The 121,896-nt window shown below is 42.4% G+C and overlaps 1 protein-coding gene and 1 long non-coding RNA gene across 8 annotated transcripts; one reads left to right on the top strand and one right to left on the bottom strand.

Annotated features, from left to right (window-relative positions):
* Window positions 1-3,164: 3,164 nt before the first annotated feature.
* Window positions 3,165-110,089, bottom strand: HMGA2 (high mobility group AT-hook 2). Of its 7 annotated transcripts, none has more exons than XM_085220672.1 (5): window positions 107,618-108,955; window positions 106,743-106,829; window positions 99,589-99,639; window positions 25,545-25,577; window positions 3,165-6,337 (listed from the first exon to the last, which is right to left on the bottom strand). In XM_085220672.1, the coding sequence occupies exons 1-5, from the start codon at window positions 107,842-107,844 to the stop codon at window positions 6,160-6,162; spliced, it is 576 nt and encodes a 191-aa protein (XP_085076798.1). In that variant the 5' UTR covers window positions 107,845-108,955; the 3' UTR covers window positions 3,165-6,159. The 7 variants fall into 7 exon arrangements, with proteins under 7 accessions (XP_085076798.1, XP_085076820.1, XP_085076824.1 ...); XM_085220694.1 differs by lacking the exon at window positions 107,618-108,955 and adding an exon at window positions 108,978-109,815 and having other exon boundaries at window positions 6,148-6,337; XM_085220698.1 differs by lacking the exons at window positions 3,165-6,337; window positions 107,618-108,955 and adding exons at window positions 8,713-24,398; window positions 108,978-110,067.
* LOC109366182 (uncharacterized) lies at window positions 37,327-39,326 on the top strand. Its single transcript, XR_014882418.1, has 3 exons — window positions 37,327-37,694; window positions 37,926-38,067; window positions 38,513-39,326. It is a non-coding gene; the product is annotated as an uncharacterized LOC109366182 (long non-coding RNA).
* Window positions 110,090-121,896: the final 11,807 nt, after the last annotated feature.

The following is a 121,896-nucleotide window of genomic DNA, read 5'->3' as shown; positions in this document are numbered from 1 at the left end:
TTCCCAAGCCAAACCATTAGCCACAATTTGGAGTTCTGGATGTAGTTTCACTTGGGAAGACAAATTGAGTCAAGCGTTGAACGGCCTAAGGCTGCCTCTTTGTGAGTAATGTGCTGGATCTGGGCTCCAGAGGAGAGCAAGAGTGGACCAAGGACCTGCACACAGCATTTTGCTGGCAGATTTCTAGCCTGCTCTTGAGCCAAAGTGCTCTTGCTAAACAGTGCTATTTGTGTCATTCTGCTGCTCCTTCTTCTGTTCCTGCTTTTTTTCTTACTTTTTTTTTCACATAGAAATTACAACAACAATAAAAAGCGTTCCACTAATTTCTGTGCTCTGTGAGGAGGCTGCAACTTTAGTCAATCTTTACTTCCATGAAAGAGATTAAGGATTACCATCACTCACAGCCATAACAACTTCAGTAAGAGTTAACCCAGCTCTTTAGCACTGTTTTCGTTACTGCTTCTGTCATTTGTGTGTACCCCCATCTGTGCCTACTTTGCTTCATAATCTTATGGCTTTTGATGTGACCAGGAAAGCCTTTATACAGTCATGGGTAAATCCACACGTCCAAGGAGAGCATTTAAGACTTTCAGGTTCCCCGTAACGTAGGGCTCAGGAAAGTACAAAGGTAAATTCTGTGCACTACGAGCTGATATTAGGTCAAGAGACTTTCATGAGGGAAAAAAAAAAAGTGGTAGAAGAGGTCATCTTTTCCAGGTCAAGGCTAATTACCAAAGAGAATGGAAACAGCCTTGAAGTTGTTAGGGGACAGGGGATAGACAGAAGATCATGAATGCCTCCTGTGTTTTATAGGAAATGAAAACTTCCTGTTTCCCAATTTTTCCTTTCTTGAACCTATTTCCTATTGAAATCAGGAGTTATCTCATTTAATTCTGCATATTAACTAGGGAAGATGAGGATATTTTTTAATGTAACACATAAATATAATTAAACTGAGGTATTCTGTGTCAGATTCTGACAGAAGACTGGCAGCTTCTATTTCCAGCACAGATAATTAAGTGCTGAAGAAGCAATTGAATTCTAAAGATTTTAATAATAAACTGTCACTCTTACCCTCATAAGACTGTGAATAAAGACATTTTAAGGTAAATTTCAGTGCAAAAATGTCCTTTGAACTCATTGGTCTGGATAATGCAGGGCTTCTGACATTTATTCTGATCTCCTACCCTGTGCTGCGGCACAGCTGTGTTGTTGTTGTTTGTAGTACAGCACTTTGCTGAATGCAAATGAAACCAGAGGCAAATGTGATAGAAACCTTTGAAAAACATAAAATATATCCAGGTGAAATCTGAGGTGTGACAAATCTGACTCCTGTCTTGTGATCAGAAGAACACGTTGTTGCCATTGTGTTGGGTTCTGTCTCTAATGACAAGAAGAGCAGATGTTTCAGTTTAAAACAAAGCTACAGACAATCAAATTGCTGTGCAAGGCACTGGCAGCACCGGCTGCCAGTAATTCCCTGTCTCTGTATGACTGTAACGTGATGGGAGTGAAAAGCTAAAGTAGAAACTCGACGTGACCCTTTGCCACAGGCATTTTGGATAGAGCAGACTTGGATGCTAGATGAACACAGGCCTTGTTCCTGCAGAAACCAATTGGTTTTGTACGTACAAATAGTTCCACTGTGGTACAAAGCATGCAGAAGTTTATTGGAAGATGCCCCCGGAAGGGAAGTGGGTGTGAAGTGAGCTGGAGGAATGACTAATGAGAAGTAGATGGGAGTTCGGCACAGGGCAGTAACAGTTCAGCCACTTGGCTGGTCCACCAGTTGGGTGGGTTACAGCTGGAGCATCACATCAGATACAATAACAGGAAGAGCTAAGTGATGGAAAGCACAGGAAGACCACCAGGAAGACTGAGATGTGGAATGATCCTTTACTACCACTGAGCTGGGTGAGAAAGGAGAGGAGGACACGTAATGCAAGGAATGCAATTACTCACATCTCTGACTCAGGACTGATGAGTATGTGTTACTACTCAACACACATTTTGTGACTTTATTTTGGTTATTTTACGAGTAATCAAGTTCAATGGGAACATGCCATAAAGCCCTTGGGAAAGCAGAGGTTATTAGGCCAAAACAGATTAGGTGGATATTTTACAAACGACTGAATACAAGGAATGTGTAAAACCAAATATTGGAGAAATTACTATCTGAACAACCAACCTTGGTGAGAAGGACATGGTTGCAGATATGAATGAGTGGACACACAATCACAATCTTAAAATCTCCCTGTAAAAGGCCACAGGACCACGTAAGACCAAATGTAGTGTGAAAGCCAGAAGAGACCCGCATAACCTGACTGTGACAGCTTTGGGGTCGAAGTTTCAAGGCAGTTTCCTGAGCCCTCAAGCTGTGTCCTAGCAATACCCAGCCATGTTCCTCTCTCAGCCAATCCGAGTACCCAAATACCTCCTTCCTACTTCAACTATCAAGGATACTGAAAACAGGCATTTAGATTCACAGAAGGCCTGCTGCTCTGATACTGTCCCAGCTTAGATGATAAAGTATACCTCCCTCCAGCACCCACTGAAGAGGGCTAGGGACTTAGGCTCATCTTTACATCTGCAGCTCTCAGCCTAGGCAAAGTGCCAAAAGGATGAGGTGACAGGAATCCAAGCCACCTCCTTACAATGGCCCTACGGCAGCTCGAGTAGCCAGGAGGCTGCACAGTGCAGACCCCAGCCTTGCACCCCAAGGAAGAAGGGTGGGTTTGTGCCCACACACCACCTTCAAAAGGAGGGACTTTACCTCAGCTCGCATTCCTCCATTTCTAGTTTATCCTAATGGCTGAATAATAAGCCATAAAACCTTCTGGATGCAAAATGTGATCTGGCCTAAACAGAGGAGAAGGCTCTGACATTTGACTGACTTCCCACAGGTAGATCCAAAGATGGTCAACAAAACACCGCTTCAGTCTCACCAGTGTTACGGTGCTTCTGTCTGGGTGGTAGCAAATCTGCTCCCCTGGCACTTGGAGCTGCACGGTCAGAGTGCCATGCTGGGAACATGTTCTACTCCCTGAGGGGACACTCACAACATGTCCCTCTGCTGAGGGCACACACTGCTGCCCCTCACAGCAAATGCTCTTCTTCTGAGCACCTATGATCTTGAGACAAAAAAGACTACTTGTATACAAAGCTTTTACAGATTTGGTCACTGTGACCAAACTTTATTACCCATTTTATGGAACTGTGACAAAAGTCTAGGAATCAAACAACATGGGGATCACAGAGGCTATGATGTTTATTGTGCTGAACAGACTGTGATAATCCATTAAAGGAACATTTTCAACAAGCAAGCGATTCGAAGTACAATCGTAGACAGCAGCTCTACATGAAGAACAAAGCAAAAAGTTAGAAGACACTCAAAAGATAAAGTAAACTGTAGTTAGACATCTTGAAGCGTTTTTTTTTTTTTCCTGCAAACACACCTCTCTTGCAGAAATGGTAGAAGAGTTAAATGTCCAGTCTTAGTTAGCAGTGACCAATGACAGCAAAGAACAGTCGTATAAAATTTATCTCCCACAAAAATAAACTATATATATAAAAAATTTTATGATGTTCTCACTGGCTCACTGGCCACATGCAATTTTTCAGTCTGAAAAAATGAGGTATAGTAGGCCCTAAGAGGTAGTAATGTGTTTTGATTGTACTACAATATACAGAAAATACAAGATTCCGTTCATCAGAGTGGTCAGTCTCTCGGAGGTTGAAGTGTGACACACACACCCAGTGATTATTTTGGTGTCATCTGCTGAATACTGTGGTTTCAAAAAATGTAAACAAAACCAACCAAAAGGGATTTGCTAAGGCTCAACTCGAGGCCCTCTGAAGTCAACAGAATTCCTTCTACCGACTTCAAGTGACGCTGGATTTGGCCTGCTAGAGCTACTGCATAGCTCGGGTTATTTTTTGTTCACTTCCTATTAACATGTCTAGTTGTAACACTCCGAGGAGCTCTTTCTCAGCAATCTCCGACAATGGACCCTCTGCAGTCTTTTGAGGAGGTCCGCAGTTCTTGACTCTGCCTCTTGGAAGAAGCCAGTAAGTAGTTATCTTTAACTGCACTTGGCTTGCTACGAAAGCCGTGCCAACAGACGCCTTCCTGAGAAACTACCCCTGGCCCAGTTATTAATAAAATGTTACAAAGTACTGACTAAGAAAGAGAGGAAGAAAGGAAATTAAACAGAGAGAAAATGAAATGAAAGAGAGAAGAGGGAAATACAGAGTGAGAGGGAGGAGAAGAATAAAAATACTCTACAGAAGAAGCATTTAAAATAAATCTGGCTGAAACATATTACAAAATCACATTTGTGTAAAATACATGAAAATACTTGTCAAGTACTTTCTTACAATCTACTAATTATTTTTTTAAACACATATTTGTGATTGCATTATGCAAAAGCTGAGCTTGTTGCTTCCCACCTACAAAGCTTCAAGTTTCTTTGAAGGTTTTTTTTTGTTCATTTTTTTTTTTTAAATACGAAAGTAATTTAAAATGTGTTCATTTTCCACAAGTTATTTTACAAAAATAGTTTTGAATTAGGGATTAGTTGCAGTCCTAACTGTTTCAAACGTCTCAAAACTAATGCTGAAAGTAAGAAGTTCATTCCATTTAAACTCTGGAGGTAGGTCTTTGTCAATCAATTAGTCCATTTCTTTAAACAATTCATTTGAGGTACAAACTTGGACAGTAATATTTAAACATTACAGCTAAATTTTTTTTCTATGTCATGTAGTGTCACTGAAGAAAATTCTCCTTACAAACCTATCAGCAATTCAGTACAAAAATATATTCAAGTTAACAGTACATTACACAGAAGTTTAGCAGAGAACAGGGTAAGTACATTTAAAAAAAAAAAGAGAGAAAAATACATAGTCATGCTGAAACACAATAAAGATATTGCTTCCTTAACTGTAATTAAGTGTTGAAGTAGAAATAAGGGGAAAATGCAGATACTCATGATTATCTATCCAGTAAAAATTTCCTGCATTGAATGTGTATAGCAGCATGTATTTATCAGTCTGTTGAGTTAATTGTAAAAATCAGAGGTAGCTTTGAGTAGTGGGGTAATATTGCATCTGTTGCTAAAAGTGCTGCTTTGAATGAAAAGATGGAGAAACGCAACTGGCACAAAGGTGCTCAGTGAACCATCCTATGTCAAAATACATTGCTTAAAGTAATACACAAGCTTAACTGAGGTACATGGTGTTGGTTCTTACATCATGACTGATGAGTAATGAGGAGAGATCCATCCTGTTTGAAATCTGGTGCGGGGTGAGTGGAATTAGTTGAAAATAACCAAAACATCTGGATTATTTTGTTCAGATAAACTCACGATTAATTTTGAGGTACCTTTCTACATGATTTAAAACACTTTTCTTGATAAGGACTTAGTCATTAATGGCATTAGTGTTTGGTGTCAATCATTTCTGTTTCCACAGAAAACACCTGGCTCTACGGAAAGCCGACTCCTTCAGGCTTTCTACTGTCCAGAAGGTGAAGGCTGCTCATTTTGTTTACTACTATTTCTGCTGATATGTTTGTATGTAAAACTATACAACGTATCTTTGTCTTTCTTCCCTTTTGCAAAATGGAAGTACCTTTTTCATGTTGCTCTTTCTTCTGATTACCAGCTGAATGAAGTGAGAGTTCAGCTTTTATTTTTTTTTTCCTGAAATATCAGTAAGACTAAAAAAAAAAAAAAATAAATCAAGTACAAATCTACAAGAAGGTTACAAAAAAAAAAAAAAAAAAAGTAGTATCTATCCCTTATCTTTGGTGTTCTAAAACAGAGAGTTCACTAAGTAGGGAGTGGGTTGCTGGAAGTGTTGCAAGGCTAGGTGTTACACACGCAGCCTTTCCTATTTCAATGCCCATTATAATTAATATGTTACAAGTTTCTTGTTTATATGCAGTGCAGTGAATGACTTAAACCTGATTTGGAGTTCTTCTTGACCCAGTCACCCTTACTTAGCAGCTCAAACAAACTATTAGTAGGTTAAGAAAATTGAAAACAGTAATTTGAAGTTGCATCGTTAATCTGTGCCCCCATTGTGTTACAGCAGTTTTTCACTAAACCTGGGACTGTGAAGGGATTATAAAGAAGTTGATTAGTCAAATCCTTTTTAAGGTTATGCAATTTTTTTCCCCCCAGGCAAAAGTGGAAAGACCATGGCAATAGAAAATAAGTGGTCAAGGCAGTGTCTTCTCCCTTCAAAAGACCCAACTGCTGATGAGGTAGAAATTGCATGGTGCGGTCTCCTAGTCTTCCTCTGCAGATTCTTGTGAGGATGTTTCTTCAGTCTCTTCCTAGAATACAAAAAGAAAAAAAAATAAATATGTGGTGACCGTGCGTCTGAGGCTGCTTCCTCCTCTCACACAACTGACAACTGCATCCCAAGCTAACCAAATGTGCTGTATAGCTGCTGTGATGCCTCAAGAAGCTGCTATGGAGAGCAGGGGAAGGTCTCCACTCTCAGACCACATCACTTTAGTTTAGTGTTCTTCCCTCCTACCCCATGGGGCACCAAAAAGAGAAATCCCTGCCGTGCTCTGTCATGAGAAGCATTTTGAGCAGATATCCAATGTGAAGGGGGTGCTGTGGGAAGCCTTCGCCTTCTTGTGGGCCATCTTCCTCCGCCCCAAAGCCAACTTTGTCATTCTTTTCAGCACACCTGGCTGAACGCAACACTCTTATGCTGCTTATTTAACCAATGCGCTGGGCTTTTCAGGACACAGACAGTAAACTGGGAGCAACAAACATTTATGATAAAAGGGGCCGAGAGTGAAGGGTTATTTTTTCTGAAATGCTGCACATCATTGCCTAAGCCAGCACGTGAAAAAGATCTATGAAAAATAGGAATTTATCCCCTCAGCCAACGGAGACCTTTTAAGAATGACCAGCTTAAAACAGCTTATAGCAGTCTTCATACTTTAATAGATTTGATTTTCCACATGGCTTCATTTTGTCTCGGTGGCTAACTGACACAATTTATAACTCTCTTCCTTTCCCAGGCCACTACAGTACACCATTCAGCAAAGCATGCCTTCAAGCTTGTCTGCATTATATGGCCAAACTTCCATTCATTAGTGTTTGAAACACCTCAGCTGTGAAGGGCTCCTAAATGCTACCATGTGTGGCACTGCTGCAGAAGAGCGGCATCAAGGAAAAACACACAGATTTAATCATAGGCCACCACTCTCTGCAATCCTCTTTCAAAAGGTTTCAGCCCCTTGCACCCCCCATCAAGAAAAGACTGAAGAAAAAAAAGAAAAAGCTGTAAATCCAGGGAATAAACGTAAGTATAAATGAATGGATGACAGCTTAAAAAATATAACCATAGCAGCATCAAGCCATGAGATTTCACACTGGTTTTGTTTAGTCTGCTTTGGGTTATGTGGGAAATGTGAAAAGCATGAAGCAAACGCTTCCCCCTCCGCCGCCAGACCCCTGCCCCCCGCTAAAGCTCGGGCCTCAGCCATTTAAGCCAGCAGGTTTATACTCTTGACTAGGAAACAGGCCATGACCCTGGGGTACTCTCTGGAGCACCGGGCACAAAGAAAGATGTAGCGTGATCAAAGCTGTGGACGGAGGAAAGAGAGCAAAGTCAAGTGTCAGCCGCCCTCCGACCTTGACTTTTCAATTAGTATTTAAATTCCGGATGACATCGATCTATCACGCAGATAAACAATTTCTTCCTCACAACAACTGATTCCCGCTTGCAGCACGGTTATATTTAGAGCGCTGTGTGAAAACGATCCCTGACTCACCATGTGATTAAGCGACTTTCACTCCATCCCCCGCAGCGTTTGGAGATGGGTGCTCGCGCTCCATCTAATCCTGTTATCATGTAATGCATTTTCCCTGCTTATCTTCCACACAGAATGGGATTGTGACTGCTACAACATCTCAGGCAAGAAGAAAAGTGGTATCTGCAGACACCTACTGAAAAGCTAACTTGGGCTGCGTGTTGAGAGACAGCACCAAGTACGTTGGCTTGAATCTTGGTAATTCAGAAATTGTGATGACCTGAAAACAATGGCTTTGCCTGCAAGCCAATTATTTCAGTTAAAAATGATGACTGTGGGTTCCATGCTCGGAACGTAACACAGGTAGACATGTTTTGGTTAATGGCATTTGATGACAATCACATGCTTAACGCCTTAAATCACTGTGGGCGGTCTGAACCTCTGGCCACTGAGTCCCAGAAGCCCGCAGTACATACATGGGCACTCACTTTGTTTTAGCCCTGCCTTGTCACACAACTGACCCGTTTTCCATGATGGTGGACTTATGATCACAGCACAACATCGACGGGACATAGGGAAAATACATGGCAGGATGTACTTCTATTTCCGAGTCCAGCCAGGGGAGCCATAAAGAGCTATTCTTAGCTGAAGACCTGCCCAATCTCCTGATTTATACTGTGAATTTCACAATATTTTTTTCCTTATGGTCTCTGCTGCTGTGACTAGGAAAACAAATGAGAAGTTCATCTTTCATCTATCTATCCATATATGTATCAATATTAATTTAATGACAGATATGTATATGCAAACGTGCACCTGTAGTGCTACAAAAAATGAGAAACCAAAAATCAAGCTAAAACCAACAATATTTAAATAATAAACTGATTATTAAAAATACTTGAGACTCGCAGCTCTACTTTTCAAATCCGCATTTCAGGCAAGGAGATCAGATTGTCACGCAGCAGAAAGAAAACTTTTCTTCATTAGGTTCATGCTTTGCAAAAGCCTAAGATAGCTCAGTTACAGATGGGTGGTTTTAAGCCAACCTATCATGTAAGTTTGTCAAGGCACAGATGGAGATGTGATTGCCACTCTGAAGTGCTTACAATTCAAAGGGATAATACAAATCAGACAGAGATGCACAGAGGGACCCAAAGGAAGAAGTGAACAGAGGTTCTGAAAGAGAAAATGCAGATGTGTCACAGCAACAGAGAAAAATTTTTTGCATTTGTCCCCTCCATGTATCATACACATTCGTTAAAAAAAAAAAAAAGGTTACAAATATTAGAAGATTGTGCAGCTGTGATCCTCAACCCAGCCTTTGCTGTGTGCCCCACGTACATGCACACTCAGCAGCTGACTGACAAAGTGCACTGCAGAGGCAGTTTTACTTGGCATGTCCCGTCTCTGGTTGTCCTGTGCTGTATGGGACAACATATTATTTACTCTGAGTTGCTGTAGGTCACAGTGTGATACTGTAAAGACAGACTGCAAACAGCATCCTGAGCTATTTCAATCCTTAACTGCTGTAACTGATCTAACAACCAGGATGTGATGTGGAGCTGCTGTCTCTTCCGGAAAAGAGCACTGAGAAATCTTTCTCCACGTGCTCAAATGTTTAATGGTCTCTTCCGGAGGGGCATCATCAGCAAGAGGCTGGCAAATGCGCCCTGAGGACTGAGACCCACCAGCACGGCCCTCTCGCGTTCCCCAGTGTTGATCTGTTGAGTAAGGACAGATGGTTCCCAAAGGTCCACAGCAGAGATCTGCCCTCAGAAGGGTTACTCTGCAGGGGGTTGGCACTGCTGTTGTTAGCCTGAATTTAACAGTGATGGCAACAAAAAGAACCAGGATGCAGAAATGCTCTCTGCAGTTAGCATGCTTAGTGGGCTTTCACCCTCCACAGTTTCAAACGATGGTACCTTTGGTGGGATCCTTATGTCTGTAGATAGGAGAATGGGCCTGCTTTAGATGCCCTGGGTATTTAGTTTGGCATTCAGCAGCAGACCAAAAGGCCGCTGGTCTCCCATGTCACGCTATGGATGTTTGTGATCCACCAGAGCATCTGAAAGGACTCAGGACAGCACTGAGACAACTGTTCCTGTTTGACAGGAGCGTCCCCCCACATACAGAAGGACAACTGTTGCTCAGTTTTGTAAAGAAATTTATTACGTTTTAATTCCCTGAGCAAAGCTCCTTTACAGTTACTTCAAGGTTAACTGCCTCAATAAGCTGGCAATTCAGTCGGCAACTCATTTTTTTTCAACTTTTGCTCATGAAACTGAACTTCAGATTAAAAAAAAATAGAACCAGTTCTGCAAGATGAACTACAGGATCACGGCAATGGCACATGCAGAGCCTCCGAATTTGTCAGAGCTTTTATTTTATAACAAAGTATTTGCTATTGGCACAGATCTTGCTGGCTGCTTTCAAAGTCCGAAAGGGTATGCTTGAATAGATACGTCAAAAAGAACTGCTGACAAGAGCAACTTGCAGACTGTGGACCATTGTCTGCTAACTTGTCTGAAATCCCCTGATGTGCAAACTAATATTTTCAGGAGTCCCTGAAGCCAGTGGCTCCTACTGCAGTTGCAGATACCCAGGCTATGTCCAGACAGTGCCATCCTGACTGCTCCATGGCCAGCACACTAAACTGCTTTAGAAATTCTTACAGCACTAACACACACTCATCATAGATTTCTTTTGCATGAAGCTTTTGGTGGGAACTTTTGCTTCAAGCTGCTCTGCCCTCTGCAAATCATGCTGGCAAGAGCTCAAACTCCTGTTCCAAGGGGCTGTCAGTCAGCATGCAGCCCTGCTGAGTTTGTGACAGCAGTCACTCAGCAGTAAGGCAAAGTTAAATTTGAGATTTTGGATTCAGAACTCGTATTATTACAGGTATTTCATGCACACATCACAATAAAAGGATTCATTAAGGCAGAAGAAACCAGCATGGCCGCATTCAGAAAGCCACACAACTCTAAATGCTGGATTAAAGTATATTTTGATATACGCATCTAAAGAAATTATTTCAGTACTGAAAATCTGTATCTGAATACAGATGAGTCAACCAGCCTGCAGCCGGCAATTTCCATGTACTGTCACTATTAGCATGCAAGAAGTGCAAATTCTCCAGCCTGGTGGTTAAAAATACAGTTGAAAACTCTACCAATAGAGCAGTTCAGCAAACCACTGCCCTCTCCCTGCACTAGTCCTGTATTTGACACCCTACAATCATGGACTAAGCTATGGGACAGCCCTGATGATAGCAAACAGACAGCTCCCTCCAAGGAAACAAAACTCTTGGTACTATAATGACATTAGAGATAAAGAAAGAGACAAATGGAGAGGTGGTAACTGATGGGACAGTTTGGGGTTGACATTTAAGGGCTGAAAAACATTCTTGCTTTAAATGTCTATTGTCCTATGAACTTTGCCTATAAGGTCCTCCTTGCTACCTAAGGACCTTGGTCTTAAGAAGGCTGCAGACTTAACTATAAGACAAATCCAATGCTGAAACACCAATGAGTAGTCTTACTGAGCTGCTGCTTAACCTCCCCAGTGCCTATGAGTCAGCTGGTGAGCATGTGCAGAGCTGCCTAATGCTCTTGGGAGCAAGCAGTTTATGCATCTTAAAATTCATTTCGACTTGGAGATGTTCTCAAAGCTTCCACAGTGAGGAAAGCAACGCACAACAGACAGTGAGAATAACACTCCTCTGTGAATGTGCATGTATGCAAAGCACTGATTTGGAAACTTACATGCAATCTTGTTCTTGTTCTTGTTCCCCATGTTCTCTGATTTGAAGCAGATACTTCAAGCTGTGTTTTCTACCGCCTATGAACATGCCAACCAACTCAGAATCTGTATACAGAGGATGCATTTTTTGTTTCCACTTTTATATAAATGGTCAAATATTCTCTGAGATACAAAGTGACCAGAAATAACAAAGCAAAATACTGATACTGTTCTGCAGGTGATCAGCCTGTAGCCTTTCAAATGCATAAACTTACTAAGCAAATGAAGGGTGTCCTCTCCCACTGCTGCTGGAACAATTCTTCTTGACTAGCAACAAGGCTGCTCATGAGGATTATTGGATAATCCACATCTCCAGCTGCTGGAGGAAGTGTACTAGCTGGGACAGCTGGAGTGAAGTTTCTGGGGCTGCCCTGGGACTCAGATGCTAGAAAGCTGAGAACCAGTGCCAACAACGTGGCTGAGAACAATAACAGCAGTATAGGTCAGAGGCAGTTACCATCCTTGCACACCCATGAACCACTCCTACAGATTGCCTTCCTATAATGGCTGAAGTGTTTTGCAAAGTTGGGGTAAACTTTGGGTCTTCAGTTACAGGTTCCGGCAAATGAAGGGGATCAGGACATTGCTCAGGAGCATCCCTTCCGGACAGGATAGGACATTCCTCTCTAAATTTGAACAGTTTTCTTGTTAGATTAAGCGAATACAAAAACATTTTTCTATCTTTTACCTCATCTGCCACTAGGAGAATTGTTGGATATAATGGAGTGATAACGACTCTGGTTACTTTGAGATAAAAGGTTTATCTGACACAGGATTTTTAAATCCAGGAGGACTCAATGAGAACTTCCAGAAAAAGAAATCAGGGTGACCTATGTACAGATATTCTGAAAAGTACCTATCCTAGAATCTGCTTCTCAATGTCTCCTACAAATGGGCTTGAATAAACCTGTTTCAAATGCCTAACTTTGCCATGGATTTTAGAGCAGCCCTGACATAACTCAGCAGTGAGGTTTCTGACAAGCATGTTGCTCAATGCTGAAGCCAGCTCTGGTGAAGCCTTTTGAAATTGAGACTTGTCTGTCTAAATTACATCAGGCCAGATTTCTTAAACACAGTTTGGCATATAAGTAGAGCAAGTGCCTTTTTGACCTAAGCAGGTCAAAACACTTTGAAAAAATCTGTTCCCCATGTGATTAAAAGGAGAGTGAAAATCTCCAGCAAAATCTCAGTATTAGTTAGAACAATTTCACAAGGAAGCACCATTTAGAGTCTACAATGAAAGAACTAAAGTGAAAAATGGTTCTTGAAACAGTCATGGGTGCTGTAAGAACACCGACAGAGACATACTTTATCTTAGAGAGCTTCAATCCCACAAGTTGTAAACAGTTTTGGTGGAATGGAAACAAAATGTCACAGAAAATAAGGCAGCAGTGCCATTAGAAACATACACAGCTGAGCTGGAGCAACCTCAGCTCTGATGAGCTGCTCTTACAAACTTATTGTGGAGGCTTTAAACTAGAGCAGAAGAAAACTGCTCTGTGTGCACACCCAGAGCCAAAATCCAAACTGGAGCAAAAGCAAAAGAGGCTGTAATAATGGTCTCTAATTACTAATGCATGCATGGATGCCAATCTTTAAAATCCCTAAGCTTGTAGAATCCACTGAAATGTTATGGGCCACTGCGTAAGCTCTTATTTCGCTGGCAGTGGAGACCACAAAGCCCAGAAGGATGATGGAGTCCATGAAGGTAAACCTGAACAGGCCTGCCTTCCTCCCGAGCCCTGCAGTGCTGGAAGGAACATTGATGCCTGTGCATATTTTGTGTTCAGTAGCAGAGGAAGAACCATGGTGAAGCTCTGGCTCCTGGCAAGGAGGAGACCCGGGGAAAGGGACACCAGGAGTGGTTTTGAAATAATGGTCAGATCTGTATTGTTTACCCTTTGCTCCCTACTCTTATTTTAGAACACGAAAAAGGGAATAAAGTAAGATCTGTTAGATTTCTATTCTATTTCTTTTTCCTCCAAAACAACTGCTTTTTACAGACAGGAAGCAACTGTCAGAAGTTATTCACCTCCAATCCTTTATCACTTAAAAAAGCAATACGGCTCCATTTATGGAGCCACTGGCAACTGTGGTTTGGGACCAGCTATCTATCCATAATGATAAACAATAAAATAAAACATCTTCCTTTTGAGGCCCAGCTGAGAGATTTTGCCAAGCGATCAAACTTGTCTGAGCCTTGAAGCAGCAGCTTTGAAGTAATAAGAAAGAGATTGAAAACCTGCAGCCAAGAGCCGCACACACCTCATTAGGGCCCAGCTATGCGGGAAAGCCAGGCGGCAGCTTCCCGGTCAAGCCTGCCTGCCCACCAGAGAGGGGCTGCGGGAGAGGAAGATGAAAGGGCCTTTCAAAGGGGAAGTGCTCCACTGACATTTTTACGAGGACTGGTCTCCTGAACGAGCAGCTCATGGCTGGGTATGTAACCCACTCTGTGAGGCAGTGCTGGGGCTATGGGGAGCTGGGCCTGCAGGGAGCGCGGCTGTGGGAAGTGGGGCTGTGGCCACCGCTCTTTCTGAAGCTCCCCTGGTTTTCCCTTCGCTTCTTTTCCACTTGTGAAAGAAAGAGTTCAACACAGACAGTTCAACCTTCCCCGATCTGTGCTCTGAAAAGTCCTCACAAATGAGAAACATATTTCAGAAAGATAGCGAGTTGGGCCTGCTTATTTGGTACTGCAGAGATCATGTGAGACTCTGCGGTACAGTTCAGCTAAATTATTTTTTTCTTAAAAACAAAACAAAACAAAACGAAACAAATAAACAAAAAACACTAAAGCTTAACAGACTTGTAAAATGCTTTTAAAAATGTCTGAAGAGTTTAATCATAGATCTTACCACACAGACACTGGTGAGGCTTTGTGCTGGCAGCAATGCAGAGTATTTAACTTTGAGAGCTGCAGTTCTGGGTTTGATTTTTGGTTTCAGACTAAACAGCAGGTCTGCAGTGAAAGGCAGGGCAATGACTCTTGAGCAAAATGGGGTAATGGGAATGCTTTCCTTGAAACCTTACTGATTGTGTAACTGTGGAGCACCTTTCTGTGCAGGCAAAGAGTGCAAAATCAGGGAACTTTGTGTTGGTTTGAATAAGAACCCCTCCCGCAATGCCACCTTTTTTTACAGCAAAAAATTCTGTTGCTATTTTATTATGTAATGCTGCAGGCTAAAAATATATCCCTAATTTAAGCCATCTTGCCAATAAATCTACAAATGCCAGGTAATCCAAAAAGAGTAGTTATGGTCTAATGACATACACTTCTTGTCATCTTAACATGTTCAACTCCTAAAGGATTTAGAGCAATGCATTTGAAGATTTTCCAACTTCTTGAATATCTCCACATCATCTGGTGGGAAGGGTAATAAAATAAGGTCCTCTTCAGCATGGAGCAGGAACCCAACTTTTCAAATTCCATCTTCACTGCGATCATAGGGAGAAGCTTTTTCTTTTTCTAAACAAGATAGTTTGATTTAAACAGTGTGGGCCTGTCCAACTGAATAGATACTGAAAATTTCCTTTTGATTGTAGAGCCTTTTATGGGAGTTTCTTTTCCAGTTGAGCACATCTATATTCTTTAATCAAATCAGAAAAGGTTTCTGGTAGAAATATGTGTTCAAAACACATTTTATTTTAGGAGCAAGACAGATTACTGCAATTTATATCTCAATGTTAATCTATTCTGCTATTCATAAATTTAAAGAAATACTAATATAAATTACAGTAAATGCCCCACCATATAAAGCAGTTCTCAGGAGACTGTAAAAGTGATGGGCAAGCCACCTAACATATTGTAACTGCCTCCTCTCTGCTTTTCTGATTTCAGTTTCCAGATTTTGAGTCAAAACAAGCATGATTATCGGGGAAAGGGTGGGAGGAAGCCATTTGCTGCCCTGAATCTGATATCTCCTGGGTCCTAGAGCTCACATGTCCCATCTTTCCAGACTCAAGTCTGGTTTCAATGGAGCTCTCATTTTTCTTCCCACTAATCCTGCCATGAGATCAATCATTGGTAACTCTGTGAGAAATTAAATACCAGGATGTGGGAAATCTGAGATCTGAATTTGGGTAGAATGTGGGTGATTCTTTTTTTTTTTTTCTTTTCCCCCTCCTTCTCTTTTCCCATGGTTGTTTTGAGGCAAATAGCCCTCCAAACCTGAGATCAGAGATTGGCCCTTAACAATGTGACTGCATCAACAGATCAGAAGCAACATAAAAAAGTACACTGGCAGTATCGTATCCCTTTTTAATATAAGAAACAGTCATTCCTAAAGGGAGATTTTGGCCAACATTTTTTTGAAAGCATTCTGGCATTTCCAGAAATGCCTTCCAATGGGATCAGCAGCAGATCACGGTGATGTTCACCATCTGGAGGAGCGGACTTCATCAAGAATTTAACATTTGTGGCATTGGGATCCCAATGAAACAGAATCCATGAGATAGTTTGCTATGGTGATGTGAGTGCTAAAATACCCAAGAGATAGGCAGCCATTTTGAATGGCTTTTTTCCAGTCTCTGTGAGAAAAGCGTGTTTATTTACTCAGGTCCTATGTGCGGGAAACAGATCCTTACAGACACTGGACGCCCAAAGACATATGGTGGGTCCTTCGTGTACTGCTTTGCAATGTGTCAATGCCTACACACTCCTGTAGCCTTCACCATGAAGTACTTAGGAGTATGTGTCACTGCATAGCCTAAGAAGCTTCCTGACTTTTTATTCTGTCTGTAAGTACAGCAGCACCATGCTAACAAAATCAGATGTGCAGTCAACAACAGTGAGCTCACAGCTCGTCTCCAGACAGCAGCCTCCCTGTTGCAACCAGCGCTCACTGGCTGCCTTGCTTCACACTGTCACAGAACAAAGGGGTAGCACAAAAAGAGCACAAGATGGAAGTTCCACTGGCAAAAGTGGTTTTAGAATGTCCTTCTTTATTTCATTTTGCACTGACTTTAATGAATCCTTTGCCTGAGTTCTTCTCTGTGAGCCTCATGGGAGGAGGCACGCTTGTAAGTCCCACTGCTCCATGCCAGCCCTAACATTTGGCACAGGTGTCATGTGCTGACAGGCTGCCCAGGGAGGCTGCATCTCTCTCCAGAATAGCATGGCAGCACTGATTTCATGGAACTAAATTCACTGAATTCCACAGATACCCCACAGTGACTGACAGAGTGACTGTGAAATGCTTCTTACTCTTCCATTCTAAGACTGTTGTTTTAGGCAATAAGGAGACCTTATAAAATTCCCCAATGCCATGGAAACTCTAGAATAAAATAAAATACTGGCTTCTTAATGTTTCCTTCCAGAACGTGTTTAAAGATGTATATCAGTTAATAAGGACTGAGTATACTGCTCTTTTCCCTAGCCAAATCTTTTTTAATACTGCTGGTATGCACATACTGTAAATGACTATTCTAGCAAATTATTTAACAGACGACAAATGTGTTTTCCTTGGTCTTAACTTCAAACCTCATTGTGTTAGTCTAATTTTGCCTCCATTACAGCATACTTCACTCATAACATGCAATTTGAAACAAAACTGATATGATCCTGAACAGGCAAGGCAAAGATGCATCAGTTCCTGAAAGTGGATTGTGTGTGTTGTTTAAGATTGTCTCATACAACCCTGAAGCCAATCTTAGTTACATAAGGCCCATGTCCCATGTTTTTCAATGGAGCGAAAGGGCTGGATTACAGCCCTGGGACACTTAATATTTATGCCAAGAAATAGGGCATCTTTCAGTGACTTCAGCTGGGTGTGGAAGAATAATGATGCTGATTGTGAAAGACATAGAGCCTTTACGAGAGCCTCAGTAACGAAGCCCTCAGTGAAAATAGTGCTTTTGTCTGCACAGCCTTCTGACACACCTCATCTTTGCTAATTAGCATTTTGATTATTTTTGTTGAAGTCCAACAGCTGATCGTTCTGGTAATTTCAACATTCTGGAAACATCCTAAAATAATCCAAATTTTCAGGGGGTGGCCCATACTTCCTAGAATCCTGTACGCTCATGAAGCTGGATACCCAAATATTAGCTGTATGACTCTTGTTACTCTTGGAAACCTTGGCCAAAATGCACAGTATATGTATGTAAAAGTAGCACTGTTTAATTTGCTCTTGACTGGCATTTTTTAAACAGTGCTCCCAGTCCAGCCATCCTTCTCGGAGGTGTTTCCCAGGCACACATCACAGCCGTGTCTCTTCTGGCTATTAGTGAGATTTTTGCTTGTGTCAAGTCAGAGCCAGGTTTTGAACTCAATGTGGTGCCTCCCTTTTCATCTGTGGTCACAACCACGAGGTCAAACACGAGGCCTCCCTGCTCACAGCCATCCCTTACCCATGGTGGACTTCTTCCCCAGACAGGAAGGGGCGAGAAGTAGGAGATGGAGAAGTCACAAGGATGTCATACTGCTCGCTTATGGGAAAGTTGTAACTTACCCTCTGGCCCCCAAATACTCAACTGCAACACCTGCTCTGAGTGCCATGTGTGGAGCTGCCCAACAGTTGGAGTTTCTGGGTGTTTCTGTGTGCTCAGCATGGAGAATTTTAGGAGCAGGCCTTGCCTTGTATCTTGGGATAGAGCAGCAACCTGATAGCATGTCTGTATCGAATTGGCTAATGTGTGACCAGCTCTGCATTTAGATGGCTGCTTCCTGTGCTAGCGCTTGTGTCAAGGAAATTGTGTGTTCCATGTTTAAACAGGTAACATAATCTTTTCATGACTGCTCAGAATAGAAGACCCCTCCCAGGCTGGGCAATGCTGTGACACTCCTGCTCTTCAAATGACTCAGAAATGACTGACAAAGTCAGGGCATCTCCAAGCTGCACATTACAGCATGCCTGACTCTGAATCGCACAGCTCATTCCTAACAAGCTAGGAAGCAAAAATATCTTTTGAGATCTGATTCCTTTTTAGTTACATCAAAACATGACTGTCTGCATGCTCACAAGTCCCTTATGAGACGGAAGCATCAACATCTAGTTTCAGCAGATGATGTTCAAGTCACAGTGAGACTTCCCTAAAAACGGACTTGCACGCTGCAAGTGTTCAGCACTGATAAATTCAAAGGACATAGGAGGCTCTTCCAACACAGGTGACAGGGACACCTCTGTTCCTTAGTCAGTATAAGGGAACAAGCACTTCAGCTTGCTTTTTTTAGATCATGGGCACGCCAAGCAAGGTGATGCAGAACTCAGCACTGAGGTAGGTGCTGTATGAAACTGGGACATAACCAAACTGTTTTCCTCCTGCTTGTTTGTTCAGAGGCTCTTTGACCTCTGGATCACTGACTGCACCACAGCCCAAAGCTGAGTGAGAGGCATGGATAATGCTTCTCTCTTGGCAACATGTGCAGCCTGAAAGCCCCCTCGAGTGAGATGCACTGGGCTGCTCTCCAGGGGACCTACTTCCAGAGTGATTTCTGCAGCCACCGTAGTGCTGCAAGAAGCAGACTACCTCACCTCCCCTGCAAAATCTGCAGCAGTGCAGCTGCTGAGTGGGCACTGCTGCTGGATGCAAGGAAGCTGTCTAATGATCCCAAGAGAGAGATTGGGCAAGTAATGGTCTGGGGATTTGCTACTTTTCTCAGCCAGCCTCCCAAATTCTGCCTGTGGGGCTGCCTGTGTATCTCTTGGTACATTTGGACCAAAAAGATTAAGGGCTGGATTACAAAGGTTATTTGAGTATCTAAAGATGTGCTGTTAAGTGAAGCAGCAGTTTATGGAGCACACTTAAACGTTTAACTACCTTTGTAAAACATCTGTCTGCTCCTTTTGGAAATGCCAAGTGAGCTCATTTTACGTTTTTGTTACTGATAGAAAGAAGCTCAATTGACAAAAATATTTGAACGAGCTGTGAGCAAAATCAATTTCTATAAAAGTGCTTTTCATAAAACTGATGTGCAATGGTTGACCCTGTGGCTACACTATTTAGCGTGTGGAATTGTTAACTGCTGGCAGTGCTTGCCAGCTTGGAACTGAGAGGCCGCCATCAATAAAAGAAACTATAAAAATGTAAAAACGATCATCTTATCGAGCAGCAACATGCACCTTATGAACACTGTATTTTTGATTCTTGATTTGTTGAAAGTAACCGAATACCTGAATATACTACTTGTGTACTGAAGATCATTTTTTCTTTCTTTGATTTCTTCTGGTTACATAATTTTTCAGCTTCTTTAATTTATGTGAAATCAAATTTCTGGAAGCAGCAGTCTCAGAAATGTTATTCAGTCATGGTTATGTAATAAATGAAAATCACAAACAGTTAAGCTTTGGAAATCTGAATTATACAGTGATTTGGGTATTAAGGTGAAATCTCATTGCATCATACTATTCAGGTTCTATTCACAAGTTATGTCATATAAAAACAATCTTTTTGCTATCAGAAATATCCAACTTCCTCTTCTAACCCTCATTCTTTAATGCTTCATCTGTTCACCAAACTGGATATTGAACTTCTTTATTTTTCCCCACATATTTTTGTGTTTGTTTCAGAAACTTGTGCTCTTTTTAAATCTTTTTTAATTATTTCATTTGAGACAAATCCTTCAGAGTCCCCATCACCATAAACCAACAGTTTCTATCTTTCTCTGGAAACTACACCATGCAGTTGCCACCTTTCTATCCTGAAAGGAGGAAGAAAATAAGACTTAAGGCCTGGCACTCCCCATGAGACTCCATCTACTGCAACCATGTGGAAAGTAAGAGACTCTCCTGATCCCCTTAAAATCAAATTCAAACAACTCCAAGGGTAATTGCAAGCTCTTTCTTTCGGTAAGGTAACAAAATTTATTGGATTCTAGCTCTAGTCCACAAATTTGGTATCATTTTTAATTGTTACTTTATTTTGCATTTTTCTTTTGCCAGCAATCATAAAGGGTTGCTAGAAAAGGCAGAATTGGTAACAACTTTTCAAACTAGAGCCATTCTTCATGAGGTATTTTTATCCATTTCTTAAAACAATCTCTTCAAATGAGAAAAAAGTTTCGAGAACACTCAGAAGCCATATATGGAAGGTTTTTCCAAAGCAAAAACTTAAAAAAATGAAAATTAAACCATACATTGATTTAAAAAGTGATGATAATAATGTGAAGCTTTGGAAAAACGAACCTTCCAGGGACACCTATGGGAAAAGGGTCAATACAAATAGATTATCTCATCGTGAAGTTATTTATGCAAAAATCCAAAAGGCATTGTGCCCTGTCAGGTGTGGGAGGAGAGCACTGATCTGGGGGTTCCATTGTGGGCCCGGGGCTTGGTCCTGATGGGAGTGCATGAGGAGGTGCAGCGAGTCCAGCCTCACTGAGTTGTAATACCCACATGTTGGTATGTATACAAATGGTGCCAAGGGCTTTCAGAACATGTAAGATGGTTCCTACAGCCATCTTTGGGAAAGCATTCAATGTTTGCTTTAAAAATGACAGTGATAAAAGAAAGGCAGCTCAATCGTTCAGAGGATGTTCGGGAGTAGTGTGAAAAACACACACACTCTATGTTGGAAGTGTAAAATTCCACATACGTACAGAAAATAAAGTTTTTTCCCTCTGGAAACTGACAACTTCCCAATTCTCTGTATCAGTAAATACAGAAAAAGTATAGAACACACAACACAACTTGCTGGGTGAAGTGGGAAGAGTAATGAAAACCCAGGGTACCAGGTCATCCCCTAGGGCAAAGGTGTTTCTAGAGCCACAGCTACAATGAGAAAAGCTGCACTGCTCCCCAGTGGGCAGGACATAGGTTGGACTCAAGCAGTGCCGTGTGTTCCCTCAGAGATCTGAGTATGCCTGTGTGGCAGTGAGTGATTTGCCAGCCTTTTTGTGACACCAGCAGTTTCTTTTTAACCCTGAGTCCTTGCTAGAGTGAACCTTTCGAGTTCTTCTATCACACTTCTCTCTGAGTTTTCCCAAAAGGGGAAAAAAAATCCCGTGTGACATGTAGCAGGTACAGAGAGTCCTGTGGAAGTGCAGATACACTGCAGGGCACAGAGAGGTGACGCAGCACGTGGGCACAGCAGGCACCAGCCAGGGCATCCCAGCATGTCAGAGCTGCTCCACAAGCATCATGTCTCCTGTTCTCAGCTGCACTCCCGAGGTCTGATGCTGCTGAGCTGCACATGAATATGTGAATCATCAGTGCAGCTCCTGGACTGCAGAGCTTGTCTGACGCTTGTAGGATTTACTGTTTGTCTTACACTGAGTGCATATGTGATGGGTGTAGCTGTGGAACACAAATAACTTGAAGTTGTGAGGAGCATATATATTATGACTAATTAACATGCATAAATTAATTGCTATCAAGGCTAAGAACTGAGTAAGATGAATAAACACAATGAATGTGCATTTGCTTTCCAATACAAAGCAATATTTTTTGGTCTTATTCTCGTTAGGATTTAATTTTTTGTTTGTTTTGTTTAAAGAGCAACTAATGCACTTAGCGTAAGATAGAAAATTACACTTGGGCTTGGAGCAATATGCTGCCTGTCAGACTCTGACACAACCTCAAGAAACTGCATAGATTTCAAATTTAAACAGACCTCCTGAAGAGATTATAAAAAGATTTTCAAAGGGTTGTTCCACACTCAATGGATTTCTCCTCTCCAGAACGATAAAAATAAAACATGTCCTGTTTTCAGTAAACTTTGATAGCTTTCATGATGTTTTCCTAAAAATACCTATTTCCTTTGTATTACTTAAGAGTGTAACTCTCCCATATGGCAGAGGCTGCTACAAATAGCTTAAAAACAAGGAAAGGGAGAAATTGGTGTTTGGGCTGTTTCTTTGCACAGCTCGGTAATATTACTTGTTTGGCTGCCCATTCTTCAGAAACGGTGGATTTAAAGAGAGTTTCTTGTTTTTGAGGTTTAGGCACATATTTATGTGAAGGTGCTAAACTTCCTGATGGCATGCAGTCAGGCTCACTATCTTTTCTTCATTTCCCCACGGAAGTGTGAGCGTATGCGTCAGCGAACATCACAGAGGTGTGTACAGACTACATTATTTAAAGCTTTCCAGCTGAATTTACAGCTGCATTTGCTGTCTGCATGACTGTCACTCTTCATAGCTCAGGGGATGTTTGAAAATATTGCAGAAGTTTATAAAGGTATCTGTATGGCCCAAAGCTAGCAGCAGATATTGATAAAGAAATTTAGAGCATGAGAGAGTTCTGTGCAATGCTTAAAACCTGGGAAAAGGTGATGGGAAGGAAACTCTCATCAATGGAAGGAGAATGTGATCCGGTTTTGCAGCTTCTATATTTTAAAAATAACACAAAACCAAGAGGCATATGCAGTAGGAGCAGGAATGACAGCAACAGTGATATAAGCTAGCATTCACAGAAATCGTTTAGAAAAGGCCAAAAATTTGAAGTGCTGCACTCAGGGATAAAGCTTCTGCTGCTTCTACCGTGGCAGACTGGGGTACACGCTCACCGCCACACAGCAGTTCCTGACCGCAGCCACTTCAGTCCCCACTGATGAAGAAAGGATACATTTCTAACTTAATCCAGACTGCCACATGGTAAAGCCATCTGGGAGGATATTTTGAAGGAAACAGATGGAAAAGGAAGAGATTCCTCTGTATGTAGAGTAAGATTTACATTATCCTCCATGAACTTCCATGTAGTCCCCATGTTTATATAATTTATCATTATTTCCTTAGACAGCTCAGATTAGGAAGCCTGCATGAGCTCATGTTCGTGTTGTTAATTCTGAGACTGAACCTCCCTCCTTTAAAGGGAAAATCAGTAGTGTAAAAGAGAATGGAGAAAAGCTACAGGACTGCAGTGCAGCCCAGCGTCATGAAGCTCCTGGCTGTCCCAGGGATTACACTGCTTTACCTCCTTCTTCTCCCAGCCTCAGCAAGATGCTGCCAGGAGTGCTTGCTCTCAGCCATCAGTTTATTCCCCATCATGCACCCACAGCCAGCAAAACCGCAGTGTTGTGTAAACAGGAGTGTGGGATCAGGGCCTAGCTAGACCAGGAAGGGTTAAAGACGAGTCAGTGATTTCACTGAAAATCCCTCAGGCCAAGGATTAAAGAAAAGAAATGTTCTCTGAGTGAAGACATGGCACACAAATAATTTAAAGACTAATTCCACTAGTCCTGTTGTGATGACTGCGGATTGCTAAAAAGCCTTCTCACTCCTTTTATGCATTTTTTCATGCCTTCTAGTTTTCTATGCAAACGTTTCCATTACTAATGGGGATGTCAAAGGGCTCCGCCTCTTGCTCTCTCTGACCAGGGAGATGCAGCGGCGGCTGCACCCGGCTGGCTGAAACACCCATGGCATGACCACCAAAGCCACTGCTTTGGCAAAGGAAGGATGGGAAGATCCATCCTGGCAATCTCAGTGCTTCAGTTCAAACTCCTAGATCATTAAAGCTGCCATTACTTTGTTATTCTATCAGAATATGGGAGTCCAGTGCTCCGTTTCATCCTCCAGCACCCCAGCTCAGCCTTGGTTCCAGGCACTCTTTCCCTTCCTGTGCCAGGGCTCACACTCCATTACCACTCAGACAGCCTCCATCTCTGCCTCCCGGATTTGGCCTCCCTTGCACAGCACGGTCTGAGCCTCCTGCATCCCCAGTGCCATGGAGGAGAGGGCTGGCTCTGTGCCTGCCAGCAGATTTACTACCAGGCTATCCGAAGAACAGCATGACTGCGGCCCTCGCAGTTGAAGGATGTAAGTGAGACCAGGGAGAGGAAATATCTTTTATTAGAACAACTCAGTGTGTTTTGAATTGCGTGTTGTAGTCAGAAGGCTGTAGATGGTGGGTCCTCAGGGACTGGTGCTGCATTTCTTCTGTGAGCTGGCCTAATAAAAGACATTACCTCTCCTTGCAAAACTTACCTCACTTGAAGACACTACAACACTCATCTTGAATGTTATCTCTGCTATTAGGAGGCATTAGCATTGTTGCCAGTGCCACTGATTCACCACTGCTGTGAGCGTATTGATTTCTTCTGTAGAAACTTGATTCCTACACATACTTTAGAGAGTTACATCATTTCACCCTTTCAACTCACAGCTAGGATGTTTTCTGTTTCTTATGTAACAGCTCTTAATTCAGATTGCAGTAGACATTACTATAATGCACACTGTACAATAATGTATTAAAACCATAAGGTGGAAAAATGAAAGTATTATTCCCTTCTGAAAGCAGACTTCTCTTCAGAAAAGCAATAGCCCATTCTGCTCCTGACTCAGCAATCATCCATATTCACCAAGGAACGGTAGTGCTGCCCTATGGAGCCTGCCAAGTAGGGATGGACAGACTTGCTCCCATGCCCACACCTCTTCCCTGCCAGAGCACATGTAACAAAGTTACATAAGAGTTAGTGGGGTTTTGTTTCATTGTGTTTTTTGTTTGCTTGTTTTTTGTTTTTTGAATGAGTGCCCTGGCAAAATAAAATGGAAGAGGCCATGAAAGCAGTGTGGTTGACTGGTTTCATTATACCTTAGCTTGCACTTTGTATTAAAGAACAATACCATTCAACAGAAGATCTTCAAATATCTTTAAGATGAGTTCAGTTTAATTATCAAGTTCAGCCTATTTTACTCAGGATTTAGAGACTCATTCAGACCAGTGGGGAGAATGATTTCATACCTGTGTCCCTCCTTCCTTTAAGCAGACGTCAGCTACTCAGGTTCAGGGCACACACAGATACGAGCCAGATTTGCACTAGATGCATGTGGCTGTGTTGCCATCAGCACTTGGCAACTGCAGGAGGACATGTCCTAGCAAGCACTCTGCCTGTAGCTCTATTGCTGCTTCCTCTCCTTCCCGAGGGCTACTGCATGAATTGCCCGAGTGGTTCTGCCCAAGAAGCCAGCAGCTATCCTCTGCTTCATATTATTGATGCATTTCCCTTCACTCTTTACAGTAAATGAGACCAGACTAAATACTGAGGGAGTATTCAATTTAAGATAGTCCAAGGATTTTAAATCAGCTTTTCTTACCTGAGCAGGCTTCTTTTGAACCACTTGTTGAGGCTGAAAAGTCAAAAAAAGAAAGCATGATGAGAAGTAAATTCACTGAAGTTTCCATTCAGCATAGGAAATAAAACACAGGCAAAATCCACATTCAGAACTGGAGTGATGAATGTACCCAGCTCTTAGAGTCCTACACTTATCAAGATCTTGCTCTGATTACTCTGGCTGTGGAACATGTTAAATTTGTATAAGTAAACTCAAGGTGAGGTCTGATTTAGCATGTTATGACTACCAGCTCTTCTATGGCATGGCTGGATTTACTTTGCTGCTTTACTTCATACAGCCTAGTTCTATAGCCAGATTTTGCTATCTCCATGAATGCTATGCTATGCACCCTCTTCCACACTCTTTCAGTGATGAGTCATGTGTAAGCCCTCCTTCCTGACCTGCTTGTACAGAGGTGAGGGACCTGTTCCAAGGCAGGGCTCCCCACCAGACCAAAGCCAGCCTTGTTGCAGCCAGCAGCGAGGTTGAACGTGCCTCTGGCCCCAGGAGGCTCTGGTTTGGGAGCTCCAAATGAAAGAGGTGATGAGCCTCACAAGCTTCTTGGGGAAGTTTTGGGATGCCTATCACTGGATTGGCTGGACACACGAGCAGGAGACATGGGGGCTTTGTCCACCGGCTCACGCAGGAGCTGGTGGCACAGCCAGGGGCTGAGGGGCTGGCTGCTCCCACCTGGGAATGGGAAACAAGGTCCCAGACAAGCTGGGAATACCACTCAGGGCCCTTCATCCCACCTCATCGCCTGGAGCCGCAGGGAGCCGCAGGGAAGAGGAGTATCAGCTAGGGAACTGACATCCACATACTTAAAATACACCACGGCTCTGGTGGTGTGACCCCTGTGGGTGCAAGGAGCTGTACGGAACAATACGATCACAGATAAGGGAAGAAATCCTGACACCGTGAGCACAAAAGGGCTTTTCTTATTTCAGTGGGGCAAAGCAGCCTTCCCCCACTCTACCCCCCAGGATCTTCTGTTTTCAAAGCATATGAATGGTACCCAATGATTTTCTTCCTGCCCTTCCTTCCTGCCTGTTCCTAATCCCAGTCGTGATTTTAGTGCCTCGCTTGGGCAGAAGCCAACACCCTGTCCCTCCAGATAGCCAAAAACCTAATTTTCATGACAGTGTAGTAGGAAATAACTGGAATATTTCTGAATAAACAGTTTAGTGTAACTGGCCTTTCAGAGCAGTATTTCAGTGGGAAGGATCAATGAAAATGTAAATTAAATGTAACTGATTCAATTCAGACTGCCCACCACCAGCATCCCACTTTAACAAGAGATGCTTTGTTTATTTGCAGTCATTTTTGTAATTCAGTGGAATCTTATTGCTGTTTTATTTTTGTACCTCTGCCTCAGGCGCTAAGTTCTGCTTTCACATAAATAATTGACCAAAAAAAAAAAAAAAAAAAGAAAAGAAAAGAAGAAAGCAATGATTGGGTCTGTCTTTAAATTTTGAGGCGGATCTTTTTCTTTTCCATTAAGTTCCCTTGCAGTGGAGAAGCGATTAGCAAGGCACACATTTTCCTGACACCTTTTCCAGGTGGGCTGCAAGCCCTGAACTGATTACGGGCATTTGCTGCTCTTGGACAAAGAAATTATTTGTTTCAAAGAAATCCTTCATAATTGCAGAATTCACGGAGCTCTTCAGTAATCTGAAAGGTTTTTCTGCTTTGTTTTCTTTTCCTTGCCTGCTGATTACACCTGTGTACGTTTACTCCCAAGCCCTATGAAATCTGCAGACATTCTTAGCGGCTGACTGCTTTCTCCTGTTCAGAAATCCCCATATATTTTTGGCTGCGTGCACCGCATTCATGTGACTCTCACACACTGTAGCTCAATGAAATCTTCTGAAAGAGCTGCCAACTCACCAAATTTTCCATGAATTAGGTCCTGACACTTCAATGAGAGGAAAGACAATGTCTGAAACAAGGCCAGCCCTGGCTTTCTGCCTAGTATGTGTCACCATAATTCTACCAGCTGCCCTTCCACACAGCACTTCATACTTTTCAGACCACCAGAAAGCCCCTTGAATACTTTCAGTGATAGCTGGGACTTGAGCTGCCAGTGTGTTTTCCCAGCCTCTGGCACCCAGTGGCTCCAGATTGGACCTAGAAAATTTTTGTGTGTATTTGTTTTGTTTTGTTTTTATTTTTATGAATGGCTTTTGCGGAGGACTCTGACTCAAGCACCACACTATACGGCCATTCATAAAAAGCGGAGGGAAAATATTGTACTTTGCCCAGTTGGAAACCGTCTGTGATACTGACCAAGGCTCGCAGGAATCCCAGTCATTTGAGACATCTGCTATCTCAGTGCTGCATGTCAGGAGCTCCCTGACAGCGTTTGCTCACTGCCATCCAGGCTTCCAGTGGAGCACAGCGCATGTTCTGCTTTCTCCCTTAAATGGAAGAAACACAGCTCCGAAGGACGAGGAGCTGGGTCAGCCCCTCGCCAGGATTTAGTGGCACACAGCGCAGCGCGTGGGAGCTGTGCCTGCTCCTGCCAAGCCCAGGGCGATGGCAGTGATGGTTGTATCATGGCACACAGAGCACTGCTTATGCCCTGGATGAGCCCTGGACACAGGGCTACTGGGTATGGCCACTGGGTACCACAGTGCACGCTCTCTCACTGGGGCCAACCCAAGCCAGCAGAACCAGAGCACCCAGGAAGAATGGAACATTTCTTAAGCAGTCTCTTTGATTTCATTAACTGTTGTGGATGTGATGCCTATGGAACCTTCTTGACACACTACAAACGCCTCTACTTGCTTAGCTTTGTGTTCACTGAGTTAAGAGATTTTTTCAGGGCTTCAAAGGAGACACCTCTGATTCAAAAGGCTGTGGCAACTGCATGTTCAACTAGCTGGGAAGAAAGGGAATCTGTCTTGGTTAAGTACGGAAAAGACTTGAGCCACAAAAAGCCAAGGAGAAGAGGCTTTAAAGAGGTGCTCTGGAGCAAAATGAAGTTGTACACGAGACGCGAGGGCTCTGAACTATTACACATCCCTCCAGGAGCCCACAGAATACGATGGCACCACGAGGGGCTGCCTCACTTATTTCAGTGATGGTATGCATGCAGAGTTCTGTGAAACACACAGCTTCCACACCTTATTTTTATCCCAAGTTGGAAAAAACAGCCAGTTTACACTGAATCTATATCAGCTGAAATTTCATATATACAAAATCAAATTTTACATCAAATTTACATCAAATGCAAGTGCAAGGCAATCTTAAGTAACTTTCTCAAACCTGTATGTGGCAGAAAGACCATGCAACAGTGCTGGAAAAATCCTGTGACCATGTCTTGTCTATCTTACAAGAAGAAATCCAAAATGCAGCAAAATGTTTTGCCACGTTTAAACTACTAAGTAAATGTGGGATAAGACAAATGCAGTAATTTTGAACTTTGTGATAAGATCCTAACTCTGAAGAGAAAATAATTAACCACCTAAAGAGCAATGTATACAAACCTTTTGGGAGTTTTAACACTGATTCTAAGATTTGAATGTTCAAAGCCCAATTGTTCTACAACTTACTTTTTCCACACTTCCTGTGTCACCTCACCCCTCACTTTATTTTCAAATTCTGTCACTTTACTCTTTGTCAGTATCTTAGAAGCATCCTTACAGCCTAAACCTGGCTCAGGCATTCCCTGTCGGACAAAAATGATACCATCGGATAACTTCTCTCTCTGTTGATAAATACAGGCCCCGGTCAAACATCTTCACTGCTTTCTTTATAAGAACAAGAGAGCAGCCTCGTGTGACGAGTCCATATTCATCTTGTACCAGCAGTCAAAAGTTGTATCAAATTCAATTTGTCACACTTCCCATTCTCTGGAGCGCTTCCCCTTACCCTGTGACTTTTCCTAGTGCTATAATAAGGACACTTAAGGGTAAGCCTATGTCAGCTAAGATGAGCTACGCTGGAACACATTTTTAATCATCAGAGATAAAAACACTGGTCTGCATGCAAATCATTCACCGACTGCTGTGCCTGAAGCTCCAAGGGCAAGCTGCAGTCACGGTGCTCCTAGACATCGTGTTGGCATCTCTCTCTTTAAATGGAGTATTATGAAGATGTTTGACTGATGCTTCTTGGCAACTGTGACCATTTCCACAGTTTGACACAGAGAAGACATTCACATGGAGGCAGCTCTGCTGGTGAGGCTAAGTGACCGTGATGGAAACTAATATTCAGTTGGGATGACATTTATAGTGCTGACAGCTCAGTGTTGTGCAGAGATCGTTAAAATAATTTCATAGGTCACCAAAACGCTTGTAGTTCTAAATTAAAAGATGAGTAAAACCATATTTAGACTTTTTGTCTACATATCCTAGAAAGATCAGGAAGATCATATTATACCGGTTGAAACCAATGTAATCCAAAATAAATCATGTCTTCCAAGCAGTTCCATATGACAGCATCATAACTACTGTTCTGCCCTACAGCTTTAATTGGTTTGAGTCCAGCCTTTCCCTCACTCTTTGAGAATGCATGGAGATACAATGCTGGACTGGAGGTCCACAAAGCCCATGAGAGCCTCTTTGCTTTTCGATGGTTTCATGGCCATGAGAAGAATTGCATACGGCACTGTGCCTGTCACTCACTCCTCCAAGCCCGGAATGCTCATGACTTGCTTTAGAAATTATCTTCCCTAAGAGAGGTGAGCAGAAAAGCTTTTTACAGCATCATTAGCAAGGAGAGGCTCCCCCTCTGCCCAAGCAGGAACTGCCTGTGTTTTGCAAGGACAGGTCATGAATTCTCCTGCCTACACCCCATGTTTACAGCCAACTGGTAACTGGGGCGTCTGTGTACACACACTGCTGTGGGTCATTAGGATCTAACAGCAAAACCATCTGGCCCTAAGAGTTCAAAGGAGATTTCACAGTCCTCTGTGCAGTCTCATAAATGAGGCTAATAGTAATCTGTGGAGAATTTTGGCAAAATCTCTGGAACTTTTATTCTTTATTTTCTATCCTACTTGGCACTACTCAGAGTTCTTTATACCAAATACAAAGTCAGGTCATTCAAAAAATATTTATTAGCTTATTAAACTGACCTCCCCTGACTGCTGCTGGAAAACCCTGCAACATCTCAGGAGCTACACCAATAACTTTAGGTGATGACAAAGTAAATAGTGCTTCTATTCCACTTGTGGAGGAGAGCAGAAAGCATCACAGTTTTCCAAGTACACAAAGTGACTTTTAATAATTATTTGACTGGCACTGAAATTTTATATTTTATTTGGCAAATCCAAAACACACTGTTTCACATTACTCTTTTGGTAGCCTGAAAATTCAGGCACTGGCACATGTATCCAGTCAGGTACATATATATGCAATGGAAGCCAACAGACTGACTTCAGTGGGGATAGGATTTCATACATTTTGCCTACAAAAGCTACTTTCACTACAAAAACTTTGTGGGTTGCTACTTTTGCAACGGTTTTGCATCTGGGGAGGATAAAAACTGTGAAATAAACTTACCAAAAATCCAATTCGGCCTTATTTTATACTAGTATATTTCATTATTTTTTCAATTACTTCAAGACAACCTTCCTCAGTGTAGATTTCCCACCACAACTGAATATTTTAAAAGTACAAATCTAATGGTGAGAACAGGAAGGGAAACAGTGTAATTTTTCTTCATCTGCTAGCTGAGCTGATAGTTCAAGCACTACAATATCCCACTGAGTTTATCAAGGATATAATCAAAATTCAGAGCAGAATAGTTGTTAGTTCAGTGCTCTTGATAGATGATACTAATTTTTATGATCTCTCAGACGGTACCAGTTACATTTCCATAAACTAATTAAGGCAGAGAAGCTCATGAAATGCCCATCTAATAGGCCTTGTGTCTGTTGTTAAATACCATAAAGAAGTTTACATTGGTGCACTTAGCTAAAATCAGTACATTTGAGTAGGCCCACATCTCAGATGCAGAAGGGTCTGCTGCTGCTGAATGCTCTTCTTAAATGATACCTCTGCTCTGTTTGGTTCCCCCATTACTTTATTATCATCCATCATGCATTTGATAAGCTTTCCTGATGCATTTTATTCATGTTTCACCCAACACATTGTGCATTTTTCTGCTAAAATAATAAGCAGCAACATTTCTACCTTTCAGATTAATTCTAGTACAAAATTTAGCACTGATGGCTTGTTGATAAATACCTAAAGCACACAAACTGGTTCCTGTTAAGCAAATGTCATATATATACGCCTATTTATAATCTCCTGCACAAACAGACTATTGAGAATGCCAAATGGGAGGTTCATTATTCTTAGGTACAGTGTAAGAAAAGAGACTACGTTTTAGGAGACCAAAATAAACTATAAGTTATTTGCAAAGAAATCTAGACTTCACAATCCAAGGATGTAAACTGGCCAGGAACTACTCAGCTTTATACCTTGCAGACTTCTCCACACAAGTAACTATTGTGCAACTGTTTACCTCCAGATTATCTTGTCTGTTTTGATACAGCAACCCTTCTGTTCACATGCATCTCTCTTGACCCATATGGAAATAATTTTTGGCTACTTCTAAACCAGCTAGATTTGAATTAATGACCTAGAGGTGAAAAGCACCAGATCACATTACTGTCCGGTTCCTGCTTTTGTTGTAGTCTTCCCTCTCTTCTTGCTCAGGCCTCTCACCATACAGACCATTAAATCAGAGGCTGCTCTGCCTCAAAGACCATTCCCAGCAGTAACACCTGCCTAGAGCTGATCAGAGCTTCAGGACTCAGCAGTGGCCTCATCCTGGGACCTGACTGCCAGGAGTTCCTCAGTCTCCTTTTTTTTTGCAATGGTCTCCAGTGAGGTAACACAACAAAAAGGGCAGGAAAGTCCCAAATCAGACCTTCTGCAAAGTTTGCAACCATTTGGAAAGTGAACTTTTAACTTCAAAACGTAACTATTGCTAGGTAATGTTTTTCTTTCCAGCCTTGTACCTTGGTTCTCATCCTCCATTTTAAGGTCACAGAGACCTTAATTCATTCAATAACAGTATTCTTGCGTCACGTACAGACTGGAAAACATGCAGAGCCCATTGTGCACAATGTAGGCTTAGATACAAATAATCACATTCATTTCCAGATCTCCAAAAGCTTCTGCCAACAACAGGGATAGGAAGAGAATTGAAGTGGCAGTTATGGCAAGCGAGGAGTAAACTCTGCTCTGCTAGGCAGCCCAGGGACTGCAGAAGTGTCCTGGCAGGGAGAGGTGATGATTTTGTCTTCTGCCTGTGTCCCTACCAATGTGCTGCTGCAATGACCATACAACATCCTTAGAGACTGAGAGAAAACTGAGTGCTTGATTCTACACATCTTCCTGCTGATGGGAAGGTCTGTGCTTTTCTTCCTCTTTCCTTGCCTTGTAAAACCACTTTGGATCTAGGAAGCTCCACCTCATGCTTTCCTGAAGGACCAACCTCAAGCTCTTGAAGGCCCAGGCTCTTGGCTACTGTGTGAACCAGGCCAAATGGACCTGGGAAATCTGCAGGCTTCATCTACAGGAGAAAACAATCCACTGCAGGCCTGAAACTTGGGCTGTATCGCTGTATCCAAACAACTCCTCCTCTTCCCAGACGGAGCCCCACAGCCCGTGCCTGTTCCTGAGCTGTGCCTGGGCACTGGCAGAGGATAAGGCAATGCTGGAAGGAAAGGCCCCAGCCACCAGCACAGACAACTGCAGGACAGTGCCTAAGCCTGTGACCAGGCACCATTCAGTTAGTCTACATCCCCTTAGAAAGAGCTATCTACCCCATCAGCATAAGCTGAAGTAGGGATAGAAGGCATGTAGGCAGCCTCTTTTGCATATCCATTTCTGACCCTTTGGAGATAGAAAGCATGTTGTATGGAGCTTATGTGGTCATCCCAGGCCTGGCCCTAAAATCCTGCAGAAGCTTCCTCTTCTCATCCAGCCTGTTCCTCCTGTGACCTCCCATTGCCCTGTGATGGCCGGGCAGGGGTTTCCTCTGAAGAAGAGGCACACAGTGCAAGGAAGGCTGGTTGCTGATTTTCTGCAGCTGAGGATCTGGCCTGAGGCACTTCTCTTGAACTTTTTTTGTCTGAACGCATCTATTGGTAGCCACATGGTTGACTGGGGATATTTTTGTACGTCTGGGATATACAGATGTCTGATGGTTGTCTGTCTATCAAATGGATTTGATAATTACTACTGCCTCCAGGAAACTGATGCTGCTGAGAGTGTCTGTCAGAAGGTCCGAACATAGCCTGCTGACATCCTGGCGCAGTTTCATAAAGAAGTCAGTGTCTGAAATAGAAATACATTTTCCATATACTCGAAATATACCAGGGGCTTGGTGACAAGTTGTAATTAATCCACTTCCTGGCGTGATGCGTTTTGAGGTCATTCTGGTGCATGATATATTAAATTCTGAACTCAGTTCATACTGTTATTTTTAACGGAAATTACATTCATTGTGTCCAAATCAATGATCTGTAGGCATTCCCTGCAAAGCTGAAAGAACCTTTGGTTTGCATTTCTGGTGTGCTTTCACCATTCACTCTGTAACAATAATTTCACCACATGCATCATTCTGGAATCTGTGGGATGCAGTGATGCATTTTAAAAGGTGGCAGCAAAACTGTTTTCTAGCTATTCAGCTAGAAGTCATTTGCTGCAAAATCTGCAAGATTTTGCAAGACTGCAAAATCAAAGTCTACAGTATCATGTCATTGACCTCTTGACGGCAGCACAAATATGAACACTGTCTGCACACACTCTGCTCTTGTTCTGAAAGAAAGGAGGACAAGAGGGAGGGAGAAAGAGACACTGCTACTGATAATCCCAGAGTCATTTTGGAGTTGTGGTACTTACATCCTGGACAGACTGAATTTAATCCAGTCTAGGAGAGAAGGATTTGATCCTACCTTTAAAAGGACAATTACCTGACTGCTCAGCTACAGATATTTAAGTCTTTTCTAAGCTACATTTCACCTGAAGATCATTTTAGTTGCATGGGCCTAACAATGTGAACACCAAAGGTATGTGCGTTAGTTGTGCATGCAAATCCCCTGCAGCTTTTTTCGTTATTGTGCTGTAACCCGATGCCACATCGAGAATGCAGCGCCTGGAGCACCCCACACAGCCCTGCCACAGCTCACAGCAGTTTCCTTGCTCACAGGGCACCTTTTGGGCTTGGAAAGCAGTCTGGTTTTAAATGTTACTGTTGCTAGGGAGCTCTTGTTAACATTTTACCAAAGGCTGTTCATTCCAGAGAACCAGACTGCTCAATACTCATTCTGAATTCCTAATAATCTTTCCGTACTTTGTTGTTGCTGTTGATTGTTTCTAAGTGACAATACAAGCTGGATTTTTATTTATTTGTTTGTTTGTTTGTTTGTTTGTTGTACTGCAAAAAATAGAACAAAATCTTGTTCTTGGCTAAAATCGGTTGCTGAGTCTACTCAAACAGGTAAATGCTTCCATCTCCTGGCAGGTCACAGTTTATTTTCATTGGATCCTGTGTGGTTTGGGAGGTGCCAAATAGGTGCAAGTTAGTAGCATCTGTGGCTAGGTAGTTCTGGCAGCAGAGGTGAGGGTAGCTTGCTGGATGAAGGAGAAGGATAGCAGGCCTCCAGATGATGCTGGTGAGCAGAGACACACATGTTGTCTGGGCATTAACATGCCCTGGGTAAACAGAAGCTTGATTTTCAGCTGAACATAATCCACCTTCACAAGATCAGGTATTATAACAGCACCAGACCTCTAATGGCAGCTGCAAGATCATTTTAACAGTAGCAGCAGTGTGGCCTGATGCTCTAGATTTTTACATGTATGAAAGCTACTGATGGTGGGGAGCGAGGCTCTGTTAGCAGGCAGCAGGATGCTCCAGGCATCCACTGTCCCCATGTCCTCTAGCCAGTGACTCCCAAGCCCAATCTCAAGCAAGACTATCCTGAGAGGGAAGCTGGGTAGCCTAGAGTGCATCCAGGAGGAGTTCTACATCAGCCCCCAAAATACCAGAAGTTGCTGTGAGTCCACTGTTCTTTCTGGAAAACCCCCATGGCCAACAAGGAGGCCACTGGTGAAGGAGGGACAGCATTGAGAGGAGAGGTGAGAAAACCAGAGTACAAACTGGGACAGTGTGTGAACACCTAGCAGTTTCTGGAAATCTCTGGCTGATAGGAAACAGTGCTGGGCTCTTTTTGGTTGGGTTGCACGGGAGAAAAAGGAAAGATCACAATGGATGGATGGGGAGATAAAAAGGGACAAGGAAAAGTGGTAAGAAGGAAGAGGACCAACACACAACATTTTCCCAACTTGCGTACAGGTAAGAATGAGTGTCTATGCTGCTCTGTAAATGCAAAGCACAAAAAGGAAGCATATGGAAATCTTTTGTTCGTATTTCTTTTTGGCCACCAGCATGAACTGTACTGTCACATTTCGGCTTCTCTTATGCTCTTAAAAGCATGCATATTAGTGACATGTTTGGTTTTGTGTTTTTTTTCTGAGAGCAATTGGAAAATTTGGTTAGAAGGATTGCTGGGTAATTAATAGGGTTTTCTAGAGTTTAAACTCAGAACCAGGCTTCATCTTCTCAGATCATGGAAAAGCAGGGAAAAATAGGAAGGTCCCTGGACTCCCCATCTTGGGGAGCAGAATGATTATACCCATACGTGCAAGCAGAAAAGCAACCTGCTGCTCAGGGTTGATGGCAGCAGGATCCGCAGGAGCTCGTGCTCTTCCTGAAGAAGAGCTCAAACCATCTCTCAGCATAGCAATCTGTGTAGAAACAGATCTGTTTCAGCTTTGCGGTTAGACTGCTCTGGCAGTGCGACAGCCGGGACATTCACTCTTTGTTATACAAGCACTTCAAAAGGGTGGGGGACAGTGATGGGATAAGGAGTTGCCCATGCCTCTTTCATCACCTCTCCGGAATGTGTGCCTTCAGGGCTAATTTAGATGTATTTACGTTTATAAATGTGTGGCCTCTTCAGCCATATTTTTTAACTTTAATTCCTGTCTGCCCTTGCTGGCACATGCCCTTGGCAATTTGTGGCTGTTTTGCTCATTCGGCATTGTATAATTGTCCTTTATTACTAAATCAATATTTTTTTTAATGGTTAAACACAGAGCTCATGAAAGTGATATAGTCTAGCTCCATTTTGCTTAGCAAATACTGTTTTTTTTTAAATTATTTTTTTATTTTTGCTTCTTTTTCTCAAAAAGACAATGTTTTGCTAACTGTAAATTGGTTTGCAAGCCTCAAACTGATGATTTCATGAGTCTTCCAGATGCACCGCCACAGTTCCAGAAAGCTTCCTGACTGACAAGAAAACCAGGACTTCTGTGAGATCTCCACATCAGGATACTATTAATAAATGTTCTGTACCTTAGAAGGAACCCCCCAATATCACGCACGCTCCATATGGTTTCCTGCTCAGCACTGTGGTGGTGCTCTCCCTCTCCTTATTCCTAAGTGTCCTGAGGCCCGATGACACTTGGGCTGCAGTTGGTTGAACCATCCCTTGTGGAGGAGGTACACAAGATCTCAATACCCAGCCCCAGCCATGACTTAATACATGAAGACATGCTCATCCCATGACATCTGAAGACATGTCCACACTCATCCCATGACAAGATGATGTTTGTGCTTAGACCAACTGGCAAGAGATAAAATGGAAGAACAGGATCTATGTGTCCCTGAAGACAGAGCACAGAGGAAAGAAGGTTGTGGTTCTCTGCCAAAGATAAAGGTCTTCATAAAACAGGATGTAGGGTAACTTGGCACTATTGATCATTTTATTAGGAAGGATCCAGCCCATGAGTTTTAATTTCATGAATCCTTTCACATAAAATAGTTGGCCCATTTACATTTTTGAACCTTCACATATAGCACTGCCCTTTAAGACCCAAGAGTGTACTTCCCCTGGCTGTCTCAGCCATGCTGCACCCCATTACAGGGGTCCGATTGGCACAGAGTAATAGACAGAGGAAAGTAAATTTAGTTCCTGACGACAGGACTAATTCCAATCTGAGCTTTTTGGTACCTACACTCAACTCCATGCAAAACCATTTGGGAAGTGCCTGGACACCACATTGACAAACATGTTCACCTATCTCCTCATCAGTATTACTTGTGGTGAGTTTCTTTTTTTCCAAATGCATCTGCTTTAATAATCCGTGCTTCTTTAGAAGTGGAAATCTAACACATTACCAGGAGAGACCTGTGATGCTGTCTTAAGGGGTCATACAGCTATTATACCTTGGCTCAACATGGATATTCTTACAAAAAGATTATGTAATAAATGAGATAATCAAAAAAGAACATTGAAATACATAATCTCATCTCTGAATATCCCTTCTTTTGCAGATCCCGCAGTGATTTTCACACCAGAAGTGATTTGGGAACCTGAAAAAAGGATCTGCATCACTTTGCACTGAAATGCAGCCATTTCTGGAATGAGATCTGTCTTAACAGCACAAGACAATCTTACATACAGTTAGGACACAAGGTAAAGACTGCCATATCCAGTTAAGCACAGGGAAGGAAGGATGTAATTACACAGATTGGAATTTGCCCAGAACACCAGGGTCAAAACCTCGACTCTTTTGAAAAGAGCCATGGGAACTCTAATAATCACAAGTGGTCAGGGCCTTGGTTTTACATCTCATCTGAAAAACAACACCTCTAATGATGCGATTTTCTTGAGTACCATGTAAAGGCATTCATTCAAAGTGAATAAGAAAGAAAAGTGCATCCTACTGCAGCAGCTAGGTATCCTTGGAGGTATTCATTTTGTTTCCAGTAGGCCTATTTAATCTGTTAGCTCAGGGGACATATACATGCCCCTTTACAACACTGGTGTTGTGACAGAACAGGGCAATGTCACAAGACAGAACTCAGTTTGTGATGATTGATCAGCAATTCAGATCACTTCCCCACTGTTTTCACAACAGCAAGGCTCATCCCATGACCATTCCATCACATGACTCATGTTGTCTCCAATGTGGATCACAATGACTTTTTAATCTACGAGTGGCTACTAAACAAAAAGACAACTCCCTATTGCGACGTTGGTGATCTACTGCATTCTTCATGACTTAAGGACACAAAGACATCACTGACTAAGAAAACATTTTAAAAGTCACCACCACCAGGGTTTTGCCAGTTTCATTTGTGAGGATAAGCATCATCACTTTACATCTGTTTTACTGAGGAAAAAAACAGTACTTAGCAGAGAGGACAGGCTAGCAGCTCATGCATGGGTAGACACTAACACTAAGCAAAGCTCAGCCAGGATACTGTAACTCAGACATACGTTAAACATCTCAGATTAGAAATTACGTCCATATCTGTTCTTCCACACCTGCATGTATCTCTTCAGAAGCTCATGAGCTGTCTTGTTGCTGGACTACATACTGCAGACAGCCCTGAGACTAGGAGGAATTAAATCCTGCTATGCTGTAGACTGAAAAAAATACTACAGTTGGTATTTCCAAGTTGACCAGTAAATATTCATCCAGCTTCTCACCCTGTTCCTGTCTTCCCATGGTACTGTACAGCTCTTGAGAAACAAACAACAAACCCAGCAAGGAAAGCGGAAAGATTCTGGGGCAACAAGGCCTTCCTGCAATATTTATAGTATCAGAGAAATTTACTGTCCCTGTACTGAGTGCTGCACTGCTGATCCCCCACATGCTCAAAGTACTGACAAAAGATGGGCTGTGAGGAAAAGAGCTCCAAACAGGTGAAACATTTCAGTACAGAACATGTCAGTGTCAAAAATACCTGAAGGAAGGCTTCTTGGAACTGATCTTGACTTCTACCACATTCCCCATTTTTTAAACATGAATGAAAAGATGATAAGAGTTTGTCACCTCCATTCAAATGCCACCTGTAAGAAGGAATGCCCTACTGAGTACACTTCTACACAATCTGTAGCAGATCTGTGCTTGCGATGGACTTCCAACAGCCCATTCTGCACAGGAGGTCACATCAGATAACCACAGGGTCCCATCTGGCTTTAGCATCTGCGAATCAAGGATCAGATACTTCCGCCACTAGTATAACAAGCAAGAGCTAGTCTGTCTTGTAGAATGACTGCCAAGAGGGTTTCTTTTTCACAAGCATTTCCTTACACTTTAGGAACATACGTGCATGTACTGCAGAGAAATTAAATAATAAATTATCATCAAGGAAAGTTAGGGAGTTGACATAGAAACCACTAAGACCAGCTGCACATAACTAGAAATCTCAAGTTTATTTGAACAACCTCAGGAAACAAACTCAACTGGGTTCATAGCATGAGTAGGAGGAACTGCATGTGGGAGAGCACAGGACAGCTGTACTGGAAATAGATCCTGGAGATTCCACAGGCACTATATAGGCCTTTCAGCCATAATGTTATTTGTAATACAGGAACATGCAGCACTGTCTCTTCAAAACAAATGTAAAACCAGCTGTCAGTCCTTATTTTAGGTAGGTACAGGAGACAACGTGACATATGTAACGCCCTAGGTGGTTTACAGTCATACAAGGTATGATCTACGCTACATGATCTACATGAAGGGAAGATTAAAAAAGTTGATAGTTCATCTCCTTTTTACAAAATCAGGACCAAAATTCTGTTATTTTTGTCTGTCTATAACCAAGCAGCACAGACTGCCATGTTTTCAAAGTAAAATATAGTTAACAGAAGCATACATACATTTGCTCCTGGTCTTCCGTTAGAAGCTCAAATGTATATTTGTCGATTTTCCCAGTCATATACAAGTATTAATTACCTTGTTACGTGGGCAATTTTTATTTATTTAATAATTCAATGGTTAATTATTCCCTATTATTTGCTTGTGCCCTTAGAAGCAACTCACAGCTAAATATCTTCTTGTATTCCCTTTGCAACATCAAAGTTTCTGTAAAAAGACTTTATATCTTAACAACACGCAGTGCCCACAGCATTATTAAAACCTTCTCTTTCTTGTTGCTTTATTCACTTTACTATTCTCTCATTGTTTTATTTTAATTGCTGGAGCTTGATACCATACTAATTTTCCTCAGTAAGTTCATAATATCAATTTCCCTGAAGGTCAGAAACAATACATCAGGAAATACCACCTGCTATTCAGGGATATCACAGGAAATTTGCATTTCCACTTTGTAAAGTGTTATTATTTTGGACTGACAAGCCACATTATTTCATTATCACAAAATGTTAGGATGCCTGAAAGCTATAAGGAGAGAGAAAGAAAAGGAATCAGTGTCTTGGCTGGCCTCCCGCTAGCATTTTCATGGTCATTAACAATCAGAGTGAGAAGACAAACAACTTGCTGCTGAAAGATAGGCATGCTTTACACACAGTTCTCGCTGTCACTTCAGCGCAAGTATGGGAGCAATGAGGCCCCTTCCTGGGCTCCCTCAACCACATTCAAGGCTGATTTAAAGATCAGGAGGAGGAGAAATAGCAATGTTTAATATTTAAACAAAAAAATGTTTAATTTTTAAACATTTATGTTCTTTTATGATTGTTAAATCAATATTAATATAGAATGTAAACCATTTTACGGCCTCCACACAGGACTCCCCTGTGCTCCTTTCCCAAGCTGCCTGTTTTTGAGGAAGGTAGACGCTACCAGTGGGAGGTTCAAAAATGATGGTCTCAATAAATAACCCCAGACAAAAACCCGCAGCCCTGCTGCAGACACACTGCCGGACAACTTCAGTGAGAGTTCTGCCTGAGTAAAAACATCAGGTTTTGGTCCATTACCTTCCAATGAACAGAAACTGTTTATTTGTGGTTGGAGGTGCTTCCTCCTGTCTAAGCTTTCAGCTGTCCAGGCTGAGCTGAAGAGGTTCAGCCAAAGGGGTTTCCCACTATCTCAGGTTGTAAGTGTGCTCCAGAGGACTCCCACATTACCCTCTTGCATCTGTATGACCACCCTTGCCTTCAGTGACCAGGAACAGCTGCCACAGATGAGATGCCTTGACGGTGACTGAACTGAAAAAGCAATCACCAGTGCTAGCCTCCACTGCATGCTAAAACCTTTCCTAAAAAACCCTTATAACCTGTAGACAAAAATCAGGGCAGTGAAGAAAAACAAGAGTAGAGAGAACAGCCAGCAGTGCCCACTGTTAGCTGAGTTTGTTGCAGTGAGAACTTCCAAAAAGCTGCCAGTAAGCATTTGTGTGCAAACCCCCTGCCAATCTGCAGAGTTCTGCTCACATACAGCTGCTGGCTCTGCTCATTCACTTTCTCACACAGCCGAGCCTCGTTCACTCATCCAGAACAAGGTGCCATGTCCTCTCCTCTGTCCCTGTGCCCTTCAGTGAGTGCCCAGAGAGGGGCTGCAGCTTCCTCCTCACATCCCCCCAGGATCCTTGAAGGGTTTTGTGGGGAGGAAATGGCTTTGACATGTATTTTACTGATGTTTTGAGGCATATGGTCTGAATGCTCTGAATGCCGTGGAAGATTACTGTCACATGTCCTAACCCACTGCCTATCTGTTGACATAGTATCACCTTTCCTATATTGCTGGATACCATTTTCCCATCAGCATAGCTCCAAACACAGGGATTATAGCCAGGACACAAAATCAAACAATCCATATATGCTTAATAAAATAAATATCAATCAGCTTTTTATACATTTCTCCTGTAAAGGCATTTTCCTTATTTTAGATCAAATGCTTCCTTGGGATTCATGTGAATTTCTAGTTAACAGCTCCATGAATAATTAACACACAAAAAAATAAGACACAGCACATAGAAAATCATACTGATTTCTGTTTTTAAATTTCCAACTGTGCTCGTGCCATGTTTTGAGTACAGCACAATTTCTGAACGGATGCAAACAAAGCAAGATCTGCCTGAATGCATCAGGCCCCTTCCCACATACTTAGCATAGCTGCAGGTCAATGGAGCCAGACCAATTTACGCTGCTCACCAGTTGGCTGGAGGTTCACAGGAGTGTCAGATCTCTAGGCATCTCCTCCTTTCCCTCATTCTCAAACTTGTGAATGGGTTAATGCCACGATCTCAGAGTGCTGCTGAACTCTGCTGTGACTCTGCTTTGAGTGTTTGGATTCAGTTCAGGTCAGGCGAAAACAAGCCAAGAAATGCACACGCACCTTTGCCACCTCCCCCCACTTGCACACACTGATGGAGAGCAAATACCAGCCTTTACAGGAGAGCTGGCTACTAATACGATAGTTTGAAGTTGAGAGTACATTTTGGAATTTTCCACAAAGACAGAATTTTCTGAAGTACTTTAAACCTTCGGATTTGTCCGCTCCACTTATACAAGTAATGAGTAGCGATGTGCTTCAGAGCCAAACAGCAGCCATTTGGGGTTGTGCACGCAGGACAAAATCAATGCCTGGCAGCTGCAAATGAGGCAGGTTTCACTCTGGCAATGCTGGCTTGTGTCATATGAAAGGACGCACTTTGCTATGGAGAGCTCCAAGAGGAACCCACATGTAGAGCCCAGCCAAGCCCCTCACTGCAGTAAAACACTAGGATCTCTGCCTGGCTCTCAATATTATGCCGAGTTCATATGAAACTTCTATTGTTACAATACCGGAAAATTTCCCATACAATTCAAAATACATGTAAATGATGACTCTTGTAACAGCTTAATTACTGCCCTGAGTTTATCTAAAGTCATCAGATGCCTATGAAAGCTATTCTCATGAATACACACCCCATTCCAGTGCATTTGAGCAGCCATGCTCAAAACACCATAAAACAACCCCTGCCACCTAATCTCCTGAAATCTCCTTTGGTCATTTCATGTTCCTGGAGTTACCAGAGCATGCAGTTGCAGCAGCTACACAGTTTCTAACAGAGAAGTTTCAAACTCGAATAAAGGCATGGCATGTGAAAAACAAATTGCGGCAAGTTTTTTGGTGCTAAACATGATGGTGATGTCCCATCTATGCTGCTTGTCAGAGCTCTCCTTTAGCAGTCACAGGCCAAAGGCAACCAAGCTTAAAATCCTCTTGTTCCCCCATCAGGAATTCAGCATATGACTTGCCAGAATCAGAGGCTAGTGCCTTTTCCAGGCAGCTATGATAATAATGATATAGGGCAGTGATATAATCCAGATGAGGGATTAACAGATGACTTTAATTTCCAGGACTGCTAGGCCAACACCTTTCACAAGCACCAAATTCACCTGACAAAGATTTTTTTTAAAAGAGAGACCAGGAGTAGTATCAGTGTCTGCAAAACAGACTGGAAACGCTGACAGTGGGTTTGTAACTACAGACAGCCATGGAGCTCTCGAGTGACTCTAGTGGATGTCACGGAATAAACATGTCCACTGAAACTGCCTAAAAATCCTCCGCTCTCTGGCCCCCAAAGAAATCATAGTCATGGAATGGTTTAGGTCTGAAGGGACCTTCAAGATCATCCAGTTCCAACCCCCTGCCATGGGCAGGGCTGCCACCCACTCTACCAGGTTGCCCAAAGACCCATCTCTCCAGGGATGGGGCTTCCACAGCTTCTCTGGGACAGCCTATACCAGTGCCTGATTGCACTCTGCATAAAGTATTTCTACCTAACATCTAACCTAAATCTCCCCTCTTTCATTTAAACTAACATTCTTCCTTATTCTATCCCCTCAAAGCAGTCAGACAGCAAGAACAAGCAGGGATCAGAGATGGTCATGTATTCCAGCACAGTGTCTGGGTACTACTGCATCACCATGCTTTCTACAGCCTCAAACCATCCAAAGGCACAGAGAATCCTGTGAGGACTGTAAAGGTGTCAGTGTGGCCAGGATCTGTCTGAGAGTCATTGACTTACATCAATTTATCAAGAGCAACTAGAGGAGCTGAAGGAGAATGGGCAGAAATGAAAATGTGTGTTAGCTCCATTAGCTATCTACATCCAAACTCCGGTGTTTGAGAGCATCTGATAACCATTAAAGGCCCATAAACCAGACAGAACCTTCCCTTGTGGGCTTCCTTTGTTAATAGACGTCTATGAGGAGACTGCTTCCATCCTTTTCTCATACTGGCTACTATATACAAAACATGAGATTAGCAAACCCATGATCTAACCTTGTTTTGTATACATACCTTTTAAAGGGAGATGCCTACATGACATTTTCAGAACGCTAACAACTGCTTTTCCCTCTTGATCAAATCTTAAAATAAAATCCCCTTGCTGACGAGATGGGGAATTAAGATATATTATAATATATATATAATATAAGATATATTTTCACATGTGGACAGCCATGTGTCGTTTTACTGCCCAGTTCCCTAATTCTGTTGTATATAAAAACAGTAAAGAAAATTACTGTGTATAAAATATTTTTCTGTTTTAGTGAAAGAAATGTAAAATATGTTCCAATGCAGCCAAAATCCCATTTTTGTCTTATTCTAACTAAACCATGGCCAAGACAATTTCCTTCAAATTTTAAGCATAAGAGAAATGTTCCTGGATCTCAGCTGGGAGCCTGTGCACTAGTTTTCAATCTGGAGAGAACTTTTATGGCCATGTTATAATATTACTCATGAACAAATATTATAATGGAAGCATTGACAGGACCTGCACTGAAATGATACCAGCAAGGACCTCTGTAACAAATTCAGTGAACATCTAATAGAAACCGTGATTTCATCACATGCCAACCAACATTATGCTCAGAAGTAAATCAAGCTAGCACAGACTGGCTTCTGCCCATGCTTGAAGACTTCCATCCTCAAATCCTTCCCACAGAGCTGCAAGTTTTACACGCTGATGCACCTTCCTTAAATCAACACAAATCACCAACCCTAGACCAGATTGTGCTTCAGTCACCCTCATTTAAATCCAGAATAATTTGCTGGAATGTGAGTCCTCAGCATCCTCTCTGAGGTTACACAGATGTGACCATGGCTCAGTAGCTGTTAAAAAGATTAAACAAAAATTAGCAGTCTTGCACAACAAAATATTTGGATATTAACTAGAGTTAAAAATCAAACTTTAGTTTGCTTCCTGCCCATCGGACATGCTACACTGAACATCCTTTTTACATTCCACAGGTAATAAAACTTGCAGTAAATGAGCCTGGTCTTAACACAAGTCTGTACTGATGCCAGGCAAAGCAATCTCTTTCATGTGTGCTTCTTTGAAAGCACCGAGGCTGCAAGGCATAGGGGTCCAGGAAAAGACGCCACTTTATAGGCTCACTGATAACCTGATGGAGCTGATAATGCAATTATTGCTCACCAGGAGCTGACATGTTGAGCAGATTTTCACTGGTGGCAGGGAAATGTCAGAAACGAGCGGGGAAAGCAAAGCCAGTACAACTCACAGGATGTGAACTTGTTTCCTACACAAGCAAATAAAACAAATCCTCCTCCAAAGGATGTGCCAGTAACCTGGACTCGGTATGGCAGAGATCCAGTGAAGATTATTATAGTAGAATTCAACACCCACAAATAGGGCAAAAAATCTTTCAGGCCACAGCATAGTTAGCTATTTAATATATGGGGCCTGACACTCTGTTAGCCTACTACTGGCATCCCCTTCCCATGGGAAGCTGGAGCCTGCCTGGCTTGGCCATTGGCATTCCCCATGGCACAGCTTCCCAGCCTCTGAGGACAAAACTGGGCAGGCTGGCTCAGATCAACCATTTAATCCAGATGAACTGATCTGGCCAATGTTGCCTGAGGCAGAATAGGAAGCAGTATTAGGAAGCAGAGCAGGGCAAGGTCAATAACCTCTGGCCGAGAGCAGTGACCTCTTTCACCAGCGTAGCTGGACCTTGAAGGGGACAGTTCCTACAGCCAAATATCATGGTAATAGTAATATTATAACATGGCTCCTCCCATGGCAGCGGGCGGCCAGGCTGATTCGCTCTCTTTCCCATACCAACTTCACCCTCTTTGTATTGCTCAGGGGACTGCTCCCATCTCAAGAGAACACAGCTCTCAATTTTGCATTCAGATCATTTTTCCTGCTACAGCAATGTGAACAGTCTCCATGTAAGTTAAAACTGAGTTAAACACTGGACTGAGGCACAATGTAGGGCTCACACTAACAACCCCCAAGCCACTAGAGGACACCAATTGGACCAGAAGGTGTCATTGTCGTCACCTAGTCCAACCTCCTGCACAGCAAAAGTCATTTTGCCCAGGAATTCTTGCATCAGTATCAACGTTGAAGTGCTGCGTATCTTTCAGAAAAACATCCAGTTGTGATTTAGGACTGTAAGTCTTGAAGAATTCACCACATCCCCTAAGCAAGCTGCTCCTATGATCAATTGCCTTAATTCTTCAAAATGTATACCTCATGTGCATGTGGGATCTGAAAATGTAAAGGATTAGCAAGCCAAGTTCTGTACTTGTGCTCTGGCATTAGCGAAGAATTGACCTCATATCAGGTTTATGAGGTTATTATAATTCCATATAAAAGACTATACTATCTTTCTGAAAGATCTCATACAGACTTTAGCACTGATTAGAAGCATTTTCCCCATTTTGTGAGAACTTTGCAGACTGTGTTTCCATCCAAAGACTAAACCAGACTTGACAAGTCTCCTAAGTGTTGCACAAGGTGTATGACCACTACAGTGGTAGTGGTACCATGGTCTTCACTGGCCCCAGACAGACTTACTTGCCAAGCAGCTGGGGCTGAGAAGTTGGATCCTGAAGCTAAGAGAGAAAATGGTGCTATCAATCAAAAAGCACATTCTTCTTTCCAGCTACAGCTCTTGTTCCTCCATATGAACCAAGACAGATGACATACTGCTGTCACACAACCCAATGGCAGTGTCTGCCTTGTAATCTGACAAATGTAATGCTAAGGACAGGGAACTGAAAGCTGCATGACCTAACAGTTGGTATTCCGAGCACTGAAGAGGAAGAACAATTAGAAGTCCATTGAAAATAAAAGTATAACAAAGATTCATGAAATAAAACCACAAAGAATCAACAGAAATTTCTGACTGCAGATACAGGCGTTCTCTTCTGGCCTTTAATGCTTTTCTTAATCAGTTTGATTCATATCTTAAACAGAAAAACTTTTCATTTAGAAAATGCTGGGACAGGAAATGCAGCCTTTTTTGGTTTTAACTGGAATGGGAAAATCACTGAAACGAACCTTTCCTCCTGGGAATCTTTGATTAAACAACTTAATGTTTCTGGATGAATAAAAATATCCTCCAAAAATTACAAACCATTGCCAGTAAACTCTTACCTGTGCTCAACCACACACTCAAATTTTGTGCATCTCAAATTTTGCTGCAGTTGCAATCACAGCCCTGGGTGTAACAGAGAGAGGATGAATCTCCTCACACTCAGTTCATATTGCTCTTAAACTCCAATCTAACAATGGATAGGAAATGGGAGCTGATGCAGTGAACTTAGGGTAGCAGTGGGACACAGCTACTCACAGCCCATTTGTGCAGCAGTCATGGGCAAAAGGGATGCAATGAGCAGCAAGAGATATCCCGTTTTTAGATGAGTAAGTGTTGCGTGTCTTTTGTTAGCTTAGATTAAAGGCCAAAACATGCACTTGTGTATGCTGTCACCTGTATCACATGAAGGTGTGCTACTAGCAATTTCATCCTGCTAGCATTACCAGGAACTTGGGAGACAATTATCACTGTGCTCTTTCCATAAGCCAGAAGGTTTTCTCCAACGCCAATCTTATCTCCTGCACAGAATACATGTTCTACTTCAAGGTTTATTTCAACTGGAGGAATCAGATCACCTAAAAGGTACGGACAAGACCCTCAGCAGATCCTCATCTGCTGGTTCTCCGCATCCAGCATAGGCAGAAGCCTCCTTTCAGAGAAGTGACTGATGGGCACACGGAGGCACAGCTTTTCCCTTGCTCATGTTGGTATTTCCCACGCTTAATGGGAAGGGCAGCATTTTCTTTGGGTAGCTACAGTTTTCAAATGGTTATTTGGACACATTTTCCATTAAATGTATGGGAAATAGATCTGTACAAAACCTAAGCTTGTTGCTTGTTACTGTGACCTCCAGGGTGACCCCTTTGGGACTCTCCCCTGGTCTCCAAGTGAACACAAGGAGGACTTCACCTTCAATCATTGTTAGATGTGACCTCATGGCTATATTTCTCTCCTTTAGTTTAGCTGCAGGCCTAAGTTTTAAAGTTCAGCACTATGAAAAAACAGATTATTAGACCCAATCAAGAATTAGACTTCAAAGACCTTTAGTTTGTCATCTGTAATTAGCATGCTCAATCACAATTAAGCCATGATTGGCATTTTATACTGCTAGTTCTTTGAGGACAGCAAAGCTCATTTTTACTGATATTCTTTGAGAAGAAGACTTCATTATTTAAATGTAATTCAATTTTCTACACCATTCAAGATATTCTCAGGAGATACGAAACATGTAATTTCAAACATAAAGCTGCTTTCACATTATTTCATTATCCCTGCGGTACTTTTGGCAGTGAATGTTTTGGAGAATGAATTCAAAAAGAGAACAAATATAAAATAAAGTTGTCAGTGCACTGATTGGGATTATGACTACACATCCTTTAATCATGTGTCCCACTCAAACCATGCATCTCTGAGTCCACATGGCCCAGGACTGAATCTCCCACTGTGGACATTAAACATGGTAATACATTTAATTAATTCTCTAAAATGCATGAAGGTCCCTGCATATCATACTGATGGGTGCCAAGTAAGTGTTTTTAGTTATAGCAACTGCTAATAAAACATTGCGTGCTCCAGGTTTGGAAGATAATCCAGAATAGCTGAAGGGCTCTAGGGCCTTGAGGTCATTCATATCTCGTATCTTCTTACAGCTAAGGAAACTGGACTGAACTGCAATGATGCAAAGCAGCCAGTGCCTTAACTCCTCTCCGTATTCTCCCAACCCTCAGTTTCCAGGAGAGCTAACAGGTGTGGTTCCTTCATAAGCACAGTATTTCATAGCTAGTGAAATAAGCCCAAGACATTCTGGCTGTGGCGTGACCAAGACAAGTTGGTCCCACCATGGTGTCCATTACGTTCAGGCCAGCCAGCCTGGTTAACTTACCCTGCACCATTGCCACTTTCACCTCTTATTTTTTCCCTTAATTTATCAGAAATACAGCTTCTCATTGTTATTTGTACACATTCATTTACTTTTCAACTGGATCATCAGGATTCATTGCAGGACGATCAGGATTCCATTTCTGCTCATGTCAGCTCAGACAGCCAATTTTCTGTTAACCAGTCAGAATGGTCCTGCCTCGTCTGATACCTTTGCAATGAGACGAAGATGGATAAATGGACAAAAGAAGGAAGATTAAACTGTATGCTTTTCAAGCCCCTATGAGTTTTTGCCTAAAGATCTACAACTGGGACTAGTTACAGTAAATCTCTTGTTTTCTCCAAGCTGAATAATCCTAACAGGTACTTAAGGCACCTCGAGCTCTTGTCTGAAAAGCTCAGAGAGTTCTCCAGAGACCCCCCAAAAATATAGGTAGTGGACTGTCACAGCTTCATGTGTTGCACCTACTGATGTACTCCTTATGAGCCTAAAAGATCTCCTTAACATACTTACAGTATATCCAGTTTTCTCCTCATGTTGTTCAGCAGTTTGGAAGTGTGAAAAGTTACGTGCAACAGATGGGAGATGACATGCTCATTTCCCTTCTACGTGTTTCCTCCCTCTTTTAATTTTGGAGAGGAAAATTCCAGCAAAAAGTCTTTCTGTGGAAAAAGATTGCTTGGCCTTAGGGAGTTCTGGAACAAAATTTTTTTTTTACCTAACTGATTCACTATCAGCTTCAAAAATAGCTGAATCAATAGCTTAAGTAGTAAACGTGGAAAGGAATTGGTTTGAAACTGCCAGTTGGAAATTCAGTGGTTTGGGAACCCCAGAATTTCAAGATGAATGCTTTTTTAAAAGAAAAATCCTGCAAGTTTTGTTTTTTAGAAGGATGCACGCTGCTCACCCAAACTGTTTATGTGATGCTTCATCAGAAGATCTGTGAGATGTTAGATGAAAGGAGTGGCAGGTCTTACTGTTGGAGGTTTCTGCAGGGAACAGCCTGCTCCCTTGTGATCCTGCAGGATGGTTCCAGCTCCCTAGGACTTCAGTTAGGTAAGGTGCTTTGGAGCTCAACCATACTCTCCCTACACAATGTCTCAGATAGTTCATCTGAACCTTCCCTCAGGCCAAGAAAACACTTCTGTATGTTTGCAACTCTGAGCTCAAAAACTGTTAGAGCATCATGGAGTTTATATTTTATTGGGTCCCATTAACACACAAAGACAAGTAGAAACAACTTCAAAGAAAAGATGCACTTCTGTCCTATCTTTAGCTGATGAGCTTATTTTTTGTAAATAAAACTATTTGTGTATTACTTCTGTGAGCTTGCAACACTGCCCTTCACAATGTATCCATAGTACTTACAAACTCACTAGAGAGAAAAAAACTGCAAATGTGTGGTCCAAAACACTATGAAATCACAATTAACAATGGAGTTTGAAAGCAGTGGTAACTTTGTCTTTTATTTTGATGCCAAGGTGAGTCCCTCCTTATCTTCTCCTTTCTCTCTTCCCTTGAACACCATTTACTGACTGATGGGAAGGAATCACAGAACCTGCATCCATGTGAGAGGAACACAGGAGTCAGGAGCTGTTGACATCTCTGCTCTGATGGTGTGTGAGACCTCTTGGAGAAACCAGAGAGCTGTTAAAGCTCAGCAGTTGGTACAAGTGTACATGATATCCTGGGGCATGGGCACAGAGTGCACAAGACTTGCCACTAAAAATGGTCACCAAACAAAACGCGAACGTATGTTCATAAAAATAAGGAAAGCATGATGAATAAACCAAAAGGAAATGGAGAAGGGAGGGAAAGGAGAAGGAGAGAAAAAGAACCACATTGCCCTAGGAGAGCCTTTGTGATTCCTCCAGTAACCTTGCTCTGTTTTGTTTATCATGAAAAGATCCCATTAATGCTTCAGCCCCATCAAACAGCAGACCAAGTCCATGAATGGCACCTATCAGAGCCCAGGGTAAATCCAATGATTAGAAGGAATTTGCCAAAGGGCCTTTGTAGCTGAGAAAAATGCCTACTCCAGAGAGGAATGCAGAAAATTCCTGGGAGGACAGGCCCTCCTTTGTTGGCAGGCAGTGGTATTCTGGAGCAAATAAAGGCACACAAAAAATGGGATCTCAGATGCAAAGAACATTTGAAGAAAACGTTCAAAGACCTCCTTGAAACATTCACACCTCCCCCCTTTCTTGACTGTACTAATTCTGTTTAAGATGAACGGACAGACTATACTCAAAACACCACTATTTTAGGATGACATAATAGAAATGTCTCTCTACAGCAACAGCTTTACTTCATTTTTCTACTGTTTTTTTCCCAATTAAAACTTCTGTTGACATAAGCTTTTAGCGGCCAAATTCTCAGCCAGTGCAAATTGCAACAGATCCATTGAAATAAAAGGATATCCACTGGCTTAGAGCAACATGCAGCTTAACCTCAGATTTAGAACTTAATATAAAAGAAATACACACAAACAACAGAATGGAACTACAGTTGGTGAAGAATCTAAGTTGATGCCACAACTCTGATTCACCCCAGTTTGTTAATGTATCTGCAAAATGATTATGTATCATCTACAAGCTATGCAGCAACAACAGAGGCTGTACTGCAGAATGAAGGATTTGCCTGGCTACGCTCACGTCCAGAGAATAAACACATCCAGCCAGAAATTCAATTTAAAGATTGGACAAGACAAGCTGTCGCTTAGCAACTGAAAGAGACACGGCATGTGATTGTTGACTTATTTCAGACTTGCACGGTTGATGTTCTTTTACTCCTTTTAAGTTCATTCATAAGAAACATATTTAAACTAGGAAGGATGCGTGGAGGCCCAAAGAACTCAGCCAAATAGCAGCAAAATTATTTGAAAGCTGCAGATTGTTATGTAATATTTGTTCATACTTGCTTATATGATCTGTCAACTACATTACAGCAATATCAATGTATTTAAAATAGTTTTTGTATTAAAATAGCCTCGAATTATACCAAACACACAGAGGCACTGTTCTATCTGTCACAAGCAAGGCTCTAATCTCACTTACATCAGTGTAAATCCAGCGTATTTCCAACAATTTCACTGAACACCAGAGAAAGTGAGGTCAGAATTTGGCCCTATGCCTCCTTCAGTCTGTTTTCCTCCAGAGAAAACAAAACCTTTTTTTGTTATTTCGTTGGTGTGAAAAATCAGATACAGATTTTATGGCTGATTTAGAAGCCCTTATCTGCTTCTGAAATCTTGAATTGCATAAACTGCATGTAATCCTCACATAAACACATTCAGCAAACACTATTTCCTCCTCCTCTCCTCATTTCCTATAGTCTGAACAATCCTAATGCCTTTTTTCTTCACAATGTACACTTAAACACAATACATTTCCTCATAAACATTGTTACTGACTTTTATTTTATGTTTTACATTAAAGAATTTGCAGAGATTATAAAGAAGTGAAACAACTGTCATGTAGTTCCAGTTAGGCTCTGCGAATGTCTAAGAGTACATACTATGTGTGCATCTGAAAGCTAATAAAATGCTTATTTGCAAGTCTTGAGACTGATACTCCAGCATTTTTCAAAATTAGGTTGAATTGTTAGCAAAAATGCAGTCGAAAAGCAACTGAAGGCATCTACTAATAGCCAGATTCTGCCTTCTTTTGGATATTCCTTATCTAGTTTAGTAGGGTTTGTTCTAGCCTCCCTTAGTGTCTGTGTGAGCTCTGCCTCTGAGTGCAAGACTTGAGACAGTATCTCTGTCGGCAGCAAAGGCAAAGCTGGAGTCTCTCCATTCATTCATACCAGCTGATTTTCTTCAATGGGATTCCTCCCAGAGCAGCATAGCAGGCTGCTCCTGTAGGTGAGAGGCTCTGACAAGGGGCCTCTCGCCAAAAATGGCATTAGAGCAGACAGGCTGTGAGGGCCACGCCACTCACAACCCACCTTGAAGCACGTTAACAGGGGCACTAGGTGAAGCAATAGATTTAAAGATTCCTTTAAAACTCCTCCAGCAAAGACATAAAAACACCTATAGTTTCGCTTAAGCACAGTGGAAACTGCAGATATCCATCACTTTCCAGGATCAGACGATCAAACACAGTTAGCTATAGTAAAGGAAAATAAGTATGCTGAGAGATAGTAACTAAATTCCCTCCAAAAGGGGCACAGGTCTTTCCAGCATCATTCTTTAAGTGCCATCAGCTGCATAAATCTTAGAAACATCTTCTGCAAAGTATCAACTAAGAAAAACTGGTCATGGGAGAAATATGCAAAGCCTGCAAAACACACGTGTGCGCATTACCCTCTTCATATAACCTTGATTTATCGAGCCTCTGCTTGGCAGATGGCTGATCTCAAAGCTAGAGATCTGTTTGTTTGTTTTTCACCATATAGACCATAGCTGCTCTAGATGTAATTCACTAACATGGGACAGTGAAGTAAATGGCTGTCATGAGCCCTGCCTGTCACGGAGCTGCATGAAGCCCTGGGCTCTCCTCCCAGGCAGAGGTTCTACCATCTCACACGTGCTTCTCTCACTAGCTGTTTTTGGAGCTGCCTTCAAAAACTTCCGTGAGCTACACGCTAATTTACTCACAGCTCTGCACCGTCACAGTCTTGCCCCAGGGACAAGTTCCTGCTCCACCACAGACTTCCTCTGTGTCTTAGGGAAGACGCACACACCCAGGCATTTAAAGATATTTTAGGAACCTGAATGCACAGACAGCTGTTTGCAATAACATGTCAGACCCAAAACTGTGCTAATCCCAAAATAGACACCTTGGCCGCTCAGACACCCAGCTAGGCCAGCAGCATGGCCTCCGGCATGACAGCCACCCAGGGCAGCGGTGACGTGAAACCTCCCTGAATGAGATGGCAGAGGGTGAATCACAGCCAGCACAGAGGGCAACGCCCCGTGATTCCTCCTGTGAGGACAAAATAAAGGCTAGCTGTTTATAGAGGGGATTCGGTTCAGGAGATTTTGAACTCCCCTTTCAATCCAAGGCAGTTATTTACCATTGCAAACAATCACTAAGCCCTAAGTCATCAAATCCCACAGGGAAACAAGAGAGAACTGATTGCCCTAGATTGAGAGTCCTGCACAGATGAAGGGAAGCAGAAAAGCAGCCCTGAGGCATTTCTGCATCCTGTGATATCTGAATTTGGGTTCTCTGATTTATGCTGGCTGCCCACAGCCCCATGACAGCCTCAGGCACGCGGGAGACCTGCTTCTGCCCAGTGACCAGCTGCCTAAACAAAAGACATGCTTGTCCAATAGACACAGGAAGAAGGAACATTTACAAAGGACGAAGAAAGGGTCAATGTGTAATTACCTCCTTCTAGTTACCACTTAGTATTGCTGCCTTCTGGTTCTTGATTCAGACTTAAAATTACCGCTATCTAGTGGTGCCAAACCTGTACAACGGCAGAACGAGAACTGCGGTTTATCAGAGCAGCTTCCTGACGGCACTCTTCAGAGCACGGAAGATGATGGCACTCCTCCCAAAACTCTTCTGGAAATTCTGAAGGCCTTACTCTAAGAATCAGATTGTCCTTCCTGTAGTTCTCATGGAACAGGAAAAGGCAATGAAAGAGTATCTGTTTGCAGGACAGCCTGACAGAGCCGAACCTCACCTCTGCCCGGCTTTGGCCTGGCTTCCGCCCAGACTTGGTGGCCCCACACAGCCCAGGCATCACTGCTGAAGCTGGGATGCGTATTGGGGAAGATACACTGCTCGGGACCTGCCCCAGGGCTCATGGCGTATGAATGTGCCTACACAGGAGTGGGTCCTGTTCCCAAAATGAAATCTGGAGGGCATTAATTTATTGTATCTAAGTTTGAGGCCTAAAATAATTGTTACCAGCATTCATGTTTCTCTATGCACTTTGGAAGCTCTACCTAGCTGAAACTGGCTGTTTTTTCCCCCCCAAGAAAGCACTAGCGACCTTATTTTCAAACACTCTCTGTAAAAATAATGAGAGATGTAGGCACAGATTTACTGCCTTTTCATAGCATAACAGAAGTGAACCTAGCATAAAGTGAACTGGTGAAGAGAGGGCAGAGGCAGCTCTGAACACAAAAGGACTTGCTATATTTCTTAAAGGTTCTCCTGTGCTAACAGCAATTATAAAGTCCAGCTGTAATTCCACCCCACATTCATATAGGACCTTGTCTCACCTTCAACAGGAAATAAGGACTGAGCTAGTGGAGCTGAGTATAATAGAAGTCTGTGGCTGCAGAGCACTGTGGCCATCAATATAAATCTGTCACAAACACATTCGGTGAGGAAGAGGAACTTCCATGCGCCATGGCCTCTGTGTTTTCTGATGCTGACACAGATTTATGGCACACAGGAAGCAACAGGCCTCTGGGCCTTGTGAGTGTGCTGGAACATACAGCCTCGGCTCTGCAGCTGACCCACACATCTATGGCTGCCTTCCTGTCCCACAGGAGAGCTAGGTCAAAAGGAGGCTGATGGGAAGCACTTGTTACATCGGGTATTCAAGACAAAGGGAGAGGCGGAAACTTCCAGCTGAGCTTGTTGCACCATCTCTGAACTGCCACCTGCACTGCCAATGGCGTATGCTGCTCCATTCATTCATATGTCCTACATGAACAGGACACACATGTGACCCAGGGCTAAGGAACCACTCGGTGCCAGGACAAGCAGAAGAACCAGGCCAACTAGGCCACCGTGTGTCCTGCACGACTTTCTTTGCCTTCCAGCAAGCTTCTGACCTCTGACTGAATAAAGCACCCTATCTGGGAGGCAGCTGCATCAAGTGACTGAAATAAGGTGATTACTCTTCTGAATTATGGTATCTTAAGAATGTTTTTACATAGAGGGAACTACAAATGAAAGCAGTTTTGAACAAATTAAAAAACAGCTCAGTGTCACTATTAATTAATTAAAAACAATTTTCCCAAGTCAGCCTAATAGAAGGCTTCCTACATGCAACCAGTAACTGATTAAGTGAGTGACTCAAGCATTAAAATCACAGTCAGGCATATTTTCTTCATCCTGGAAGGCCAAGTTCAATATTTTTCCTATGAGGCATGCCTTACTATAAAAAGAATGTGATGCTTGAACGTGAGTGTCTCTGCTCTCGGTGCTGGCACCCGATGCTTTCCCTAGCCCTCCTGCCGCATTGCGAGAGTACAGTATGAATCACAATCATGTGGCTTACCTCCCTGCCAAATTCTTCTCTTCTGCTACCACTGCAAGTTCCTCCCAGACCTCTGCCAGCAGCATCTGTCCCCCAGCCAAGGCTGCCGGGGCCAGCATCAGCGGGAAGCAGGGCTGGCTCCCTCCTTGTTCTGTGAGGTGGAGGAGGTTAGGAAATGGTGACCACAGGGCTAGCTAAGCGGGTGGTGGTGTTGGTTGGGACACAGAAAAGGAGTGTGTGGGAGGCTGAAATGGAGACAGAGAGAGGGGAAAGGGCATACGTAGGGCTGGCTGGGTGTTGCAGCCCGCAGAGCGCTGCAAGGCAGCTGACCTCCCCATCCATCCTCCCTCTTACTCTCCATTCGTACGAAAACACCCTTCATCACTCTGTCCTATACAGATGGATCAGGACAGTGCTGCTCTCAGCACTACATATTTCTTAGGTGACAAAGACCCCTGCACAACAAAGCTATGAGCTTTCTCCAAAGGCTGCAGCATCAGGGACTCACTCTGTGGTGGACAAGTGGGCAGCAGCACAAAAGATGCCTGGACACCAGCCCTGAGCCAGACCAGTCCATAAATATGGACCTCCCATAAAGTTTGCTACTTCAGTAGTGGGGAGAAATGAGAAGATTTGTGCTCTTCTACAGAGTCTGTGCTACTGGCACTGATTTTATGCAGAAGGCACTCAGAGATTGTAGTGCTGGATGACGATACAAGATCTTGAAATAGGGTTTGAAGTGCAGCACTGCAAGCCATCATCGCCTGAATCCACCAGCTAGCTGCCATCGAGTATCTACAGTATGAAGAACACTGTGAGTTCCCAAGTCAAAACAAAATAAAGGAAAATCCATGAGTTCCTGAATGCAGTACTGCAGGAGAATGGTTTCAGAGAAAAGAATCCTGCCTTTCAGATGCTTTTCAAATAACACGCTGGTGTTATTTACCATACAAAAAATACCGTCCCTCCTGAAGAAAATACTTTCACAAGAAGAACTGCTGTGACAACTCAGACAACTGACAGCAGACAGACAAGCAAGACTGGAGAGTCAGTCTGGAAAATTGTAAAAGGATCATTCTTTAAGACACAATTGCAAGCATTTCTAACTGGCTTTAGATTACTAGCCTACTTGAAAAGACTGAAAAAAGATTAATGTTTGGCCACTGGAAAAGCTTTTCTAATCATGGATGTTTGTTTTTCAGGTAGAGAAAAGGTTACAGTCAGATAATACTGGACTAGCTTTACTTTTTTTTTTTTTTACTTTTTTTTTTTCTTCCCAAATCATGCCCTGAGTCTTGTATGTAAGCACTGTCCCACTGCCTTTGATGGCTCCACACTTATTTACAGAGAGCTGAGACCTTGAACTTTTACAGCTTACCTTGTGCTATAAAGAATATGAGACTTAAAATGTGTACAGTAAGTCTATATTTACATTATTTTCCCAGGTTTATTCATTGTCCATAGAAGCAAGGAAGGAAAAGCACCCCAAAGGATATTAAACTCTGGAGTCTCTGAGTCCTGGTGCTTTGTTCTGTGTATGTAGCATTCCCATGCCAGGGGACCCAGGACTTGCAGACTTTCCAGAAACAAATGTTCACCTCCCTGAGATATTACAGCTAAGCTAAAGACCTGGTTAATCCTGAAATGAAATGACTTATTTCTCCCGTTTACACTGAATTAATCTAACTTTTACTAGGCTAGGTTCCATATCAGTCACGTCTTAAACTTTCTTTGCAAAATATCTCTTACATAGATTTTTACTACCCAGCTGCTATCACTGGGTCAGTTCAAAACAGACATCACAGGCACATGGTCAAGTTGCTGACCATATGCTCACCCACCAGTCGCAGCTAAAGCGATGCCTTTTGCTTTCCATTTGCAGCAGGCTGATGACACAGACATGGCTGGCTGCAGTTCAGCCAACAAGCAACAGTGATCTAGATCTCATTCTTCTTATGAGCTTTCTCTACAAAATAACACACTATGGCTAACTAGTTGTGCAGGAAAGAGACAATGAATAAGAACAGATGAAATGTCCAGTGTCAACCCTTGCTCCTTTTTTGTAATGTGAGTAGCTCATTGACTGGACTTTCTATTTTCAGAGTATTCCTTAGTACAGAGCGGAGACGGATGCTGCCGACAGGTTTCCATTAAGAGAAGGGATGGTCTCTAAGAAAAATTGTCAGTTTCTGAAACACCTTCACAATACTCTTTTCTCCCAGCTGACAGATAGAACATTTCAAAGTACTTTATTGTTATTGTAACTGACAGAAAATTATATTATGTAATTTATAATATAATTTAAGCTCCCGGAACACATTTGGAAATAAAAGAACCACAGTCTAACAGACAGGGAATGAAGAGTTCAAATACATCACTGATTCACTTTATGCTGCCTCATTTCCTAAGTGGGAGAATGGCATTCTCTTTTATACAATTCACAAGAGGTCTACACATCAGAAATGCAAAATGCATATAAGATATTCAATTTACAAGGTTTCACTCATGTAAAAAATACTTCCCCGATCAGGGTTCCAGCGCTCCAAATACAAAAATACCAGTTAATTCAGAAGAAAAAGAAACTATTTAGAATGTGGGCCACTCCGTTTTAAATAAATTATTAACTTGCCCTAACTACATTACAGTTTCCTACCTTACAATTTTCATAAAGCTGAATAAATCATTCTTACCTCTATCTTAATGGGAGAAAGCAGTAGTTCTGCCCATAAATTCTAGAAATAAAAGTGTCTGAGTACAAAAAGACTGTGCTATTCATGTTAGAAGTATTCCCTTCCATCACTCTTGATAGCAAGCTGCTTTAGCAAACAGACTGATCTGAGCCTTTGAACTAAAACCAGTAAGTGGTTTGCCAAAGTTGAAATAGGACACAGCACCTCGGGTCTAACTTGACTCCAATGGTGATCACTTAAGTAAGTGTTTCAGAAGAAATGTATGGAAGAAAAACAGGAAGATCCTTTTTCAATGAGACCCCAAGAGGAGATCCAGCATCGCCATCATTAGGTACTGTTCCCATGCAGGAAGGCTGGAATAAGCCTGCTTCTATCAGCAAACTTATCCTTTCAGATTAAGCAGTCCAGAACTAACAACTGGACTGACAAACAACTTTTCAGTAAGAACTGTGTTTGTATGGCCAGTTCATATTCAGCATCTCAAATGCTATTTGTAGGCTACTTCTACAGAGGATGTTTTCAATTACTAGGCTTTTTTTTCTTGCTTCCTTACCCTCTTTGTCTCTTCCAACTGTTATTTGGTCTCCATAAAAATATTTCTGTTGTGGTTGTACTTTGGGCATGAGACATGTAAGCATATACCCAGTCTGCCCATATAAGTTAATGGCACAGATTCTCTCATTACATGCTGTTTATATGCAGCTTTTACCACTTCCCGGTCAAAAGAGCCTTCTACTTTTCCGTTGTATGAGAGCTCAATTTAGTCATCTAATCAGCTTGATCAGTTCAGACCAAGTTCATTCAACTCCATCTACATTTGAGTAACAGGGGACTCAGGATTTTCCTTCTGAAGTTTTCTGTTTAATCACATAGCTATTCAACTTTAAAAAAAATTATATGTCCACATATAAAATTCAATATATCTAATGCCTTTTTTGTGACAGAAGAGGTAGGGAAGCTCCAGGACACTGCTCCAAAAACATGCAGCAGACCTATTCGTTAGCAAACACAGCTGATTTGATGGCGTTCCTATGTTTTGTTTTATTTTGTTGCTGGATCCACTACAAATAAAAGGCACTGGCAGCTCAGCCAGCAACAAGTGTGAAGGGGCTTCCTCTCCTGCCGTAGCGTTCCTGGCTGCTTGAGCATGAACAGAAAGCATGGACAGATGCCAACTGGCAGAAACAGTAGAAATAGCAGTGTGTGATTCTAATACAAGCAGCAAAAAGACCAAGCACACAATCTCCCTCTCTCTCTCTCTCTCCCCCATTGACTAAGGTTACTTTTGGCAAACAGCAGCAGGCTTTTGCATGCTTATTTCCTTCTGATAGCTTTAATTATGTAGCCATGCAAGGTAATACTGTACAGTCTGCGGCAGTGTTGATGTGCGAGGGTAGTAAATAGAGGGCAAAAGAACTGATCAGCTGTTAAGCAGTCAGGGATACTCTCCTCCTTGGCTTTCTAATTAAATTCCACATAAATGGGCTTAGCTGGAGGATACCTCAGACCAATTCACATACACTGCGGGAACGCATGGGAAAGGGTGTGCACCTACAGGGAAGGAAAATGTGTAAACAGCAGTGACTCAGTAATCCCGGCACATTCATGAAAGGCAGGTTCACTGGGATTAATATGCTTCCTTCATCAACAGATCTTCATTAACAATTGCAGCAAGCATGCATATGCGTTTCAGCATGTAGAGTACAGCAGTGGGTGGACTGAATTCTTTAATAGTTTTCTTCCTTTCTCTTCAGAACACTGACTGATCTAGACCAAGACTAATCTCTCTACCACTCTACAATGAGTATGAGGACTTGCAGGGGGCTTTTCTCATAAATTATAACAATGATGGTTGTCATCATTTTGCTTCTTAACTGAATGACTGCTTCATAATCTGCTAAGGATTCCTCTTCCACTCAACCAACATTCGCACTATGTCCAGCCAAAGCATAACATTTAATCCAGGGATTCCAGAGAGCAAGGAAATATAAGATCATTCCCTAATCAGAGGTGGCTTTTCCACAAGAAATGAGCTCATTTGATAAAAATCACAATTGCTATTTCTTTCTAAATGCAATAGTACTACTGGCAGTTGTTTTGCTGCAGAAGGGATTGAGCAGAAAGGATGGAGACAGATGTTTTACATTGGGCAATGACAACAGATACAGACTGTTTAGGAAGATGTGCTCTTCTGAACTAGTAAATTTGGTGTTAGCGTGCTGGGAGCCCATTAAGATATTGGAGGTTACACCAAAGGCTTATGCTCAGCATAAGTTGTTCATTTCAAGAGTCCATTCTTGTCTGCGTTACAAATGTAAGAGGGAAGGCAGGAGAAGTTGAGCACACATATACCTCCCCTTCACAAACAGATTTATTTATGCTATTACACAGGACAGGACAGGTTCTGTCCTTTCCAGGACAGAACAGATGTTGATTTATCCCTGCATTCTTTTTCTGTAAGTAGAATAGAGAAAGGATATAGTGTGTATTCCCCTGCGACTCTCCAAGCCTTTGGCTATTCCCCACGTAAATATTAGCACCTAATGTTCTGTAGCAAGGAGTTCCATTGACCTACAACCTGCAGTGCTAAGGACCATCTTCCTTTGTTAGTCCACTACTGATTTTAGTTGATTCTACTCGCTCTTGACTTTGGAAATTTAGTCAGCAGTCAGTTCCTACCACATCTCTATATCTCTCATGATTTTACAAGCTCTCCTAAATCACCTCTTTCCCAGGCTGAAGAATCACAGCTTAGTCATTCTTCAGAGAGTAGTCACTCATATGATACCCTTCATGATCACCCTTTAACCTTCTTGTGTTCTACTGCCTTCATATTAGTAGGACGAGCAGACCAGATTTGCACATAGCATTCAAGGTGTTGACAAACATGTTAGCATATGGGCCCTACCTTGCCTTCAACCTCCAAGCAACAATTTTGGTGGGAAATTCAGTACAAAGGGAATCTAATGAAATGAAATGGTCCTCTATAGCACCTAAAATGGGATATACTATATACTACATACTATATTAATAAAAATGTTTCTCTGAAAGACAAGTCAGATTTAAACACACACTTCTGCAAAGTACCCCTAGTGATAGTGGAAAACAGTTCAAAGAAGGTTGAATAGATCTCGTTACAGAAAGAAACTTCATGATTTTTGTCTGGATGGCTGTGGGAAGAGGTTGGAGAAGAAGGCTCAGGGCGTAGTGAGAGAGAGGAGAATGGTGCGTTTTGTTTGTTTGTAGCTTGAGTGATTTGGAAGTGTTTTCCTGTGGGAGTGACTATCTCTATCTCTAGTGATCTAAAATCAGTGTCAAAGGTTTGTGAACGGGTTACAGAATGAGCAATGGCACCTCCCATCGTTAGCTGTCTGCATTTATAACCACTTGCATACTTTTGGTCAACCACTGTAAAATAAACAGTCCTTCCCAAATGTTTTTGTTTTCTTTGACAGTGCAGCAATAATTCACTTGGTATGCTGCAGAATATAACAGCACTTAAAAATTGTTGTAAAGCTGCCTTTTTATGATTTATGTTTGTTTTCAAGCAAAAAGATGCCAGACCTACAAAAGTATTTAAAATTAGATGTATCATGTGAGCTTGTACGTGATACAGAATGAGCCCATGTAGAAGCGACTGTTTTATATAATTTTCATTTTGCAGGGGAGATCTGATCATTTGCCTGTTTCTCTGAAAAAATGACTCAATGCAACAGCCAGATTAACTTCCACAATTGCAAAAATCTGATTGAGATGATCAGAATGAGTCTCTTTCAGTATGAACTCTTAGGACCAGTGTTTACTATGCTGTATTGCCAGAAAAGCAATACACTCATAAATGGACACTATGGCTGATCAGAAGAAATATTTTTCAGATGGAACATTAGATGGCTGCAAATGCAATCTGTACTTCAGACCAGTACAGAAACCTGTGAAAACTATTTTAGTGTCTGTCATCCTGTACTGCGAGGGAACAAATCTATTTGACCGCTGATATTTGTGCTAAGGCAGCATCACTGTGTTTCTCTCTCTCATTTTCTTTATTAAAAAACACACATAGACCCTGAACTCTGCTGCATGGCATGGAGGAATAAACTGAATGTGATGTTTGCAATTGAAGGCTCAGAGGTTATCAGTTTGGCCATCACACCTGCACTCCTGATGAACAGCTGGAGACCCAGAGAGGCCTGGCCCAGCTCATTGCTTCTCCAGCAGAGAGCAGTGATACACTGTCAGTGAGCTCAGCCCTGGAAAGCAGAGCAGTTTCCAAGCACGAGCAAAGGAGAAGCTCAAAGCTGGCAAGCTTGTCAATGTTAATGTCTGGAGCTGGACTTGGAGAAACAGATGATAAGCTAAGGTCACCTAAAAAGAAAGCTATTAAAAATTCCTTTAAAAGCAGTGCCTGTGCCAGCAGCCCTCACTTCAGGAGGATTACTCATGTAAGTAAGAGCTCTGACATCAGATCCTTGCAGCATTTTGCACTATAAGCCAAGTAGCGCAGAGGGCATTTATGTTATAAACTCCACCTGCCTCCAGAATACCTTCTGATACTCTCTGGCAGCTTTTGCTAAAGATGCTTTCACTTGTTCAAATGATACCAAGGAGAAGACATCCCACTGCCAAGAGCACCGTCTACCTCACAAACTCTATTTGATGGCACAGTCACTGCAAATTTGACTAATTCAAGTTGTGAGCAAGACAATATTTACAGGCAGAAGGAATCTTTCATTAGACCAACCAATACTGACTGAAAAAAACTTGACAAGCTTGTCTCATATTCTATCCCGCATCTAAGATGCTTCACATACTACAAAGACAGGCTTACACATATTCACCTGCACATCCACACACGGCCACTTCAGCTTTTCACATCTTATATGCATTTTATCCTTGTATGCAGTCTCAATTGCCACTTCTAGTAGTAACAAAGCCAAAATAAAAACCCATCTTAAGCAATTAAAGTTACAGAGTGCTAACTCACAGATTTCAAGGTTGATGTGTAAGCAACAGATGGCCAATAGCCTTATCTGTCCCAGCCACTAGGAAATGATGTTCCCTAGAAGAAAGAATTCCCAAGTGGAAGGCTTTTCCATCTGGATGTTTTACTTTCCATCTAAAGGTATCAAAATATTTCACAAAGTAGAAGACCAGAATTATCATTCCTGTTTTACACATAATGAAAAGTGAAGCACAGAAAGGGAACCGTCTGGACTGAGGTACCTAAACCAGGCAAAGAAGTTGGCAGGACCCCAATTGTCTCCCTTATGTTGAAGTCTGTCTGGCTATTGGCAGGGCCAGGGAGTTCAGGTAGCTTGTGTCCTCTGCTGCAGTGACTCAGAGAGGTACTGGTCACTGGCTCCATGGAAGGGGAAAGACATAAGAAAGCTTGTTTTTATTCCTCCTACTCTCCTACTTGGTAGCCCCAAGATATTTCCAGGGCAGCATCTACAGTAAAACTTCTCTGTAAAACTGCTGAAGCAACTGAAATGTGTAAGAATTCCACCAAGAAAGTATTTCATAGCAGTAAATGTGAACTTCTGCTCTTTTCCTCCCTCATTTCACCATATCCTGCCTGATGCAGTCCTATGCTTTTTTGTCTCAAGTATGCGTGTGGGCACAATTCCTTTTTTACTCAAATAACCGCATATTCTTTCTGCATCTTGTAGGCGCATGACCCTGCAGGATAAAGCATGAATGAAAACACATAGCCTGGTCATGTACAGTGGTCTCCAGTCTTCCCCTCCATCGGGAAACAACACCAAGGAGAAGGAAACCATCAGCCTGAGTTGTGTTGCCAGTGGTGTGTTCTAACTATGAATCATGATACTAAATGGTCTTGTAGACTTCATGTAGACTGTAAATAGACCAGTAGCCTAAATGATAAAAAAATAATAATCATGAAAGCAAAAAATGAGTGGCTTCTTTTTTTCTTTCAGATCATACCCTCACTTGATGCCCCACTCTCACAGCCAGCATTCCTTGTTTCTGTTTGAATTTAGCAATGATACAAGCCTACCTAATTGCCATTGGCATCTTGAAGTTTAAGTCTGGCATTGCATAGAAAGGTAAAGGCTTAACTATTATTTTGTTTCTGAAGTTCTAAGAAGATGAGATTTTATTTAAAGGACAGCCTCTGTTAACGCTTTCACATATCCTCTCAACTAGAGAAACTTAGAAGGTAACTATCTCCTTTCCCCAGGTGCCTGGAAGGCATAAAAAGAGCAAAATGCTCCTCTGAGCAGATGGCTGCCTTTCAGAATCTCACAGCAAAAATTCTGGTACCTTGTGTAGTCCCTGGTTCATCAATACGAAGATGGCTCAAAGGATGCCATCTTTGTGAACCTCCAGCACCTGTTGTGTTCTGTGATTTCAGGAGGGACAGGAAAACACTTTGTTTTTTTTTTCCAAAATGTAAATGAAGCACAGGGGAAAATAAACAAATACTGGAGTTTTGACCCCCACAGTAGCAAAGATACAAAGTCTGTAACCATGTTTGCTAGGAAGTATGTAAGAGGCAACACAATGCTCTTGATACCCGTTATCCAATCCATGTTCAAAGTGTGGTCCATGAAGCAGCTGAGTTTTGGGCTGCCTTCCTTCAGCAGTCAAGGACACGGCAGAAGAAGAAGGATCGGTGCAGTACCTCTCCCAGAAGGCACACATGGAACAAGGTGGCTTTCAGGGGACTGGCTCAAATCCAACTACACCCTGCATCTTCCATCCCTCTGGGTGATTGCCATCTTCTGCTACTACACGAGATTTCCTTCAGAGCCATCCTGTCCTGGTAGATAGAAGCATCTATCTCTGTTTCCCTCCTTCCTACCATGTCCTTGGGCCCACCAGCAGGCAGCAGCAAAGCAAGTGGCAACCAGCACACCTCCAGCCCAGGCTCCTCAGCTATTGAAGAATGTGGGCTGCTGTGCCTGCTGAAAGGCTTGGGAAAGTGCAGCCCTGCTGTTTCATGTCAACATTCCTCCCCCTCTGCCTTTCCCAAGGTCTCAGGCAGAAAATCCCTTTTTGTTCTTATCAGTTCAAACAAGAACAATGAATTCCTCAGGCCCGCAAGAATGTGACAAGGTGCCAACAAAGCCAACCAGGAAGGTGATGTATGGTCTATAGGCTGCAGCTCGAATAAATCACTTCACAAACCAGTGCTGCAAGGAACGAATTCAAACAGCTTAGAGCCTCCTGTTCTAGCTCTGCCCTTCAGGTTTTCACCTGCCAAGTATCCCGAATAAAACCACTATGTGTGATGTTAAAACGTTGCATGCCCTTTGCTTTTGTTAACAGAAATAACTGTGCAGCATGTAATTAAATCAGTATTACAGTGGTGTGCCTGCACAGCTTTGGTGAACGCAGTTGCAGTTTAAACACCTAAATTTGAGAGTTTACAACTGGATGTAAAACTGGCGCGTTGAGCAGAACTTGGCGCTCACAGCTGTCAGACAGGGAGCAAATGATTTTTACCATATTTCAAAAATAATTGGTTTGGCTCTTTTAAAATGATACTAATGTTTTAAAAAAATGAGGTAACTATGTCTGGATGCTGTTTAGTATATATCTTCCATTTCTACAGAGAAACGCTGGCAGGCAATAGATCTCCTGCCCAGCTAGCCAGATTAGGAAAATAAGAGTAATGACCACATGTTCAGTCACAAAAAGGCATATATAAGTATGGCCTATATAAATAAAGGTACATGTTCCGCATATGCAAGGATTTGCATGTCTCACCCTCTGCTTGGACAATATGCCTCCTAGGCAAAATTCATATAATGCTTGATGCTGCAGATATCAGCAGAAGAACAATTACTTCATTCTAAATTATACCAGTGATTGGTACGATCACAGTATAGTCACAATTCCTGGAAGTGTTCAAGAAATGTGTTGATGTGATATTAAGGACATGGTCTAGAGGGCAATACTGGTGATAGGTGGATGTTTGGACTAGGTGATCTAAGAGGTCTTTTTCAAACTTAATGAATATGTGATTCTTTTCGGTGATTCTAAGCCTGAGACAAACAGGCATCCCTGGGTATGCCATATTTGCAAGCCAGTAATAAAGACAGTAAGAAGGAAGAATCAACATACCCGAGTATTGAGCTTGATGTTTTCAGATCACTTTTTTGCTGCTTGTGTTAGCAACCAATAATGCACCAGCAAACGTGTTGCAGAGAATAGAAAAAAACAGTAACATCTCTGTAAAGAGAAATGTTACTATGGCTCTCTAGCACATTTTTCCTAATAAATGAGAATAGACAGAGCTGGGTTTGTGTGATGCCCCTAACCCTACAGGCTACTCTCAGAACAGCTTCAGCTGCAGCAGACCTTGGAGCTCCATCTCCAATGGGTGGACTTGCACAGCTATGAAGAAGCAGTTTTCTTTAACTATGCACAGATACATTAAAAAAAAAAAATGCTGCCCTAAATACATATTTTATACAACATACCAAAGAAGTCAGGTAAGTAATTTGTATATTGGGTTGAAATGGCCTATTTGGAATTGCTGTCTGTTGTGCAGCCTGCTGGGAATGTAGTGTAGGTCACAGAAGCCCTCCTGAGAGTTTTCTGTATAAGTTTACTCCAGTTGAATAGGAAAGACTCTTCCAATACTCACCGTGCCACCCCCGCTCCCTGGAGGAGTCCTTGCAGGCACAGAGTTGTGCTTGGAAATACTTCTGTGTGTGAGTGCCCTGCTTATATCAGCCAAAGCAACCATTCCTGGCAGGGAGCAAACAGTTAGGATTACAGCCTTCCTCAGCTGGGGGTTGCACAGAGCGCACCGAGACAGCAGGCAGTGCTCCGGACAGCACACTGCATTTCCAAAGAGCTCTTTCTTCAGTTTGACACCGAAATGCAGCATTCCTGGTGAGTGAGGTGTGGCAACAACAGAGGTGAGACATGGCATGGAGCCCAGGCTCTCACTTAGACATTGCAATGGGGCTGAGCTCTGGGTCACCTCGATGGGATAGGGGAGAGGTAGTGAGAGGGAGGGGAAGGGAAGCTGGGTGTCTGGAAGCAGCAGGGCAGTGATGGACACCAGAGAAGAAAGGGGACAGCAGTACTGATGGGCAGGGAAACAGCTGGAGCCACTTCCTTGAAAGATGATGCACGCACTAAGCTCCAAAACGTGTCTGGTGATACTTGGTGACTTCCTTTAAATCTCAAGCCAAATGAAAACATAAAGACATTAAGATACATCACCATTAAACTATTCTTAAAGGAAAAGCTCAAACCCCTGAAGACAAATGTAAAAGCCACTTCTCTTTTAAGTCACTCATGATTCTTGGCTAGTGTCATGAAGCTTGGAGAACACGTTCTCTCAGGAAAAACTTCTGTGTGACTACAGATTTATATACAGAAGGCACTGAGGCACTTCCAAACTCACATGCACAGCTTTTATATGAAAGAGCTTTTGATGTTAGAGAAGAAATGACAACTCCAAGGAACAGGAACTACTTTCACATTAGCCTTACACACTTACAACTGAAGTTACTAATAAGGTACTGACCGTCTCCATCTGCTCTATGGCCTGCTGACCTAGCTAAATACAAATTACAAAATTATAAAGCACTTTCAAATAAAATACACAATTTTATTGTATTTATAATTCACTTTTATCTTTTAATTGTACTATATTAAATTATGGGTATACATACCATGAAGACAAAAAGGCATAAAAATTCTACATTGCCTCCATTCTTCTATTATATCACTTTTTTATACCAAGCTTGAAGAACACCAAGGGAATTTTTGCTAACACAGACAGTATGTTAATCCATTTCACCTCAACAGTACAAGGTCTTTGCACAAATTACAAGCAGAAATGATCTTCGGCATCCTCTTATTCTCACTTCATAAAACAAACAAGTGAACACGTAGTTTGGCACAAAGCTCTCAGCTCAAGAAAGGCCCCAAATGACATAAGAGCAGATGTCACCAGCTGGGGCTGAGTTATAGTAAATATCCTCTCACGTTGAGCATTCTGTCCTGTCCTGTGCCTACCACAGCTATACTGTGTGCAGTATCTTGCTCAAATGAATATGTATTTGCACAAATGCAAACTTTTACTACAAACAAACAATGCAGGATGATTAATAACCAATTTCCACTTCTGAAGTAGTGTCAAAATAAGTCACCCGCCTAACAGAATTACTCAAAATGTACTCAAAAGTAACATTTAATGAAATCCTGTATGCAGTTTATCATGTACTAATTTTGTGATATCTGCAAAAAGGAGAAACTCATTTTTTATGTGATCTAAATAAGCACTTTCAGTGGAGCAGGAGGATGACCCACCACTACTTGTTGCCCATCTGAATTCACCATTCTCTCAGCACCTCACTGAGAAGTGGCAGTGCCCTGACCCTGGGAGCATTAAGACCTCACAGAAGTCTTATTTCCAAATAGCTGAGGCAGATCTACAAAGGTCTTCATAAACAAAACAAGTGACCGGTGATACAATATAGTCAATTCTCCACTCTTCGTTTCAGTAGTGACTTGTTTGTCCATTTATTAATATCATGTTATCAATAAAATATCTGCCATCACTATTCAGATCGCAAACACTGTATTTTCAGTTACCTCTTTCCAAAAACATCAGAACAGGCATTCTGGGTAGACCGTGAAGCCCAGCAGTCTTTCTGAGACAGCCATCAATAAGGAACACTTATGGAAGAGAATATGAATACAACAAGCAGATAATGACACTTCCCATAACACTGCATAGTATGCAATGATTTACGGCTCTGAGACATCCTGCACCTAAGCACTGGTACCAATGCTCACTACTTTTCCTACTTTCATTTAATCTATGTAATCAATCCTTGAATTCATGTAAAAACTTTCAGTTTCTTTAGAACACTGTAAAAACGGTTTTCAACATGTATTGTGGGAAAAACTATCTTCTGTTTCCATCAGACCTACCAGCCACTGATTTCATCAAATGACTCCCAGTTCCGCTATCTCAATTATGACAGTGAACATTTCTGCACCTTACAGATTTTAAACTACCTGTGAACACACCCTACCCAGTCATCTTCCCTCCTGGCTGAAGAGCCCTGTTCTGTTTGATTCTTACCTGAAACTCCTGCAACAGCCTTGATCATCCGTTTTGCTCTCCCATGTGTCTTTTCCAGTTCTACTGTCTTTGCAATTCCCCACACTCTCCACATTTTTTGCTAGCAGAGGCGAGTCTCCAAGATGGCTAAGGAATGTTCAGTGGATTCTAGAGAAGAGAAGATTCCTTTGGCTGTGTTTAGACTGCATGGTGGCTGAGTCTGGTGTGCCAGGTTTTTAGGTTAGAGATGTGGCCTGAGCATGCCACAGCTCCTTTCTGTGCTGCACCTTCTGCTTTCCTTTTCACAGACAGGTGTGTGTGATTTGGGGAAGGAAAAGTAGGAAGCTGCTATGCAGTCTATGCTATCTACTGTGCAGTAGATTCTCACAACCACTTTAACACCTCTTGTTCTCTACATAGTTAAAAAAATTGGGAAATTATACCACCACTGACCTACATTAACATGACAGTGTCAGGCACAGCATTATTTGCCAGCACTTTAAGGCTTGGACGTGGATCTGGAGCATGTATGATGTGCATATTTGGAGCAAGGAGCCTGCAAACACTCTCAAGCCTAATAATTGATATGCAGCCTTCTCACTCTCATAAAACTGCCTATGACTGGCCTAGTTGCTTAGGTAAATAACAATTCCTGTTGCTCTGAGGGTCAAGCAACATGTGCAGTCACATGACTTTGTCCTTTGCAACTCAGTGCAGAGTGGCCATGCTTTCCTGATAACGGCACAAACCCAGGCATCCTAAAAATCCTGTATGCCCTTCAGCTGACACCTCTAGGAATAGGTTATCTCAGCTTCCCAGCATCACTTTGCCCCAAAGACAGGTGATGAATGATGAGGCAGTGGCCATGAATACCATGATAGCTCATCTCCTTTGTCCCTTTCCCCATTTTCTGACCACCAGCCTCTCCTGCAACTGTAGAGCACAGAGCGCACTCTGGGAATACCTGCAATAGCAGAGAAGTGCCTGGATCTCTGCAGTGAAGCCTCCATCCTCACAAACGAAGCATCAACTTGATCTCTCTTGAGGAGAGACCTCTTAGCAGATCTAGAGAGATTAACTAGAAACAAAATATAGCCTGTGGCTGTTTCACCAAGCTACCAGCGCTTCCAAGACTCATGCTAAGCATGCAAAGTACATATTCTTCAGGATTTATTTTTGTTTACAGTTTGTTTGTTTTTTGAACTAAGCTGCTTAAGTTTCCATTAAGGAATCCAGTGCTGCCTCTGCAGGCACAGCTCAACTGGCTTTGCAGCAACCCGCCTTTGCCCTGAGCGACAACATTCCTGTTGTTTTGGGAAACCCAGAGCCCATCAAATGGCAAACATGGCCCTCCTCCTGCTCACTGTCCCCTCCAGCCAGGGAAACAGAGCTCTCCTGACAGTATCTAAAGTGGGAATACAGTTTCCTGCTGAAAAGAGAAGCATTGTGGCTGTATAATTGCTGCATAGAGCCCTGGATAGATTTGTACATGCAGTAGATTCTCATAATCACTTTAACACCTCTTGTTCTCCACACAGTTAAAAAAAATTGGGAAATTATACCACCACTGACCTACATTAACATGACAGTGTCAGGCACAGCATTATTTGCCAGCACTTCAAAGCTTGAGTTAACCTGACCATAAACAGATTTTTACAAATATGTAACTGGTCTTCTGTCTTCAGTTGGAAGCTCTATAAAATGTAAATCTACTGCATTTTAACATGTGCACAATTTTAGCCATTGCTTTTTAAGGGCTTTGTGCTTCTGATACCATATCTAATGTAGGAGGGAGAACAATTCTGTAGGGAATCAGATGGGCAGATCTCAATGCTGTTCCTGATTGTGCAAAGACTTTTTTTTCCTTTTTAAAAGAGAAGAGCAGTGTGGCGAGCTTATTACTTTCTTGCTCTGTTATACTCATTGTGTCTCGCCTCATGATATTAGGATGAATTTCAGTGAGTATGACCGCAGTACTGCTTATCTAACAAATGCACTTCATTATGTATCACTAACCCTAAAAGTTTACAAATGTTTGGATATTAATATGAAAAGCTTTTTATCTTCAGATCTTACTTGCAACATACTAAGGGCTATTCTCTTTCATAAATACATAGGGATGGGTATATATACATAAAGTAACTGAAGGAAAGATGCAGACGTGCTACTGTATGGTAGGTACCCAGAATTTGTATATTTCTACTACTGTATTCTTATCTTTTTTGAACTCTGCCTCTACTTATTCAAGATTCAACACCTTTACATGTTCTCCAATGGCTTAGCAATTCCAGTAGGTTTGAAAGTAACAGGCTGTTGCTCAGAACTGTTTCAGGCCTGCCTCATCTGTGCTTTACATTCAATACGCTGTGGGATAATTTCCTTTCTCTTTCATTTGGACATGATTTTGACTTTTTGAAGACTATATAAAATTGTCTCTCTACTTCTCTCTTTAGTTATGGATTTTTTTTTGTAACCATTGGAAAATCTTCTTGGTAACTAGTGTATATCTACTGTATGTGCTTATGAAGATGTCTCCAGGCAGTCTTTCTTCTGACAAAAAGTCTCCTCACTCCGTCGACTCTTAATTTGCTTTTAACCAATATCTGCAGTGATATATTGTTCCCCATTATGAGGTACAATTGTGGAGGAATTATAATGAAGTAGAACACAGATGACTCAGAAGGATGCACAGTATGACAATTACCATATGGAATTAGAAAGTAAGCACTATTATTCCTGAGTTCAAGTACATATTTTTGAGGATCTCAGAGAAAAGATGCTGGGGTCTATATTTAAATCTCCCCTTTAAGAGCTTTAGGCAAACTGGTGGAACAATGGGGCCAACCTGCAACTCTTGCGGCTGTGATGAAATTTTAATTTGCATGCAGGATTCTATTTTCAGAGGCCATTTATCCAACAGCTTTATTTAATTCTTTTGTTTCATGAAGTTATTTATATTTTGCACACGCTGCTTTTGTCAGTACTTCTAATAACTGGGTTAGGTCAGTGCTTATCCAGATGAATCAAATATTTCTATCATCATCTAACAGAATCATCCACATTACAGAACAGGTGGCAATAATGATTTTGTACAAAAAAACAATTTAGAGTCACTGGGCTTTTTGCTGTTCTTGAGAGGGCCTGACCTCATTAATTGTTTGGTTGAAATTTTGCTTCCAGAAATACCTGTGAGGATTATTTCATAGGTTCATTTTCTTGTTCTTAGATGTCTAATTGCCTAATTTGTAGATGTGATCAGGTAGTTAGTGCTCTAAGTACTATAAATGGCACCCACAATTATTTCCTGAAGCAAATTTGCAGGCATAAAAACGTAGGGCATTTTTCAAAAAACAGACCAGAAACATGTTTTTAATTGTAGATAAAAGCATCCCCAGCAGCAGTAAAATACAGCTAGAGGTGTCATGCCCAAGTAGCAAAGGCTGGGTTTGTAACAGTTAAGATATTGGCTCTATTTAGTGAAGCTGTAAATGTAATGTGGTGAGAAATACTACATCATGCTTGGATTTTTCAAACCTTTTCTTAATTATTATGAACTAATTGTCAGATATGAAAAAGAGTTGGGCACAGGAAGCTAAGGTCTGTTTGCCTATGTGTATGTTATTGCACAGTATCTCTTAAGTATACACCTGTGTGCATGTGCAATAAAATTAAATGAAAACGTTCCTTTCTTTCTTCTAACTACATAAGGCATGAAGGTATCTGGTACAGATACTACTCTGAGATAATCTTTCAATTTCTGGCAATTCCTATGGCATCGCCCTCAGGCCTTTTTCTTCCACCGATGAAAAAATAAAAGGCAAATAGCATGCAAGACAAGCATATAAAATTTCAACCATCTGTAATAAAAACCCAAGGCATGATTATGGGAATTGATCAGTGATCCTGTTGGCAGCACCTATGACAACTCTGGTAGTCCTCAGCATCACTGCCATCAGTTTTCTTTTGGTTTAGTCCACTCACTGGTGAGTACAGCAGCATGCTGCAATCCTCCATTAGCACAGAACACGTTAACTCAATGAAGCTACTGCAACTTGCAACAACTAAGAAATCTCGTGCAAACCCTTCTCTAACTCCACTCACTTTCAGCCTCCTTGTTTAAGAGTGGATTCCCACAACACAGACTTCCACATTTTTAGAAAACTTTAGCCTGTGTCTGTCAAATCTTTCCATGGGAATAAAAATCCACAACAGATGAGAGGTATTCTGCCTGTTTTTGACTTGGATATTAATGAAGGAAAATTACTAAATCAACACTCTTCAGCACAGATGCAAAGCCTTCTTTAATTCCCATTTCTTTAACTGAAAGTCTCAGCTGTGGAATGCTGGAACTGGGATACTGAAAAACTGACTCAACATAAAGCACTTAATTGTCACTAGATGTAAAAGTGAAAGGTATCTCTACTATACTTCCTGTCCTGGAACTTTAAATGGAACATATGGCACGAGCAGGCGGAGAGCCTGGATGTGAAAATACAGATATAGTTCTCTTTCCAGAAAGACTATGAAGAGTAACTTACTAATCAAATGAAGTCAGAAACTCACAGAACACCAGATATGGTCAAAGAATGTCAGATTTTTAGGAGCTGCTGATTAGTTACAGAGACCTGAGCTTGCTTACAATTGCTGGTTATCTGGTACCCATTAGGGTTAAACGTGTTATAAGGAATCACTCTGGCTATACCAAAAAGGGCAAGGTAACAAAAAGAAACTGGAAAATGGGACTGGGACTCTTGAGTTCATTTAGTTCATTTAGATAGCTGGTGTTCTCATTGGCACTATGAAGGAACAGAAGCATGCTGAAGCGTTGAGTGACTAAGACCGGAATGTGATCTAAATCTTCCTTGAGTGATACTGGTGTGCAGAGTTTGCTCGGTGACGATACTTGAACCAGTTCTGTGTTATTTCCTTTTCCCCTTAACGATGAACACTAATAGCAGAAATATTCTGTTTCATTTCTGTTATATAAGAATCCTCCTACACCACCGTTTTAGTCACAGGACAGGTCAGCGGGCAAAATATGCTCATTACTATTTCCTTTGCTGAAGAAACACTTGCCAAATTGCAGAGGCAAGTGTTCTTCATTTGCCTTTTAGTCAGAGTGGTTTGGAGCCTTTGGCAGCAAGCCACAACCAGCAAAGCAGAGTGGGACACTTGTGCTGCCCGCATCGAGCTCATGGTCAGACAAAGCTTTGTGCTCAGGACTGCTCCGTATGGCTTCCCAAATGAATAACATCTTAAACAGCAGAGAGTTCCACTGGCTCTCCATTTAAATATCTAAGTATTAACTCACAGTTTCAGACGCTCTTAAGGTCTCCTCTGGAGTTTTGTCCTTTTTATTCCATTCACACTCCTCTTTACTCCGTCCCTTTGAGTTCCCTCTCAGCTTTTTTAATGTCACTGAGCCACAAATTCTGACCAGTCTTTTCAGAGCATTTAGTCCACTGTTTGCAAGCAAGCAAGCCCACTTACTTATTTTCTAATACATTTTTTATAATGCAATGCAATCTCTTACCTTTTCTTGCCTTCTGGCTTTGCTCCACTTTTCCCTCCTTTTATATTACACAATAGATTGTGGTCTATCTTTCTTTCCATTTTGCTCTTTGTGTCTGTTTCTTCCTTCCTTTCCTTTTCATCCAATTGTATTTTTTCTCTTTTTTTTTTCCTGTGATGCCTCCTCTGCACAACCTCTGCATTTTCTTTTCTCCTCTTTCTCACAATACACCTCTGCCACCAAACTCTCTGTTTTCATTGCAGCCTCTAGAGTTTTCTTACTCTGACTCTTCACTACAAGAAAGACATCGTGGCCCTGGAACATGTCCAAAGAAGGGCAATGGAGCTGGTGAGGGGTCTGGAGCACCAGTCATACAGGGTGTGGCTGAGGGAACTGGGATTTAGTCTGGAGAAGAACAGGCCCAGGGGAGACCTTATCTCTCTCTACAATGACCAGAAAGGAGGTTGTAATGAGGCTGAGGTCAGCCTCTTCTCCCCAGTAACAGCAGTAGAACAAGAGTTAATGGCCTTCAGTTGCACCAAGGAAGGTGCAGGTTGGATGTTAGGAAAAAATTTCTTCTTAGAATGAGGTGGTGGAGTCACCATCCTTGAAGGTGTTCAAGAAATGTGGAGATGTGACACTGAGGGACGTGGTTTAGTTGACACCGTAGCAATGGGTCGACTCTTGGAGTAGATGATCTTTTTCAAACTTAATGATTCTATGATTCTCAACCAGACTTCTCCAATCTCTCACAAGAAACCAAACTCCAAAATAAGGAGCAGAACAAAGAAGCTAGGTGTTGGGAAAACCTTTTAAAAATGTGAAGGTAATGCAGCCAGGAACAGGACTCACACAAAGAGGAGGCTTTAGCAGGGAAGAAAAGCGAGTGTTCACTGTGAAAACTACTGCTGAACTAGCTGAGGAAGGTGGAATTTCACTGCTAAGAAGAAAGCAACTCCATGGACTTTATCAGAACATCAAGAAAAGACATTACCAGCTTCTCACATGGCTTTTCTCCCTCTAAACCTTAGAAGAAAGTGAAGCAGGGAAATGCATGCGGATATTCTTTATTTTGCCTACATGTCTGTAAGCTAGAACATCTTTCAGTGCCTCGCATTTAGCTCTTAAATGTCTATTTGCCTTCAAAAAACATATGTCTCTGAGCGTGAAGCAGCACATCCTGCTGCTTTCAGGCCTGGCCCTTTGGGATGATGACAGGAATCTGAGAAAGAGTCAGGAGGATCAACAGCTGAAGATGCCATCCGGCTTCACATCTGTGAATCTAATAGTTATAACAGTGGGAGAGACCCAGGCGGAACTCAAGAAATATGGCTGCAGACACACTTCTAGAACAAGAAGGCCTGGGAGTGCTTGTCCTGGGACGCTGTCCCAGCAGCCTGGCAGGCTTCTGGGTGAGCAAAACCCACCAGAGCAGCAGCAGGCAGTGTGGAAATCAAACAGAAGAGAGTGCAGGGGGGTGACTGCTGACTGTGGCTCAGGAGCAGGTCCCAGCAGACAGTGGGGCGGTCTCCAGCCCCACTGCTCTCTGGTAGCTCTGTTGCAGTGACTCAGAGCAGTGCAAGTTCCAGCAGGACCTTCAGAGGTATGTGCCAGGTAACGAGACATTGCACTCTTTGGAAATATTCCTAATGCTCAGTCTAAATTTTCCTTTGGTCAGTTTTTCCAATTATACCCACTTTATCACAGAATCACAGAATGGCCAGGGTTGGAAGGGACCTCAAGGACCATGAATCTCCAACCCCCTGACACATGCAGGGCCACCAACCTCCCCATTTAATACCAGACCAGGCTGCCCAGGGCCCCATCCAGTCTGGCCTTGAATACCTCCAGGGACAGGGCATCCACAACCTCTCTGGGCAGCCTGTTCCAGCACCTCACCACTCTCTCTGTAAAGAACTTCCCCCTGACATCCAACCTAAATCTTCCCTCCCTCAACTTAAAACCATTTCCCCTTGTCCTGCTGCTATCTACCCTTTCAAAGAGTTGATTCCCCTCCTGTTTGTAGGCTCCCTTTAGGTATTGAAAGGCTGCAATGAGGTCACCCTGTAGCCTTCTTTTCTCCAGGCTGAACAAGCCCAGCTCCCTCAGCCTGCCTTCTTAGGGGAGGTGCTCCAGTCCCCTGATCATCTTCGTGGCTCTCCTCTGGACCCTCTCCAACAGCTCTCTGTCTTTCTTGTACTGGGGGCTCCACACTTGGACACAGTACTCCAGATGGGGCCTCACAAGAGCAGAATAGAGGGGGACAATCACCTCCCTGTCCCTGCTGGCCACCCCTCTCCTGATGGAGCCCAGGATACCATTTGCTTTTCGAGTCACGAGGAAACACTGCTTGCTCATGTTAAGTTTTTCATCTATCAAGACCCCCAAGTCCCTCTCTGCAGAGCTGCTCTCAAGAACCGCTCCTCCCAGTCTGTATGGATGCCTGGGATTCCTCCGGCCGAAATGCAAAACCTTGCACTTTGCCGTGTTGAACCTCATTATGTTCACCCAGGCCCACCTTTCTAGCCTGTCGAGGTCCCTCTGAATGGCATCCCTTCCTTTCACCGTGTCAACCGCACCACTCAGCTTGGTGTCGTCAGCAAACTTGCCGAGGGTGCACTCGATTCCATCATTGATGTCATTGATAAAGATGTTAAAGAGCACCGGTCCCAAGACAAACCCTTGGGGGATGCCGCTCATTACTGGCCTCCACCTGGATGTAGAACCATTGATGACCACCTTCTGTCTGCAGCCTTTTAACCAATTTCTTATCCACTGAGTGGTCCACCTGTCAAATCCACATCCCTCCAATTTGGAGATAAGGATGTAGTGGGGGACCATGTCAAAGGCCTTGCTCAAGTCCAGGTAAATGACTTCCCTTGTCCACCAGTGCCGTCACTCCATCATCGCAGGCCACCAGATTGGTCAAGCATGACCTTCCCCTGGTGAAGCCATGCTGGCTGTCTCAGATCACACGCCCATTCCTCATGTGATCAAGCATGTCATCCAGGAGGATCTGTTCCGTGATTTTCCCAGGCACAGAGATGAGACTCATTTTGTTGATAGTACTGAACATCTGCTAAAAATTTACAAAGCTATAAGCATTTGAGATATTAACTGGCACACCGACTCTCACTACTTCTCACTGAAAATAAACAAAACACATTACAAGAATTTTTAAAGTCATCAATTTTACTATTGTTAAAAAACCACTATCAATACCAATAACAACAAAAAAAAAATCCCAGTGTACTTTAAAAATTATTATCTTTTCTACTGCATTATACAGACTTTAAAATTAACTTTTTTTTTATTTTTTTTTTTTATTGTTATTTATTCTACCTCTTTTAGTAAAATGGTTAAAGGTAACAAATCAACTTCTACAGTCACATCAGTTTATATTATAATCTATCAATAATGACTTTTCTGTGAAAGAGAACTTTCAGCCCTCCTCATCTGACGTCGGCAAAATTCCCACTTGGGGAAGAGTGCCAAAAGTCAGTGAAAAAGCACTGTAGTACAGCTATGTATATATTAAGGGTTTTTTTTTTTTCTGCGTTCCCACTAGTGCGTCTAATGCTGTTCCTGTGCTGACTTTTAATACATAAAAAGATTTTTTTAAGCCATAAAGTTACATTATTGCTATATGAAGGAGGTAATTTTAATTTTAATAGCAACAGACTGAGATGAATTAGCAATACATCTGACCTGCAGATGCAACTTACAAACAAATGAAATACTTTAAAGATCAAGTGAAGGAAAATGTTGTCCATGTAAAAGAGCTTGTTAATTTCACTTTAAACAAAAATATTTTGCAACCCAACCTAAGCAACAAACATACTGAAATCAAAATTCAGGATTTTTTTCTGAACAAACAGCTTTTATTGCTTACCACTGCTAACTGTTTTCCAACTACAAGGGCCATTTTTGCATGAGGGCTGCTCCAAAAGTAATGCTTCTCATTTTATTACATTCGCCCATGCTGTCAGAGGCGGATGGTGGTGGTACGGCGGTAGAGGCTGAACCTTCCCATCAATGTCCCCTTACATGTTGTTGTCGTGTGACACATGGCAGCAGAGGGGCAGTCTGCCACAGTGGTGTCTGACATGGAAGCATACATGAAGCGAAAGTGTGGCACTGAATTCCTCCACATGGAAGAAATGGTACCCACTGACATTCATCGATGCTTGCTGAACACTTCTGGAGACCAACAGTGAATGTGAGCACAGAGAGGTAGTAGGTGGTGCATTTCAGCAGTGGTGACAGTGACCATGGGTCATCTCCACTGGTTCCAATTTTTATGAGCACAGCATACAGACTCTTCTTCATTGCTGGTGAAATTGCACAGCAAATGGTGGTGACTATGTTGAAAAATAATGTTTTGTAGCTGTGAATTTGCTCTATCAAATAGTGTAATTGTGCTGTGTGTCATTTCCATGGAAATAAATAGGAGTCTTTACTTTCAGAGCAACCTGCATAGTAATAGTAAATTGAAAATGTTACATCAGTGCCTCATTGCTATTCACAGATCTCCACTGACCAGAAATGTTAATAAAGGTCTGAACTAGCATCTATCTGTATAACTTCCTGTAAAAAACATCCTGTAATGGATCAACTAGTCTGTTTAATGCATTTGTAAAGTCTGATTAGCCCAAACCGAAGACACAGAAAATACTTCCACACATTTTAAAAACTAGAGTCAAGCCTATGAGATGAGGGTACAACAGGTTTTTTATCTAATACTTGGGTTTGATATTAAATTATTCCCATTCCTTTAAGCAGTACATTAGCTGACTTATTAAATCCAGTGGTTACTCATTTAAAACTGCTTCTTAGGTTTGTAGCACTAGGAAATGATTCTTTAACAAGTACTCTTGAAAGTGCATCACTGCTCACGTGCTCGGTAAGATAAGTCGCAGTCTTTTAAAGCAGCTCATCAATGTGTAATTTTTAAAATAAAAAATGAAACAGCAATTAGCACTGCAAGCATGCAAACAGGAAACGGACAGGACTATTCAGTCATGGCCAACTACCTAACCTTAACCTTTCTCAATAACACCACCAAATATTTACCTCTCATATTTATTACTGCATTATCATTACTTTCCTAAATGAGACTAGTTGCTGCAAAGCTTCCTTTTCCTGAGCACGTTAAGAAAACCAGTGCACATGTCAGTGAACTTAGTGGAAGAGTTGCAGTGATCTGAATGCCACATGCAGGACGCGCCACATTAAATGCAGCCCTAGCTGCTTGCACAGAAAGAGACTGCTTGCCAAACCATTAACTTGCTTTGATACATTTCCATACATTTTATATATACCATACATACCATTCCGTATTATTTATTCCTCAGATACGTAACTTAAGGATTTGTATGACAATTTTCTATTTATAGGTACAACATTTTTGTAACTAAAGACATGAAAGAAGTGTGTATGACTTTTGGAGCAAGATGTACTCTTTTACTGGCAGAGAAATCCAAGTTTGGGAAGCTTTGCTATTACTGGGTACAAACTAGCACAAAGCATCACAGAAAACAAACTTGATTGACTTCAAGTAAGCATTTACATACTTTTCAAACTTTTTTTCCCCTGATTATAATCTTAATTTTGAGTCTACCAAGTGTTCGAACATTAGAATTCAAAATTTTGAACTGCAATGATACTTTGTTCCATAAATTACAATTGTTTTTTTTTTTTTTTTTTTGCCTTGGAAATTCTTCATTTGAAAAATATTGTGTCTGTGCATTTACGTATATGGAATAATTGCTCAGATTGCACTTTCAAGTGCAATCACAAACCACATGCTTTTTATACTTTTGCATATGGCATCCAATTTACATACTGCCTCTTGCTCGTGTCTCAAGAATATACCACCTCATTGCCATCAAACCAGATCTGATGGATCTCTACATGGCTGCTCACCACAGCCACTCACCATCCACTCAACGCCACTCATCACTTTCATTTGCATTGAAGCGTTTCACATTGTTGCCCATGTTATCATTCCAGGTACAGTTGCTGTGAAACTGAGATTAAAATAACCACCCATGCCACAGCCAGAATGTCTCTGTGTGCATAGAGACACATCTGCGAGTCCCCTCACAAAGCTGAATGCCTTGCTTCTTTATCTACAAGGCCCAGGGAAGCATTACATACTTGGGTAGATATTTCTGAGAACATCATTTCCAAAGGTTAGGTTGACTTGGGCAAGAGGTGTTCAAGAAACGTTTAGATGTTGCATCGAGGGACATCGAGGGACATGGTTTATTGGTGACAGGTGGATGGTTGGATTGGATGATCCTGGAAGTCTTTTCCAACCTTGGGGATTCCATGATTGTATGATTCTAAGAGGGAACTGGAAAAGAGGTGCTGCATACAGCACCCCGCTGCAGGCTGGCAGACCTGGCATGGGGTAGAGAAAGAAAAAACATGACAGGCAACAGTAGGAAGGGTGACCGTCTATGAACCACTCCTTTCTTCATGGACCACACGGGCGATGGATGGTCACCACTGACCTTGACTAATCAGTCAGTGAGGAATGGTGGTTAATTACCTCTATTATGTATCTACCACAGGTGGCTGACTTATCGTGCAAGGGAAAGTAATTCACATCCCTGCAGTGATGTCTATGCCACTGTGATGATCCTAAAAACTTCTGCCAAGTACTTTCTGCCCTTGTGCAACTTTATCTTTCAAGTACCTGAAGAATCTGTACTTTAGCCAGAATTGCTAAAAACCACCAACTTTCAAAAAGGGAAAATGTGACCAGCTTAACAACTACAAGAGTTACTCAAGACATCTGGTCCAAACAGTGGCACAAAATGCCACTGTTGGTCAAAAGGACTGCTCTACCTCTTCTTCTCTCAGCTCATAAAAGTGAAGAGCACCTCACACAGGACGTTTCCTGAGGATGGATAAACAAAGAGTAACCAACCCCTCCCAGCCAGTCATGCTGCTCAGGAAAAGCCCTCCACGTTTGTTGTTGTTCCTCCAATACCACTTGTGAGAACACTTTCTTCTGCCTCAGGAGCAGCAATAGAAAATTCCTTTATGAAGCCTGGTGTGTATGACTCAATTAACAGGCCATGACTGGGCACAGAGGATGTAATTATTAAAACTTCAGGAAACAGAGAGTCTCTGTCCAAACTTTGAAAAGTTACAGAAAAATGAGACATATCCTAGGGGAAATATTTCTGAGAAACTAAGAAATAGTGCCCATGGGAAACTAAAGGGAAAAGGAAATTTAGAAATCGTTTAGGTTTAGAGCTACTGGCCCACACAGAAGCCCCTCCTGTCTGTATCAGAAGGGGAAATGAGAGCAAGACAAAGATGTCTTGAGAATACAGATGCAATTAAAAAAGGCAAAATCTCTTATAATTCATCAACCACATTAACTGAAATGTCTGTAATTATGGATAGTGTCTTGAGGTATTGTACAGCAAGAAGCTGAAGAATGAACAGAGATAGGAAAGCTCCACCAGGAGATATGCTGGTCCTTTCATAAAGTCTCCATAATCTCACTACTCCTTTTGAGGTACTTGTAGATAAAGACATCAAGGAGCAGCAGTGGGAAAGACTGCTGCCACAGGCAGGCAAAGTGGCATGAACTCTGCACAGAGCCTCAAAATGTTGACAGACTCCCGTCAATGTGAAGTAAATGTAGGAAGAATGTAAGGAACACGGACCCAGAGCTTCTGTGGTTTGTAAGCCCACCCAGCAATGTGCTCTAGGAAGAAGAATGAGGGCTAGAGGAACATAGACAGCCTCAGAAACTATTGATTGCTGTGGACTTCTGCATCTGTTGCCTTGTTCACACTTGTGACTCCATTGAACTGGGCAGGAATTAAAAACCTACCTACTTGGTAAGGACATAAGGCAGATGTTCCTCTGCCTTGAGGAGTGTCCTGACTCCTTCAAGTGGGGTTTACGAGCTTGATGACAACTAAGCAGTGGATGTGAAAGAAAAGCCGTAAAACCTAAAGGGAAACTGGAAGCAGGAAACATTAACAAAAAGATTTGGGAACTTCTGGCATCAAAGGTAGGATTATTCTTGGCAGAATTCTTTCCCTGGGTCACTCCAGCAGTGAATGCAATGCCACAAAAGTTCATCAGAGCTGCTGATAGTCCAAGGAAGCTTTTGCAAAAACCTATCACTGCAGTCATACTCGCAGCAAAGTCTTTGAGGAATCAATAGTGTCTCCTTCAATAATAGTTACAGCTAGGGGTTTTGTGTTGCCCTGAAGCAACATGCACTTAGGGATGTCACTTGTTTCTGACAAACACAGCAACTTTAAACAGTAACTTCAGCATTTCTAGCAGAGGTGGAAGATCCATTTCTGACTTACATGTTATTACCTCTAAATAACGCTATAACTCTGTAGGAAATCCTAAAAGTGTTCAGCTTGAATCAGCTCTGTTGCTACAGCATATTGTGTGTTTTTTTTTCCCCTTCACTCTCATTCTTTATTAACAGAGTCATTTAACTGAAAACCTATTTCTAAATAGTTCATCTGTTCATGCTGCACCTGAAATCCTAGTCCTTTGTTTGCAACATTGTAACCATTTGCTGTGGAAATGATTATGGTATCACGAAAAAAAAAAGGACTAGCAAAACTGTAAGTAAGGAATAAATGGGTTGAGCAGATGAACTTTATTAAATAGAAATAGGTTATTCTCCTGCAACTAATCACAGGGGGAAAAAAAAAAAAAGGAATAAAAACTCTTCCCAGACCTGATGTGTAACGTATGTTAACATATGCTTGTCATGGACCAGCCATAGAAGGTTTTCTTTTGCCATCCTCGGTCCAGAAGCATTCAGAAAAGCTTACTGGTCATAAACATATTTATTGCATTTTGAAAAGATACTTCTAGAACGCAGGACTTTGCAATAAACCTACTGTTAACCTTATGCTTCTCTTTGCTTCTCACCAAAGCAGAAAAAGTAGTATTCTGTGGCTGATTGATAGATACGAGCTTTTTCTCTGGAAAATGATGCATCTTACATTGTGGTAAAGTTAAGATTTTTGATGAACATCAGACCAAACTAACCAGAACCAAACAACTGTGGCTCTACACACACTACAGGGCCTTGTGTGCTGTGGTCAGCAGGAATCCCAGAGGCAACTGTGCTTTGATTGCATCTGAGAGATCTGCTGGATCATCAGCTTGATGTCTGACCATGCTAATTCCCACATCTTCTGTGCACCAGAAGGACTTTACAGTGACTTTACTTTACATATTTACATAAAAACATAACAGAAGATCTTGAAACCTAAAGCATCCCCAACAGATCAACCAAGAATTTGTGCATCAATTAGATTCCTTTATAAACTCGATAACCCCACCGACATTCTCAGCCATTAAAAGATTAGAAATACTCCTGCGTGTTGATGGGTAAAGCATAAAATCTGATTAGAAGGCACCTAACTGCTATCTAGTCCAGCTTCCTGCTCAGAGCAGGGCTAATTTCTAAATTCAACATTACATCAGGTTGGCCAAGTCTCCTCTAGTTCACTTTATGAAAATCTTCAAGGAGGGATTCCTCGGAGTTCATCCAGTGCTCAAACCCCTTCACTGTGCTCCATGGGAACTTCCTTTGCAAAGACCTGTGGTCATTGCTCCTTGTCCCCTTGTACCACTCAATAATCGAGGAATGCAGAAATGACACTCTCCATTACCCACATCCTCAAATGCCTCTGATCCTCAAGGCCTGACTTTGTATGTAGTCTTTACACAGCTTGGCTACCAATGGGCTTAGAATGGGAAATTTGGATAAAGCGTAAAGGTGAGCAACTTGCACATTAGTTCAGCATGCAACTGCTTATTCATCTTCCCATGCATCCAAAACATAAAAGCAAATCTTTTTCAAGACTTCAACAACCGTATTGTATGGTATTCCATTTATACTGCAGATCATTCATTTTAAGATATCACTAGAATTCTGCACGTGAAGTTGTGAATTCTCTTCTAAAGAATTAAAAATGACACTAATATTTAACTTTGGAAAATAGGTGCTATAATGTTCTTTTGGAGATTTTTGAATCTTTCTTCTCATTTAAATGAATGCTTTACCTACACAAGCAACAACTATATGTTTCAAATAAGAAGATGCCTTGCACTTGGTAGCTACAGAGTGTTCATGAAAGCTTTGTGACCTCCTCAATGGAAAAGTGCTTTTATTTTCATTAAATTTATATATATTATATCCCCAATAAAAACAACCCAAAAGACATCAAACACCAGAAAACATACATTGAAATAACATTAAGGATCTAATATAAATCCACAAAATCCAGGAAATTCAGAGATAAAGAAAGACTTTCAGACGAGGGAAAACTTTCCAATATATTAAACTGGAGCATAAATTCACTTCCTCTTCACATGTTTGCCATCAAGTCATTCCAGACACAGGGGGTAAGTTCCTCCCCGGGGTAACTCAAGCGCCTTCAGCAGTGCTGCACCAAGAATCATTTTGGCCCTACAGAATAATTACCAAAGATTCTGATAATTACCAAAGATACTTGAGTTAAAACAGCAAATTCCTCTCTTACTGCTTATTTTCCCATTGTTCAGAGACTGCTATAAAAGGGAATTTGTGGAAACACAATAGTTTCCATCATTATAGAATATGATATAAATTGTGGGGTCTGTCAATGATGACAGACCAACTGGAAGAAGAACCTCTGTATGAAGGAGAAAATCCATACTCATATATAAATATATCTGAGATTTAACAAAGGCAACACTGCATCTCACTGGACACAGACATTCCCAAGTGCATAAACAATATTCTCTACTTTCCACTCACACCGAGTATGAAAATGCCCCTTAAAATTTTCTCTTTCATTTGTAAGTCATTTATGATTCTGATGTGCTGCCATCCAAACTCAGCCTTGGTGCTTGCAGTGTGTGGGCCAAACTTGCTATCAGCAACAGTCTAAATCATGTGCTGTGGGTACAGTTCTTCGCTGCACTTTCTAGAAGTGCAAAATCAAGCCTACAGCTTTAGACAGGATATGAAGGGAATGAAGTGATTTTTAACTGCCTTCAAATCTCCCGTAATTCTGCCTCTGTCCTCAAGCTGACATGGTTTTGGCTCTGAGATCTGGCTACTCCCTCCCCGACAGAGTAAGACAACCTTAATAAACTAGTTATTAGAAGAAGCCCAGGTGTCTGGCTGAGCAATATGATCCAAAAAATGAAAGCGATACGGAAAACTGGAAAGAAGAAAGACAGGATGCAACCTCTTGAACTGCATCTTTCCACAGCTAACCCTGGTACACAAGCCAACTGCCCTGAGCCAGGAGATGTGGAGCAGAATTGCTGTAAACATAAAAGTTTCCAGCAATGCTGATATAGGTTGGTCGGATGACAATACCTAAAAAACGCAAAAAAACTATTTTTCATTTCCATTTCCTAGACAGAAATAGGCAGAAGGGCCATATGACTGATTGCCAATGAGATCAGGTTCAATCTAAGAACCCAGGAGTGACAATGCTCCATTCCCTGCTCTAATAGTGCTTCTGGAAGGGTCTGAGCACAGATATCACATACAAAATGCTGCAGGAATAGTTCTGCATTTTTATTTAGGCTCTACATTCAGTTTTTTCTGTCTAATTCTTGCTGTAAGACCTCCTTAAATGTTACCTGAAACATTCTTAGCCAGACGTTTATTTTGGTGGAGAGCTTTCAAATGAATCCAGTCAGACATTTTTTAATTAAATAAATGTCCTTTTCAATTTTTCATCCATCTTATCATGCTCAAATTACTCAAAACAAGAACTTTTTCAAAGCTTCTACCCATGACATTTATGCAGCCCTGAGTGAGGAGAGTGGGCAAGGTAAGTACTCAAAAGTCAATGTGGAGGAGAAGACAGAGACACTGAGAAAGGATGAAGCCACAGTTCAGGTCTGTTCCTGTACTTATGCAGGGTGTCCGGAGTGCTCCCAGTGCAGAAATGTAAAAGAAGGACGAATCCATCCCCTGTCTTTTTTGTGATACGGCCATGAGAAGCTCTTATGAAAGTTAGCAAGTCAATAAAAAAATAAGGATGCTAAATAACTCAGTAGAGTGCCGCACCTTAGTTATTACACACCTTAGTTATTACAAGATAATGAGCGTACAGAAAGATACACAGAGCCATGCAGTGTACAAAGCTTGCTCTAGGACATCATTTATTTAATTATTTGAAATTATAATCACACAAAGCAAACCAGGAGGATTTATAATTGTGCAGAAAGATCATGCCAGTCCTAACTTTTCCCTTAGTTTTCTTAGTGATTTGCAAGCACAGGATTAATAATCTCTTTCTTGGAAAACAAAGGTATCTTGTTTGCCTATAGTGGCTGTTGGACTTCCTGAAATGAGTGATCACAGACAAAGAAGCTTCTGCTGGGAGCAACGTTATTATTAAATATGCAATTTTGAAGTGCTTTTGTGTGCGCGTGCGAAAGACATCTACAGCCCAGTATCTCTTTTTTGTTCTCTGAAGTGGGTGTTGGCTTTACCTAAGGAATTTTGATCTAGTTGAAACCAAAAATATGATGCACAAAACCTTCTCCCTCAAGATATGCTGCAGATTAAGGAGCAAATTCTTTCTCTTACTCAAAACCATAATCAGTAGCTTTCTGTTAGCATAACTAAGAAGTGGTTTCCAATTTATGTATCACCATTTACAAGTATTTGGAGAGAAAATCCTAACTGTAGCGAAGTCAGTAACAGTCCCTCTGTAGAATTTTATTCCAGGGAGCAACTATTTTATGCAGACATACTCTGTTTGTATGTCCTTGCTGAACATACTGTTAAGGAAGGTTATACAAACGGAAGCATCAAGATCACTCAGGCATTTTCAGAAACACATCTCTGAAAAAAATGTGGAAGGTAGAAGTGCAGAGGTGTCCATATACCAGCCTTCAAATAGCTCGCTGAAGTGACCGCTTCACACACATCCTGCCTCCTACAGCTTGTGAATGTCAGTGCACGACAATGAATGCAAGAGTGCACGCCATGGCACAGTTACCTTTGTCTCTCTGCCTTTTTACAGCTACGATCCAAGTACTGTATTTTGTCAATGTGTTGTGTGAATCGTTTTTTTAAACAGACAGTCGTCTGTGGAATGAGAGTCCCCGGGCAAATTTCTCAAGGCATGTACCATCATTAACAGGAAACAACGCAGCATGAGCAGCCAGAGTATGAATGAGCTCAGTGTGAATACTAAGGAAACCTCAAGAACACGTTAACACTGTGCAACTTTGATAAGATCACAATAATGAAGATCACATACGTGTTTGTATTACGTCTCGCAAGAGGCCCCAGTTGCTACCAGAATAATTGATATAACAATCAAAATGAATTGAAACAATGTATTGGGTAAAGTCATGATTTTTCTGCACACAGAACAAGCAGTCTGAATGCTTTCTAAGTTCCCAGCAGCTACTCCAAGCAGACAGGATGTAAAGTTTCTAAATCTTGCCAATTCACTGACAGTCTTAATGGCTTCAAAGCAGAGACTGCCACTGGCAAATCACTGTTAATCAAAGCCAATCAACCTTTGCAGGCCAGACTTTGTTCTTATTGACCCTGATCCATATACAACAATAATACACTACTTGAAATGTAATTTATCAGTGCTGATATTTAAGTCATCATAAATAGCACCACAATCTGACCCTGCAGTTCTGCAGTTCAACAGTTCTCAGTGCTGAGAGACTGGAGTAAAACAAACTGAAGACAGCAAGTCTATTTTAAAAGGAGGAAAAAAAAAAAAGAAAAAAAGTCAAAATAAAGACATACATTATGCATTGCTAGCTTCCTAAAACTGATACGCAAATAGCACACACACATATTACTGAATCACCAACCACCTGGAAGTTTATAGTACATGCAATAACAGCACACAATCCTATCTGAATTGGTAAGAAAAAGAATCAAAACCACATGCAAATAGGTTATAGTAAGCTGCTGCCAGCAAAATTTTTGCAGCCACACTTCAAAATGCACATATAATATCTTATTCGTTTGTTGGATGCTCTAGCATGGAATCCAAGACATCTGTTCCTCTCAGCTGTGTAACTCTGTAAGTTCCTCAGGTGTCCAGTATTTTCCTACTTAACCTTGAAGCTCTCTGAACACAGGAGTTCAATTAGCTGAATATGCTCAGAACTGTTAGACTCAGGTAGTAAGGCTTACATCCAGCTAACACTGTGCTGCACTCCAAGTGTCAGCTGATAGCCACTCACAGTCCTGCTGCACCCTCTGCAGAAACCTTAAGAGCTGCAGGCCAGGCCACAACTCCATGTAGAAGCTGTCCTGCAGTCCAGAACACAACACAGCTCCATTCACAGTGCTCAGACTCAACTGATACATCGCTGTCTCAGAGCAGGAGCACTCGAAGGCAGACTGCATAGTAAGGTGAGGAAGATCTATTCCCACACCTCCTGCATAAATGTCTCAGTCCTCACTTACAGTGCTTTCCTGCATGATGGACACCCTTCAGCTTTTCTGTTGATACTGAAGACTCAGGCAGAAAAAAGTCCCAAGAAGAAAAACAAGGAAGAAAAAGGCTATTGAGTTATTAGTTTTTAGTTAAGGGCCTTAACTTGTTATTCAAATTGAGACAGAAGTGATTTTCCCGTTCAAAGTGTTCTCAGAACAGAGAAAAAGCAGCTCTAGGAATGTCACCTCAGATCTTTATGTGTGTGTCTAAAGCACTATGTCAGACTGCTGCATGTTTTCATCTTTTCTCCTTTGGCCATGTTACTTTTACATGTTTCACTGAATAGCAACCCTGAGTTTGCAGAGTTCTCAAAGCAGCTCATAGCATGTCACATCTCTTGGGTCACCTCCAGGTGAGAAGCAACCTGGACCCAGTGTCTCTCTGTTGCTCCAGTAATGCAGCTATTATAATAAAGATGGACTTCCAGCCCCCTCCATTAACTGATCACTCCTATGATGGCTAAGCAAATTGGTCCTGAGTAGCGTGAGGAAAAGTGCCACATTTCTGGTTTCCTATGCACTGAGCAAAAGGACAGATTTCTTAATTCAGTGACAGCTCAGTGGATCATTTTATGTAAAGCAGGAAGCACAGCACATCACTGAGGTGAGTGGATCCCTCCATGCACCTATTTCACCAACGAAATAAGAATGGTTTCATCATACAGATTGCTGCAACTGTCTTGTTCCAGGATAGGATCCTAAAATCCTAGCAAGGCATTGTGCAGCTTAGGTGGAATGGGTCTCCCATAAAGGCAGGCTACAAAAGGTTGAGGAATGCAACCCAGGGATGGCTGCGTCCAGAAAACAAAACCACCGCTTTCTCCTTCCTGTCAGCCCAGGTGGCCAGCAGCTCCCTCTCACAGCAGAAAAGATTATCTTCCTAGAAAGAAGGTCTCCATGTTGCAAACAAAGAAATCATACCCCATCAAAAGCCTCCAATAACAGCAGAGCTGATAAGCATTTTCTGGGAAATCAGAATTGTTCAGAACAAGCAATAATAGATGACTGCAAAACAAACAGTGCATTATGAACATTATCAGCTACAACACCATAATTACAGGTTCTTCCATATTTGGTTCTCGTTCAGCCCTGCAGCCTCCCAGGCCTTTGTGTCCTGGTTCAGGGTTCCCTTTGAAGGCTGAAAAATCTGGGACCTTAAAAGATCTCTTTCTCCTTTACCTGCAGTTTTCGTTCTGCGTCTTTAAATCACTAACCTCTGTATCCTAATCTATTTGCTTTGGTCTTTGTGAAACCGCAATTTTCAATTTTGACAGTCAGATTCTTGTCCCTCTATTTTGTTGTTGTTTTTTTTCCTTTTAGTCTGATGAATATCTGAGGTCTCAGGACAGGTGCACTTGTAAGCACTGCCACAAACTATGCTCCCTTTGTATTTTAAATTGGTACCTAGCACAAAATAAATTGAAGACAGCAGAGTAAGAACGAGTCATGCTAACGAAGTCACATATAAAGTACATCACTACTGATGAAAAAAATGCATTTCCTTCCTCTAAGTTGCGTGCAGCAAAATTAGAAGCCACCTCCTGGTCAGGATATTTTACAGCTACTTACTGGAAAAAAAAAAAAACAAACACCACTTTCTTGCTGAAAATCCATCCCCGTGCCAAAAATGTAATACTGGATTGCCATTCCAAGTGAGACTCCCAGAATCAACAAAGAGAAAATAATAATACTTGCATTTATAGCATGCCTTGACTTTCATTCAAGCACCTAAAAGCGCTTTCCTCATATTAGCCTGCCCTCGCCCTTCTAGGAGAAGATCAGCCCCACATTCCTTCAGTGTCCACATCTCCTACTTGGGTCTGTAAAGAATACAGAATTAAACCAGAAGTACTTTTACTCTGTCATTATTATCATAGCTCTTATGGGAGAGGAGTAAATTCATCCCCACAGCAGTTGACTGCCTTTCCTAAAATTGCCACTTTCTATTAGTGGCAGAAAGTAAATGTGGTATTTTCTTGTAAGGGTACTGTGTTACTGACACATGCAATATGAAACAGAACTTGGGACACATACATTTAATAAGGTGCATCATTAGCCAAAAACTGTAAAAAACCTAGAAATCTTTACACTGAATCTTCTGTCCTGTATCACTCTTTATTACGAGGATTTTCACTTTCTCTGCACCACTCCCTGCAGAAGGACAGGGAACAAACACCACTGCTGGATGGGGCAGCCTGGTAGTACTTTGTCCCATAGGTAGGGCTCAGACTGGACAGTCCTGAAAAACAGATCAACCTTATCCACAGCGTTCAAAGAATCAGACGCTGTGGTGTCATCACATTCACTGGATCTGTATAGGACCACTAAATGTAATTAAGTTACAAAGTGAAGAAAATACTACTGATATGCAGACTGTTTTCAAACACTTTTCAGGCTTATATTCAGGTTTGGCTTGGGTACAAAACCCCTGCTGGACCCAGATCTCTTCACCCTATCCTGTATATAAAGAACACACACATCTCTTCAGTTTCTTACTCCTACGCATCACTGCTTACCAATTAGATGTATGCTAGAGGTAGTGTGCATTCTGCATACTCACGCCTGAGTTCACAGAAACAGGTAAAAAAAAAACACTTGGTTGGTTAAAGACACAATGTAAAAGCGTGCTTCCCCTCCTCACCCAACCTGCTCAGAGCATGCCACACTGAGGAAGGATGGCCTTGAGCTGCAGGCAGAGGCAGCACGCCAGGAAATCTGACTGCTATTCCTGGCGCTTCTACAGATTTCCTTGGGCAATGCAATTAACCTTGTGGAGTACATTCTCAATGGAGGTGAGGCCCAGCTTCTCCTTCTACATTCATGGCGTTTTCAGCAGTAAAAATGGAACTGCAGGAGCAAGAACGAGCTGATACGCTTTCTCTGTCAAGTAGTTGGATGTATGATTGTTGACAACCCTGCCAGCAACAAAACTGAGATTTCAGGCACCGCAGGTGCAAAACTGCCAATAGCAGTCTCAGTGCTCTGTTTCCTCCTTTGTAAAATGGGCAATGAGGGTTATGAAAATCAAAATACACAGCCAAAAAAGAAAACTACTTTTTAAAGCTTTTGAACACCTGTTATCTCAGATTATAAAAAGAAAAGAACTCTTAATTTCCATTTATTGTTTACTACAGATGCTGTATCTTTCACTCTCAGTATTTTTACCCATTAAAACTTCCTCTTTGGGTCCAAAGTAGAACAGAAGATTTTCCTTTGAGAATTCTGAAGTGACAGACAAAATCAAAGCATATTTTAGCTAAACTGGAGATGTTGTAATAGCTCTTAACAGAAGCAGAAGCAGATTAAAGAATTAGTGAAATATCCTTCTGTAAACATAAATGTAGTTTAGAAAAAGAAAGATCACGGTCAGATTTTCTGTTTTGATGTCCAGGATGACCTGCAACTGAAACAGATGGTGCCACATCTGCTTATACCTACAGGGAAAACTCAAGGAAGGACAAGAGCAGCGTCCCATCCTTGCTGACGAGCTTACAGAGAAATGAAGACATACACTTCTCTCAACACAGGTAAAGTAGAATAAATTCTTAGTGTATTTTTATGCATTTGGTACAATCATGGATGATGTTTTAACCTTCCCCAAAATGTTAAATAGGGAAATTTAAAAAAAAAAAGGAAAAATTGGCCCCCAAATCATTTAAAATCTAATTATAAATCGTAAGATAAAATTAAGAATTCCTGGAGCCACTTTTCTCAAAAATTTTACAATTTGAGACATGATTTCATTTACAGATCATCTGAACTGGAAAGTAAATACATGGGTATAAAGCTTTTATGACATTTAGTTCAATGTTTTTACCTACTCCTTACATTTAAGAGTCTGAAAGGAGAGGTTAATACTCTAGTTTTCATAATTAGAAAAGCCCCTTCCAGCTCTTCAGACAACCAGAATTTTGAGCTCTCCCAGATGACACTGTTGTCTGCACAGACGTAAAATAAGTTCATGGCACAAGATATTTTATTTATTACCATATTTACATTTTGCCTTAATCATGGTTTGCTACAAATGGACCATGAAATAATTAACTCAAAATTATTAACTCAAAAAAAAAACAAAAATAGGTCATCATAAAAACAGAAGCTCTGGCCTGGCTTAGGCACGCACTGGGCAGCATCCTGCTGCCAAAGGGTGGGATTTCCCTCACATAGCTTTTGCTGTCTAGATGTCCGGACTGTGCCTTATTTTCTCACTTAGGCTGTCTTTCCCAGTGACAAAAGATTGCCTTCTCCAGATGAGATCTCACCACACCCAGAGGAAAGCACTGACATCTCAGCGCAACTTTCTCTCTCTGCTCTATGAAGAAGCCCATGTGCCTTTGAGCACCTCCTAGGCTGTGACTTCACATGAGGTAAAAATTACTGCCCTGAGAGAGAAATGAGCAAAATTGGTTAAAAAGCACAATTATCATGGCACTACCAGACAGAAGCTTCCATTTAGACAACAGTTTGCAAGACTCATGACAGGCAAGAAATAGCCTCAAGACTCAGTTTTCTGGTATTCCTGTGAGATTATAAAGGATCTGAGGCAAGGGGATCACTTGATAAGTATTCCTTGATTTCAGCCTCAATTTTCAAAAGTGTTCAGGTGAAGGAGGAATAGAAGTAGGTCCCTGCCCTGACATGGGCCTTCTGAAACTGCTGGAACAGAAACATGCCCCACGTTTTGTGCTCACGGCTTGATACGTCAGCCATGTCAAAACAGCACTGGGAAGTAATGGGAGGAAACACTTCTCAGAAAAAAAGAATTCTGTAATGATTTTTCAAACGTGGTTTGGCATCACTTAAGCTGAGTGAAATTCTGCCCTCATTAAAAAGAGGAAAAACCTGAGTTTCAAAAATACTCTAACGGCTCACTGATCCTGATTGGATCCATTGAAATTCCTGTTTAAGGAAATTAAGGTCATTTCTGATTATCTTTTATTTTCTAGTAATCAGAAAAGTGCTATCTAGATCATCAAGCAGAAAACAAGATTCTTGAAAGACAGAGAGGTTTTTAGAACAAGTCACAGTTCCTACTGGGTGTCAGTGACCGGGTGGGCACGTGGATGCTTCACACACATTGTCTATGGAAATCGTCTGGTTCTGTCCTCTCATTATGATCATGCCACTTTCAGAACCACATCTTCCCATTCTTTAAAACAATTTCATGGCATGGTGACAGCCACCCCCTCTTCCCACCAAAGTCCCACAAAAAGCTCTGGGTTATTGCTTTTTTTTTTTTTTTTTTTTTTAAGCATTCTGCCGCGCCACAGTTAATGTGTGGTCCAGGATAAACAAAGTGGAAATGAAATCAGACAACGCCAAAAATGTATCTAAAGACAACAAAAACAGTGGAAACAAAAACTGAACACCCTTTAAAACATCAGCTTCAGAAATGGCTTTCAGGTTTCCCCATTAAACCAATACCAGAGAGCACTACAACTGTATGAAATTTCCAGAGGTTTCAGAGCAAATAACAGTGAAATTTATCATTCAGTCTACTTTCAGTCAAATTCCAGATATACAAAAATAAAATAAAATAAAATAAAATAAAATAAAATAAAATAAAATAAAATAAAATAAAATGGCATCTTTGATTTCTAGCTCTTTATGCAAGCAAAACTGATTGCTGATTCCACAAGAAGCAGCATCAAGCCCCAGTGGAGAATGCTTGATGAAATCAAGGCAAACATTTTGATGATTTCTGGGCATGCCTATGAATTTGACTTTATACCTGTGGCACATAATTCTGCTAATTAAAGCCACGTTGCTTCACCTGCCTTTTCCAAGCAGCACAGACTACATCCCCACTAGCAAGCAAGCAGAAGAAAATAGGCTGACTCCACGCAACATACCTTTCAAGAGGTTGGTTTTTTTTTTGCTTTGCTCTAGCCTATGAGTTGAATGTCTCCTGGACTGCATTAGATGCACTACTGGAGCATGTCTTCCAATTTTGTTTCACTCAAAATGAATCCAGCCCATGAGCTCTGAGGCTGCTCCGCAATGCAAACAATAACTAGGGACAATTAGGAGATCTGATTCCAAAGAACACTCCCAATTTGACCTAAGATGCTAATGCAGACGCAGCCAAAGAGCTTAGAACGTGTTCCTGAACTAAAAGCTCTAAAATTACAAAGTATCAAGGTCATGAAGAGTTTTACCTCTCTCCCAATTAATAGGTCTCACAGCTTTCAATGCATTTCACACATGTGCAGCAACTTACAGCGAAGATGAGTTCTCCAGCAGCAGACATTGTGTTTCTGATTCCACATATTTTCATTTCCCATCTGTGTGATCGGTCAGGATTTTCATTCAATTAGCCTTCCACATTTGGAAAGCTTTTCAATGTATCTGAGTATTTTATTTTCAGAAGAGTTTGCCACTTTTTACTCTCTGTTCTACTTACAACTGTCCTCTTTCTTTGACAGCTTTGCCAAGCCCACATGATTGCTCTGAAAAGATCACTGGATGTATCACATGCTTGTGACAACCTGGGTTCCCTGCCCTCTTCACTAGAACTCTCTCTTCCAAGTTTTTTATTAGACAAGAAGATTTATTTCTTTTCCAAAAAATGCTATATAAATAAATAAATATTTTGCTAGTCACAAACATTGAATACTTAATTTGAACCGGCAGAAAGACCAGCTACCGGAATTCTGCAGTGGTCTGTTAGCTCATATGTCTCCGTGTGTGCATACTGAAGGAAACAGCAGAAATAATACTTTACAATTTGATGAACAATATATGACACTGAACCTCCAGACTTGCAAAAAAGGGGTCACAATCTTAGGAAAATACCTGAAAGGCAGAATTCTGTCCTCTCCAAGGAAAAGAAAATTGCCAGACTCCTTACTTTAATTGGTATAGAACTGTTATCATCAAGGCTTGGTATGTAAGTAAAATGGGAATTAAGCAAGGAAATAACCACTGAGGACTTAACTGAAGTTTGGGTGATAGAAAACTGCATCTTCTGAATACATGAAAACACGAAGGACGATATTGTGCCAGCTACTTTTAGGCAGACTCCCTCTTTGATCTCGCTTACACGTTTTACTTATAGTAGGCACTATAATGGCTTGTAATAATTTAATTGCATTTATTTCTGGAGCAAAATACGGTATCACCCTCCATGTCACCATACACAGAGAAGGAACTCATGAAACTAATTTAAACCAGAAAGAGAGAAGAAAGAGGAAAAAGGCATGTTTGGTTCTCAGAGCCTACAGAATTACCACAATGCAAGTTAGAGATATGAGCGTTCTCTCTGAAAATCACAAGAAATCACACCACTGGAAGATGCAAGTAAACAAAGCGTGCTTCCTACAGACATAACAGGAGAGTAATACTAAGTCTTAAAATATGCCTTACTTTCTAAAAAAAAAAAAAAAGAAGTGACATTGTTGTAAGCATGGGTGCATAATAAAGCAATGCATATGCACACTAAATAGCCAACAATTCCCTCCTCTGTAAATCAGATTCTTCAATCCAATTCAGCCCATATTGAATCTAATGTTCCACTGATACCGCTTACTCTTTCTTCCCCATACTCTCTCTTCCCCATAGAGATACAAAAATAAAAGGGAAACATTCTAGCCTAAAAAAGTTCCACAATTCCACTGAAAACTCACTTCATTTCTGACTACAAACACTTAGAGAAAATCTTTGAACATTTCATACCACTACATTTTCCCTTTTCATAAAGCTATTCAGCCACCCCTGTTCAACCACCACACATTCCTCAATCAGTGGAGATGGCTTGCCTGTTATAAATTACTCTCATAAAACAGCTATTTCTGCTGCTTCCCCTGGGACTGCACCCAAGGTGAGGATCAAGCCAACAACACTTAGCATCCACATGTGCAAGCGCAGAACCAAATGGGAGGAAGCAGGCGGTAACTAATCTATTTTCTACTGCGCCTGCTGTAAGCTGCCTTTGGGAACATCACCAGCACAGGTAGGTTTGGGAAGGTCACCCTATTTCCTAGTGCCAAGGAGATGCTTGTACCTGAAATCTGCCTCATCCAAAAACTCCAGGCATAAGTAACACACACAGTATGTGTGAGTGTTTTCTCTATAGAATTTCTGAAATGTCCTAGGATGCTTCATCACTGGACAAAGCTACAAAATAGATCTTAATGTGACTGGTAAAGCCCTTTCCTGTGTTTAGCTGCTGATGCTCTGGAGAATATCAGCAGTAGTTTTAAGGACCTTCTGATCTGCTCTGAGCCCTCAGAAGCACACATGTTGACAGCAGTGTTAACACCCTTGCAAAAGAACTGAACCAAAGGGCAGGATGGCAAAACTGAGCTGGGCAGGGATTTGAAAAAGAAGTCTAAAGAAGTTTGAGCAGAAAAAGGAAAAGACAACTAGATAAGCATGCAAGACGGACAGCTGGTACATGCAGACATCAGAGAGAAAAAAAGTGTCAGGTATATGAAACTCAGATCTTTTCGTGGCCAAAGAATCAAAACACATTTGTCTGATGGCCACATCTAGAGAGTAAGTGGCCAGGAAAAGAGCAAGTTTCAAACAAAACACACTATTGTGACTACAATTACATGAAGAGCAGAACAACCTAATTCTAAAAGAAAGTATCCTGCTGTTCATTTATGCTCTTTCTCACTGAAATCAAGGAAAATATACCGTAATTCCAGAGAATGTTGTACATTATAGATTGCCTTGTACAAACTACATGTGAATGTTATCACGTCCCTCAATCACCTTCGGATGTCTGATAGTGCCCCTTTAACCTTTGTTACTCAATTACCGAGCAAGTTATCTCTTTGCTACTCTTTTCTGAAGGAAGAATTGTGCCTCTTTCCATGCTGATAAGAGACATAAATATTCACTCCCAGCAAACATTCAATAGTAAAGTGTCTTGAGCAAACTACCAGAGTCTAAAGGTAGGAAGCTGTGGTTAACTTTTCTGCTCTCTTAACCCTTTAGTCAATCCACCAGAACAAACGGACATAGAAGATGGATGCTCTTTTTCACAAACGAAGCAGAAATAATTGTTTCCTTAGAGAATGGACTTGTAACATGTTTTATAACACAGAAAATAAATCAAATGAAAATAAATCAAATGATTGAAAGTGGAATATTTACCCATTTTCTGGGCCGCCCTCGGGGTCGCTTTTCACCAGTGGCTTCTGCTTTCTGTAAAGGAAAAAAGAAACACAGCGTATTTTATACCTCAGCATTATTTAATAACCTTGGTAACAAGGAATTCCTTTCCTGCAACACTACCCATCAGTACTTCACTTCTGTGGCACCAAGCTTCCTCCTCAGCCCACAAGGAAAGGAGGTGCCTGTGATGTTTTTTCTGCCATTCCCCAGCCTATAGGGCCAGGGGACAACTTGCTGCACCCTGCTTTGGTCTGTCCTGTGGACAGGGACATGAGGCAGCTTTGGGACCTGCCTAACTGCAACACCATCACATCTAACCTCCCATGGGTTGTAGCCGTCAGCCATCACCTCAAGGTATTACATTTGATATGCAGCCTGTTTCAAGCCTGAACAAAGCATTTTATAGCAGCTACAACTCCTCCTTTCAGGCTCCTGATGTTCACGCACGTAATGGATTCGGACAGACTGTTACCACAAACATGTGTTCATTCAGAAAGTAACTCCTCTACTCCTCATGAGCTTTTCCAGGTAGATGTGCACCTCAAGTTCTAAGCAAACCTTTCAGTTCTCCAAAGCATGCGTCCTACTTGAGGTTTAAGGAAACAGCATGGAAGGTGCCCTAGAAGTGACAGTGACATTTTTATGAGCCCAGCAGTTGGTTCTGTAGCTCACCTTCAGGGAAATCTGGGTTCTTCTACAGACTCTTCCATGAGTTTTCCCTAGATAGGCTCTGCCCATCCACACTCCTTCAGGAAACAGCCCTGTTCCCAATGAGAGTGAGAGAGATCTTGCCACTGTGAGAGTAGAGCTTCCGCTGCCTCAGACATTGCTAAGAACAAACATTTCTAGCATACATTCTACACGTGTTCTTCTATGTTTCCTTGAACTGTTCATTTTCCAGTTCACTGTAGGTGTGTTTGATTTGCCCCTAGAAATCAGCCATCTCATTAAATAGATCACTTGCAGGTCAATCTCTGTAATATACACTGTCACCTAACACTGGGCACGGCGGATCCCTCTGCCAGAGAACCTGAGCCAAAGGAGCTGCGGAGGAATCCCTACACAAACAGCACTACAAGGTAAATGCAATTACTCTAAAAGAAATATCTCACCAAGAAAAAAAAGCTGTGAAAAATAAAATTCACACTCCTAAAGGGCAAAATTATCACTCAGACTTGTTAAAAGAGTAAACTTGTCCTTTAATCGTTTATACCAGCATTACATGTAAGGTGAAACCCTCTTATGAGAATACTTGTTAAAGTGCATTTGCTACATACTGTAGCTGTCTATTTCAGAGTGTTGGGTCCTTTTAAAGTGTTCCATATTTTCCTACTTAATTACCTGAAGGACGCAAGAAAGGTTCAAAAATCTATTTAAAAAAATCTGACTTTTTGAAAACTAAAACTGCTTTTGTCTCCCACTTAATGCTACTAAAGGCATGGTGGGAGCTGCAAGCTCCACTCCAGGGCCGGGGGGGTGAGCCATCTCCCCAGAAAGGCCGCAGCTAGGTGCCACGGGCTGAGACCACTTGGGGAACCCTCACACCACCAGGCGCCAGGCTCCTGCTGCATTGCGAGTTCTGCCTCCTGTTAGAGGAAAAACATTTCCAGAGCCCTTATCAAAACCAAATCTTCCCCAGAGGTGAGCTGAGCAAACAGCGGGGAATGCCAGTTACTATGTTTTGGTACAGATCGACTCTGTAAGTAAATAGGAGGGTTTCCACAGGCTAAACTGCAGTAAGTGAGCAACCGGAACCTGCGGAGAGAATGTGTTTATCTCCATTCTGAGGGCAAAGGAAGACAAAACACTCCTGGAACTACCACGAAGGAGCAGAGGCAGCCCAGTGGTGATAAAAAGGCGTGAAGTGAAATATTCCCCTTCTTTCCATCTGGATTTTTTTTTAAGGTTGCGTTTCACAAACATAGCCCGTATTTTCTCCAGCAGCACAAAACTGCCTTTTAATTTAGAGGCTTGAAGAAAGGTTTTATTGTAGATCAGACAAATTATTCAATGTTTCTCTGTATAATTTTCAAGTAATTAGTAAGAATGGGAACACGTAAGTACTAAAGCTTTGCTTTTCGTATTCCACAGGTATTTACATAATCTAAACCACGTCTGTCCATCAGCTCTCTGCTTTAGTTGAAGTGTTGCCCCTGAAGCTGGGAACAAATCCCAGGAGAGCCCAAAGCCACCCAGCGATCACAGGGGTCCATATCTGGGCAGCACAGCGCGGTGCTCAGCCACCCCACCCACAGCAGCCCGTAATTGCTCACGCAGAAAGGAAGCTGCTGCCCTAATCCTCTAAAACACTCTCTGAAATTGAGATGTGTTTGGTCAGGATTTCCTCAGCACTTGGTGCTATGGTAGGAGGCATCCTCTTGCTCTATGCAGCTAAGGCACAGAATCACCGAACTCAGAGGAGGGCTGGGTGCATAATCAAACCAAGGTTATGATAATTCGTGAAAAATTTCTAACAATCATATCAACATCTCATTTTTACTGTGTCGCATTTTAGGACTAGAACTGGATTTATGTGCTCTTCAATGCATGATCTATAGGGGAATGCTATTTTTGTCCTGGATGAGAACGATGGCCATGCCAGCCACCACCACCACCACATCAACATGCCTCCAGACAGGCGTGCAATCCAGCCAAGCCCTGCACCACAAGGCCAGTCCAACCCGAATGGCAGCCACCAGCCCCCTGGAACCCAGCCGCCTCGCATCACTGCATCTCCATGGTGCACCAACGGCCATGCCCACACAGCTGGTGCTGCCACAGGTAATTAACAAGATAAGACAAGTATAAATAATGGAGTGACTATAAAGTGCTCTTTGGACATCTATCTATTGTCAAGGAAGATGGCAAATGCAACAGAATCCAAATTTTGGGAACTCTAGCCACTCTGCAAAATGATCTGCTGGAGACCTCAGCTGAAATGTGTCAGAGCCCAGGCAGGTGAACCAATGGCGAGGTCCCACCGCAAGGATGGCTGCTGTCAAACTGTGCCAAAAGAGCTTGCACAGGGAACTTACAGAAAAGTTTTTTTTGCTATTTGTTTCTCTTTCTTAGAAGAAACGTAGGCATTGGCTAGCTACAAAACTACTGCACTTGCTGTGTCTGTTTTACCTATTTTAATTCTAAACAGGAGCCATCTCCTGCTTCACCCACCTTGCTCAGAGCATTTGCAGTCTGATTTTTTTTAGGTACAATAACTATACTGTGATCCCTTGATAAACCTGAACTTGTTTTCCCTTTCAGCCTGCTATGATTGGTGCGGGTAAGAATGAATGAAGCACGGGAAAAGCCAAATAGATTGTCATGAACCAATTTAGAGCAGAGTCCTGGTCACATGCACCTTTTTTTTTTTTTTTTTTTTTTTTTTACCTTTGGACCATTTAACTCAGGGACGTGGTTTTCCACATACCAAACTCTGGCCATGTAATGAAAGACGGTACTAAGTGTCGTCACACACAGAAACACAGGTTCTGGTTTTTAGAGAATGAAATTTCAAGATCTGGTATCATCGGTGAAGTTTACTACTTCAATAACTGCAACATTACTCAAGATGCTTGTACTGAAGGCAAGTTTTAGAAGAGTTTTTATTTACAGATATTGCTGGGATACCTTCCTGACATGTTCTCTTCAGGCAAACACACAGATGTTAGCATTCTTTTTCCTTGTTTCGACCCTATAATTGTTTTTTTTCCTTCCCAACAAGAGAGCATTTATGCCCGTACAGTATTTTCATGAAGCCCAACTGTTGGAGCCAAACAAAGAAAAGCCCCTGAATGCCACAGGGAAATGCGACGGGCTGGGAACACAACTCAGCCTAACAAATAGAACTCAACCACACAGCATCCAGGAACTGAAAAGGAACATCCTTACTATGACCCTTCTGCAAAACTCAAGTTGTTCTTTAGAAAAAATATAAACCTTTTTTTTTTTTTTTTTTTTTTTTTTGGTGCTAATTTTTTACCAGTATTTTAAATGAGTAACAGAATGACACGTTTAAAGGCACAGACTTGAGTAACAACCGGGTTGTGAGGACTCAAGCACAAGGTGACCAGAAGCTGTTGGTGGCTCTCTCCTCCTGTGTTAATGTGTTGTGTTTGTTCTGTTCACAAAAATTAAAGTGAGAAATAATTCTTCTAGAAAATGCTGCTTACCTTTTGTGCCCATTATAAAATGGTGAAGTACACGTACTACGCAAATATGCTTTTTTTAACCGTGTATTGCCTAAAATTAGAGCAATTGCTGCATTATTAGCTATCCAGTTGGTCTTGCAACATTCTGTATGCATTGTCAAGTTTCACGTTGCTAATTTCCTAACAAGCACAGTTTGTTTTCAGATGCCCCAAGGCCAGTTTACTAAGACCAAACACAAGCTCTGAAAACTAATGGAAAAAGAAAAATAATTAAAAAGTCCTATGAACCGAGATATTTAAATCCACAACACAATCACGATTCTAGGGCAGATTCTAGGGCAAACTGTCGGCCAACCGCATTTACTTTGTGAAGCATAATAAAACAAAGCCCCAGCGCTCGAGTATTTTTATCTGACTGCCGGTTTGTGCAATGTATTTTTAATTGTGATGTGTAATGGTTTGCAAGAGAACACCCCATCAATTAATCACGAGAGCGTTCTCACGTCTGCTCAGTGGGTGCGTTTATCTCGCACGTTGTGAACGCTGCAGCACAACTCAATGCACCAACATTGAGGAGCAAAGGCCACACACCACTCTTTAGAAATTCCGTCAACTTCCAAGCGCGTGGGTAGGACCCATGTTCACATGCATGGGGGACTGAGCGGCGTGAGCTCACTCTGAGAGCTGAGACGGGGAATAGAAAGCCTTAAATGCAAGTCTTACGTCTTTGTATGTGTAAATATGTCTGTCACAACACGCAGCACACAGCTTTCAGAGGTGATAACCCCACCACCAAACGGGGCTTTCTTACAGTGCCAAAGCCTCTCCATTCATACCCTTGGTAGAAAAACTATCAGCATTAATATCAGCTAGAGAGGTCAGTTCAGATATCTGGTGAGAAGCTGAATCATTTCAGAGAGGCTTAATTATCTATTGGGGAAAAGAGCTACAATATTTAGTGGCAATGTGATCTCAGATGCTTTTTTCTAAGAAGGCTTTATGAGCCTTTTGTGTTTTAGGAGAGTTATCAAACATTTACATATTTTAATCCATAAATCCGGAAAGAAATAAAACCAGTAATTACGTACCCCTCGAGGATTTTTTTTTTTTTAATGATAAAAAGACATGTGGACTTCGGTGAATTTTTTATAATATCAAAACCTGAAAAAGTTTGCTTTAATTAGGGAGGTAACCTGATGCATTCTGAAAATCAAAATGCTACAGTGAAATTGCTCAGATCATAAATTAGATTTAAAAAAAAACAACCGTGTGCACCAGAATCATCTGGAAAGCTCTTGAATTGATATGCCCACATATGTAAGAGAGATTTCACGTTATTTTCCATTAATACCAATTTTCAAATCACTCATATAAATGAAATAACATTAATACTTCTCTCAGAAATGTCTATCTTTTGAAAACACGTTTCTATGAATTACTTCAAACCTAATCTCATTACAAATATTTCTCCTAGGAAAGCCAACACTCTGAAGAGTAATATTTAAAATACTAAAGCTCACACTTGGACTTGCTGGGCTAATAAAAAACTGCTCTTTCCCTTTTCAAGAGCGAAATTTTAACTTTTATAAAGTGAATCTGAAGAACATTTTTATTACACAAAGGAAAAAAAAAAAACTTTCGAAGGTCAGTAGGTTGGAGAGTGGATTGATACATTTTAAATGCTTAACATGTAAATCACTTTTACTAATTCATGACCTTCTAGACAGAATACACTGTTTAAAAAAAAAAAAACAACAAAAACAACACAAAACAAACACACACAAACAAAAATCCATCTATTTCACATTTAAGGAGAGCTGGAAAACATCCCTCAAACAAATGCTGAGAAGCTTGGAGCAGAACAGACATGAAACCCCCATTACCCCCCAATAATTGAATCTTATCAGCAGTTGCTCTAGGAATTTATAACACTGAAAGCTATCAAACTAAATAAGGTCAGCACCATAGGCACAATGAAAAATGAACTATAATGAGATGAGGCTACAAATACCTTCCACACTGATTTTGTCACAGATCTGCTTAAAGACACTGATAGCCTTCAGCTCCCTACGAGATTTTGTAAGCTTTTGTTTCCAATTTAGTACCTGCGAATTGGTGCTAACTGCTGCGCGACCATCACCATAAACACAACTCAGCATTTATTTCCAAGCCTCCACACAACTATTTGCCTTCACTAAAATAACTCCAACAGCAAGGTGTGATTTGCCTTGATAGCAGTTTTCTGACACTGAGCTTTCCCAAATTCAGATACAATGAAGGCACGCTGAATTTGCTGTCGAAGCCCATGCAGTAAGTGGGATGAGCCCAGGGAGGCTGTACCAGAGCTGGATGCAGGCAGAGCCACAGGACGCACACTGCTCCCATCCCCAGGCACAGGCAGGGGCTCAGAAGACAAACAGCACTTCAAGGGAAAGCCTCTTAGAAGCTGATTTCCAAACGAGATATCGAGGGCTTTTACTGTAACTCACAGTTTACTTTACCAGCACATTTTAAAGCTGTAAATTTCAATACACGCGCTTATTTCCATCAACACTTAATTGGATTTTCTTGTAATTAACCAGTGTTTGACAAAACACTGAGCTTTAATACACACATTTGGTCTGTATTGTAAAGCCTGTAAGTGGGCAAGAAATACATCTTCTTCCAAAAACCTACACTGAGATACAGTATGCTTAACACTGATTTCACTGCTTGATGCAGAGATCTCAGAAAACGCATCAGATGCGTGGTAGTATTTCACTATTCAGGAAGCAAGCTGCCCCTCTGACTTCTGTGCCCTGGGTCCTGCTGTTTCTAAACTTAAAATGCAAACTACACGCTGTATGTACATACATTGCATGGAGCCTTTCTCAGAGGCTCCAGCCCCACTTCTCACAGCCTCTATGACCGCGTCCTTTGCTACCACTTGATTTAAAAAAAAAAAAAAAAAAAAAGCATTAGGTATTTTCTCTTTCATGCTCTCACCTTCTGAGCTGCTTTAGAGGGACTCTTGTTTTTGCTTCCCTTGGGTCTTCCTCTTGGTCTTTTAGGAGATGGTTCACCAGTTGGTTCCTAAACACAGGAAAACATGCTGTTGTGGCAAGCAGCTACAGCACCCGAGATCTGAAGGACAGACTACAACGGAGCAGTTACTGAAAGCATAGGAATTAACAGCCTAAAGAAATGCAACAACGTTTCAAGTACCACACGAAAAACCAAACAACTCGAGGTAAAGAGAAAAATACCATCTGCACACTGAAGGAGTTCAACTTTCCTTGCAATTGCTCAGAAAGCCCTGAGAAGCTGCAGTGCTCTCCCCAGCAAGCTACAGCAGAAAGCAGTTTTTAAAGAAGATGGCTATGGCTTCCCTCGTGCAGGAATGAGTATCCAGAAGTTAACGGAGTTATCCATTTAATTTTAATCGCGTTTCATTATAATCAGATACAATTAGCACACACACACACCTTCAGAAAAAAAAAAAGAAAAAAAAACAAAAAAACAAACAAAAAAAAACAAAGCTAACTACTAGAAAACCAGAAAGAAGGGTTTGAGACTAATCTCTCTGCCAGGGACACAAATACTGCGGGTGGATTTTTTTTTTTTTTTTTTTTTTTTTTTTGCCGTTCTGCATTACATTCACACCTATTTCAACCAGAATTGATTCGCAGCAAAATGCAAATACAAAAGTTCCCTCCAGCGGAGCCTTACGGGAGATAAAGGATCTGAAATAAACAAACAAAAAAGTCTAAAACGCCGAGACGGGAGCAATGACTGCTTTGGCAGTTTTAGCCAGCTCCTGTGTCTGACAGTGCCCAACCAGCGCTGGGCAATAGGGTTAAGTTGTGCGGGTTCGGGCTCACCGAATTCTCCCACTTTCCAATAGTTCGCTTTCCACTCGGAGCGCAGGATGGGGCACAACCAATGAAATGCCCTTTGTTAACTTAAAGCGGTCCAAAGCCCGCAACTCTCGGTCCACCGAGGGCTCAGGGGAGGCTGCAGAGGGGTCTCCTCCCCGCGGGGCCTCGGCGGGAGCCCCACGGCATCGCACCGCTGCGAGGGGACGCCGAGTGCTCTCCCTTCCGTGCATTCAAATGCTAAAATAAATGAAAGAAAAGAAAGGAGGGAGAAAAGAAAGAAAAGAAGAAGAAGAAGAAAAAAAAAACGAAAGAAAGAAAAAAAGAAAGAAAAAGAAAAAAGAAAAAAAAGGAGGAGTGGGGGAATTGAAAAGAAAAATAAATAAATAAAGGAAGGCCCACAACGGCGCTGATGGGGGGCAGCGGGCCGGAGCTGCTCAGCGCGGCACAGCGGCAAAGCGGGAAGACGAGGGGCTCCGGGGATACGGCTCCCAGAAAGCGAAGCCTTGAATCCCGGCAGCACAGCACCGAGGGGCCCGGCCCGCGGTTCCCACAGCCCCCGGAGCGGCTGATGCTGAATGAATGGGGCGATCGCAGAGAGCCCGCTTAGCGGGAGGCAGCTCCGTGCTCGCAGCCGCGACCTGCGAGGGGCCGCGGACGCGTCGCACCGGGCCGCGGCCACCCGGGCGCTGCGACAATGGCACTCGAGGGAGGTGGGAGCGGACGGGTGAGGGCTGGGGGTGAGGTGAGCAGCGCGCGGCCATCCTGGTGCTTGTCGGTCCCTGCGGGCCCGGGGCGGGCGGCGGGAGCGAAGGTGGTGCGGCGCGGTGCGGGGGGGGTGCGGTGCGGTGCGGGGCGGTGCGGGGCAGTGCGATGCGGGGCAGTGCAGCCCCCCCGGTTGCCCCCACATCCGTGAACGGAACGGGGGCACCGCTCTGCAGGGGGAGGAGGTGGGGAATGGAGGAGACGCGTTAGGAAAAAAAAAAAAAAAAAAAAAGAAAAGAAAAAAAGAAAGAAAAAAGGCAGCCCTATGCGACCCTCCAGACCCCCTCCTCTCCCTCAGCGCCGGGCTCCGGGGGCAGGCAGGGGCCGGGTCGCTCGGACTCCGGCCCCGGTGGGACCGCCACACTCAGGCACGCACGACGAGACCCTGCCGGGCTCAGAGAGGAGCGCGCCCGGCGAGCCCCCGCTCCCCGCTTTCGCAATTTCAAACTGAGCTCCAAGTGCCCCCGCGGGCGCTGGTTGGTCGGAGCCGCGTTCCCCACTGACACGGCTCGGCCCCGGCAAGCGGCCGCCACAATAGCGGAGCCCCGCGCGCAGCCCTCAGCCCCCGTCCGCGGCACCCGCGGCGCCGCGCGGTACTGACTTGGGGCTGCTTCCTGGGTCTGCCTCGTCCTCGCTTCTGCGGCTCGGCGGCGGCAGGTTGCTCCGGGGCGGCGGTGGAAGGCTGGCCGGGTCCCTCGCCTTGGGCGCTCATGGCGAGCCGAGAGCTCAGCCCTCCGCCCGGCTCTGCGCGGCACCTCGCGACGGGGGGAAGCACACGGAGCGCTCGCGCCGCTTTCGCTGCGCGCTGCCACCGCCGCACCGGACGTCCTGGTGCTGCCAAAAAGGAGAGGAGAGGGGAGGAGGAGGAGGAGGAGGTGATGGTGGTGGCGGCGGCGACGGCGGTGGTGCTGGAAGAGGAGGGGAATGGAGCTCTTCGACAATTTAGGAAGGGGTTAGGAACGTGGAGCGGTCCCAGAGCGGGAGGGTTTAAAAAAAAATAAAATTAGAAAAAAATTAGAAAAAAAAATAATAAAAAAAAATAGATCGCAGCGCTGGGAGAGGGGAACGCTCCAAGACGAGAGGGGAGAGCCCCGCAGAGGGCAAGTGGCGGCCGTGCGCTCAGAGCGGCCGCGCCGAGCGGGGGTCGCACAGAGCGGGGCCGGGCCGGGAGCGCGCCCGGGGCGGACGGGGGGCGCGGGAGCAGCGGCGGCAGCGGGCGGAGGGAGCGCTCATTTAAAAATTAATAATAACGCGATTTGGGAGATCGGAGAGGAAAAAGGGGGTGGGGGGAGGAGAGGCGGTCCTGGGTTCGTGTCTGTGATGTGAGCTGCTGGGACTGGAAATATTATTATGCGAGTCCTGCCCACGGACTGAACGGGGATGAGGGCTTTAAAAAAAAAAAAAAAAAAAAAAAAGGAAGAAAGGAAAACTACCTTTACTCGTGGGTGGAAAAAGCGGGAGGGGGCTGTGCAAAAAAAAAAAAAAAAAAAAAAAAAAAAAAGGACGGGGTGGTGGTGGGCGAGAAGGAAGCAGCGCGCAAAGCGAGGAGCCCCGCGCGGGGCTGGCGGCGGGCCAGGCACAACATGCGGAGCGCGGCGGCCGCGCCGCCTCACGTGTCCGCCCCGGCCCGGCCCCGCCGCCGCGGCAGGTTTAAAGGGCCAGGCCGGGTCCCGCGCCCGGACCGCTGCACGTGGGCGCGCCGCCGCCGCACGGAACAAAGGCTGCGGGGCCGGGGCCGCCCCTGGGCCGGGCCCGCCGGGCGCCACCCGCGCCCCGCCCGCGGCCAGCGGGGGGACCTGCTCGGGCGGCGCCGCGCCCTGCCCCGCGCTGCGGTGTGCCTGGGCCCGCGCCGCCGGGCGGTGCTGGCGTGACGGCGGCGGCACCGGGGCTGCCTGCGGGAGGCGTTCCCCGGCCTCCGGCGATCGAGTTTTGCGGCTGAGCTGCCCCTGGAGCTCCTGCTTCGGGGTGGGCAAATGGAGAGAGCCTTCAGGAGGGAGAGGGAAGGGCTGCGCTCTCCTGTATAATGCTATCGAGGGCAGAGATGGTGTCGCAGCGCTTCTTGCGCTGGCTGCCTAGGTGTGCCAAAGTGTCTTGGTGCATTACAGGTTCTTTCTGTCTACAGACAGATAAGAGTAATGTAACCGGGCCAAAAGTGACTCCAATCAAACGTGTGCAGGGCTGTGCTGGGAGGCAGCTGAGTTATTTTCCGTGCAATAGGAAAAGTACACTGCAGACAGATGGGCTAAAGAAAGAGTAACCCTAGAGCACTTCTTAAAGCCGCAGATATTCCCAAAGTGTGCTTAATCCAATCACAGGCGCTCCGAAGCCCCGCTCCCCCCATCCCAAAACGTAGCTCTTGTCGGGAGATGGACACGCTCCACCTGTTGGGTCTCGCAACTCTGGGGAAAGCCCTACTGGCCTGGCTATGCACTGCGGAACACGGCTTCCCATCACACCATGGGGGAATCTGGAGGGCTTTGCACCCATCCTGGCCATCAGAAGTTTCAGCTGCTGTATTAGACCAAGAATCCAAATGGAGATTGTAAAGTCCATAGTTTAAAGCATAGCAGCACATAATTTTTATAGCATCCATTAATCTCTTTGAAGAGTATTCATGTCTGTGGAAGACAGTGGCACACACAATTACTGAAACCTGAAGCTCCAAGGCTGCTGTCTGACAGATTAATCCCACATGGGCCATTAGTGGTTCCGTCAGCCTTTCCTTGAGCAGTTCCAGTAACAGTGCCACAGCCCAAAGGTTTATACATGAAGCCATAAGCAAACACCTTCAGGAGCAGTTCCTATACTTACTGTCTGAAGGCTGTTTGGACATGGCAGGTCCCAGTACATGAAGTACACCCAGGTCCCGCTGGGTGCTGCCCACAAACTCACCCTCATAGCAGTAGTGGGACTGGAATGGCTACAGGTTTGATAGCCATTTGAAGCTGCCATCATTCTATCCCCACCCAGAAGCCCCTATCTCACAAACCAGGTGAAGCTCCCAAGGGCAGTCCTGACAGCGCTGCCTTGTCTGCAGCAATCCAACGACATCTGCACCCCAACTGCCTGACACAGGGAAGCACCTCAGCACCAGCACCCAGCAAGCCAGGCTCCCAAATCAAATGGGAGCCAGCACAGTGCCTCCATTCGAGATTCCTTCCCCTAAGAGATCGGTGACTGTTCTCTCTGCTGCTCCTTCCTTTCCCACTAATAAAGAGTCACTGCTCAATACAGAGTGAACAGTGGCAAATAGAGCTGTGTAACCATTGAGAGAGTACAGCCGTCACTGCTGAGGATATGGCCTTCTGTCCATAGCTTTGGGCTGAGAGTTGGGCTTTGGTTTGTCAGATGGAGTGTTGTCAGCACTTTGATGATGTTGTATCTCTCGAGGCATCCATAGCAGGGTAGGACATGTAAGATAAGGCCTGGTTTCCATGAAACCACAAGCCTAAAATCTCAGATTTCCAGAGAAGCTGGAAGAGCTCCTACAAGGGGTAAGAAGGAGGTAATGCAAGATGGGTATTTGCCTCAGGCACAGCACTTCCCAGGAGGCTGTTACTCTGCAGTCAGCGTGGTGGCTGGCAGGTGGCCTGGCTCCAATGGTTCTGCTCCCAGGGCTCTCTTTTAGCCCCATAGCTCCATGGCAGCAGTGGCCCTTCGCATCAGAATGCAAATTCCAGGTTGCAGCACAGCATCTTTCAGCAATACACCCCCAGTTTGTTCAGGCGACGGGTTAGGCTGCATGGCCTGCCTGCCCAAGGGAGGCCTGCCTCCTCCACCTGCTTCCCCTGGAGCACATAGGCTACTCCAAAGGGACAGGGATGAGGCAAGTTTAAGACCTTGCTTAGAGGGAACAGCAACTGTTAGGCGTAGGAGGAGTTCTTTGGGCAGAGATGGGAGAGCAGCCAGTGAGAAGCTCTGGTCTCTGACAGGACAAGGGGAGCGGGAACAAGAGCTGTGGGGCAGCGATCGGACAGGCCTGCTGCACTGCCGGGCTCCATCTTGCTCTTGCTCACCCAGTGCAGAACAGCGGCTGCTACAGTCAACAGATGGCTGGGATAATGCTTTAGGGAAGCATGACTGCGACTGACAACCAAGACCCAGAAAAGAACATTAAGGCTCACTCTCAGGCCTTGTCTGCACAAGGGAATTTCCTCCCTCCTCCAAATTCCCACAATTTCTAATATGAATGCAGCTGCACAATTGTTAGGGACACTGGGAGCCGTAATATATGAGTTTTCATCCCGTCAGCCATTTGCAGCACTGTGTCAATTAACCCTCCTCAGAGCAGGGTTAACTGATCCAGTGCTGCAAGCGGCTGCTGGAGCTGAGAGCTGTCTATGCTGAGCTCCCATTGCTGTGAGCCCCAGTGCAGCTGCAGGGGAAGCAACCCATGCGGGGTTATTTTGGTAATAATTCCCCAACCTGAAACAGCGTAAGAATGCAATATGGCCATGCTGTGGGCCAGGACATGCAGCAGCTGCCCTGCAGGAGCTGTGCACCTAGGCTGCTGCCCCTCACAAGGAGTTCTGTCCTACAGTCCAAGGAAGGGCACTTTCTGAATTTCTGAATGAAATCCCCAGTGGATGTCACCCCAGCAGACTGGCCGTGTCTTTTCATTGATCCACACACTCAATCATTCAGAACTGTGTTGTCAGTCATAGACACTTGATCACTGGTTTTTGTTTCTTGTTTCTGAGTGCAAATCTAACTCTTTGCTAGATTGCTCTTCACTGGCAGCTTTGTTTTTAATGCTCACAAGACTGTATTTACACAGCAGCAGGCAGACTCAAGCTGTTCTGTGATGAAGTTCTCTCCTAAATGAGTAGAGGTGGCAAAATCAGTCCCACTGGTGTCCATGCACTTTGGGAAGCAGCACACTGCTGGTATGGGTTTCACCCCATGTCCAGCAAGGCTAACCACTCTCTGTACTTGTTCACCACTGACTAAAACAGGGAAATGCTGCTCTGCGTTTGTTAAACTTTGAACAACCATTTATATGACCAATACCAGGAGTCAGGGTTTTTTCATAAGTTTGGATGTGTTAAAATGTTGAAGCTCAGATCAGAAAAAAACTCACTGAAAAGCTCTAGCTGACTACAGCCCTTGATTAATGTGACCAGGTTTCATTTCATGCTCGGCATTTTATGCAAATATGGAACATAGCTCTGTGCAGACTGCACATGCCTATAAATATCTGTGGAGGCTGAATACACCTGCTCAGGAACAGCCCGAGGAGATGCCCAGCCCAGGGTGCTGGGGTGTGGGGCAAACTCTGGTTTGGCAACAACCTGCATATAGCCAGGAATTTTGAGAAAGGGAAAAAGAGCCAGCGCATTCTTCCCTTACTCCTGATATTTTGACTGGCTGTTTCTTCTGCTTGGGGGTCCATCTGGACACGGTGATGGAGCTGCCTGCAGAGCAGGTGCCCCAGCATTCCCTGGGAGGAAGGAGGAATGACGTCTCTGCCACCCTTCAGCTCAGATCAAGGTGTGGAGATGCATGGCAAAGTGCTCAGGTCACAGCTGTCACACTAGGAAGCTGCCTCTTGGTGAGCATATATTTGCTTAAATGGTTTGCATTAATCCCTAGGAAGGCTCTTATTAAAAAAAATGGTTAAAACTCCCATCCTAAATCCCAGTGGAAGTGGATTTCTACTTTCCTTTAGACTTTTTCCCTTTCAATATTAGGCTCAGTATCTTGCATATGTTTTTATATGAAACCCTGTGATTAAAAGTACTTAAGACTGGCTCATTTTTCTCTGCAATGAGTTCAGTTATTTCCTTTTTATACCTTCCAGAATTTACTATACCATATCTAAATATTGGCTGCAGTCCACATGTTTTAGATCATGCTCTATAATGGTCCTGTTGTTACAGAATCCTTTGTGTGTGTGTGTGTGAGAGAGAGAACATACATATGTGTTGGAAGGGAGGCAGGGTGCATATAATTGTTTGGAAGGAGAAATCAGGGTATATTAATTCCATAAGTGATTTCTGAACTGATAACATAAAAGTGATAAAAATAGAGAGCAGTGAAATTACAGACCTCCAGTGCCTTACCTAGCACGTGTGCTAAATAATACTTCTGATCCCAATATGTTACTCTACTGTATATATTCTACCAATAAAATGACTCATTCATCTTTCATTGCTATATAATTTTAAAGATCAGATTTATTGCTGTTACATTTCCTCGTTTTTACATAGGTTCTAAATGTAGATCCTTCGATCTGAGCCATACAATGTGTTAGTCAACCGTAAGCTACCCGAGGATGGATCAGGGCAGCAGCTGAAAGTCCTCCTTCGTCACACAAAAGCCTCATTGCCTGCCGAAGACCACACAGAGAATGTACACACGTAGAATAAGTTGGAGATCTTGGGGAAAAGCAGGATTGGATTGATGTTTCATTTGAGAAATCACAAGCTTCAACTAAAAATAAGACCTCATGCATGGGGCTGTGGAGCCATGAGCGTGTGGCCGATTGGCTCCCAACTTTCTTGACTTCTTGTGGGTGAGCCCTAAGGTGCTCTGAAGATGATATGGATTCTGAGCAATTTTCCATGGGGAGAAGTCCTCAGGCAGCCAGAACATACAAGATGCAAAAGCCTTGTGCTGAACAGTTCCACCCATCTTCCACTCTGCAGGGTCCTGTGTTGGGGATCAGGCTGTGAAGAGGGAGGTCTCGGTGGATGTTGCTTTGTGCTGGAATGAGTTTCACCCACAGAAAGCATACTGGCTTTCTATCATTTTTTTTCCCCACAAGCTAAGATAAATTTTTGCTTTGGTCCATTAACAATACTTGTATTTTTAATCAGAATTATTTTGAATGATATTTTCTTTGGAAATAACAGTAATACAGTTTATGTGAAATACAAACAAATGAGGGAACGATTTTTACCTAAATGTATGAATAGCATTTTGCAATTTGTCATTGTGATATATTTATCTTTTGAACTTTAAGTGAGCTCAGCTGAAAAAAATGCTTCTCTTCAGCACATGACTGGAAAATATATTACACCAGAGAAGTATATTGCTGTTTCAGTTCAGAAATTAGTGGCTAAATATAATTTTCCACTATACTTACTTTCACAAAGTATGTAGTAAACTATTTACGTTACAGTAAATTCTTAGTACATATTCCAAAAGGTGTTAAAATCAGCGTTCTCACCCAAATTAATGGATATTTTGTGAATGCACATTAAGAGTGAACAGATCTTTAAGATCTATTAGAAAAGACTCATAAAATGTTTTGTTTTCTGTTGAAGCCTTAAAACCACTGTAATACAGCTAGAACAAAGAGTTGTCAACACATTGAACTCAGGGGAACAGAGAAGAAATCAGTGCAGAGCAGAGAGATTCTGGCTGCCCCGTAAAGGAATGATGAGGCACAGCTGAAGACTTAGGCCTGCTCCATGCCTGAGAGCCATCCCCTTCCAGCAACATGGCACATTTATCTCTATGTGCAGCCCTTTTCATAGAAGCTTCCCACAGACCGAGAGGAGCTGCCTGGCCACCCATTACCCTGCTGGCTCAGGAGCAGGAGCAGACCTGCCTACAAGCTGGACGATGGCAGCTGCTCCCGTTTTGCCCAGGGGTCATCTGCCTGTCACATCGTAGACATGTAACCACGGTGTGATGGAGAGCAGCCAAGCAGCCATCGAGACAGGCTGGGGCCGGGTGGGAGCTGCTGCTGCTGCCAGAACTGTGCCTCTCAGGCACTCTCAGTGCCCAAGAAAAAAGCTGCTGGGAACGAGCTGTGGGATGGACACATTGTCCCCTCCACCTGCTGTCCGTGGGGTGAGCAGCTGCTTCCTACAGCATGCCATCACCGTGTTCCCAAACCATTCAGCTCCTTTGATAACGGGATTTTTTGTCCGCTTCCCCTTTGCGCATATACAGACTGCACAACGCGGTCTGAGTTTTACAGTGCTGGATTGGAGTTCAGGAGGTAGATTTCCTTCCTTTCTCTTATCAGAGAGCACACCTTGGGCACAGCAGCTACACCCAGAGCCTCGGAAGTGCCTGGGTGCCTACCTCCCACTGAGCTGGGCAGAACGGAAAGCCTGCACCACATCAGGGAAAGGCAGATGTCAGTATTCCTCATCTTCAGGGCCATTTCGGAGGCAAAGACATTTCTGGCCCACAGAGACAAGGGTGATGGCAACCATTCAAAAATCACGTATGTGAGAGAGAGTAGGGCTGGGGAAAAGCTGTTTGGTTACCGAAGGCAAAGAAACATCTTTAAATGTTTTGGGTTGTGACTCGGAATTAGTAGAAAGAGGTTTAAACAAATCTTTGTACTTAAAGTTCTGTCTGAAAATACTTGGAGCCTTATATTTGTTTTTTTGAATAATGATATTAGTAAGAGTCCATTATATAATCACAAGAAAATTAAAACTCTCCAGGGCATGATTGTAGCTATGTAATTAACAGGGGTGGTTAAAAGTACAAAGTAAACCTGAAGCAAAATTTGTACCAGAACCACACCTCATTATGTTTTGCTGCCTAAGTCTGTCATAAATAGAGATGTTTATTACACATCTGCCATTTAAAGTATGTACTACATGTAATGTTGTATTTTATTTAGATTTAAAAATTTAAAAACACAAGATGACAAGCTGTGTTACTATTAACACATGCCTCGAGGACCAGGGGTGCACATTCTATTTGTGCATTAGGTTATATTACAATACAGCCACTCCAGAGTTAGAAATGTAAAGGTACATTGAGCAATTAGTGTGCCTGATTTCAGCCCATGCAGTTTCACTGGTGTGAAAGAACAATCAAGCCCTGCATATCCATTCACATTTATTAGACCAAACTTTGTAGTCTCTCCTTAGAGCACCACTCCCTCCTCTGCTTTCAACAAAAAACGGCACTAAAATCTCCAGAACTTCCCAAAGGAAAAGCAGTTATTTTCTTTCCTTGTGATTATTTTCTTACTTTTTTTTTCTTCACAGCAGAAATGGTTCTGTACTGACTGAAATGCAAAGGCAGAAAGGCAAGAGATGGTGAGCCAGTTACATGCTTAATTCTCTCTTTAAGTTCGCTTTCCTGAGCAGACTGCCCTCCTGGACTAGCTCCAGGGCTGGCTTTGAAGAAATCTTTCACAGAAAAGCTTTCGCGGAAAATCATCTCATCCAGGATCTGCAGGGAAGGAAGTCCCTCCGTGTGCATTCAGGTTATTACCAGCAGATCCTTAGTAATTCTCCTGGCCAGTGAGGAAAAGAAAGTATAGTTTCTTTGATGCAAGAGCTTTGATGAAGAAAAACGCCACCTCCTCGCCAGCTTTTCTTTGTAAGATGGCTAGCCAAAGTCAGTTTCTATCACTATTTCCTAGTTTTCAGATCCTCTTAGTTGTCTGTTAAGGTGGCATACATTTAGTATATCCTATACATTGAAGTTATATATCTGCACAGCAAAAACTTAATGCTGTGATGTTGTAGACGGTATTACTCAGCCCACTGGCAAAGGGGGTTAGCCTTCCATACAAGGCCAACCAGACTTTCCTGCCATATCACAGCATGGATTGCCTGGCAGCCATGATTGGTTTCTAAAAAGCTAACATAGCAAATGACTCCCAAATGAGTCAGACCCATCTCTTCAGACCAAACCCAGGGAACTCCAAAGTCGTTCTCTGAGGAGTCTTTCCAAATTTAGTTGTTGTATGATCGCATGAGGGAAAAGAGCTGAATGTTAGCCATTCACAAGCCAGCCTTTTGCTTCTCATCAAACTTCAGTAGCAGAATCTCCCAAATTTCTCAAACCACACAATAATCCAGACCTGTACGTAAAGTAACTGGCAAAACTCAAGACATTCCAATATGGATCTGCTAGAAGGAGAGATGCACTTTACTTCCATACCAGCAATATTCTCCAACAAGGAGGCCTCTTTCCTCAGGTTTTCAACTTAATCTAGAATTTTAATTCAGACTCCAAAGTCACTGAAGAAAAAATTGAAATGCTATCTGAACCTAACAAAAGATCTCGGTCCTTCCTATGAGATTCAGTCCTTGGTTACACATCTGCACAAGATTTCCAGGACCAGTTGTTGCTTAGAACTAAATCCCATGCACTGAGACATTTGATTAAAATTTAAGACATAGTGCAATAACTGTATGGCTGTCGAACAGCAGTGGTCTTTCACTGCTTCACAGCACTGATCGCTATTATGTGACACATTACCACTTCCCCTCTCTCAGGGCCTCTGTAGAGGTAGGGCACAACTTTGGCTTGAGAACACCCTGCTGCAAGTCACTAAAAGCAGAGATATATCACAAAATGCGTACCTTGCTCTCACGCTCTTCTCCAGACTTCAGCCTCTATTGCAGGTAAGTTGCTTGGCTGGATGGACCTTGGTTTGAGCCAAAGTTATGCTCTTACAGCTGCACACACCAGCAGAAACAGATAAATAATTGCTTGGAGAAATCAAGGTTGTTATTTCTGTTTCAATACTTAGATACTGTAAGCAGCATAAAGAAGGTGCTGAACAGATAAAGCTCTTTGTTTCTATTCTATTTCAATTCTCCTATTGGCATAAACCTGGGAGGATGAGACCACTCACTAGCAGAAATCTGTATCTTCCCAAACAAGTATTGATAAAAGCCTTTGTATTGCATATTGGCACTTTCAGTTTATCACCTATCCATTCATATCATTTGTGCAACATTTCATTGTATTTAAATTGATTTTGGCTTTAAAGATAGCTGAAGTGGCCTTCCCACATGACACATTTTATAAGAAAATCTATCTTGGAAATACTTTAGAGATTTTTCTACTACTATTATTTTTAATAATAATAATAATAATACCTTCCTAACAAAACAAGGCATGTTGTTTATCTGCCTTTTCACGTCCATGTCTCCATCACTCCCTTATCCACAGTGACTTCTGAACAAATTGGCAAGTTAAGTAAAATTTGGCAGATGCATAGAGATCCCAAAGATAATTAAGTTCCTGCAAGTTTCATGAATGTTCATAGCCAAGAGAGGAGATAAAGATGCCTCCATCAGCAGAAACTCTGCAGAAACCCTCTCCGTGTGCCACCAGCCCATTGAGTGCTCTCAGGCTGGTCAGGCAGTGAATGCACAGAGAGCTTGGAATCAGACTCAGCCAATTCTATATCTTCTCCATTTGATTGTCGAAGTCACAGAGGGAGCTGAGTTAAGCACATATGCATCTGCGTGACAGGAGATACTGAGGAAGTAGAAAAAGAACAGAAGACCAAAGGGAGAAGGGACTACAGTGCTTGAAAAGGCATATAAAGCATGACATCCAGAGATGTATTTCATTTATCCCACTTATAAATGTACTTGAGATCTGTTGATGGTATTTTTCATACACCTTTTTTCTTGCACTTACAAAGTCTGGCTTCATGAGTACCAAAGGTGTAACTATCAGGTTTGATGGAAGGAAAAATCACTTCTTAACACGAGAACCCTTTCAATGTTATGCAAAATAGCTTTTCCATGTAGCAGTTTGATACTGCTAGCACTTTTACTGCTGTTCTAGGCTCTATTTCCATGTGATCAAATATGTATAACAACGAATGCCTTAGAGACTTTCAGCTGTCTTGTGGAATAAAATTCTGCATTACCCAATAATGGTAATGCAGAGTAATGGATACCGGAAATTTAACAGAGATCCAGGCGGAGTACTGTTTATCCTGCCCATTAAAGGATGATATTCCATATTTATGGGAAAATGAGAAATGTTTTATTGTGGGTAGATGATGTTTACAGGGATTTTCCTTCAGTGTATTTCACTGCTTGAATTTGGTTCACTTTCCGTACTGAATAGCCAAAAGCAAGCCAGTCCAAACAAGGACCAGTAAAATATACACAACATACCCCTTGTGTCTCTAATTTCTAAATGTATAGTCTATACAGATATGTCTTTCAATGAAGATTTGAACTCCGAGCTTAATGAATAGTCACTGTTTTTCTTCTTAGTCCTTAAAGCCAAATGTTTAAAATTACGTGAGTCCAGTACCAAACGTACTAAATGCAAATACATAAATTGCAGTGTCACAGAGAAGTATTATTTTATAACAAACTATCTCGTATTCATTAAAGATTAAAATTGGCGCTACACGCATGCTAGTACCGAGCAAGTAGCAGCTCTGTGTTGATTTCTGACAAAATAGAAGGTAATGTTTGCCCAGGCACAACAACAGTGCAGATGCCTGAACTAACTAAGAGTTGTAGAGTGTAAATTGTAAGTAAATCCCCAATATCTAATAGTCAGACATTTGAACACTGGTTTACTTCAAGCATGCATGTCGTTTAAAACAGAACTGATTTTTCTGGCTTTCTTCTTATCATAACTAATTAATGGAATAACAGAGGTGCATGGAATATAATTCTCTCCTTTTTCCAAAAGTCTATCTCACTCAAACCAAGACAGCTTATCTTCACTCAGAATTCAATACTTCATAGGCTAAGTGCTTTAGCCAGGTGTCAGCTGAGTAGGTAATTCAGTCCTCTTCAGTAGTGTTAGCCACATGCCTAAATTAAGCATGAGATGACGTGATTTGCTGGACAGAATGCAGAGTACTTCAGACCTTTCCAGATTCCCATCTGCAGGCTGAACATCTTGACACTTTGTATTTTGGTGCATAGGGCTGCATGGATTTGAAACCATGGCCACAAGAGGGAAACTGATGAAACTAGGGAAAAATATACTTGGCACTGGTTTTGTGTTTGATCTACAAGTGAGTGTTTTTGCTGCTGCTGCTGTCAGCAGAGAAGATCAGCTGAAGCCATCTTAGTTGAAAAGATGCTTCTATTTCATCAGCGCCCCAATCATGTTAATGTATACAGCAAGCTGCAAGGCTCCACTAATTTTGTGGGGATTTAGATTTAAATGTCTCTGTATTGAGACTGTGTGGGGTGACTGGTGAGCAGTGGAATATATGGGAATATATGCTTTTGATGTCATGATTTGATCATTTATTTTGCTTTGTGGGGAGAGCAAGCTTCTCAGAATTGTGTACTTTTAAAAGAAACCCCAAGTAAGTTCTGTAAAATGGATGGCACACTACCAGCAATTATGTTAAGCCTGTTCTAAAGAAACAATCCGTCAGTTTCAATCATACTTGAAAGAGCAGGTGAAGTCTCAAAAATGATTAGGCTCATACAAGTGGGAATGGGATCTGAATGACTGCTCCAACAGAGGAAAGTTGAGCAGAATTTAATAGTAATATGTTACATTTAACAGTAGCCCTTTAGCCAATCAGTACTAATGACCAACTGGCCATTCAGAGCATGTGCTTGTAAAAATCATGTTTGGTAAGGAAACTCAAATACAGGATTTTTCACAGCAAAAAGAAGGGGATAGCCAGACTAACTTCATTAGCTACTCTCTGAACAAAGCCTATGGTTGCTCCCGATTAAGCTATCATTTTACACTTCAGATAGCAAGTAGATGAATATAGAATACAATCACAGCTAGAATAGGAGAGTGTGGAAAACAGTGTGAATGAGGCAAGATTCACATTGATTCAGACCATTAATGTC

Source organism: Meleagris gallopavo, chromosome 1, assembly GCF_905368555.1.
Source record: "Meleagris gallopavo chromosome 1, MGAL_WU_HG_1.1, whole genome shotgun sequence".
Taxonomy (NCBI): domain Eukaryota; kingdom Metazoa; phylum Chordata; class Aves; order Galliformes; family Phasianidae; genus Meleagris; species Meleagris gallopavo.
Note: the sequence above shows the minus strand (reverse complement) of the source record. Positions and strands in the feature narration are given on the sequence as shown.

What these genes read in the sequence shown, in the direction of transcription:
- HMGA2 (XM_085220672.1), bottom strand. Translation starts at nt 107,844, where the DNA reads ATGCACGGAAGGGAGAGCACTCGGCGTCCCCTCGCAGCGGTGCGATGC. An exon ending in GAGGGCGGCCCAGAAAATGG is followed by an intron (nt 25,578 to 99,588) that starts GTAAATATTCCA and finishes TTGACTTTTCAG; the next exon opens with CCTCAACAAGTGGTTCAAAA. An exon ending in TTCAAAAGAAGCCTGCTCAG is followed by an intron (nt 6,338 to 25,544) that starts GTAAGAAAAGCT and finishes TTTGTATTCTAG; the next exon opens with GAAGAGACTGAAGAAACATC.